This window comes from Borostomias antarcticus, assembly GCF_949987555.1.
Source record: "Borostomias antarcticus genome assembly, chromosome: 25".
Classification (NCBI taxonomy): Eukaryota; Metazoa; Chordata; class Actinopteri; order Stomiiformes; family Stomiidae; genus Borostomias; species Borostomias antarcticus.
The window spans coordinates 7,386,859-7,526,980 of record NC_140258.1 but is presented as its reverse complement, the minus strand read 5'-3'; the positions used below and the strand labels follow the sequence as shown (position 1 = coordinate 7,526,980).

The 140,122-nt window shown below is 44.8% G+C and overlaps 5 protein-coding genes across 11 annotated transcripts in view; 2 read left to right on the top strand and 3 right to left on the bottom strand.

Annotated features, from left to right (window-relative positions):
* ide (insulin-degrading enzyme) overlaps positions 1–19,821 on the bottom strand; it is a 26,155-nt gene extending 6,334 nt beyond the window's left edge. The window contains exons 1-18 of one of the 2 annotated variants that reach the window (XM_084458500.1): positions 19,688–19,821; positions 18,567–18,751; positions 17,788–17,995; positions 15,731–15,900; positions 13,802–13,924; positions 12,942–13,054; positions 12,639–12,801; positions 11,991–12,083; positions 11,690–11,781; positions 11,517–11,597; positions 10,939–11,042; positions 9,597–9,699; positions 8,991–9,113; positions 7,067–7,149; positions 6,586–6,730; positions 3,798–3,908; positions 3,559–3,679; positions 2,126–2,217 (exon numbers count right to left, since the gene is read on the bottom strand). In XM_084458500.1, coding sequence (XP_084314626.1) covers positions 2,126–2,217; positions 3,559–3,679; positions 3,798–3,908; positions 6,586–6,730; positions 7,067–7,149; positions 8,991–9,113; positions 9,597–9,699; positions 10,939–11,042; positions 11,517–11,597; positions 11,690–11,781; positions 11,991–12,083; positions 12,639–12,801; positions 12,942–13,054; positions 13,802–13,924; positions 15,731–15,900; positions 17,788–17,995; positions 18,567–18,751; positions 19,688–19,773 — 2,196 coding nt within the window. In that variant the 5' untranslated portion in view covers positions 19,774–19,821. Of the gene's footprint in view, positions 1–2,125; positions 2,218–3,558; positions 3,680–3,797; positions 3,909–5,814; positions 5,960–6,585; positions 6,731–7,066; positions 7,150–8,990; positions 9,114–9,596; positions 9,700–10,938; positions 11,043–11,516; positions 11,598–11,689; positions 11,782–11,990; positions 12,084–12,638; positions 12,802–12,941; positions 13,055–13,801; positions 13,925–15,730; positions 15,901–17,787; positions 17,996–18,566; positions 18,752–19,687 lie in introns of both variants that reach the window. The other variant, XM_084458501.1, reaches the window with a different exon arrangement.
* Positions 19,822–20,259: 438 nt separating this feature from the next.
* Positions 20,260–54,921, top strand: kmo (kynurenine 3-monooxygenase). Of its 4 annotated transcripts, XR_014631027.1 has the most exons (16): positions 20,260–20,502; positions 20,731–20,800; positions 21,101–21,198; positions 21,785–21,874; positions 23,027–23,075; positions 24,879–24,966; positions 25,916–26,081; positions 27,144–27,215; positions 28,038–28,159; positions 29,446–29,593; positions 29,711–29,768; positions 30,007–30,089; positions 31,365–31,466; positions 31,582–31,641; positions 31,728–31,845; positions 33,050–33,188. XR_014631027.1 is itself a non-coding variant. In XM_084458803.1 (15 exons), exons 1-15 carry the CDS (start codon positions 20,440–20,442, stop codon positions 54,784–54,786), a joined length of 1,311 nt encoding a protein of 436 aa, XP_084314929.1. In that variant the 5' UTR covers positions 20,260–20,439; the 3' UTR covers positions 54,787–54,921. The 4 variants fall into 4 exon arrangements, 3 of the variants coding, with proteins under 3 accessions (XP_084314929.1, XP_084314930.1, XP_084314928.1); XM_084458803.1 differs by lacking the exons at positions 31,728–31,845; positions 33,050–33,188 and adding an exon at positions 54,745–54,921; XM_084458804.1 differs by having other exon boundaries at positions 31,728–33,192.
* Positions 33,980–42,099, bottom strand: opn3 (opsin 3). Its single transcript, XM_084458806.1, has 5 exons — positions 42,081–42,099; positions 41,651–41,710; positions 37,344–37,663; positions 35,716–35,967; positions 33,980–35,308 (listed from the first exon to the last, which is right to left on the bottom strand). The coding sequence occupies exons 3-5, from the start codon at positions 37,647–37,649 to the stop codon at positions 35,036–35,038; spliced, it is 831 nt and encodes a 276-aa protein (XP_084314932.1). The 5' UTR covers positions 37,650–37,663; positions 41,651–41,710; positions 42,081–42,099; the 3' UTR covers positions 33,980–35,035.
* Positions 54,922–79,492: 24,571 nt separating the features above from the next.
* cdc42ep3 (CDC42 effector protein (Rho GTPase binding) 3) lies at positions 79,493–102,968 on the bottom strand. 3 transcript variants are annotated; one of them, XM_084458837.1, is made up of 2 exons: positions 102,308–102,968; positions 79,493–81,397 (listed from the first exon to the last, which is right to left on the bottom strand). In XM_084458837.1, the coding sequence occupies exon 2, from the start codon at positions 81,143–81,145 to the stop codon at positions 79,955–79,957; it is 1,191 nt and encodes a 396-aa protein (XP_084314963.1). In that variant the 5' UTR covers positions 81,146–81,397; positions 102,308–102,968; the 3' UTR covers positions 79,493–79,954. The 3 variants fall into 3 exon arrangements, 2 of the variants coding, with proteins under 2 accessions (XP_084314963.1, XP_084314964.1); XM_084458838.1 differs by lacking the exon at positions 102,308–102,968 and adding an exon at positions 86,269–86,613; XR_014631031.1 differs by lacking the exon at positions 79,493–81,397 and adding an exon at positions 86,831–86,944.
* A 992-nt stretch (positions 102,969–103,960) lies between these two features.
* rmdn2 (regulator of microtubule dynamics 2) lies at positions 103,961–139,409 on the top strand. Its single transcript, XM_084458929.1, has 11 exons — positions 103,961–104,056; positions 111,830–112,279; positions 120,828–121,008; positions 121,183–121,285; positions 124,278–124,338; positions 131,429–131,504; positions 132,065–132,142; positions 135,147–135,245; positions 137,231–137,284; positions 137,455–137,535; positions 137,674–139,409. The coding sequence occupies exons 2-11, from the start codon at positions 111,831–111,833 to the stop codon at positions 137,719–137,721; spliced, it is 1,230 nt and encodes a 409-aa protein (XP_084315055.1). The 5' UTR covers positions 103,961–104,056; position 111,830; the 3' UTR covers positions 137,722–139,409.
* Positions 139,410–140,122: the final 713 nt, after the last annotated feature.

Below are 140,122 nucleotides of genomic sequence, written 5' to 3'. Positions count from 1 at the left end.
AAATGAGGTAACAAGTCTAGGTGTCATCTTAGGTTCTGATTTAAATTTTAACGGCCACATTAACAAGGTAACAAAGACAGCTTTCTTTCACCTAAGAAATATTGCTCAGGTATGCCCGATTTTAAATCAACAGGATGCTGAGAAGCTTATTCATGCTTCTGTTACAAGTAGACTGGACTACTGTAATGCTCTTTTTACTGGTCTTCCAAAAAAGTATATTTAGAAACTTCAGGTAATTCAGAACTCTGCTGCCAGACTTTTAACCAAAACAAGGAAAAGAGCATATTACTCCTGTTCTAGCCACACAGCACTGGCTCCCTAAACTTTTTAGAATTGATTGTAAAGTCCTTTTACTTGTATACAAGGCTCTTAATGGTCTAGCACTCTCCTAAATCACTGAGTCCCTGTCTCCCTATGTCCCTTTACCAGCCCTTAGGTCCTCCACAGCAGGTCTTTTAAAGATTCCCAAAGTCCCCCAAACCAAAATTGGGGAAGCTGCTTTCGTGTACTATGCACCTAAATTATGGAACACCATACCAGAGAGTATTAGAGAGGCGGGCACAGTGGACATTTTTCAACAGCAACTTAAAACACCTCTTTAACCACGCTTACAATTAGGAGCGCCCCCCTAACCTTTTTATTACCTGAATCCTTTCATTCACTTGATTTTATTCACTCCTTGTTTGAATGGTCTACTGTTTTATTATGTGGTTTATATATCTTGCTTTGTGAGTTGATTACTATAGTTCTTTTATTGTTTTTTTGCTGTGTGAATGTCAAAGCACTTTGAGCTGCAATATTTGCACGAAAAGTGCTATACAAATAAAGGTTGTTATTATTATTATTATTTATCCAGGCAGTCCATTGAGACAAAGGTCTTGACGGAGCCTTGCTTGTCCTCCACAGGGGACCTGAGCCTGTCTATCAAACACATTCTACCCTGACCCACTAGAGCAGATCCCTTCTCTGCAGGCGGTCCCAGACGGAAGCTGAGCCAGCCTGCTGGGTCTCAGTCCCAACCCAATTATGCCTCCAGCCGACAGCGATGGTCCCATCACACCACCAGGTACCAGGCTGGAGAACAGCTGGGACCTTAATCAACTCTGACAGTCCTATTGTATCACTACCAGGTTCACCGCCAGTTCTGATCCGATTTTGCCTATCGGATTGGATTAAATCCTACAAATGGGTAGTTCAACCCCCCCCCCCCAAAAAAAAAAATCCTGGCTTTAATGTGGATTTTCAAAATGCATATTTCAGAACTTCCAACATAGGATTGGGATAATTTTGTCTAAAAACTAAATCAGGATGACCTTGATCGCAGTAGAAGGGTGGATTTGGAGTGGATTACCCAACAAAATATAGTATACAATTCAATTCATTTCAAAATACATTTCAATCTAAAAAGGTGATAGTTTGTAAATTAACATTACAGTGGCCACTAGCTACCTCTCAGAACAGTTCATTCAAACCAAATAATAACATTTATCACAAAATGTTATATATAAATATAATATCAGTCATAAATTAAATTTTGAATCATCACACAATTAAGCAGCACTGATAACCATCTGGTAATCTGGAAAAGTGTGAATCTGGATCAAGGTGACCCTATCCTGAATTGATTTGAAATACCGGAACAAAATATGTCCGAGTTGTCTGATCCTGGATCTCAAAATATGGGATTTGGGATCTGATTGAGATCAAATGTTTTAATCTCCCGGCCCCAGTGTTGGGCCGGGAACAGCTGGGACATAACAGAACGTGGTTGATCTGAGGATCTGATCAGGGCGGTCTGGTGCACCTGTGATACGCTGCCAGGCTGCTGATAAGAGACTGGAGGATAGCAGGAGGCTTTGGGTGCAAACATGAAACCTGGGGCGAAATGAATGGCTGACTATTGCTAAATTAAATGTATTATAGTTAGCTGTACACAAAACAGGTTCTGTAGCCTGGAAGCCAGACTAATCGCGGGAATAAATCAATCAATATATATATATATATAGTGAAATATTTTTGCGATGAGTCTGGCTTCCAGGCTATAGGTTCTGTGGTTAGTTAAAAACCATATCAGTGTGATGCACTTCAACTTCAACAGTCTGTCCGACTGTCTGTTCAAACAAACCTGCTTGGTGATGTTCCCATGGAGAAGGGTTTCAATATGTAACCTTGACAATAGCTGAGGTATGAAGGCCTTGAGGCGGGCGAGAGTGACATCTGGAATACAGATTCAGACAGGAGCAATCAATCACAGAGCTGCTCTCTGCCTGCAATCAGGACGGGACACAATCAAAAGGCATCGCAGTCATGTGGGCGCCGCCGCCGCGTAGCATTCCTGTCACGAACAGGGATGGAAATGCGAACACACGCACACGCACGCACACTCGCGCACACAAACACGCACGCACCCACGCACACCACTTCCTTCTGGCTTAGGCTGGTCGATCTGAATTCATGCAGAGTCTGACCCAGATTCCATGAGTGGAGCAAGGATGGAGCGAGTACAGGTAGAACGGACACACAGCGCAGACACACGCAGACACAGCGCAGACACAGCGCAGACACAGCGCAGACACACGCAGACACCTGCCAGCTAACCCAGGGAAGACGGGTAACACGGGACTAGGTGAACATCGAGGCCGTGGGCAGCGAGAGGGTCAAGGACTTTGGCGGGGTCACCAACACCAACCAGGGTGACGACAATTAGACTGTTAAGAGTTATACTGGACCCTCTAGGTGCCCAGATCTTGGCCCGCCGGCTAATTGGGCCTCATGTGAACAAGAAGAGATTGGCGCTGCAGAGAGAGGACTGCAGCTGAGCTGAGGGATGATGGGCTGCTGAGGACAGGATCAGCATTCAGATGAGCGGGGGAGGGAAGGGCAGAGAGAGAGAGAGAGACAGAAGGGGAGAGAGGCTGAGACAGAGACAGAGGCTAAGACCGAGAGAGAGGCTGAGACAGAGAGATAGAGGTTGAGACAGAGAGAGAGAGGCTGAGACAGAGAGAGAGAGGCTGAGACAGAGAGAGAGAGAGGCTAAGAGAGAGAGAGAGACAAAAAGAGAGGCTGAGACAGACAGAGAGAGAGAGAGAGAAAGAGGCTGAGACAGAGAGAGGACAGGCTGAGACAGAGAGAGGACAGGCTGAGACAGAGAGAGGACAGAGGCTGAGACAGAGAGAGGACAGAGGCTGAGACAGAGAGAGGACAGAGGCTGAGACAGAGAGAGGAGAGAGGCTGAGACAGAGAGAGGACAGAGGCTGAGACAGAGAGAGGACAGAGGCTGAGACAGAGAGAGGACAGAGGCTGAGACAGAGAGAGGACAGAGGCTGAGACAGAGAGAGGACAGAGGCTGAGACAGAGAGAGGACAGAGGCTGAGACAGAGAGAGGACAGAGGCTGAGACAGAGAGAGGACAGAGGCTGAGACAGAGAGAGGACAGAGGCTGAGACAGAGAGAGGACAGAGGCTGAGACAGAGAGCGGACAGAGGCTGAGACAGAGAGAGGACAGAGGCTGAGACGGAGAGAGGACAGAGGCTGAGACAGAGAGAGAATGGGCACTTGCCGTCCAGAGCCTCCTTGAGCTCGTCTTTCGTCCAGGCCACCTCGGTCATCAGCAGACGGAGGTAGTACATGGCGTGCTGGTGGGGCTGCTCCGCCCTGAAGTTGTTGAGTGACCTCATATACTGGGGGGGGGGGGGGGGCGCAAAACCAATCAATCAGGGTTCAGCTCAAGTTCAACACTGACATGATTCATGGTCAACAACAGACCATGCGTGTGAGGAAACGACAGTCGGGGCTTACAGCTTCCTTGATGATGTCAAAGCGCTTCTCGTCGATCTCAAACGTGGCCATCTTCTCGATGATCTTCTTCAGCAGGATGTGCTGCTTGTCGTTGTAGCCCTTCACTGAGAGCTGTGGCAGGCAGGGACCAAGAAGAACGAGGGAGGAAGATGGAGAGAGACAGAGAGAGAGAGAGAGAGAGAGAGAGGATGAATATGGCATGGCGTGATATGGCTGCATGGCATTAAGGACGGGCAGTGGGCTAGTCGTGTATTGAAACGGCGCGTAGGTGTGATAGCAGAGCAGGGTGTACGGACTGAGGTAGAAACGGGAACGGCACTAAGAGCATTCACTCCCCCCTCCTGCTCTTGACTTGACCTTCCTCCGCGGAGATAATCAGCCCATTCAGCGCCGGACCAGTCAGTCCAATCTGGGAAACGGGCTCTTGACCCACGGGGCGGGCTGTCCTGACTGTCCCTGCACTAACAGGCACTTATGTGCTTATGGGCTTGAAAACTAGCACAGGCCAGTACCCTCTGACAGCGAGTGAAGAGATTCTGCAGAGCTGGGAACTTACAAAACTTCCTTGGCTCGACCTCAAAATGCAAAGTTACCACTCGTATCTATTCCTCAAGTAGTAAAAAGCCAACTCAGACAATCTGTCAATAAGTGTATGATATGAACCATGTGTGCATCACTCATTTACGTTAATCGTTACGTTAATTAGTGGGGGGCGGGGGTGGGGGCTTGCAAGCACATTCAAGGTTATTTGTAGAGCGGCAACGTCATCCAAACCGTTTGGCTCTTCGTGATTCAGCAGAACCTCGGCCAGCAACATCGCCTCGCTCTCTAAAAAAAATCATTTCATCCCTCCTTCCCCCTCTTTCTCTGCCTCCATCTTCATCCCTGACACAGGTTAACTCCAATCTCCTCCGGTGTCATTACCCTTGACCGGCCCCTAGCCAGCCTCGCCCCACTGCTGACTCAAGTCTATGGGCATAGCGAATACAGAACCATGTGACATTAAACCAGAGGACATAAGTCTTGATGATGAAGGAAAAAATATTGCCCGTCTCATCATAGTTTAATCACTCATGTTAAAACCTGGAAAGGCCTGAAGAGAAAGCTGCGTTTTAGTTGCAGGGCCTAGTTTGGATGGAAGACGTGAGAGGAGTGAGGAGAAATTAGTGGGTCAGTGAAGAGATGCGCACACGAGAGCAAAGCACCACCACAAACCAGAGAGAGCATGGCCACCTCAACACGCAAACACAAACGAGGGGGAGTTGGACAAATGTCAGCTAGTAGTAAGCTATGCTTAAAAAGCCTTCTGGACCATAAATATGTAAAGAGTAGGCTTTGAATTAATTCCTTCTGACTATCAAAGAAGACAGTTCTACGATCTGGCTGACATTGAAACACAGAGCTTCAAAATGGCGGCCAAAGAGGACAGACGATAAATACAAAAAAATGGGAGAACAGCGTTTCTCCTCATTGACCACTGAGCGCGCTTTCTATCTGAGGGTATAAGGTTTGGAAGGTGTTTTGGGCGAGTGAATCAGTGGAATTGGCATGGCAACCGCCCTCGTCCTTTAAGGCTGGCACCGTCTCTGCTGGCATTAGACTGGACTTTCACTAAAGTGAAAAGGTCAATTAGACATCGGATGAACTGAACGCTATTGGAAAACTCAGCACTCATCTGTTGAAGTTCTCCTCCACCAGACTCAATAGGATTATTCCATGTTCTAGTTTTAACAGCCTGCCTTGAAGGACCGGGGTAGAGAACCGTAATGAAACCACACGAGGACGGTGCATTGACCGAGGAGACGCAGGAAGAGGAGAGCCATTACCTCTGCATCTTCCTACACAGAAGACGGATAGACTGACACACAAAGCGTGGGGGGGGGGGGGGGGGGGGGGTGGGAAGAAAAGCCAGTTCTGCACACTCTCAAAGCCTCAAGCTGGGCCCCCCCTGGTGCCCCCAGACCTAGTGGCCGGTTAAGGGGGTGGGGGGTGGCGATCGGATGGATGCTGTACTTACGAGGATGGCATTCATCCCTGAGGCTATGCCATAGGTCAGCCCCGCCAGGCGAGCTGCATATGAATACTCTTTTAAATCATCCTTCAATAACCTGAGAAACAGGTAGGTCATGTTGCAGTGCAGGGGGTCTGAGTATAGGTAGCGACTAACGAAAAAACACAAAAACAAAAAGAGAGACGTGTTGGGAAGGGAGGGGTGAAACTGGAAAGAAAATTGAAATAAAAAAATACAAAATAAAACGACGACAAGACAGAGCAGGTTGAGAGGACTGATAAAGAGTATGGATATGCAGCCTCGCGACTGGCTGGCTCTCTGTCCTGGATGGGGGCGCTCTGTCACGACTGCAGCAGTGCCGAGGGACACTCCGGACTGTCTTGAAGTGTCCACTTCCATTTCCTACCGGATCAGTTTTCTGATCGAAAAATCTTCAATCTTTGTAGTCTTTGTGCCACAAGACCACTTCGCCAATTGACAAGAAAGGACCCGTCTGCGGTCGAGCACCATTACAAAAGTTACGGGAATGGGAGATGTACGCGAGTGGCCCTCTCCACCGGGAAGTAAAAATGGACGCCTGTGGAGAGGAGGGTGTGCAACTGGGCGAAGGGGCAGGGGGAGAGAGGAAGGGGGGATGAGAGGATGGTGTAGCCAGTCAGGGCTGAGGGCAGACACGGAGGCCCAGGCTGAGAGGTCAGGTGGCTGGGGGGGTGGGGGGGGGGCTTAAGGGAATGCGGCGTGAGGTCAACGGGGTAAGGGGGGGGTCTGGATACTTACATACATTCCATAGATGGTATTTTGGAGGTCATAGTTCAAGCCAGCTAGCTCGGCTGCATATGCATACTCGTTGAGGGAGTCCTTGAGGAGCTCCAGGTACAAATATGCCATGTTACAATGCAAGGGGTCCACATACGCAAACGGGCTGTAGAGAGAATGGCAGTGGTGGTGAATAAAACACAAGTACAGGTTGAGACAGCTCCCCGAGTCCTCCTCGATCACAACGGAAGAGTAGCACGGTGCAGCTGGTACATTCAAATGACAATAAGGGAATAGCTGCACATGTGGCTTTCCAGCAAATCTTTTTCCAGGATTTCTTTACATGATTTCAAAATGGCGGATTTCACAGGATATGTGGACAAGAGAAATAAAAAACGATGCACAGTATGATCTCTAACTATTTCAAAACATTCCCAAAAAAGTCCCATCATGCCATGTGCTTGGGCTGTTCCCATGAGTTTGGTTTGGTTTGGCTACTAACCTGAAGAACTCAAAGTTCAGACATGCCTTCGGGAGGAAGAATTTGTCATCCTGCTTGAACCAAACCTTGCTCATAGCGGTGTCCTGAAAGACAAAAGCAGCATTTCATTATAGGAATGGGAATCGAAAACCGGTTCTTGTTGAGAACCGGTTCCCAGTGAATCAATTCCTTGGAATCCTAAGCCAAAATCCTTAACGATTCCCCTATCGATTCCTGTCGTTGCTGCGCATGCGCGATGTCGTCACACGCACGATGCCTTGTTTTGTTACTAGACCGCGGTAGAAGAAGCCAGCAACATGTCGTCTAGGCATAAACGTTTTAAAGTGTGGTTACATTTCACGCGACAAGATGACAAAACGGCCAAAACCTATATCATCAAAGGGGGGAAATACTACAAATATGCAAAAACATTTGGCCACACAGCATGCGATAACTTTGCAGGAATGTCACGTATTTGATGCGCTCCGGAGTGACGACAGCAGCGCAGCTAACGTTAGTGTAGTCGAAGGTAAACTCCTCCAGAGTCCCTGTCTATTGTGTTAGTGCCATTTGTTTAATTGTGTGAACCAGCTTTCACTATATGAATAATCTCCATTTCCATCCAATGTAATTTAGATGATGACATTGAGTCAGGCTGGTGGTAGTCGGTCTGAAAAAATACTGATTTGTTCATGTCAGTTTTATTTTTAGTTCAAGGTGAATACACCTAAAAAACAGCACAGTAATTGGCATGTTCAAAGTAGTACATATAAAAGAAAATTAATGTTAATAACCGTTTGTACTCTTTTTTGCCCAATGAGAATCGATAAGAGAATCGATAAGGAATCGGATCGATAAGCAGAATCGAAAATGGAATCAGAATCGATAAAATCGTATAAATTCCCATCCCTATTTCATCAGCAGGAGAGTCTGTTGTAACACGCTTTGAAACCTGGCAGATCAAAGCCCCGCTAGCGCAGCGGGGTTTGAAATAGGACTAAATTAGGCTCAACGCTTGCTTTTCTCGATGGACCTGTTTCTCTGGAGAGTCTAACCTGTCAGCGATAGTACAGCGTACCTCCTCTGATCAGAACACCATGACAAAATGTACCAGCTAAATACTTCACATCTTAATCCTGACAAGACCATTAGCTCACTTCCTTATAAACTAGAAAAACCACGTAGCGGCTAAATGCCTCCGCCCAACAATGCCAGTTGCAGTTAACCTGACTAACTGCTAACCTAACCCTAACGCTAATGCTAGCTAGCTAATGCTAATACTAGCTAGCTAAAGCTAGCATTAGTGTTAGAATTAGCGTTAGCTAGATAGCATTAGCATTATAGTTAGCATTATCGTTAAAAAGTGCCTTTTGTGATGTCACGGTGACCTTGACCTTTGACATTTGAATACCAAAATCTAATCCAATTAAGTCCAAATGGACATTTTACCCAAATATGAACAAATTCCGTTAAGCCTTTCTTGAGATAATGTGTTCATCAGGCCAAAAACACATTTTGTGAGGTCACAGTGACCTTACACTTTGACCACCAAAATCTAATCAGTTCATCATTCAGTCCAACTGGACATTTTGGCCAAATATGAGCACATTCTGTCAAGCCGTTCTTGAGATATCGTGTTCACTAGGCCAAAAATGCCTTTTGTGAGGTCACAGTGACCCTTGACCCCCATGTTTTAAGCAGTTCATCCTTGAGTGTCATTGAACATTTGTACCAAAGGGGAAGAAATTCCGTAAATGTGTTCCCGAGATATTGCATTAACAAACATCGGACGGACGGACGGACGGACGGACGGACGTACGGACAACCTGAAACCATAATGAAAACACACTAGGAGAGGATCCTGAAACGTGCAGGTCGGCTTCCAGGGCCCTCTGTAGCGGTTAGGCAGGGAGAGAGGTGGGTACTTTCAGAGCTAGACGTTTACCCTGATGAGTGTGGGGGCGGAGGGGGAGTCCTTCTCCAGAGGGTAGATCTCAAAGTTGGTGGGGATGAACTCGTTCTTCATGGGCAGCTTGAACTTGCCGTTGAGGTCGGCTTGCGCCCATTTCTGAAACACAAATGAGACTTCGCTGCTCAGTGCCTCGTCAAGGGTTAAGAGGCAAGCACAATTTGATAGGTGGCCAAAACTCAACCGCCGCGAGTCTTAAGACACGTGGGAACTAGGCTTTGGGTTTCAAAGTACTTTGCCTGTTTCAAAAACCACTTCAGACACAAGAAACTCTTGAGGGCTCGGGGAGGGGGGGGGGCGGCTGTGGTCCAAAGCTGTATTTCACTTGAAGACAAAACGTTTAGCGTTTGAGTGTCTTGAATGAAAGTTTTGGTGAGGTCATTTTGCAGTGCTAAAACCTCTCAAATTCCCATGCACACAATGTGCTACTATGCTGTTGCACATTGACAGGAAGCCAACAAACTGTTGAACATGAGCTAGTCTGTGGCTTTTAACCTCATTCAGCACTGCATCGACAAACCTCTAAATGTGGCAATGTGTTAGCAGATGTACTGGCTAAAAAAAAACCTGTGTGCGTCTCACCTTGATGACCTCATCGGAGATGGCCTCCTGTTTGTACTGTGTCCCGTACCATTCCTCCGTCTTGTCCGTCTTTCCTTCAAACGACTTTGAGACGACGGCGACTCTGCAGAGAGGGAGGACAGAGGGAAGCAAGGTCCCGTTACCAGCCTCTCTCTCCCTCCAGACGGGGTTAAGACATGCACAGCGCTCTCCATGACATCAGATCTGAGTCCCTGCCCGGTTCATGTTAGTGGTCTATTTGTTGGATGATGGATGCAGCGGAGATGAAGCACTGGCGCTTTTCCAATCGATGAGCTATGTTTAGAAGCCCTGCACCTTGGGCCGGGCTGGTGCTGTGATCGATATGGCTTAATTTAGAACAAAAGCCATGTCATCTTCAGCCTCCTGCATCAATCAATGGCATAGTAGCGCTGGCATTAGCGGGCTGTAGTCAATGACGTGTGTAGGATCAATGAAAAAGCGGATGGTTCATATAACTAGGCTAACCAATGTGATGATCACCACTAACTCCCTATAAGCCCAGAGACTAAGGCATGAAAACATATGTCTAAATCTCCCACTGACAGATCTCGGATTCAAGGCTGGGGGAGTGTGCTTCGCCAGGCCCAAATCGTAAAAATGCGAAGGGTCTGGAAATCCTGCGTTTGGGGGCGTTATCAACAGTCAGACCAAAATGCCTCTGGACGCAACTGAATAGACCTACAACAAATCAGAGCAATGAAACTTGGATCAGTCATCATATCGTCATATCAAGTGGGTAGTCGTATCAAACCAGCCCCATATTAGATAAACTGTGATCGGCCGGACCAATATCGTGTTGGGTGGGACTCGGTTTGAACGGTTGGATCCCCAGACTGATCTACGGAGTGAAATTGAGCACAGCAATCTTCTATGGTGATGTCACCAGCAGTAACAAGCAGGCTTTTGAAGCCACAGAGTTTATTCAATCTGTAAAGTTGCCTCGCGTTCGGTTTCAAGGCTTTAAAAAGCTCAATCGAAAAGAGACATATTTCAAAAACATCCCGGAGAGATGCCGTGTTTATCGAAAGGCGCAGACTGAAAGATTTATCCCATATCTGAAAGGGAGATGCTCTATTAACTTCTGACAAAAGGCAACATGGTGAGAAAGTATAATGGTAAAACCGAGCTCTTGATGGGGAGTCTTCTTACACATTTTCATGCTGCTATCAAAACACACACTATGCAGCAATAGAAGGCGTGTCATTTGCAGTGGGTGAATGCAGGTCTGGGAGTTCCGTTGTCCAGGAGAGAGGGGGGGGGGACTAGTGTGTATTCAGTCCAGGCCATGGGGGAGGGAGGGGGCTGGTCAGGGGAGACTGACCTGACTTTCTCTGGCCTCAGCTTGTCTAGGACCATCTGGATCAGGTCTGGTCTGAAGTCCTCCAGGAGGTACTCTGCAGCCAGGATTTCCTCCAGAGGATAGTACTGGAACACAGAAGAAACACAGCTCACATACAGACTTAAATAGGACACTACATACTAGTCATGTCGTACTATAATGCCCTGCTGATCTGTTCTTTGTCATTTTCATCAAAAAAGACAGTCCCTAATTTACAATGCCATGTGCAAAGTGAATAAATCTATCTTTCGGTCTGGCACTGCAGCATCTGAACAGTGTCTGAAAACAACACAAGCTCAAAGAGGAGACGGTGGATATCCCACTGTTGGCACTGCTTTGCTACCATGGTAATATTCTGTTTGGGGCATGAATGTCAGTTTAATTTCAACATAGGGCGTAATCGCTTCATCTTCACATCTTCACAGCAGAGACCTGGAGCCCCCACCAGAGAGCGCAGAACCAGGGCTGGTGACGTCACCATTCAAACAGAGCCACGGACACAGGGCTGCAGCGGGCGTCGCCCCGGAGACGACCTTTGGAGATGAAGGAAAGCAACCTACGTGCAGCAAGCCGGCCACTTTGGACGTGTAACCGCGCGGACGCTCCTTGTCCTTGAACCTGAAGGCCACTGTGTTCAAGTCCTGCAGAGAGAAGAGGCAGAGTCAAGGGTCAGTCGCTTGTTTGTGCACGAGGGCAAACAGACCGGTACAGCGAACAGGGCGGCAGGCCTCACCTTGCACTCCTGGAAGACCCACTCCTGAGGACCCTCGGTGCGCAGCTTCTGGATGTACTGGAACATGTGGAAGATGATGTCGTCCACGTGCACTAGAAGGACAAACAACACGCTTCAGTGCACAGGATTTTACCACACCTACACATCCACAACCATCCAAAACACATACAAACACATTGTTCATGTGGGAAGGGCTGTACACGTACACACAGACACACACACACACACACACACACACACACGACCAGTGAACACTCATACAAACACAAAGTGACAACTAAACCGGTGGACCGGTGCTTACAGAGCCCCTCCTCTGTCAGGTCGACGTTGATGATGAAGAACATGAATCCTCTGGCTCCCTCTTTCTGTCCTCCCACAAGTGTGTTCACCCAGCCTGCGTGTGAACAACAACAAATATCAGCTATTTCCTTGGCGACACATCTGTAGTGTTGTGTGTTACAGATTAAACAGATTAAAGTCAGGACTCGGTCCTGTCCCAAGTTTCCAAAGTCCAAGTGTTCAGTCCAAGTTCAGGTACCGGACTGAAGAGCATCAGTTCTTCTGCATGTTTGTCGTATAGGTTCTTTTGGGAGGAAACCCTTGCGATTACAGGAAGAACATGCAAACTACATGCAAACTCCACACAGAAAGGCCTGGAGACCTTCTTATTGTGAGGCGACAGTACTAGGTACTGCACCACCGTGGCGCAAGTGAGCGATTGTGGGGTTCTGTGTCTTGCTCAAGGACACTTCGGCACAATGCCCGGAGCTGGGATCGAACCGGGGACCTTGCGATCCCTGTACGGCCGCTCTACCTCCCGAGTTTCGTGCTGCCGGTTCCTGATTTAAAATATTCTTCCGCTGTCAATAAAATGGAACTTGGGTCATTACAGGACAGGAGTTGTATCCTCTCCTTCCCCTCTAAAGCTCTGTTATACAACATAGTGTACCTTTGGACTTGAGCTCAGACAGCAGGCTACCAGGGCCCTCGTGGCCGATCAGGTGACCCAGGTAGTGGCCGGGGTTGGACTTGTAGTACTTCTGGAGGTCAGGGATGGGGAACGTGACATACAGGTTCCTGATGTCCTTTATGGGCACCACTGAGTAGAATTGCTGTAGGGAAACGCAGAAGAAAGATGTTTGAACTGAGGAGCGCCTGTCTGGAGAGACAGCTGACGTTTCTAAAATCTCTGTGTGTGTGTGTGTGTGTGTGTGTGTGTGTGTGTGTGTGTGTGTGTGAGAGAGAGACTCACCCTGAGGTGCTCCTCCTGGAAGGGGTGGTTAGGGAACTCGGGGACAGACACGTTCTTGTTCTTCACCTCCCCGAACAGCTGGACCACCATGGAGGTGAGGTCGTCTAAAGACTCTAAAGTGAACGAGAGAAAGAGGGAGTTTAAACACACAAACATCAAAGTGGGGGGACCAAGTCGGCTCAAACGTCCTTGTGATCGTGAAGGAAAAACAGCTTGAAATTTACAGCGGTTTCCATCATTTTAATCTGTTCCTTTATAGAGGTCAATAACGCTCAGGCACATTCAAGTGTGGAGCTGTGAAGCTGTGAATTTCATTTGGCTAATAATGATGTCATGCAATCGTTAAAACTGCGGTCATTTCACCGAGGAGAACACAGTGCTGCACAATGCTCCATTTTAACTGGTCAATGAACCAATCAGTGACATGCTGGTGTACCCAACGCCTCATTGGGCAGCTCGTCTGTGGCTCGCAGGGGTGGGAAAGCAGAACAAAAGGGCCATTACTCACCTCCATGGTCAGATATGGGGGGGGGGAGGTATAAACTGAAACTTTGAAAAGTAGAGCTCTTACTCTTACATCATTAAAGTAGAAATGCAGTAGTTTTAGGTTAAGGGGAGGGTTCGCATGTCCCTCTGGACGCCTGAGAAAAGGGAAGACTGCTGGTGTACCGAGGGTCATAGCAGCTCAGACAGTATAACGGCCGTGCTTACACATCACAGCCCTGTACCGAGAACAGTCCTACTCCAGAGAAGATGGCCTTTTAGTTTTGGAACTTCCCTGTGCTCGTCGCCTGAACCAGACTTGGGTATCTACTGGAACCCACTGTTGTACATTAGGAGATGATGAGACAGACGTGTACCTCTTCCCAGCACGCACAGCCCCATGAGGTTGGCTGAGTAGTAGGTGGAGTGGAATTTCAGGAGCTCCTGGCGAACGTCGATGCCATCCCCAGTCGGTCTGGTCTCCAGAGTCAACTTGTTACCTGAAAACAAGTGTGCTTTCAATTTCTCACGAGGATGAAGAAACACATCAAAACAAGACAACCAAACTGTAGATTTGTATTGTTGACAGGGCCAGGTAATAGGAATTCGCACTCGCGAACACCTAATTACAGTTCATTCCCACAATCGAGGTCATTGTGTACTCTGTGGACTAGCCCTATCCTGATTACAACTGCGGTCTAAATCTAGCACTTCCTTTGTGGTAGGCCAGTTGCTGGTGTTTCTTTCCACTGAAAAGGCACAAACTGCGACTAAAACATCTAGAGATTACTTCCCTCAAACATTATAGGTAGTGAGAGTTATTGTGTACAGTAGGATGTCACGACTGCCTCCGGTTGTCTCGACCTTTCCAAAGCCAAGCTAATCCTGACCTTTCCAAAGCCAGGCTGATCCTGTTCTATTATTAGCTCAGGTCATGCTTAAATAACTCAACGCTGCCACCAACTGGCTATGCCAGGTTCTGAGATTCTCAAAATATAATTAATTGTAAGAGGGCATATTATTATGAGATACACGAAGTCCGTGTACGTATTTGTTTTGAGTTTTATGTTCAGGTGATCTCTCCATGTCCTCGGTCTCTATGTTGGTGGAGTATGGGACATATTATGTATGCCTTTGTCCAATGTGTGTTCTTTGAATTTTATTTTTGCTTTGGCCAATGTCTGCTATGTTGAAAGCATACAAATAAAATGCTTGAAAGACAGAAAGCCTGGGGGGGGAGTCATGTGACTTGTAGATAAGACAATGGACCTCATTGACCAATATCCTCCTAAGTTCTGTTCTTAAATGTCTTCCTAAGAACGTCTCTAAAGAAAGCTCCTGTCTGATTCACGACATGTTCATAAACCTCTGGATGAGTTCTCACCTGCCTTAATGGTGAATCCCATGGTTTCACAAGTTGAAAGCTTGTGGCCACTCACCCGAATTAGCATAGATCTCCCCGCCAGCCCCATATAAGGACATGCAACTACAGGGTCGTGCGCAGATGTCACTTCTCTGAATGAATACCGGTCATCTGCGCCCTCGACTCACCAACTTTTCGATAGCATAATGGTAAAGGTGGTGTTGTGACCGGTACACTGGCAAGTCAGAGGACTGCAGGTCGAATCCAGCGTGAGCAATCAAAATCCCATTTTAATTCAGCAAAGTAAGCTTCCTACTATGAGGAATTTGCCTTGGTGCATAAACATAGTGAGGCAGAACAGTGCAAAATGTCAACGTGATAGAATACAATATACAATAGCCTAGAGTCTACAAAAACGTAGGCTATTAAATAGCCTATACAGCTGTCAACACGGCATGCCCAAACAACAATCTTATTCCACCTGTCATATTGAGCAGTGTCAGTAAATTGCATGGGACGATATTAGCCTACTCGTTAACGGAGAAGGGCACACAGTTGGACCCGGCGCATCTGGGATATTATTGGACAGACAGCACTCTCGCTTTGTAAATTAATGAAAACCATTATTATAAGATAAATGATACAAATATTATAGTATTGCAATCCTATAATGTTATACAACTGTAGATTTGAAGTAAGCAAATTTTAAATGAAGATGTATTTCGCATGAATAGTCCGTAGCCTACTTAAGACTGCTCTTCCGTGTTCGTAGATTCTGTTCTTAGTTCCCACATGTGAGAACATTGGTGAATGCCAGAATCTTCTTTGAAACGGTGTAAGTGAAGTTTAAGAAATGCTTCCAAAGAAATTCTTAACTTCGTTGGCGAATGAGGCCCAGTGTTACCAATAACTGGTCCAAGGTCCTCAGGCAGAGTTGATTTACCTGTTCCAAACTTGCTGAAGGGGTGGTCAGGGTTCCCCGTGGCCTTCTCCAGCTGGAAGAGCCTCCAGGCATCATTCATCAGGTTCTTCTCATGCTCCGAGTCCACTGCGTTCACCTCCCGGTCCTTGCAGCTCTCATCAAACAGCGGGCACAGGAAGAACTGTGAAAACCTACAGACACATGAGACGTGGCCCACAAGTCAACACACTGTCAAACATAGGATTCACCTTACTTTATAACCCTGGTCTTTGAATACCTTCACAAACTGACTTCATGCGTCATATAGACAGTGAGTATTAGCCCATCAAGAGAACAATAAGATATGGTTGTCGAATGTGGGTGTTCAGCTATCTAATTTACCAGGTTCAAGGTTTCTGGCTCTAGTAAAATTAAAAAGAGCAAAGTCTATTTGTTGCATAACATTCTGCTTTCAGTGTTATTGCCCTGTAGACAAGACAGCGCTGCAGTCACCCTTCGTGTGCATTCAAATCTACTGTATAGGTGCTGGAACAGAGGAGCTGCCATGCAAATGAGGAACAGGCGGACTGTCAATCCAATGAATTAGCAAAGATAAAAAAAGATCGACTTACTACCAACTGGCCAACATAGCCTGTGTCTACAAATCCTTCACTCCTGGTGATAGTCTGAACCAGGGCACAGATCCCAGGGTTACTACTTGTCATTAAAAAGAGATGATCTAATCAATTTTTAAGTATTCATCAGGACTGCTGCTTGGTGTCCAGATGGTCCTGACTTCTTCACACTGGGGAACAATTAGACAAACCGGCAAGGCCTGAACAGGTGTCTTCTATAGTGCAAAGTGGGTTTGCTGCTTAGCCCAAATGTTTTCATCTCACAATAGCACCGGCTGACATCGGACTCCCATCAAAAATGTAGGCTTTAGCCTTGCAGGATGAGAGGCTGATGAGGCTCTAGATGATCAATAATTATCTGATTCACACGTTCCTGTATTTCCTCTAGTCTGGCCCTTCCACCTATATACTACTGTGGTTGACACACGAGACCAGCAGCTGAGTAGCCCAACCAGAAAACCCGATCCCTCAAAGTCCCAGAGTTCACAGATAGGGGGGGGGCGTATCCCACAAAGTCCCAGAGTTCTCAGGGCGTGAGAAGAACCCCAGTTGTTACACAACCCACCTCTGGGTCCGGGACAGGTAACAAGAGAGACACATAATTAAAAAATAAATAAATTAAAAATTAAAATTAAAAAAAGACACTGTAGGCTAACTTAGCTGATAGCATAGCTCCCCTGGGAACACCCATGACAAGTGCCATAGATTGTAGCCAAATGAGTAAAGCCTAATTTATGCTTCTTGAAAAGTGTCACTTGACAAATGCTGCTCGACAAAACAAAAAAAAAAAGTGTCGCTCGACATTAGCATTTATGCTTTGTGTGACACTTTGCGTCGTCTCCATGGCAACAATCAGCTGCGCACTTGTCGTTCTGTTGTGTGATTGTTGTCATTCTGAGAGAAGCGGCTTTCTGAGGGAAAGAGGTTATTCAGAGAGCGGTTTTCATTGTGGTTTATTTTCATTCTTTTCCGCAGTACTTGGGCATATGTGAAGGGGCAGGGATGAATTGTATAGATGGGATATCTCCTCACAAGCTCGAAGAGCCATTCCTCTACTCCTTCCATGACAGTCAAACGTCAAATGACAGCCAAAACTAAAACAAGGCTGCAGAACAAGCATATCCATGGCAAGGCATGAACCTTCTATCTAGCTATCCAATCACACTTGAGCGACAATATGTGATGGAGTTAGCAACATTAGAAAAATCTGTTGGTGTGTGACAAGTGTCGCCATGATGTTAAAAGTGACGAGCGACGGTTTTAAAAGTGTCGCTCGATGAAGCATAAATTGGGATTAAGTGTGACACACCCAACATGATACAACCGTTTGAGTTGTCAGGTGACAGAAGTGACTAGCTAAATCAGCTTCATGGGAACTCATGGAAATACAACCCAAGCAAGGCTTTAATTTCACGAAGGCCTATGCTGATATTAGCTCTGATATTAGCCCATTTTTTCCCGCACCTGTCCAATGCTCCCTGCAAGTGCTCATGGGACACGTCAAAGTAGTAGTTGGTGTGCTCCCCACTGGTGAAGGCATTGGAGCTGCCCGCGTGCTCACTCAGGAACTGGCTGTACTCATTCTCCTTGGGGTATTTCTCTGTGCCCAGGAACAGCATGTGTTCACAGAAGTGGGCCAGGCCGGAGATGTTCCCAGGGTCCGACAGTGATCCTGTGGAAGACACAGGAGACAAGACACAGGAGACAAGACACGGGAGACAAGTATAGATTAACACGTGGTACTGCATCTCCTCTTTTGTTACCCTTTGATCTTTAGGGTTTTGGTTTCTGTTTTGTTTTGATTGCAAGCAAGGCTAAGTGCTTGTAGGAACCAAGCACTACCACAATGGCGGAAAGAAGCACATTTTTTAGCCAAAGAGAAATTATTTAAACTATATTTGACTGCCATTCTTTAAGGCCTATATGATCAACGAGATAAAGAGAGAGGCAGAAGGAAAGGAAGTTTTTTTATCTGGTCCTGAGTGAGATAAATCAATAGAAAAACAAGAAATGAAATGGCAACGGGACAGAAATATGTTAAATTGAATGTCAATGTCAAACTGAAATAAAGGATATGGATATAAAAAAATAAAATAAAAAGAAGCAAAGGGAGTAGTGACAGGGTGTGTATCTTGTTTGTGCAAGTAAAAACACTAGGCTGTTATGGAGGGTAGGGTCAACAGCGTGGGTGACAATTAGTACAGCGGTCCCAGCTAGACAGGAACCGGGAGTAATTTAAGTACCAATTTGCACGTCCAGTGCTGCCGAGGACTTGTCTGTGGTGGGGTCACTGATGAGGACGGCCTTGAGCCCATTGGTGAACTCCAGGCCTCTGTACACCCGCTTGTCCTCTGGAGAACGGATGATGTCACTCACCACCCTCTTCACGGCCTCGTCGGTCATTCTGAGGGGCAGCGATGACACGTGCCTGCACAGCAAATGGGACAGGGGATCAGTATACACACATACATTAACATATATGTTAACCTAATACATAATATTCAATGGAAGAGACATTTTGGGTAACTGCAGGTTGACCTGAAGAGTCTGCAAAGGCGCACCATGCACCAACACCACATTTAGACTGTGTCAATCTACTTCAGGGGCACTGATCAGATGCCAGGATTCAGTCAATAGGACATAGCTGTACCAATTTCACAAATGTAGTATAGCATAGGTAGTGGAAATGTTTTGGGTTAGGACCACTGACGTCACGAAAACACATGAACGTTACTCAACCAGACCCTATTGCTGTTATTAGCCATATTATTGCAAACAAACTGAAATTAAACAGCTTTTGAACAAGGAATTCACGAGAAGTAACAGATGATATGGCCGCATATGGCTACTATTGCTAGTTTGTGTAATGTGGCATTTGTTCTTTGCTACTAACGTTAGCTAATCAATATGAAACCTTAAACTCAATACGTAAACTGACCCTCGATTTAATCCGGCTAACGTTGTCGTTAGCCAGCTCACGTTCTTGTTTTATGTTAGCAGCACTAACATTAGCTTAATAGCCTTGCGAGTATAAGCTTAGCTAGTAAACAGCTAAATGATGACCTGACCTGACTTAAGACTAGTAAAGTTACGCACAATTTAAGCTACTTGGCTAGCTGTTAAATGTACCAGGAACATATGCTAACTTAGCTAGCTAGTGGAATACTAGTCTGCTAAAATAATCGCTTAGTCAGGTGCTATGCTAACCAACTAGATCAGCTAACATTAGCAACTAAGTAAGCTAGGCTAACTGACCATCAGAGCTCTATTATACAGCTAGCTACTACATCTCTATCTTAACACTGTGAGTTAAACGTGTATTTGCTCTAAGGTGCGCTTTGAATAGTAGACTGGCAACACTCACCTAAAATCTTGCTTAACGTACAAACTCTTCCCTGCTATCGAAAGGTATCTCACAAACTGGGCCGGTCGGCTAAAACATCGCAGCATTACGTTTCTGCTCTTCTCTACGTTACTTCTCCTCTCGGACCACGAACAACAGGGAGCCTCTTTACGGCTACGGCGACATGTCTGTACGGACGAGAGTAATCGATGCCGGAAGATCAGGATATTTGACATGAATGGTAGGCTATGTCTTTACGGGGTATTTGTTGAGAGGGGTACCTGAAGTTATATGTAAGGATAGGCTACATCCAGCCTTCATATAATGATATTTTAATGCATACATCACATTAATATTCAAAACTCGATTAAACAGCCTGTGTGTAGGCCTAATACATTGCTTTACCATACCGCTAAAGGAACATTTCACTACAATTTGTATCCATGTACTTACAGTAGACAGGGGTTTTACACGGCCGCTAGAGGGAGTCAGAGATCCATTGATGCATTGAACTTGTTGGGGTTTTCCCTCATTCGCGCTGTCATGGGAAATTCCGAATTATGTGTGTGTTTGTCTTGTGAGGAAATGAGAACCAGCCACAAGGATGACATTTGCGTGATCTCAGATCAGATACTATAGCTCCTCCTCAAACCTAGCTCAACACCTACGAAACGCTACATTACATAGGCTCCAGCAGGTGTAGGCTATTTCACTTCCCCAATTCGGAGGTGTTGGGATACTTACTGACAGGCGCAAAAGCAAAGCTGAACAGAATGGATGTTTCAGGAAAATCACCCAGCAAGAAAAAAGTGGTGGCTGTCGTGGGTGGTGGTTTGGTAAGACGACAATGAAGATGTGAATTATAGCTTAGGCCTACTATGAAGCAGTTTGAATAGTTTGAATATGCCTACAATGTAGGCTACTGCACATCAAACAGAGTTTAAGTAACACTGTGAATAATCCGATATTGTTTAACATCTAATTATGTTAATTTATGTTTATTTTTCTGCTACAGATAAATGCAAAAATCGGTTATGCTTTTGACACTGTGTTCATTTAACCAGGTTGGTGCTTTGAATGCTTGCTACTTTGCCAAAAGAGGTTTTCAAGTGGAAGTCTTTGAATCACGAGAAGGTAAAATATCATTATGGAAAACACAAAATGGTCCCAAAGTAGGCCTACCCTGAATTCTTAGTGAAGTTAGTTAGCTAAGTTAACTGCATCATGCTGTACTCAGAAATCTACACTTTCAACTTAAAATTTGATTTAAAAATGTTCTATACAATCACTGAATCACAATAGAAACTGTGGGATTCATATAAACTTCACCAGCATACCCATCATTATGAGATTAAGGCCTATGGATGTAATAAATACAGTACTTTGTACATGCTGGTGTTTAAGTGGCTATGTTTGTACTCTTCTTCTGGTCAGACATCCGCCAGGCCAAAATAGTGAAAGGACGGAGTATCAACCTGGCTCTCTCTCACAGGGGCCGTCAGGCTCTAAAGCAGGTCGGGATGGAAGAAAAGGTACGATCGGTTACATTGCCAGACTGGGCAAACATTCCTACTTTAAAAAAATCCCAGTAGGCCCATCTCTCATGATCAACATCCCCATAGAGCGAGGCATTCAGAAGGCAGCTCTTGTTTGTTGTTAAGATGGATCACTGATTATGAAATATTAATCAATAGGCCAAGCCACAGAGGTTATTCAACCTACCCTTTCTGCAGTTACACTCTTGTTGTGGTTCCACATATACCATGCATATTATACATGCCTCGACGGTCAGTGTGTCAGATGCTGGTTTTCCACTTCAATAAGTTTTCAGCATGGCAGAACCAAGCTTGCTTTGCTAGCCTTTCAAATAAACCTTGAAGGGCATTTGTAATGTTAGGTGGAATGAACTAGACCCTTGTGTCATGATCATAATCTATTGTGAACTCTTGTGAACTCGACTCAATTTGTTTTTTCCTGTGGTCTAAAAGAAAGACCTGCAATATTTTTTCAAAGTAAAGTATAACATTATGAGAAATCTTTCTGCCACACAATTGTAAATTAATATCCAATTTAAAATACGAGCAATCAATGAAATATACTGTATCTTATTCTTATCAGATTGTCTCCAAGGGAATTCCCATGCATGCCAGAATGATCCACTCCACGAATGGGAAATGGTCCCCCATCCCTTATGGCAAAAAAGACCAGGTAATAGTCGATGCACATCTCAGACACCCACTGGGGTAAAGTCTTATTGATTTTTATTTTTATTTTTCTGGGTAGAGTATCGACCGTATCATTTTGCTTGAATAAGTCTGATGAGTGAAATGAACACTGGTGAAGGTCTTAATGGTGAAATATTTGCAGTAGAACAAACTTTGGAGCCTTTATCATTTGATGGCCTGCGTTTCTCTCCTATGCTGTACATACCCGTTCACAAGACAACTCGGGTCTCGAGGACTTTGGAATATGAAGGTGTAACATTTCACACTTGCCTCTGTGGCATTAGAATCTGCTCATTTTATCCAATTCAGCTGAGTTATAGTAAAGCGCTATGGTTCCAGTGAAGAATTCTACTGTTTCATCATAGATACAGTAGTGGCCTCAGATTTACTGATTGATCCATCACAAAAATACCCTGTTAATGATTACTGTTACCTGGATCAAAGCTCTGTTTCATCACCTGGAAACGCGATGGCCCTAACGGGACACTTGACCTTATTAAAGCTCAACAGTAGCCTCAGACTATCTGTGACAGTACAGGGACTCCAGCACACTTTGCAACCGAGTCACACAGTCCTTCTCCGGGCAGGTCTGTTAAGGTGAGAGGCCTGCTAGTGAGGATGTGTTTTCCTCCAGGATGTCTTGTTCTGATTATTTGCAGACAGGCCAACGGCCTTGGTTACACACATAGACATTAATCCCGTTGTCTTGAAGCAAACAGAAGAAAGAGGAGGTTGAGGGAAGATGAGAGATGGGAAACAAAAGAGACAATCATACAAAAGTATTAAGCGAGCTCAGAGGCAGGAGGAGTTGCTGAAGGATGGAGAGAATAGGTGGAAGAAGAGATATATGAGGCGGACATTAAAGGCTTTCTTCCTTGAGAAAAGAGGGCTTCATTGTGTAGTTATTTTTAGTAAGAAGCAGAAGATTTCTCTGCTAACACGCATACAGCGAACTCAGTCACCTCCAATGAGCACTCACTTCACTTCAGGTAATTTAAATTTGACATGAGTCATCTCCCCTCCCCACTGTCACCTCACAGCCTCCGAGCCTAATTAGATTTTTCACTGTTTCCAATATATATGAGCTCTGTGACATTTCAGTCTGTGTAGATTAAAAGTCTGTTCTCTTTTTCAGTACATCCTGTCTGTAGACAGAGCCAACCTCAACAAAGAGCTTCTCACAGGTAAGATGATGCATACATGTAGTGCGGGGGGGGGGGGGGTATGAGAACTCACCCCAAGCAGGGATGAAACCAACGACCTCCCGCTCTTACACCCGACACGCTAACCACAACACTAAGAGAGCTAGCTCCCTTGGCGGGGCTGTTAAAGGGCCTTATAGAGGGTTGTTACATCATCCCCTCCATCATCCCATCATACCCCGTCCGGGAGAGCGTATCCTCGCACTTAACTATACCAAGTCCCTCACATCCTCACATGCCTCTCCGTTGGCCCCACTGCCGCCATCCCACTTCTGACACCAATTATAGTGAACGGGGGGGAGCAGAGAACTCGCCTCAAGCGGAGATTGACCAACAACCTCCCTCTTCCAAACCCGACTCGCTAACCACAACACCAATTAGCTAGCTCCCTTGGCGGAGCTGTTAACGGGGCATATAGAGGGTCGTTACAGTATAGTACAACCTGTTTAGTGTTAATGTTAGAGTTAGTGAGTGTATGGCTTGGGATCAAATGTGACATCAAGCCCATCTTCCATCTCCAGTATACTGTACTACATCAATAGTGTTTTCCAGCTTATCTAATTATTACAAGTACTACCAACACTCTTTGGAAAGTTAATAGATAAAAATAGAGATATAAAGTGTCTCTTTTGTTCCACCTGCCTTACTGCTTATTCACTGCCCAAGAAGCTAACAGCTCATGTGGCGTTGATGAGGCGACTGGTCTGATCAGGCTGGGGCGCCAAAAAACACTGCGTACGGCAGCCCTAGCCCAGGTCTACTCAACTAGTGAATACTGTGCACCGGTTTGGTGCCACAGCGCTCACACTCGCCTCATTGACCTGCCTATCAACGAAGCCTTGCGCATCGTGACGGGATGCCTGCATCCCACTCCTGTGGACAACCTTCCCATCCTTGCAGGCATCCAGCCCGCTGGCCTCCGTGCCGCAGGATCCACAGCACGTCTCGACTGCCGGGCCGTGGAGCCGAACCACCTGCTCCACGACAGGCTCACTGTAACAGCAGAGCCTCCCCGGCGTCTCAAGTCGAGACACCCTTTTGTGCCTGCCATGCGGGATCTCCTGCAGCAATGCAGAGATCTTAACATCAGTGAGGCAGGATGGGCAGACTACACCTGGCGTGCGGAGTGGGAGGCAAACACCTCCAGACTCCGTGATTTTATCCTGGCCGCCGGTCCTTCCCCTCCAGGGATGGACTTACTCAGACCGGTGTGGGTGAGGCTTAATCGCCTCCTGACCGGTGTCGGACGCTTCTGCTCATCGATGCACAGATGGGGTTTGGTATCCTGTGCGGCGTGTGAGTGTGGCGCCGAGGAACAAACCGCAGACCATGTCATCCAGGACTGTCCGATATATCGGACACCCAATGGAATGCATGGCCTGACAATTGTGGATGACGAAATGGTGACATGGTTCCTGGAGGTGATGTATAGCTTGAGTGACCCCTCACCAGGCTCGGGGTGGTGAAAGGATAGCCCCTCGGCCCCGAGCCTGGAGGGGAGAGGATGTAACAACGTACCCACACAACGAAGAAGATTGTTTATTTTTTGCCCTCGGATCCAATTCATAAGCTATCCCCTGTGTGTTACCAAACTCTGTGGTAGACTTTAATTTGCATAAAGACTTGCAGAACCAGTCTTGCTTTGCTACTGTAGCTTTTCAAATAAACCCTGAAGGGCAGTTGTAATGTACAGTAAGGTGGGATTTGCATTGCCTTATACAGCATGTTCACTGTTTGGCTCTGTTATATCACGGCTCTCATATCAGAACTTTTTTGTTATCACAGAGGCTGAGACATATCCAAACATGAGGTTGAACTTCGCCCACAAACTGCTAGACTGGAGCACTGAAACAGGGACGATGACCTTTGTTGGGTAAATGGTTACTGATCACATATGCACACACACACACACACACACACACACACACAAACACACACACACACAAACACACACACACAGTCTCTCTATCATCCCATAACATTGTCTAAGTCAGATACAAGAGAGCTTGCCTCAAGTTGCATGCATGCTCCTGTTTTATTGATCATGTTCAGAGTCTGTGTTCATGCATGTGACCTTGTGTATGTTTTCATAACTACCTCACGAAGATCCTTTAAGCCTCTCAGCATTATTTCTTTGTTAGGTCTATAATTGTTTATCCAACCAAATAAGCAAAACATCCTCAGATCTGTTGTGAGAATTTGGATAGTCACACACAGTGAACATTTGATTAATTTCACACCAATCTGAAACAAAGTTTTTTATTTTATTAAATGGGACTCCCTCAGGGAGTCATGTTTTTGTCTCTCTACACTGGCTTAACCAATCCACAAGCGTATTAAATTGTAATTACGATATTGTGTGACCTAGAGATTCGTAATTTTTTTTAACATTAGAATCATTGAGGGGATAATGGTCTGAGGTTGATCTTGTTGTTCTGTTGTTGTTGATATTGCTTCAGAGTTTATAGTACTGTAGGTCTTGCGCACATCCTTGATTTGGTACTGAGCCAAAACTGTAGAAAACAGGCGTTCAATATTTGAAAAAGGGCTTGCCACTCAATTATAATGCTCCGTAGCTTTATTTCAGCAAACTATAACGTTTCGATCTGGTACGATCTTCTTCAGGGTCTTCAGGGTTTTTTTTTTAAATAAGAAGATCTTCACAGATCGAAACTTTATTATTTGCTGAAATGAAGGTACAGAGCATTATACTTGAGTGGCGAGCCCTTTTTCAAATATTGAACGCCGGTTTTCTACAGTTTTGGCTCAGCAGCAAATCAAGGATGTGCGTAAGACCTACACTGAACTACACATTGTTTTAGGGCTGAAGGAACCAAGAGGGAAATCCAGACTGACCTGATTGTGGGCTGTGACGGAGCGTTCTCAGCCACCCGCAAGCAGTTCATGCGCAGGAGCCGCTTCAACTACAGCCAGACGTACATCCCCCATGGTTACCTGGAGCTCACCATGCCTCCCAAGAACGGAGAGGTGGGTCATGCGAAGTGTAGTTCCTCCAACCTGGGCATCGGGTGCCATTATTTTATATTTGTTCATGTGACGATAATATCCTGTTTATGGTTTGTAGCTTTAGTTTAGTTTTAGTTTTATTTATTTCCACATACTGTAGCAGTACAAGTTAACAGTTAAAATGCATTTTCAAAAGACAAACGCGCAGCCTAGAATGTTATATGGAGACCTCTAGAAAACACATAGGGTATTTGTTTTAACAGAAAACTGTAAGGCAAAGGAAAATAACAGAGAAGTAAATCTACAAAAGTTTAAGAGAAAATACCAAAAAATATAGTTGAAATATACATCCTGCCGATGCGCTGGGATGCATCATCAGTGATGTAACCTACATACTAGGGGTGTAACGATACACTAATCTCACGATACGATACACGATATTGGGTTGACGATAACAATACGATACGATACACTAAGTTGCAGTAGCGCTGCTGTTCACACCAATAGTGCATTTCTCCACATTTCTACTCCACTACACTTTGTGAATTTAGAGCTTAACTGTTGTAATATCATGGATAGGCCTAAACAAAAGACGTGTTTCTTACCGGCGTTGTTTAGCCAGCGTTCACTGATATACAATAAACATATCACGATATTGTTTTCACCTTGACGATACGTATTGTGACGTTTCTGTATCGTGATATATTGTGGCAGGATATATTGTTACACTACTACACATTGTTACTGTACTGTACACACACACACACACACACACACACACACACACACACAGTGCCCTCCAGAATTATTGGCACCCTTGGTAAAAATTAGCAAAAAAATGATGGATAAAATTAACTTTATTGTTTATCAAATGTTTTATGCTCAGCAATATGAGAAAATTATATTACGTTGTATTACGATACCAATGCTCAGAGAAAAAAACTACAAAATATTATAACAAAAATGTTTATTTTGAAAAACAGGTGTTTCACAATTATTGGCACCCCTAGAAATTTGTGTGAACAAAATCTAATTGAAGTATATTCCCATTTATATTTTACTTTTTCTTTTACTCTGTCCCAGTTCGCCATGAAGCCCAACTATCTGCACATTTGGCCGAGGAATACATTTATGATGATCGCTCTGCCAAACCTGGTGAGTCTGTGCACAACAATATTCATCTGCAGGGCCTGGGCTATGTCCAGGACATAAGTCTTAGGCAGCCCAAGTTTCAGCTTTAGCTGTAAAGAAATCATAATACTATAAAAAGGCTTATACATCAATGCCCTCACTTTTTAAGTACCTCAGGCTCTCTCTGGTGCAGCGCTACTTTTTACACTGGGGCATGCACTCCAGGATTAGCCAGCTTTTATAGCAAGGTAGGGAGCTAGTGATGGTCTTTTATAGCAAGGTAGGGAGCTAGTGATGGTCTTTTATAGCAAGGTAGGGAGCTAGTGATGGTCTTTTAGTCGCCCCCTTCCCTTATTCACTCCTTCCTCTCCTCCATGGCTGCTAATGCCATCATGATAGTTCTGCCTAGCACAGTTCACTAGAGTGGCCAGGTGAAAGCACCTCACTCTCACCCACATTAGCACTGTCAGGCAGCACACCGCCCAAAGGTACCATACATTAGGCCCATGATAAATCCCCGCGCTGGAAACCAACGCCATGGTAACGGCCTGTGGGGGAACTCTCCCTGATGCTGATGGATAACACCTGCTGACTGGGCAGATGGTGGCATGGCCACTTCCTCTCTGCCACAGCATTACACAGCAAAAATCTTCTGTGCCCAAAATTGACATCATATATATTACATACGCAATCACTTACAGGCTGGTGTAGTATAAAAAATTTTTGCAATCTATGCAAGTGTACAGTATGTTTTGAGTAGAGAAAAGCATTTGGTTTTCATGCATCTGGTCAAAATAATAATTTGAATCCAGATTCTGATAATATCATCTTCCTGCTTGTTCCCAGGACAAGACCTTCACCTGCACCCTCTTCATGCCTTTCGAAGAGTTTGAGAAGATCACCACAGGCGACCACATCATCGACTTCTTCCAGACATACTTTTCAGATGCCATCCCACTCATAGGAGCGTAAGTAACACCCCTGTAGCACTCTAAGGGTTAGAACTATGACTAGTATGGAAATATGACTATATGACAAGGTATAATTTATGATTATACCACGGTTATCACAACTACGAATTAATATGTATTTACTACATTAAATCAATCAATCAGACCTGGAGACACAAACAAGACAGGGAAAACAAGACAATGAACACAAGACCAAACACACTAGGAGAGCAAACAGTCCAAGGTGACAGTGTGCACAGCCTCGGAAGGGTGACAGGGAGTGTGGAGGTGAGGGTCCAGGGGCAGGGTGAGGGTCCAGGGGTGAGGTCGAGGGGCGAGCAGAAGGAGAAATGAGAAAATGTAGTGGACAATACAGTCAATTGACCACTGGTGGGGGAGGGGCGGGGGATTTTGAGTAAGGAGGCTCGTCCTATCCACCTACAGTATTTGACATGCTAATAAACAAAGTTTTTTCTTTATAACCCACCCTTTGTCCTAAAACGGTCACATAGTTCCATGGCTTGTCTTTCAAACTCAGTACTAGAAAATTCTCTTTAGTCTCAACATTTGACTCTATGGTAACCCTCTTTTCAAGCTAGATGGGTGATAGCTGGAGTGATGTAGATAGTTTCTGTCCCATTGTTTATTTTGTGTATCTTAAAAGCATGACTGAAATGTATTCGGGTGCATGACCTTGGAGTGATTCATCGACTGGTAAAAGAAAAAAAAAAAATCTCTCCTGAAACTTAACAGGTGACTAGTGCAGTGATTTTGAGACTGGTGTAATGTGTGCCCTCCGTCTAGTCTTGGTGAGGAGTACTCGGCCAACTCCGGTGATGTGTGAAATTGCACAGTAGCTGTTACATGACCTGGAACCGTACATTTGATTTGATCTGAGCAGCATTTGGAAGTTGACAGGGAGATATAGGAGATACGAGGCGTAGAAACGTTTGTGCTGTGTATCTCATTTAATTGCTTTCAGGGTTGAATTCATTTGAAGCGACAAGGAGAAAATACCTGAATTGCTGTTTACTTTTTGATAGCCCACGGTGTAAATTAACTGTTCGAATTATTTTGAGTCTTTTTGAATCACCCAGCTCATTACGTTTACATTGCATTACAATCATTTAGCAGACACCTTTATCCAAAGCGACTTACAATAATTGCATTTAACATACTGTAAGTAGGCTAATGCAAGCCTAATGATGGAGACCTTTATTTATTTAAAACAAAATTGTGAAAAGATTTTTTTTTAAATCTACAATTCAGCTCTTTGCTTTCAATGCTGTGTGTTTGTGCTGCAGTGATGCTCTTAAGAGGGATTATTTCCGTCTGCCAGCACAGGCCATGGTGTCTGTGAAGTGCTCCCCATATCACATCGGAGACATGTGTGTCCTTATGGGGGATGCAGCCCACGCCGTAGTCCCGTTCTACGGGCAGGGCATGAACGCAGTAAGTACCGCTCCGGCTGAGAGAAAACAAAGGAGTGAAAGAGAGAGGGAGAGAGAGAAGGATATCATCGACAGTACATCGAGATGTACTGTATCTCAATATTTCCTTGTTTATTAGGGTTTTGAAGACTGTCTCGTCTTCAATGAAATAATGGACCAGTTCAATGAAGACTTTAGTGAGTATATGCACCAAAGTTATGTTTCACAAGAAATTGACTTTCATTATTCCTGTCAGACATGACGCATATACAGACATGACGTACCGGTACAGACAGGCTACTGTATGTAACTGCCACATGGGCATAAAATGCATTTTCGCCCTGACATCAAAGTACTTCATCCTGCTTCATTGAATTGTGGTTTATTTGTTGGGGATGTGAATAACGCGCCATTTTCCTTTCCGGTGGTTCTCAGGTGCTGTGCTGCCAGAGTACACTAGAGTCAGAGTCCCAGACGACCACGCCATCGCCGACCTAGCCATGTACAACTATGTTGAAGTAATGGACCATTCCTCATATCTATTACAGTAGCCTTTGCAACAAACAGTATTTTAGGCTTCCTGAATGTGATAAACGTATGAGTCTGTGCTTCAAGACAGAAGAGTAATTACAGGGAAAGTACAGTATATCCCGAGTGACTCCAATGGAATCATGCAGCCCTGTTGGCCTTGACCAACAGTCAACAGTATTTCCTCTAATATTCAAGTTCATATGGGCTAGACATGCTTTTCTCAGTGAAAATGATTGATTGGGCACAATGTAATCAGCAGTCCCTACTGCTGGCACACTGAATGTACAAAGAACCCAGTGACGCAAGTATTGCTTTGATTATTGATTTTCTGTCAATTATCATCGACTAACTAGGACTGCTGATTACTACTGCCATTTCACTTTTTATTTGTCTTTCCCAGAGTGCTCAGCAACAGGTGTGTGTGTTTTGACTTTACTATGTGTTGTGGGGACACAATGTCCCCACAAGCATAGTTAAACAAGAAAATTGGACTTCTGTGGGGACATTGGAAGGTCCCCACAAGTTAAGGTTAGATCAAAAGTTCAAAAGTTAGGGTTTAAGACTTGGGTTATGGTTATGGTTGGGGTTATGGGTTTAGGATAAGGTTTTTGGTGGTTATGGTTGGGGGTGGTTAGGGTAAGGGTTTAGGGCTAGGGTTAAGTTTAGCGGTCCCCACAAGTATATTGTAGCTAAACAAGCCTGTGTGTGTGTGTGTGTGTGTGTGTGTGTGTGTGTGTGTGTGGTAGATGGAGACTGATTGAGTAGGGAGTGAATCAACAGGAGGAAACCTGTCAGCTCTCTCCGTCAGGTCTGACAGGCGTGCTGCCCCATATCATCACTCCATTAAACCCTCCCCCACACACATGCACACGCACGCACACACACCCACACACACACACACACACACACACACACACACCGCAACAGTAATTGGTCTCACCACTGTGGTTATTTTTCAAAGAGACTTGTACATGCAACCCCAGATAGACTTGGTTCCAACACCTGATTTAAAAGCTATTTAACTGTCTTCATCTATGCTTGAGAGCATGAGAAAGGTGGCACTTCATCTTGCTTTATACATTTGTTGAATGGAAGTGAAGAGTGCAGTTGCACTAAAAGCATGTTTATGAGGAGTAATGGCTTCTCTATATTATTTTTCGAAATGTTGAATTATGTTATATTTTAGTGTCAAGATAACATGTAATTAAAGCGTACATTTGGTACACAGATAGCTCATTGCAGATGTATTTTGTATTTTTAAGATGCGGGCACATGTCAACTCCAAATGGTTCCTGTTCCGAAAATATGTTGACAACTTCCTCCACACCATCATGCCGAGGACAATAATTCCCTTGTACACAATGGCAAGTTTCTCCTACTGATCTTAAAAATGTATCAATAATGTGATTTGATAAGATAAACTCTGATTCGGTGTGTTTCTCCATCTCTGCCTCTATGTCTCATCTTTTCTGGCCCCAGGTAACATTCACCAGGACAAGGTACCATGAGGCAGTCAACCGCTGGCACTGGCAGGACAAAGTAAGAGAATATCATGTCTGTGTTGTAGATTTGACCTCATCTGTTGTCAGGAGTCTGTGTATGTAATAATGCTGTACGTGTTCCAGCTGCCTGGGAAGTAGGAATTTGGAGTTGGGAATGACGTCACACCTGAGTTGACCGCGTTCCAGAAACAAGGAAAAACTAGAAAAAACGCATAGCGGCTAAATGCCTCCGCCCAACAATGCAAGTTGCAGTTAACCTAACTAACCCTAACCCTAGCTAACTGCTAACCTAACCCTAATGCTAATGCTAGCTAGCTAACACTAACGCTAATGTTAACTATAATGCTAATGCTAACACTAATGCTAGCTAGCTAAAGCTAACATTAGTGTTAGCATTAGCATTAGCTAGATAGCATTAGCTAGCATTAGCATTCAAAAGTGCTTTTTGTGATGTCATGGTGACCTTGACCTTTGACATTTGAATACCAAAATATAATCCAATTAATCTAATTTAGTCCAACTGGACATTTTGGCCAAATATGTACAAATTCTGTCAAGCCGTTCTTAAGATATCGTGTTCAGCAGGCCAAAAACATATTTTCTGAGGTCACAGTGACCTTGAACTTTGACCTTTGACCCCCACGATCTAAGCAGTTCATCATTGAGTGCCAATGAACATTTCTACCAAAGGGGAAGAAATTCCGTCAATGCGTTCCCGAGATATTGCATTAACAAACCTCGGACGGACAGACGGACGGCCGTACGGACGGACGGACAACCCGAAACCATAATGCCTCCGGCCAGGCTATCGCCTGGCGGAGGCATAAAAAACACATTAGCCTGATCTTATAGCCAAGTTAGCCATTGTTGGCAATACCAGTTGACTCACTGTGCACTATTTTGTGCATACAAACACTGTGGCAGCATTATCCACTGATAAAAGTTGAACAGTACTGTGTGTACGACTGATTTAATGAGACACAAATAAGACAGAAGTGCTAAATAAACAGTGTTACTAAAGCTTTCACTTATGGTTGATCTGCGGAGAAGCCATCTTATTTTGAGGTCAGGTCGGGTCAGGTCAGGCTAGATTTTTCAATTTCAATTGCCAATTCAGCGTGAGTTTCCAGATGACATTTTTGCAAGGGGAACTAGGAAAGTCCAAGTTCCAGAGGCAACTGGAACGCACCATAATGTTTCTGTATTGTTTTACCATTACACACTGTACTTCTCAAACTCTGGAAACTGAAACTTGGGTTAAAACAGGGAAATGACGCAGAAGTTCTCTGTCTAGTTAAGAGAGATTACAGTACTACAGTATTTTGATGATGATGTTGATGATTTACAAGAGTTGAGGCAGAGGCAACTCAATTTGGAATATGAGTGATGTTGATGGAAGATTAAATTGCATTCCGAGATCAAGACATTTTGAAATTTCTCCTCAGGTCATCAACCAAGGCTTATTCATCAGTGCCATAGCAGCTGTTTTGGGGGGCACCTACCTGCTTATCAAACACCCTCCGAACATGTCCAAAATCCCCTTTGAGCAGCTGTGGGCCAGGCTGATTGCCCTCAAAACCTTCTGAGTGTCTCTTTGAACCAGACCACGAGGCTATTCTATCACCCAGCTGATCTACAAGTGATTACAACAATGACCTTCAACTGATTAGAACAACTGATTAGACGAGACAATTACTAAATTAATGATGAGTTTGATCAACTGTAATTGAAAGCCTCCCCCTGTTGTCTCTCTGTCTGGACATTCCTCGGATACCGTCGGCCTAACAGCATTCATATTTGGCATGAATATCCACAGGGGGTCCTGGGCAGACCATGACAGGACCGGATTTTGAATTAATTTAAATTCTGGCTAATTTTAACATAAAATACCGAGCCACCAACCAATAGAAATACTGCTCCGAATAGAACCCCGCCCCCAGCATTCTTATCTATTCAGAACAAAAACTGCGGTGTCAACTTCACACTGGATTTTAGAAATTGCAGTAGCGGAACCAAACGATGCCGCCCTTCCTCGCTGACTGATCCCTCTCGATTTATCATAGCAAATATTTGTATGTGGAGTTGTTGAAACAGACGCAGCTTAATGTTTACTGAAAAAAATGTAGCCAAATTCACAAGTGACCTTTCAGGGTGAACTGCCTTGAATAAATAAAGCACACTGACAAATGTAATTATGGATAATGTTTTTTTTCCTCTCCCTCTAAAGAGAGGGAAAATTGACGTTGGCACTGGACATCTTGGATCTTAGAAGATCGCATAGAACATCACGTCCAGTGGCGCTGCCAGTTTGAGAGCGTGGCTGTTCCTCTTTGACACGTGACGGGTCTGAAGAGTCTTCACAGACCTGGTCAAACGCTCCAGCACGCCACAGAGACACACGTGCTGCTGTCCACCCCCTCACCTGCCTGGGCGGCAACAGAACATGACCGACGGTGATCATGCTGGTTTTATATAAAGCCCCACCATCCAATGTACATGCATGTAATTATTCACATGCGTGTAATTATTCTCCTGACAAGGTTGATTGGATTGACACCCCTGCAGTCTATTATGAGAGCTGCTGTGCTGCACAGTACGACACTGGCCACTCTGTAGCTGAGCTACAGTAGGTTATTAGTAGGAGCTAGTACAGTAGGTTATTGTCAGACATCTGGATCTACTCATCACCTCTAAAGCTAATGATCCAGGAGGTTGGTGCAAGGAGCCAATGGGAGTTCCTCATTGCTGAGCTCGTGGGACTGAACCTGATCTCTACATCAATCTCTCTTGACTCCTCCTCTAATAACCCTCATCATAAAGGAGTGATTGAACTTTCAGTGCTGGCGAGTGCCATGAAATCAAACCCATATTGACATGCATTGTTTTCATATAGCGTAAAATAAGATTTCTTTATTGTATCTGGAGACATGACAGGGAGGCGCTGTTTGTGTGATGGTGGAGTGAGCTGCAGTGTCGCTCGTCTGTCTAACAGAGAAGTGTGTCACATCCCCAAACATGTAGCGGTCGATTGACAGTGCTGCACTCCATGGTGACTCCAGAGGCACTGTCCCTGAAAACATTGTACAGATGTGTCATTCAAACAACAGTGAGACAAGCTAAGAAAGGAACACACCACAACTAACTAGCTAGCTACAGTTCCTGTATAGTATATTACTGTATATATCACCATGACTGATGGTCACCTTGTGACAGGCTGTATTTATGGGAAACATCCAAGAAAAACGTTCTGGCCCCAGTCTGCGCAAATCCATTATGGACAGTGGGTGGAAAGTCTGTGTGTAACAACGGATCCTTAAGAATCAAGGAGACAAAAACCTTGCCAGTCTTAGGTCAGAGGGGTGCTTTGGCAGGAGGTCCTGAGCCGTACGGAGGAAAGCGCATGATCGGTCATCCTCATGGGGCCACCGAGGTCACAGGGGTCGCACCTGGATGATGTTGACCTCGGAGGAGTGTCCGTTTTGGGGGTCCCCGCCCAGGTGGTGGTGGTGGTCGTTACTGGCTATGATGAAAACGATGGAGGAGGAGCTGAAGGTCACCCTCTTCTTGGGTCGGTCTGCAGCGCTGCGCTGGGACATGACGATTGGTCGGATTGGCCGCTCAACGTGGGCCAGGGGGCGGTCGTTAATGCTGCGCTGTAGCCAGGAGAGGCGGCAGCAGAGCAGCTGTAGCAAGCAGCGGCGGAACTGTGAAGAGAAGGGGGATGAGAGAGAGAGAGAGAGAGAGAAGAGGGATATTATGGACAACAATCTACAGCTCTGTCAACAATCTACTTTCCCTCTCTGCCTTCAATGCCAAACAGAGACAGTCCCAAGATGTCAGCTGACCGAGCCTGAATTAGAGGCCAAATGGGTATCAATTCCTCCTCCACGCACATATCATTATAGTGTCTGCTTTGAGAGGCATTATGTCAGACAAAGCTGCATTGGCCTCAGCACTTCGATAAAGAGCTTTGAAACTGGGATAATCTATTCGCTGTGTGTGCACAGGTGTTGGTGACCTTCTCTCAAAAGGTGAGGTGTTGTTGACCTTCTTTCAATAGCATTTGGGAACCTTTTTACAAAGCATTAATTGCAGCTTGTGTGTTCCTCACCTTTCTGCTCATGAATATGTAGATGAGGGGGTTGTAAGCGGTGCTGGACTTGGCGAAGAAGGAGGGGATGATGGCGGCGGTGGGGGAGACCATGCTCCTCCTGCCAAACGCCTCCATCATGGAGACCACAGCATAGGGCGTCCAGCACAGCAGGAAACAGGAGATCATCAGCAGGAACATGGTGGCCACCTTCTTCTCATAGCGCAGGATCTTAATGATCTGCATCGTCTGGAGGTCCTCAATGGACCGCAGCTGGGGAGGATGGAGAGAGAGAACATTGTTTTAACCTTCTGTTATAAAAAACAACAAAAAAGATGTCCATGAATATCCGGTCCATCATGTCAGAAACTATGCCTCTGGGCATACAAATAGATTTTTAGTATGTAATCAGGTCAAATCGAGATTAAGCTAAAAAGGACTTCGTGGTCCGAGGGTCAGAGGATGTCAACAGAGATCGATCTGTATGATTAGATAATCAAATGATCACTCACTTTTCCTGTATCCTGCAAAGGTGTTTTACACTCTTTTTGTGAATAACTTGCAGCATTCTTTAAAAGCCAGCCAACTGTTTATTTTATTTTGAATTAACACAATTATCTTTAGCATTGCACATGTACAAGCTTCTCGTTGATGGACAATCTGCATTCCCCCACACTGCAGTTCTCTAAGGTTGTTCTACAGAAGTGAGACGGAATTTTTCTGGGTTTCTGATTCTGAGGGCACATCAGCAGACGTGGTGGAAGTGAGGCTCTCTGGTGGTTAAGGCATGGTTGGACCTGGGCTGGGCTGTGTAGAATTATCTGACTTCCTAAAGATCATAAATACTTAAAGAACCAAAGTGGTGGCAGATGGACCAAGCTGTGCTACAGATGCACATTTACTGTATGCCCAGACACCTGCAAACACACACACGCACACCACTCTCTATTGCGCGCACACACACACACACACACACACACACAAACCACTCTCTTATGCACACACACACAAAACACACACACACAAACCACTCTCTTATGCACACACACACAGACTCACACAAATATACACAAACCACTCTCTTATGCACATGCGCGCGCACACACACACACACACACACACACACACACACACACACACACACACACACACACAGTAACTCCCCATGGTAATAAGTGCGGCCCACTGCTTTGTGGGCCCAGTGTAAACTTCATCATCCTTGCAAGCGGCCATCCTTCACCGCCAGGCTGGCTGACTGTCTCAAGTAGCAGATAAGATCAGTAACACATGGCTGCAGCTAGAGAACTGCTCTGTCAGGCTCAGTCACAGTCCATTATGTCAGGTAACTGAGGACAGTGAGCTTTAAAAGGATTTTTCCTCTGCGGTGATATCAGGGTGGTACATTGACAGGCCAGGATAGTTTAATACCCTGGACAGGCAGGGAGGCCAAGAACAGAATGAAGTCTATGAAGAGGAATGTGAAATGAAAACCGAAGATCGTTCCATGTGAAAGTAGAGTAAAAAAGTAAGAAAAATGTATATTTTGGAGGTTGCAACTACTGTAAAAACAAACCTTGACAAATGATTGATTAAATCAAGGATGGCTGCCAGATTCTTAGAGCAGATTCACTATGTTGTCCTGTCCTCACCATTCGCACTGTGTAGAGGATATTTCCGTAGGAGTAGATCATGATACCCACAGGGACGAAGAAGCAGGCCAGGAGGAAGAGGAGGATGAAGGAGGCGTCGTCGGGGTCCTTGGACAGCCAGTCCAGCGAGCAGCCCAGCTGGTGGATCTCCAGGGTGTAGCGGTTCCAGCCGAGGAGGGGAGCGCCCGTCCAGGCCAGCGAGTAGAGCCAGATGTGGGTGATGGCCTTCCAGGCCCAGGGGAAGTCCACCACCTTGGCGTGGACTACCCGGATGTAGCGCTCATAGGCCAGGGCTGACAGGGTCATAATAGACACGATGCCTGTAAGTGGAGGGAGAGGAGTGGTTTAATACTGTGAGCACTTCAACCAGGGAATGTAGGTCAATGGTGATGCAGATACATCCCCATATTTGGACCGCATCATGATCATACTAGGCAAGGCTCTAAAACCAACTTCCTCATAATTATGCAATAAATGGTATTTTCACATATTCAATCTGTCTTTTGAGTTGCACTGAAAAACCTGCCCAGGCACAGACTGTCCCTCACACACTACAACATCAATATGTGACACCATGGTGTGGGTGTGAGGACCGTCTCCATACAGAGTAGATTTTATTGTGGAAATCTATGACAGTTGTCTCACATAATGTGGATGAATGACATTGGTTCTGCCCCTCTAAAGCAGTTACACTGATAAAATCATCCCCACCGGGTCTTGAACCCCGGTCTACCAGGTGGGAGTTTTATGCTCTCACCACTACTCTACTTGTGCAGTGGAGATTGGCAGATTAGTTTTGGTGTCCTTCTTCCAGTCCCTAGTGTGGGTTGGGGTTAGAATATGGGTTGGGTTTGGGACAGGATCTGACCTATAAGGCAAGGGATAAAGGTTGGAGTGAAAGGATGAAAATGTGGAAGTTTGGAGTATAGTTCCATAAAGTCATCCCCACGGGGTCTTGAACCCTGGTCTGGGTGTCCAATGCTCTCACCACTACTCTACTTGTGCAGTGGAGATCAGCGGATTGATTTTGGTGTCCTTCTTGATTTTGGTGTGCTGGGACTACTGCCTCTAGTGGTGCCAACAGAGAGATGCAGGCCAACATTGTCCGGAGTAAGGCAGGGAGGGAGGGAGTGGACAAACGCTATACTAGGTGATCTGGCTTCCAGCCACGCACAAAAACAGTCTTTTTGAGTGTTCAGTAGTTTTAACGTAAACCTGGTCTAAAAACTGAATGGAGGTGAATGGCCGGCCGTGTTAAGGCAGCTCATGAACCCGACTTGTGATTCGTATCTACTCCAAAATTGAATGGGTTCTAAGTTAGCCCATGCTACACCCAGTGACACAACTAAGGGGGGTGCAGAGCACCCAGGCACCACAATGAGGGGGTGCCAGAGAGCTGTGGCTCCATTGAAGAGCAGGAGCGCTGACTGACTAACTATACGATTCATAAATCTGTGCTCCCTCACTCAGAACGGAGTTAACGTTAGCTGGAGAATAAATAGTAGTTAGTTGTTAACAACACCACCATGGAAGGGAGAAAAAAGCTTTCAGGTGCCCAAAACCGAAAAAGAAAAATGCATAGAGAGGATACAGAAAAAAAGATTGAGAACATCTCTGTCAAGTTGGATAACGTCAGCCAAATCAACAAGTGATGGAGGCGGGAATTATAGGTAGCCAGCTAGCTGACTTGCCTATTATTATAGCCTACCGTTATACCTATTATATTATACCTAGTAGTCAGTTATATAAAGTCATGATGACACGGCTGCATTGAATGTTTTAACAAACTGTTAATTTGCTTTTAGCAACATCCCCGGTGAAGAACAGAGCAGAGAGGGTGCTGATGGTGAAGGAGTGACAGGAGACTCAGACGAGTCTGGCAGGTTAGACATTAGCCCGCTAGCCAATAGCCATAATGCTATTTAATAGACTATATGATGATTCATGATACATGTAGGCTACAGATGTCAGGTTAAAAGTTTCTAACATACAGTACATAATCGATTAGGGAGGGACTGGGGCAGCAGGTCAGTGACAGCGAGGCAGGAACGCAAGCCAACACGATAGACACCACCACCAGTGACAACGAGGCCAGCAGCAAAGGTTTAACGTTACCATCATCAGGCGAGAGAGAGGCTTGTCACCACCAGCATTGAGCCCAGAGGAGAGACTGACAGGTAGGATAGGTTTAGCTAAAGCAAAATATTTAGGGGGGGGGGGGCGCTAAATTGCGTCTTGCACCCGGTCTGGGAAGTGGCTTGTTGTGGCCCTGGCTAAACCCTTCCACCCAGTTTCATGAAAATGGGTCTGGTAGTTTTTGCATAATCCTGATAACAGACAAATACACAAACACATGCCACTGAAAACATTACCTCTCGCCCTGCGCTGTAGCTGGGGCGGAGGTAAAAATGACTGGAGGTGAATGGGTGGTTGTGTTTGGCCGGTTCTGTGGTGCCCACCTTGGGTCACCACCAGTGGCACGCAGTGCGGTGCACTCCGTGCTCTCCCCCCGCACACCCCAGTCCAAACCCTGTGTCTCTAGCTGGCTTCGTTCTAAGTTTTGTGTAATCCTACTCCAAAATATGACTGGAGGTGAATGGGTGGCTGTATTTGCCTGGCTCTGCGGCGCCACCCTCGGGTCACAGCCGGCGGGGGCAAATGCCGTGAACTGCTCTCCCTGCACACCCCAGTCCAAACCCTGTGTCTCTAGCACCCCCACATAGGGAGCTGGCTTCGTTCTATGTTTTTGTTTTCTCCAAAATTTAAGAGGTTGTAAATTGGCTCATGCTACACCCCTCCACAGAGTTCCATGAAAATCTGTCAGGTAGTTTTTGCATAATCCTGTTTCAAAAAATGAATGAGACCCGTGGACCCGACCCGTGCTTCGAATCTGCTCCAAAATGTAATGGTTTCCAAGTTGACCATGCGACAACCACTACGTTTTGTGAAAATCGGTCCAATGTTTTTTGCCTTATCCTGCTAACATACAAACACACACGCACGCCACTCACCCCGCGCTGTCGCTGGGGCGGAGGTAATCAAGAATGGTGTCGTGAATCAACTATGTTTTGGATGTTTTGAATGTCAGGAATGTTAAATGACAAGAAACCAAGTGTACATAAGAAGCGAATCAAAGCAGTTCAGGATATCAACAAATTTACTGTAATTTACAGAGCCATTATAGAACTCTTTACCTTACGTTATTAAAATGAATACTCGAGCTTTTACGAAAACAATAAAAGAGTACTGCAATTAACTAGCACGGTCGGAGAGTAGGCTACGTTAGTTATGGATCTTTGAAGTAAACTGAATGTATAAAATGTGTGATTTGTGTGTCGAATCCCAGCCCTAACCCTAACTGACGCCATGGCCTAATGGATAAAATAGGCCTAAAATAAATAAACAATAAACAATCACAGCATTCATCACTCCACTAATAGCGAAGACAAATCTGATCTTAAAATTCACAAATTTGATCTGGTCTCGAAGACTTTAATGAGAAACACACAGGGAGGCAGTCATGTTTTCTCTCGTTTTTCTCATTGATCACATTGAGTGTTTGTAAAAGAGATAGATCTCAATAGACTAACCACCGGTTTGAATAAAGGATAAATACAATAAAACATAAGGAGGCTTCTTTTGTATTTTTATCTATTTTGCTGTTTTAGCTCACTTGACTATTGGGAAGAGGAGACAAAGAAAGCCGAGCGCAGCCTTGCCTATGTGCGCAACAGCAGAGCAAGGGATCATTAACACACCTCTCAGCGTGGCACATAATGGTGACAGGCGTTGTGAAAACACAACGGTGATAGAATATTGTGGAATATCTGTTTAAAACCTACCAGCCGTTTACAGTGAGTTGTATAGTACAAAGGCTACGTGTGCGATGCACACAGGTAACGGTGTTGGCTATCATGTAGGCTACAGCTTGGTATAAAGGGGGCGTAAAAACGGACATAGGCGCACCCATAGGTTTTACGCACATTTCACATGGTTGCCTGGACACTCGATCGAGCTATCATTTTTCCCGATGAAAAAATATGGATCAGGGAATCGATTATACAGCATTGCAGAGTTCACATTTACCATAAAAGATTAAAGGGCAAAATCTCGTTGGAAATAGCCTCGGCTGCATGCCTGATGAACATGGATAAGGTCAAAACTTTATTGAAGTAACCTACCTAACACTTGCATTGGAATGCCATTGAAGAGGGATTTAGAAACAAACTATATTTTGATTATTTAAAATGGAACATGTTTATAGTGCAAATGATGGGTCAAGCTCAATCCTAAAATGTTGTTCTTACCGAATAAGCTGTTGCTGAACCCGTCCCAGATGCATGTTGTAGAGCTCCATATCCATCCGCCTTTGATACACGATACAAATGTAAAGTTTATTCCAAAGACTGACACCAATAAGTCACTTATACTTATATTCACCAGCAACAAATTTGTGGGCGTCCTTAATCGCTTGAATTTGTAATACAGGACGATGACAATAACATTGTTGCAAATCCCAAAGACTCCAATTGTACCAATAGTACACGCAAGGAGTTTGTAAGTACCGACTGCAAAAAGGTCTGTATTTCTTTCTGTCGTTGTTTCGTTCGCAGTCGCAGGATTCATTGCGTGTGGTATAACTTCGTTCCCAACATAGTGTCTAGGATAGGCTGCAAGTGAAGAGGGAAACGTGAGCATGTTCTGCGTGTGGTCGTGTTCTGCGTGTGGATAGCTTACCGCCGCTGTTGAAACGTGAAGCCAATTAAACCTGTGTGACTGCATATGGTTTGCAGAAATCGGGACAATTCCCGAGGGTGGTATGAAATGTGCAACATGCGTCACGTGAACAAATTGACAGTCATAATGTGGCGCAAAAGTTAAGCACTACAAGCTATACAGATGTGTCTGCCTCAAGTTCCGTAGTAGCCTATACCTACAGTAGCCTACAATATAGCCTGCACTAACTGCTCAAAACAACTCACAGATCCTGGCCTTTTCCCCAAGGCATCATGGCCTGACTGACCCTTTCAAAATGATTAAAAGAGATTCCTCCTGTTTCAGTAGAAGAGCTCAGGTTTCATGCAAAAGTACTACCCTGACCCTTCCTCCTAGCACTTATTGTATTTGCAGCTCTTGCACTTTAGCACTAGTTTAGGCTTATGTTTAGAAAGAGATGCACTTATAAGTTATGGTTTAGTATTAGTACACTTGACTACCAACGTTGAATGCACTTATTGTAAGTTGCTTTGGATAAAAGCATCTGCTAAATGACTAAAGTAATGTAACAAAAACTCCACGTGTAGGCCATGCTAGAATATTCATAGACAACATCTATGACACAACCAATTATGTTATTACCTCCGCCCCAGTGACAGCGCAGGTAAACGTGTTTATCTGTATGTCCGTTAGCAGGATTACACAAAAACTACTAGACCGATTTTCATGAAACTTGGTGGAAGGGTGCTGAATGGGTCCACTTAGAACCCATTCAATTTTGAAGCAGATCCCAATCACTGGGCGGGTCCACGAGCCACCCAAACACGACTGGCCATTCACCGGCATTCATTTTTGGGACTAGGATTACGCAAAAACTACTAGACCGATTTTCATGAAACTCAGTGGAGGGATGTACCCTATTGTTTCTTAATGGTCTGATCAGCCAGTATATAAGTTCCCCTTTGTCTTCAGTTTGGGAGGTCTGTTATATTCTGGTTGAGGCAACCCTTTGATTAATTTGACCTCTTTTATGGGTCCAGCACTTTGTCTCATTCTTGTTATGTTTTTTGGGTAAATGAAAACCCTAGTTTTCTAAACTTTGCCTATGACTCCTCTTGCCTTCCGGTTTGGTCCCTGACAGTTGTCCACACTGACACTCACATGACACAAACTGCAGTATGACTAATATCTTGCCTTTTTCATATCAAGATGCCTTTTTTCTGCCAGCCTGCTGTCATTTACCAAACGCTCAGAAGCAGTTACAGGGTCAGCCCCGTAACCGAGATTCAATTATGATCCTATCTGTGTGAAAGGAACATGTTAAATGTTAAAATAATTCGGATTTTGACAGCATATCTTCTTATGGAGTGGTGACCTTAATGGGAAGGTAGAGGAAGGATAAGAAAGAAAGATAAGGGCAAGAATGGGAAGTACGATGACTTGCGAGTCTCACAAGTCTCTGGGCTATGCAGACGTGGACAAAATTGTTGGTACCCTTCCGTTAAAGAAAGAAAAACCCACAATGGTCACTGAAATAACTTGAAACTGACAAAGTAATAATTAAAAAAAAATAACTGAAAATTAACTAAAGAAAATCAGCCATTGTTTTTGAATTGTGGTTCAACAGAATTATAAAAAAAATAATGAAACTGGCCTGGCCAAAAATGATGGTACCCTTAACTTAATATTTTGCTGCACAACCTTTTGAGGCAATCACTGCAATCAACGTATTCTGTAACTCTCAATGGAGATGGTGGTGGACTTCAGGAGGCAGCGGGATGGCGGACACACCCCACTATACCAGCGGGGAGCCTGTGGAGAGGGTTTCCAGCTTCAAGCATCCACATCACCGAGGACCTCACCTGGACTGTACACACACAACATACACTCAAGAAGGCACGACAGAGACTCTACTTCCTCCGACAGCTGAGGAGGTTCAAGGTCTCACCCTCCATCCTGAAGACCTTTTACTCCTCAGCTGTCGAGAGCATTCTGACAGGCTGTGTCACCGACTGGTACGGGAACTGCTCCGCCCGTGACCGAGCTGCCCTGCAGAGAGTGGTACGCTCCGCTGAGCGCACCGCCAGAACATCTCTTCCCACCCTGCAGGACATCTACGAAAGGAGGGTGAGGAGGAGAGCACAGAAAATTATGGAGGACATCTCTCACCCAAACAATGGACTGTTCACTCTGCTGAGGTCAGGGAGACGCCTCTGCAGCCTCAGGGAAAGAACTGAGAGACTGAGGAGGAGTTGCTTCCCTCAGGCCATCCGGAGTCTTAACACACACTTCACATCGGTTGCTCCCTTATCTGGCAACACAGATTCACTCCACTGTTCTTATCATCCTCAGAGTAGTGGACTCTGACTGAAAGAATGAACCGTGTCATCAAGGAGAGACTCACAAAGTCATCAGGAGGGCGTGCGTTGGCCCGACGCTTTGAGTCTCGTGCTTTGCTCCATTCGAGCAACACAATCAGGAGATGGGCCTTAGCCCTTTCGAGGTCATCTGTGGCAAGCAGATGTTCATCTCACTAGTGATGCGTTGAGTGGTTACTGTGAGTAATTGAGCATGGCAGTGGCCAGGGCCCACAAACAGGTGCTGGCAGCATGGAGCAAGATCCCCGAGGGGGGACAGGCTCTAATCCCAGGCCAGTATGTGATGATAAAGACGTTTTCAAAGAAGAGACATTAGATGCGAAGTGGGAGGAGCCTCATCAGACCTGGCTCATCACCCACACAGCAGTTAAGGTAGCAGGGAAACCCAACTGGAGCCAAGCTAGTCAATGCAAGGTGGTAGTGGCCACCAGACACAGATTAGACTAAGTACACCTCAAAGTAAACACACCCTCGTAGAATTGGATAAATAGTAGAGCCAACCACTCCAGACTCAAAACATTGTGGTAGAATAGCGTCCAGGCTTAGCACCCCAAAAACTTATCATCCTGTGGTTTTCCATGGTTAGACCAACACCGTCAGCCGTGGAAAACCTCACTTTGAAATGGGGCTTATGAGGTAGCTACGTCAGTCAAGAATGTGTCATTATGTTTTGTGTGTAGGCAGATGCCAGACTCCCAAGCGAGCGGAGTGCCTCAAATGGCACACCACTTTAACTTTACCTTAATGCTACGATACATCAACCGTTCCAGGGAAGTAGCAGACGCTGAATTAGAAAGAGGGATTGTTCAGATGATGATGAACAATCCCAATGATACCAAAGAGCACAGCGATTACCTTTCACCCTTTAAAATAGGCAGACTGACTGATTACAAGTTTGAAGACACCTGTGATGCTAATTAGAGGACACACCTCAGTTTAAAATGTCCCTGTGGTCAAATTAATTTCAATATTTTCTACCATCATTTTTGTCCATGCCAGTTTCATTATTTATTTATTTTTAATTATTCTATTGAACCACAATTCAAAAGCAATGGCTGATTTTCATTAGTTAATTTTCTTTATTTTATTTTCAGTTTCAAGTTATTTCAGTGACCATTGTGGGTTATTCTTTCTTAAACGGAAGGGTACCAACAATTTTGTCCACATCTGTATCTTACCAGCCAAGCCCACTTACCTTCCTCGACATATTAAGAAGCAGTCCCCCCCCCAAAAAAACCCCCCCTTCCATTTCCTCTGTAGTAAGGGAAATGTCATCATGGTGTTCAGGACATAGCTGACCCAATTTCTCAGTGCCTACAGGTGGATTTAAAATATCAGAGATCTTGTGAATAGTCTGCTACAACAGACAAAAGAGTATCATGTACAGGTATCTTCTGATACACCAGCCAACTGGGGGAGTACAACTGTCCAATGTTTCATTCATAAATAATTAAATTCATGGTTTCAGTTTTTCATAAATCATTCAGAATGTTGAGCAATTTTGCTTGAATATAAATCAAATTGACAATGGCTAAGCAGTAGGCCTAAATACTGAGCTCAAAGTAGTGTTCTGTATTCTCATTCAGTCTCAGCTGCAGTTTTGTTCCAAGGGCACTATTGTAAGCCTCTGAAGGTTACAGGCTCTACTCCCACCAGGGATTTGGTCACATAATATTGTTTTACATAGTGACCTCTGTCAAGGTTACCATAGCAGATGTGTGATTCATTCTCTGCCGTTCCAGGTAGCAGGGAGTTGGAACAGATAGGCGGGTGTCCTTTCCTACGTCATGAGAATATCATGTTTCATGTCCAGCTGAGACTTAATTCAGCATCATCAATTGAATTAGCAGAGAGGTCACAAACTCCATGTGCATCCTACTTGCATCACTCTCTAGTAGTTTCCCCAGAGAGTGATGCAAGTAGATGCAAGATTATGTTATCATCTTCACAGCAGCAATCCCAATAATAATCAAAGCAGGATGTCTTCCCTGTGTCTCTCCATGTGTTGCAGTCCTTACCTCAGTCCCTGCAACAAGTGCACACTCACCTGTCATCCCCCACTCACAATGCATGTTATTAGCATGTACAGTTGTTGAATATGTACAGTAAGTGGAGTGGGCTTTTCTAGTTTATTTAGATTTATAGAGCTGGCATAGAGGCTTGTCATATTTTTTGTTTGGTCTAAAATAAAGTATTTATTCAAAAGTAGTGAATTAAAATATCAGTGATTCAAATAGTAGATTTAGATTTAGATAGTAGCGGGCTCCTGAGTAGAAAAGACTATACTTTTACTGAGACATCAAGCATAGTTTTTTATGTACAAAGCAAAATGTACTTGGCAATGGGAATTGGAAGTGCAGCCAGGTGGGGGGCTGTGGTACATCAATGATGGACGAACTAACGCACACGCAAACACTAACCTACGCACACACACACTAACGTACAGTACAAGGGTCAAATTAATATCTCTCCGTCGATTTCATTGGGTGGGGGACTAGGTCAAACTATCATCAGAGCATTTCTCCCTCTGTCAATCCCTTCCTCTCTCTCTCTTTTTAAAAAAGGCAGTTGGGGAACATCATTGACGGTCTGTGCTGAATGAAATCTGATAAAGGAGGCTGAATGACTGACTGAATGAGTTTGTTCCTCTCTGTCCAGCATCACATTGTATGCTTGAATATTAATTCAAGTACACAGTATGCATCTTTCAAGTATCCAGGCCTTTCCTATGCCTCTGTCTTTGTGATTGGAAATAGAACCTCAAGAAAAATGTGTTTTCAAGATTTCAAGATCCGTTTATTAGCCATGTACTGTATATGGTTCACACATACTAGGAATTTGACTAGGATAATGGCATACGCTGTTGCAGACGACATACAAGATGGTGCAGGAGAGGTCAGTGCAAAGAAATGAGAGTGCAAATGCAGTACAAAAACTAGTGCAAATACAAAATATGAAAAGACTGACAACTTCTCTTTTTGCCACTGCTTTGCATTTTGTTTTTAATGTTATTTTATAATGTGTTTCTTGCACTTTGTCTTGATGCTTTTAATGTTTCATGTAAAGCGCTTTGAATTGCCTTGTCGCTGAAATGTGCTGTACAAATAAACTTACCTTGCATCGTAACCCTTGTTCTACTGTATGAGTGGCGCAAAGCGCCACAGGGCATAGACTTTGCTGAACCCCAGTCTGCTCGCGGAAAGTTTTGGCTAGGTGCTGTTGCGTGGTCTCGGCAGTTTTATAGTGGTGCACCTGTTCTAATTGGTCGCAGGTGCGTGTAAGGTATGTTTTTTTTCTTCAGTCAATGTAGCTAGCTACGATTGGTTAAGCCAATAAGGAGGTGCGTGTATGTTTCTTTCTTCAGTCAATTTAGCTAGCTACGATTGGTTAAGCCAATAAGGAGCTTGCCCTGTGGGGCTTTGCTCCACACATAAATATGGTTATGATGCGTAACCATCGTTATTTTGAATGTTCCCCGCCTACAACAAAACAAATTACAGGCTGGGCTAACGGTGGTGAGATGTAAACAGCAGAGAAATGCAAAACTCTACATGTGTTAAAGAGAAAGGCGCTAATCAGATCTGACTCACAGGGCAGCGGCCTGATTCTCCCCCTGCATAAAGCTACTTAATTATGGGTTCCACTGATGGGGTTTGTCAGCTGAATACAAGAGGTAATCTTTAAAAGGGATTCACAGGAGGAGAGGCTACATTAAAATCTTAACCTTTATAGTGCACAGAGACATACATGAATTATTCACCATGGTAACTCTTATCTTGGTCTTGCAATGAATGGATGTATTTGTGTGCGCATACTATATACGTGTGAGTGTGGCAGATTGTTACAAATTAGAGGGGAATGACACTGAGGGTGAACAATGGAAGAATGAGTGTGAGAGTGACTGCATTTGTCGGTTTGTGACAGTAAGAGGACCAGACAAATAATAATTCAGTAAAATGTTAATTTACTGATGTCAAGGGTCTACTTCAAGGCAACAGTGTGGAACAAAAAGGTACGTTTGGATATTCAATTTCTCTCCCAGGCAGAATGTATCTCGTACATCTGACATGGTCATGATCACTGATATTTAAATGAATAGCAGTCTTATGTCTCCCAAGTTGCCCAATACATTTTCATCTTTGGTGGATTTTTAAGCGGTGCAGCCGTCTCTATAGGTGACATTTATGTCTGTCCGTCCGTGTGTGTCTGTGGGTGTCCATTTGTAATATGAGATTGAAACCAATCAGCAGTAGTCAATAGCTTTGCACACCAGCAGAGAGCAGTAGAGAGTTCTCATTAACCTGCAACGCTTACTTCACCACATGGGTATGATTTTGATGCAGTCTTTCAAGGATAACAGCAAGAGCGCCTGTTTTTCACTTTTTCAGACACATTATTTGTGACCCACATCTGTCTTCAGTGAAGAGTTTTGATGGTCTCAGCTGCCTGCAAGTGTGCCTGTCTCCTTCCTACAATTTGGTAATTTAGCAGATGCTTTTATCCAAAGTGACTTACAATGTTTTGAGCTAGTGTTGGGGAGCACTTGCTCAAGGGCACAATGGTAGGTAATGATTGTAAAGTGGCCTGGCCCGGTCTTGAATCAGCAGTCTTTTGATCACTGGTCAGATGCTCCAACCACTGGGCTTCTCACCATTACCTGCTCTCTAAAATTATTTTGATTAAAACAGTGCTTCCTAAAAGGCTTTGCTCCAGAGAAGTATCTCCATCTCCCCTGTCTTCCCACCATTTCCAACAGCATGCTCTTCTTTGTCATCTCGGTCCCAGGAGAGGCATGCATTCATGGGTTATGTGACACCGCACCCTCCCCTGGCACCCGTGGACATGGAAAGCCTTTATCGCATCAGGACCTAGAGGGCCTTTTCAACCTCAGCTGTCCACTTCTCTTCTCCACTAGCCAATCAGCAAGTCCCCGTCACGTCGGCCTCTGATGATGTCACAGCCCTAAAGTGCTGACTGTTATCTTTGTGCGGTCTGAAGGACTGGAGGTGTTTGCCCTTGTCACCACAACCCTCCTCCAAATGGAGGCAATGGTTGTCCTTACCGTGTCCCTTCACTACACTCTCAGATATGCACTGGTTAGGTATTACAGTACTATATAACTAGAAATGGTACTCGGAGAGAGCACAGACCTCCCCCATGAATGCATTTTGTGGCTCTGTGCGCGCACTTGCCTCCTCCCTATCCTTTGCCATGAAGGTGAACATATTTTAATGTAAACAATTATTTCTTGTATATGGTGCCAGCAGGCAGGCCTACAATGTGAAATTCAAGTCGAAAGTGGGGCGAAATGCTGTTATTGTACGCAGCGCACAAGGTGAGTGTTGCATACTGTCACAGGTGCAATCAATCTGCAAACGACTATGAACTGTGAACAGAGTTAATCTCTTAACGGTTCTGCTTCTACTGTAGCTACTTTTGGGAGAGCCAACAGCTACCTTACAGAGGAGATGGCAACACTGGTCTGTCTTAGCCCTTACACACATACTGTAGTTCTCTGTACATTACTGTGAAATCCTACCCGGGGCCACCACTGATTTTCTCCATTCATACATGAGCCAAATGCCATGACATTCCCGCGTTGCATCTTTTCAAACATACCAATCCCGAGATCCCGAACGCGCAAGGCACAGTCCAGCGACAGACACCCAGATGAACCAAGTCAGTCAATGAAAAGACAAAATCAAGTTCAACGCACCAGATTAAGTCATTTCCACCATATTGGATATTCCGCCATGTTGGATTTTATAAAAAGTCAAAAAATATTTCACAGGCCACAATCTTCTTCAAATCCTCACGAAAATTAGCACAGAAGGATATCAGATAGATTTTTGATTTTCAAAAGCATTCATCCGTTACAGCCAATCAAGATCGTCAGTGAAGCCGCCAAAAAGGAAGTGTTGTCTTCAAAGGAAGTGTTGTCTTCTTGTATCAAAACAAGATTTGGCACATTCATAGGGGATGGTCCCGTGACTCCTGTCACCAAGTCTATGTTGATACCTCGAACATTCTAGCGCCACCAACATGTCAAAGTTAGAAGTGCGTTTATGCTTAACCTATGCCCGATTTTCAAAACTGCGGTACCGTTCGATTCAAATGTGGCTATGACGTTTCATTTGTTGCCTGCATATCGCTGCTTGCAGCTATATTCTTGGAAAAGTAATTCTTGCATTTCATTAACATTGCTATTAACTTTATACTCTGCTACGGTATTGCTGTATTAATTGATTGTAAGTTCGTTCATAGTCATTGTTGTCTGCACGCTGTCACTGTTCTAGTATTTTTCTGTACTTTTCTGTACTCTGCTACTGAATTACTGTAGGCCTACAGTATGTTGTTTGTAAGCAGGGAACATCTGTAAAAGAGACCTGGTCTTAGTATGTTCTTCCCTAGTCTTGGAGCCAGACTCTCTGCAGAGGTCTGGACTTCAGCCGCTTAGAATTTGTAAAAGGAAGTTCTTAAAAAAAGCATCACTTCCGGTCCGGACTGTCTACTACTCCCTATGGAATTTTGACGGAATATCCGCTCGTTTTTTCCCCAATTTCCTTCAACAAAATTTCTGCGCTGAATACCAGACGTAGTAGACAATCCGGACCGGAAGTCGACTTGTCTGGCCCGCGAGACTAGTTCTTCCCTGTCTAAATAAATGTGTCTATCTATTTCACCTTAGGGAGATTCTGTCAGTCAACCTCTTTTTAACCTTTTGTGGACAACAACAACATTGAAAGCAGTTGACAAGGTACTGTGGAGATGTAATTTAAAGAGCATTCATAACTGTATGGCTCAAACAATCTCATAATATTAGAGAACTGTGCTTCAGTATTAGCCACTGAATCTTTCCTGTGAAGGTTAGTCTACACCTTTCTGAAATGGAACAGTGTTCTGTTTTGTGTGCTTGTATGCTTTGCATCCTCCTTGTACACATATGCTTGTTAGTCCCTATCTGACACATTCACACAAACACATTTAGTGAGGAGAAAATTAATTCCTTTAGACATTATCCCCAAATCGAGAGAGTGCCTCCTCCTCCTGGTCCCTGAGGCAGCTGGCTGACGTGTGACAGATAGGATTAGATTGTCGTCAGAGGAGACATCACACACACACACACACACCCTCTCCACCCTTATATCCGGTGACACACCATGACGCTCTTCTGTTTTAGGCTGAGGCTTTGTCTTCCAGATTGACTGGCCGTCTCCTCAAAGCCCACGCCCGTGCTCCTTCCTCCCCAGTCCCATGGTCTTCTACTTCTCTCAGCTAAAGTGACTGTTTTAATTGATTTTGAGGCCCATATAAAAAATGTGACAAGGACATATTTTGAGAAATATTGCTAAGGTGACACACACACACACTTGAGAAACATTGCTAAGGTGAATATCTATGTCTGTCTGTCTGTCTGTCTGTCTGTCTGTCTGTCTGTCTGTCTATCTACCTATCTATCTACTGTATCTATCTAAAGTGAAACCTTTTTCTCTTCCAGGCTGACACTGAAAGACTAATGCATAATTTTATCAGTAGCAGGTTGGATTACTGTAATGCTCTCCTATCTGGTCTACCAAAGAAAGCTATTAGTCAACTTCAAATTATACAAAATGCTGCAGCACATGTCCTCACTAAGACCAGAAGAAGGGCATCCATCACACCAGTCTTACAATCAATACACTGGTTACCAGTCAGTTTTAGAATAGATTTTAAGATTATTTTATTAGTTTACAAATGCAACCAAATACATGTCAGGCATATTTTTATGATGTAGATCAAGTAGGTCATTTTTCAAGGAGGAACAGAGAATTGAATTCTTTCATTTGATATTATCCATGTTGTTCGTGTTCCAGAAATAGAAAATACACTGCTATTCTAGTCTAGTCACTAGTCACTTTTACCAGCCCATGCCATATCAGGATGTGACACTGTAGCGTCGTACTATGGTTTGGGAAAAGGCTCTGTCATCAAAGCCCTGAAAGCTGGTTACAATCTATCAGCTATTGGCAATGTGGATGCACCATTCCAGCAAGTCCTTGACCAATCCACTGCCTTCATCTCAGCCTGTTATGGCATAATGGAGAGCATGGACATGACACACACAAGGCTACTTGTCTGGGGAAAAAAGAACGGGAAAGGACACGTCTTCACCAAATCTAGCTGCTATACCTCCAACAAAGGAAGCATTCACTGAAAATGTAAAGAGGGCCCACTTCCAAGCGTACCTGTGGCAAAATCTCAATAACAATCTGCCACCTGCAATTAACCCAGAGGAATTTGGATGGAAAAATGACACCAGTAACAGGGCACTGATCCCAATCCACCTATCAGAAGATGTCAAACTTGTTCCAGACTACATCCTGAAGATGATCCGGTGTGGCTGCAAGAGTGAAACTCCTTGTAGCTCCAAGAAATGCAGCTGTAAAGTGCATGGTTTGCCATGCACAATGTTCTGTACATGTTTCAGGGTAGGATGCTCAAGACCCTAATACGTAATATTATTACCATAACTTGGGGCATAAATTGTGCTTTGTTGCCCACCCATTTTTTTTGCCTCCACCCACCCACCAGGTGATTTCTGGCTACGCCTCTGCAGTATTCATTTAGAATACATGACCTCCTTTATTAATAGTCATTGTAGATGATCCATTTAATCCTATAATGCATCATGCAATATCATAAGTCTCTATTTTTGTGTGATTTTGGTTTGAGTATAGAGTTGTAGGAACGAGTTAAGATCAAACTGGTGAAAACAAACAACCTATATACTGTACCTTACAGATGTCATTTGTATTGAAGCAATTTTATGAATAGAAGAGTAGAACCCATTCCTATTGGTACAGTACATTTAACTTGAATTTCTCCATTCATTCTCTATGGCGGCCGGTTCGATACTCGTATCTCGGGTTCTGGGAGGGTAGACGATCAATATTTAACCTGCTGTCTGTGTACATAGTGAGCAGGGCCTGGATGTGTTTTGTTTCTACTTGGAGCCTGCGGCCCATATTGAGCGAAGTTCGCCCACAGGCTTCTTATGTCCACAAGCCTAACTTCTCAAGCCTAACTTCCCATAGTGTTACATCTGCCTCTCGTTCAGAGTGACGTATTGATTACAGGGATCTCAGGCAGCGAATCTCAGGCAGTGAACACAGAACTCCAGTAGCTTCGCGGGGTTGGTTGCGTGCCTCCAACCCATTCAGATAGACTCCTTACGTCACAAGTGCTCTCTCTCTGCATGCCTCATGTAGAAAACTGAGAGAAAGGGTACATTTTATATTTTCACCCCTCTCTCTAGCTGGAGACAATAGGGGCATTCAGCCAGGCAGTAGAGTAGTTATTATTCTGTGCTACTGGCCTGACTGACATTGTGAAAAGCCAGGTGAAGTGATGAGTGGACCAAGGGGAGGCGAGAGAAAGAGAGAAGCTATTAAGTCAATCGGCCTAGCTGCCTTCCTTCCACATTCAGGTCTGACTAAACGCATTCTTCTGGCCTGGCAGGCAGGCTCAGGAGCTTGCCTGTGCAATTGTGTGTGAGGAACTATTTCAGTAGAGCCAATAAAAAATTTACCCAGCTAAAGAAGTGATTTATTGTGGAATGCACAGTTGCAAATTAGGGTGCTCTAGATAGATTTAATCCTAAATGAGTATTCAAATGTGTTTCTTATGCTCAAAAGGTGTAAAATAGACACCAAGTTAGCCAAAAGAGTCAAAGGTTATGGTAAAACTTATTTTCGGGTAGTCTCCATCTTGGAAATATGCAAATTAGGGGTCCAAGCACACCCAGTCATAAACATAAGCCTTCCAACATGTTTCTAATGGTCAAATAAAATAGACACCAAGTTTGCATTTGTAGCTCATCTGGCTCAAAAGTTGTAGCCAAAACCTTTTTCAGGTGGTGGCCATACTAGAATTGGCCGGCCCGGGCGCTCTTGCTAAATCATTAGAGAATGCCCTGGGCTACATCTGAGCCAAATTTGGTGCTTTTGCACAAATTTGCATGGAAATATCACTAAGACTGCTAATGGGTTAATCTGTAACAAGGCTCACATGACATTTTTAAACAAGTAGACAGCCAAAGCAAGAAGGGGGATTTGCCATTTCATTTTGCAAGGGAATCCAACTCCATTCTAGAATTACCAGGGAAAGGGTAATTTCACGAGAGATGACAGACTGAGGGTAAGGGGTCCGGGGAAATGGTCTTCTCCCTAGATCTCCAAGGATGAAGGCTGAGTGTCAGACAATCAATAAATCTCCCAGGATAAAGGCTGTGTGTCAGACAATCAATGTAGAATGTCTTTTTTTTACAGGGTTGGACCCAGAGGAACGAAAAGATGGAGGCGGTGACGTGAGAGGATTAGAGAGGCAGACGGAATGCCGGGCCTGGGGAAAGTCAGGTAAATGTCACAGAACCTATCAACACTCAAATGAATAGTCAGGATGCAGACATCATTGAGTCATACAAGTACTTGGGCACTATACAGTAATTGATAATAAGCTGAGGTTTGATGGTAACACCAATGTGCTGTGCAAGTGTGTAGGTTTGGTTTTGACATCACAGATTTTTTTCCGGGCGCTTTTTTGATGCATGCTATATAAACAGTGAGACAACACGTGCACTTGTTCTGTCTCACTTGATACTGTGTGTTATTATCGTCTCTACTGCTGTACAGCCAATTGCCCTCCTGTAAACGTGCTCACCAAGAGTATACGTATATTAATTCATTCATAATCAATTAGATGAAAGCTTGAGATGACATGATTAAATATAACACAATACTGTCAAACAGTGGATATTTCTGGTCATGATCGCTGCCCTGAGCTAGAAAGACAGAAAATGTACTGTAAGTTCCATTAAGCAGAAAGCCCTCATTGAAGTGTGGAATCAGTTAGGGGCTAATACATAGCTGCACTTGGCCAGAATAGCTGAGTCGGTGTCTCATTTTTTGTGTCAACTCAACTTACAGGTATTGTATTGTATGTGAGTTGTTAAGAGATTGATATACTGATAGACTGTCACACTTATCCCACAGACCCCTCTGGTTTCCATAGTGCAGTAAGCTGTAGGGGTGAAACCAGAGAGTCTTGTCAGGGGATTGTGGCTCTGCAGAGGCTATTCTATCCTCTCCCATACCCCCCACTGTCCAGCTAATCTTTTTAGTGGGGTGAATGGGCCTGCGGTCACATCCCGGCCACAGGTGTTAGGTGGAATGGACTATGGTGGAGTGGAGATTGTTGATATGCTGCGTCCCACTCGACCTCTGAGTGACCCTGTTGAATGGAGCTTAGCGTTGTCATGGTGTGTCTGTGCTGGACTAAGACCCCAGCTGTGCCACCTCCATCATTGAGTCATCGTCGTCTCACTGCCGGTGGGCAACCATGGGAAATGAGGGACCTTCCCACCATGTAGAATGCATCAGTGAATGTATCACCACAAGCTGGTGTACACGCACGCATGCACGCATACACACACACAGACACACACACACACACACACACACACACACACACACACACACACACACACACACACACACTTGCACACCTTACTACCTGCATTCTAATGAGAAATCTAATATATAGTACACTTTTTACATTCAAGTTATTTTACAGAATATTGCAAAATATATAAACAACAAATGCTCAGAAATGCATGTGTTCCGGGTGTCAGTGTGCAGGCATTAATTATGTGATCTGCTGTTCTATGCAAAATATGAACATTTTGTGTAATGAACAGTTATTTCAAGAACAAATAATTACAATTGATCTAAGTAAATACTTCTTCTGTCTCAAACAATAATGTTGCGTGCGATACAGTATGAATGTGACATTACTAAGCGTTACGTTTCTTTTGAAGGAAGTGTCTGCAAAATCAACAGCATACTTTTGACAAGAGCCCTACTAACTGATCTTCAAACAGACTAATTAATTAAGGAGAGACTCTAATGGTAAACGAGCAGCACTTGTTATGGTCTCGTTACTGGCGCCTTGGAAACAGAATGAGTCTGTTATTAATTATTAGGAACAGATTAAACCTGAGCTGTCTGTGTAATTACAGGCCACAGTGCTAAATTAAATCTTGTTCTTTATTTATTTAACTTTGGGAAATTAACATCTACGCTCATCATTCCACTACTCAAGATCCTCTCTCAATATGTGTATGTGTGTGTGTATGTGTGTGCGTTCGTGCGTGGGTGCATGTGTGTGACCGTGGGTGTTTGAATATCAACCAATGAGCATCTGGTGTGACCTTAGGGTCATTGAACCTGCATATTACAGGCATCCTAGGTTAACTTTATGGAATGAGCACACACCAATATCACAGAGCCTATGTACAGTACATGAATTCTCCTCTAAAACGTTCCGCTGTCTTTTTGTCAGGGATCTCGAATCTGTGTCGCCAGGTGCTGAAGGTATTGGCATGGGACTCTCCCGGCCCCCCACATGGTGGTACTAAGAGCATATCATATCCACACTCACACCCATAACGCAACCTAGCTGTTAATTATTAATCAGCAAAACTCAAAGGGAGAAAGACAGGCAGCTGGAAGAGGATGCTGTCTCAGTGACCCTAGGAAGCAGACTCTCACAGTTATGACCTAGATACATACAAGTCCAACACCAGTGCTACAATACATTTTGGGACATTGATTGATACGTAGCTCTGGAGGTAGAGCGGCCGGCTGGGGATCGCAAGGTCCCTGGTTCAATCCCAGCTTCCGTAGTGTCCTTGAGCAGGACACTGAACCCCAAAATTGCTCACACTCAATACCTAGTACTGTCGCCTCACAGCAAGAAGGTCTCTGGTCCTTTATGTCCGGAGTTTGCATGTTCTCCGTATGTTCGCAATGGTTTCCCCCATAGAACCCAATTTAAAAAACATGCAGAAGAACAGATCGCTAACGCTGTCCATCCCTGGTGAAGACGGAGAGGAGCACTTGGTTGGCCCCCGGGTGCGTCCCAGCATGCACGCTGCTGTCTGCTCCCAGCTGCCCTTGGGGGAAGGATGACGGGATGGGTGAAGAGCAGAGAACATTTCATCGGTGACCCGAAAATGCGTGTGTGTGTATCTTTGTGTGTGTTGCCATGTGTCACCCATTACACGTGTCAGAGTGTGCTGCATGACAAATAAATATTTCTCTCTTTCTCTGATTTGGTGAGTCATGCAGAAGCGAAAGTATGGGGTCTCTATGGCAGTCTGCTCCCTTGGGAATGGCTTTGGTTCGGATTAGAATCACTGACCATATTCAAGGGAACCTGAACATACTACAAACAAAAGAGGTCTGTGGGTGATATTTGGGCTTTTTAGTTTGAGGCAGGGATACTCATCATATGAACTTTATCCCAAACATGCTTCATCTGAACTGGAGTCATCTCTCCTCAACCTGGGGGGACAGGGTAGCTGAGGGTGAACTGCTTTCTCTGACACTGACAATTCAGAGGACACAGACCATGGGGTGATTTGATTTCCCCAGGCTGGTATTATAATCCCCCCAGAATGCATCCCTCCTCACACTAGCCTTGTAGGACCATATGCTGTTTGAACAATGCAAATATCTTGACTTGGAGGAGAGAATATTTTTCCAAATGATGATGATGACGATAGCCAGGGCAGCAAGAAGGATTGATGTCTCACATCTGAAGTGAGTTGAATACACAATGGCCGAGTGGGACTAAGAACATCTACTCTAGAACTTGTTTTGACACCCATAACTTTCCCTTCTTTACTTTTACTGCCCAGCTCGTTTATCTGAGGCAGGCATGAGACATGTCAGTCAATATTATGATTTCTCACTCAATGCCTCAGGAATTCTGTCAGTGCTATAAAAGGCAGTGGATAAAGCTTTTAATGAGGAGCTTTGGATTCGCTAGGCCTCACTGAAGGAGAACAGGCAGATAAGATGGTCTTCTCGTGTTTAAGTCTGACTCCAAGCTTCTTTAGAAGTCCCATAACCTCATTAGGCAAACTTTTGTGTGTGTATCTCAGTACAATAGTTAAAAATAGTTACAATGGATGTGGGTGGGCACTGTGAAAAATCATTCAAAAACATGTTAAACTCGATTTCAAAGACAAGGGAACAAACATACATACAAAGAGACTACAAATTTGTGGGATTTTGGTGCTTTGTGATATTGAATCGCAAAGATTTTTAAAGGTTGTATTTTACTTGATCTCTTATCTTTATCTTCTTTTATTGTGTTTTATCTTCCATCTTATTTTTCCTGCTTTTTGTTTTTCCTGCTTTTTGTTCATTTAATATCTGTTTTTATGTGAAGCACGTGCTTCTTCTTTGGCCTTAAAGCACTTCAAGCTGCATTTATTTGTATGAAATGTGCAATATAAATAATGTTGTTATTATTATTATTAGATATTAGTATTAACAGATTACATGTTAATACTATCATGCCTTGATGATAGGATGTGTTCCATTGCTCCGACAGCATGTACAGTAGGTACAGTATACACCTCCAGGTCAGGGCAGAGGTATTCAAATGATACTCAATTTAAACCATCTGCTACAGGCTTAAGGATCAACCTGACTGAGCCACAGCTAGTTAGACCACGGTAGCAACATTATACTCTGTGTAGGGGATGTGTGTGAGAGAGAGAAAGAGAGAGAGATACCTATACAGCCGCAGCGAGACTCTAGATTTAAAACATCCATCTCATTGAGTCTCTCCATAAGATCTGACATGTTGAATCTTGAAAACTGCTTTAAAGTCGAAATTGCAGTCAAAAAACAATTGAATTTAATTCTAAATGTGCGTAAAATGTGTCACGGCTGTTGCACGTGAACACGTGAGCTTAATGACAGCTTACATTAAGTTATTTATTGTATGTCCACAGATGTGGAATGTGTTCTTCGTAGCCCACTGTACATGACGTGTAGTGCATAAGGTGATACCATGCAGTGTGATAAAAGAGAGAGAGCAGCATTCCTCTCAGGGGTCTGAGAATATTTCAAGGAGACAGAAATGAGAGAGAGAATTCCTGGAACGTCCCATGAGCCTCGAGATGGAACCCCACATATTTGTTTCCAAGGAGATGGAAACCACAGATATCCCAGGTGGAGGACGTGGCCGATGGTCATTTCATGTCTATACTGCTTTTTCAATCTGAGAAGGGTAGAGAGAGAGAGAGAGAGAGAGAGAGAGAGAGAGAGAGAGAGAGAGAGCGCAGCTGAAGGAAAGATTGTTTGTGGGTGTCTGACTGTCAGGCTGATCTAAGGCAAACTGTCTGTATTTGAACAGGGTATAGATTTTTGGAGAGATGTGGCTACTGGATGGAGCATTTTGTGAAGAGGCACTGTGTGGGGGTTAGATGATGCTGGTAATGGATTCATATGAGGAGGAGGTGTAGCTGATTGTCCTTCCCACTGACATTCAGCTGGAAAGGACACTGCAGGAGAGACAGACATGATGGTAACAATAAATCTAAAATCATGTTTAATGGAGAGCATTTTCAAAATGCACTTCAAAAATCTGTGAAGCTTCCTGACTAACCTTCCGAACTCGTCATTTTAAAACTAAACTAAAACTACCATATTGCAGACTACTTTGAGATTCTTCTCAATAACTATGTGTGTAATTTCAAACTCAGAATGGGTTCTGTAATGAGGCCATCTTTTCCTGATAATTACTGAAGGGACTACGGGAGAGCATGATTACTATGCAGAATCAATTTCAACATTAGACTTGATAATCCATGCGCCACATTCCTCAGACAGACCTGTCTGTTGACATCAGGGAGAAGTGCACACTCCAATAATCACCCTCTTCCCTGCTTAATTTCATCCCTCCTTCCCTCCCTCCCTGTGCACACTGGCTGGCTGATTATTTGATTAATTATCACTGCAGTCATGAGCCATGCAGCGACAATTCCACGGCCAAGGAAACTCCCACTGCCCTTGGAAGGGCAGTGTTGGAGAGTCTAGCTCTTTTTGCAATTACAGTATATTGATTAGTACAGTCAAGGTGGGCAATGAAATGCAAATCAGGAGCACAGTCAGAGACAGGAATTGATCATTCCATTGACTGACAGTTTACAGACAGACAGCACATGTGGTGTTTGTAGGTCAACCAGAACAGATATTACTCCAGGCTCTAATTAATTAAACCAATAATAATTAACCATTACCGCTGGTGTGCTTAAGAGCTGTTTTTGATGTTACTGGCTTTAATGCTTTCATTTGGATTCTGATGAAGTGTGTCTGTGAGTGTGTTTTTGTCAGATGTCTGGTACAGTATGTAGGCCTATGTGATGTGCCTATTTGTATCATTTATGCCAACCTCATGCATAAACGTATGATACTGTACTGTAGACACATCCATCTGTGTGTCTGGAACACAGACCAATGACACCGGATGAAGCCCGAGAACACAATCCATTAGGTTGAGACATAATTAGAATAAGCACTGGCCTGCTTGAATGGTATTAGCAGAATTGACAATTGCTGAGGTCTCATAGTGAATCTGTTGCTCAGTCAGTTTCCCAGAGTCTGTCTGTGTGGTTCCTCGTCAGTGACTCCTGTTTAGATTCTACTATCCTTATTAAAAGCCAATTCAGTTGTAAATCTCCTCACATTGGTCACAAACATGGGGGAGGTGGGACAGGGACACCGGAGCCAATGAATGATCCTGGGCATACTGTGTGTGACAGTGGAGAGGAGGAGGGAGTGATGAGAAAAAGGGAGAGCGTAGGGTAGTGGCTCGAGCTTGGTCTGGGTGAGATGTGGTGTTAATGTCCTTGAGGCTCGTCAACTGTCCTTCATGTATACTGTACAGTACAGTATGTAATGGGATCACTCAACAGTGCATACTGCATAGGTGCTCTTAGCTACAGTATAGAGTAGGAGGACAATACAAGTGACATAAGAATACAAGAGACATAAATAACAAAAGCCTTTTCATTGGGCTGTCTAATGAGCCAAATCGGTTTCTAAACGCACTATAGCCGACCTTGTATAGATCACCTTGTCGTTCTCCTCTTTCGAAGTCTTTGTAGCTGGATCTTCCCATAGATCTCTCCATGTTCTGTGTGTTGGACACATGATATCACAGGCAATTCGGCCTTTAATGTTGGGAAATCTATCAGAAATATATACAGGCCCTAAACCAAAAGCAGTATTTTAAAGTCAATTCTTTGACAGACAGGAAGCCAGTGTAAGGCCTCGAGCAGCAACGTTCTGAATCAGCTGCAGCTGTCTGATCTATTTTTTCGAGACCTGGAAATACATCGCTACAGTAGTCGAGTCTACTGAAGATAAACGAATGGACAAGTTTTTCCACATCCTGCTGAGACATAAATCCTTTAATCCTTGATATATTCTTTAGGTGATAGAAGGCTGACTTTGTAATTGTCTTAATGTGACTGTTGGGCAAAAGAGCTGTGCGCACATCCAACCTTAGTAGGCCAGGTGCTGGATCTTGGAGTAAATACGTGAGAAGAGGAAAGTTGCCTGATGAAGACCTAAGGGTCGAAACGTTGCAATATTATCAATAAAGTGGACCGGGAGAAATTAATGTGACTGTTGAAATTCAGGTCAGTGTTGAGTTCCGTTGTCTTTTATTGTCCTTATTAAGCTCTGCGTTGTGTTTTGATTACAATAAAAGACGGCCCCCAATCTCACATAATACCACACACTCCAGTGTCTCCTTGTTCTGATGTATTCCAAATGAATCTCTCCAACACGGGATTTGAGCGACATATCAAAAGCTGTGTATTCCAGAAGATTTGACATACAAAAGACAATGGCTTATAGTCTAATGTACAGTTGACCTCTCTGTATGCTGTCTGGACTCAAATCAAAGCATTGGTCTCGTTGCAACGTTCTTATGTGGTTTGAGTGTCCCCCCCCCTCGTCTCTTCTCTGATAAGACTGTCTTTCTGGTCTTTTCTGGGGCCTTGTTTTGTCAAGTTAACCTATGCCGCCTTGGCACTAACCACAACAATTGCTGTTTGGCACAGAGTGTACAGCCATGGAATGTCATCTTTATCTCATAAGTCTATGGAAGAGGGACACCATTTCTTACAGAAAGCTCCAGCTCCAGCCATACTCAGAGGTCCATCATTATAACATGTTTACTGTGCACTTGTGTTATAAATGGATTTGAAGGAAAAAACAACTATATATTTGCACAAGCATCATGCCAAGTGGCTTACTCATAGGAAGAAAACACATCAGAACATCTATAATAGTACTGCAGGCCTATTCTCTTTCTCAGAACAGAAGCTTTGATAATGACTTCATTTTATGCTAGTCAATTTTCAGAATGAACAACAGCTCACACACACCCGATAATTAATCTCTCTGGATAAATGATTTAAAAAACAGTGTCGAGAAGAGATGGAATTTCCGCACACTGTCTCAGTTGCCCCCACCGTGAATTTATTAGGGCACGTTTCCAAAGCTTGATGTGTGCAAATTTCTCCATTGCTGCTCAAAACTATCCTCAGATGTCCTCAGCGCCATCTCCATCACCAATTCTTCAATTAGCCAAGTGCTGTGCAAAGAGGGGAGTGCTCTAAAAAGCATGTGGTTGTTTGATTATACCAGATTACAGAATGCATTTACTTAATTGCATCACAACACATGAAGACCACCTTGGTTTAAATGTTGCATGAGAATAAACCCACAAGTTACAGAGTCTATCAACCAATCAGTTCTTTTTCACATGTTGTGTCCATTATGGTTTATGGTTTCCAGTTACATCTCAGAGCCTGTTGTACCTCTAATTTCTGTTTCCTTCCTTCCTCCTCTCTCTCCCTCTTTCTCTCTCTTCCCCCTCTTTTTCTCTCATTCTTCCCCCGCCCCTCCCCCTAAAACACACACACACACACACACACACACACACACACACACACACACACACACACACACACATACACACACACACACACACACCCTGCAGCAAACATATCTGTGATTTTTTGCACATTTGGCAGCATCCGCTTCAAGATTTTGTATTTTTTTGCCCATCATTTCTCCACGCCCCCGTTGCACTTTTGTTTATGCTTATCTTTATCCATCCTTCTCCATCCACTGACTTTTGGCTCTGTAACGGACCACGCATCTGACATGTGAAACTGTGGGGCCTACGTATGATTGGGCCAGCCCAGTGTCAGTATAGAAAATGGACCAATGGGCCGCTGTCCCTGCTTTATGGACCGTTCGTTGGTAAAATAAATAAATAAATAATAATAATTCGCAAAATAATAATAATAATAATAATAAAAAAATATATATATATTTTTTAGACCGGCTCAAAACTAGGTCCGGCCCAGCGGGCATTTGCCCGGTGTGCCAGATTACCAGTCCAGCCCTGGCACACGCACATGCACACACAACAAAAGTACACAGACAAACAAGCTGGCACAGTGACACATACTTGTATTGTGTGCATGAGGCCACGCACACACAAATACCTATCTATCTGCTGCTTGCTATTCAGGCAACCCTGAAACATCTGAAACAAAGCATGTCTGAAACAAAGCATCAGAGAAACTGCAAAGTTACAGGAAACCTTTTTGGCATTTCTGCCACATTAACACACATACCAACGCCATGGTGACAAGCTGCAGTATGGTAACAGCACCCCAGCTCCAAAAAATACTCCAAAAAATGCCCGTAGCCATGTTCATCTGACTGGCATATTAGCATATCCTCTCCATTTCAGCCAACCCCATCTCCTGCGATTTACAACAGACATTTTGATTATGCATAGGAGTGATAATCATTATTTTCTCTGTGATCCAAGCCGTCATTATTCAGAATAATTATACTGAGAGATGAGGCGAACTCTCAACACATCTTCTAAAAGCTTTCAAATGTGTTATTCTCAAACATTTCCTGTCATTTTCCTCGTCAATAGTGTCTCTCTTGCCAGGTGTTAGTGCTGCATGCGACTGTGAGTGACACATTGGCACACAGACGATAACTCTGAAAAAACTTGGCAGGGATTGCTGGCCCCAGAACAACATGCCCGTTGATGTTTGTGCAGAGCTGCAGTGTTTGTGCAGAGCTGCCCTGCCGTTCCAGTTCCTCAATAAAGCCCCTCTCATGGTATTTGTTGAGTAGCTGGCCGCTGCACAGCCAGCGTCTCTCACCTCCCCTTTTCCCTCCATTCATAATTAGCTTCATTGTCTGCCAGTGCCACATATCGCCTGCCACCTGTTGTCTACTTACAGTATACTTACTGTACAATGAAGCTCACGGAGGCAGGAAGTGTATTTTACCGTGGCTGGGTTGTACTGGTTCCTCTGTCAATCAGGGGTTGTGGCTCGCGGCAGAGTGCCTACAGTGTGGCCTCCCTGGGCTTATACCCAGAGGCAGCCCACATTAAAATGTGATAACAGCTATCATCAAAGGCCAGTCACACCGCCATTTGGGGCTGAAAGAGCTCCATATTTCCCCTGAGATTCATTCTGACCTTAGCTGAAGGCTTTGATTTCAAATTAGAGGGCTTTGCGGTTATGAATGATATATCTATGACGACGTGGAGTGTGTGTGTGTGTGTATGTGTGTGGATTATTGAACTTTACATGAAAGGGAGGTGAGGGCAGCTTGTTGAATGCACACTTAATTGCACTGTAATTGCTCAGTGGGTTTTCAATCCCTCATTTGGAAACATGGCACAGTGGCCCTCGGTGAAGGAGTGGTACATGATGGGGATGGTTTCTTTTATTACTGCTGTGAAAGCACCGGTGTTGTGTGAGCATATATCTGATCGATTGCCTCCAGATTTCATTGATATATTGTGTTGTGTCTTGCTGAATTGTCTTGTTTGTAAGGCCCTTGATCACTAATTTTCAATGACTTTGTACAGGCACTGTTATCACTCCTCAGACTTCAGATGTCAGTCATCAGGTGTTGTCACAGGATGACTATAGTAAATAGTTAGAGGGCAGTGAACGTCCTTGTGGAGCTGTCAGCCCTGATTTAACGCATGAATCATAGGTCACGTTTCCACCCCAGTTCCATACTTTGGCTCATCTCACTGTAAGAACTGGGACTGGCGTTGACTGACAGCCGTTCTAAAACGCCAGCTCCCAGCTGCACTGATTTAATGATGTTATCCCCTGTCCCCTGCAATCTCACCATCACCATGGAGCAGTCAGTAAAAGGGGGCATGAACTCTCTCCCTCCCATCTCTCTCTGACTTTTACACATTTAACCAGGCAGGTCAACAAAGAACTATTTTCTGTCTGTAATGTGTTTTCTCTTCATCTTCTCATTATCATAGGAACACTAACTAGGAAGCATGTGCTCTGCTGTTCCCATGTACTTAGCGTCATCACTTGAGATGGCATGTGAGAGCATACAGTAGTTAACATTCTGACAGTTTCTTTGCAATCTCAACAAATTAATTGGTACACTATAGAGTACATTATACGAGCCTATAAGCTAAGTATAACCAGGCTTTACAGTAGCTGTACTGATCACCTCAAGACTCTGAGACAGTGAGGATATCTGGTTTTGTTTGGCCTTTTAATGTGTGTTTATCATAGTACGCTACTGCATTTCTCTTCAAAGGAAATGTCTTCACTCACACATTCCATGTTATCAAGTATGAAAATACATCAAAAGGCATTTTACCTTGTTTTCTACTCTAATGTTTTGAATAGGGCTGTCAATTAAATGCGCAATTAATTATGCAAAAATTAACATGTTCATTTAAAGCAATACATAGCGTTTTCTCACAGATATACGTATCTTCAATCTTTGATCATTAGTTGGGACAATTACTTTTTAAGACCAGCCAGGGAAGGACTGTCAGTATTGTAGGTGCCATGGGGACAGGCTGTTTGATTTGTTTGTGACACACTTTTCACCGTTTGTTGAATTCTCAGAGTCTAGGGATTCTTAAAAGGAGCCAAATCTTCTTGTCTCAGCCTTGGCTTTTTAAATGTTCAAAAGAGCTCATTAACTAGACACAGGGACCACAGGAAGCCTCTCTCGCCTGTCACTCTCTCTGGGGTTACCAGTAACCTAGTAACCAGTAACTGGAAAACTCCAGTTAAGCCAAAGTTCCATACTTGGCAGATGGCTGTGCTGCATTCAAATTAGGTACAAATAGGTGGGAGCAATCTACTGTGATGAAAGCAAAATGTGAACTTTTCACTTTAAAATATACTCTGTGAGTCAGCACTCAACACTGCTGAGGTTCTAATCAATTGAAGGTTAATCGGTCCAATACTGCTGAGGGAGAGCACATTCTAAGCACTAACTGTTTTACAATTGACTGACCTTCAGAGAGGAAATCTTTACAATCACATTAAAAGCTAGTATTTGAATGAAAATGGACTGGCTTAATCACTGAGTTTTGGTTGGCTACTACTAGAATAACAATAGTTTGTTTTTAGAGTGTTTTAGCACAGATGTGTAGATAGACGTGTGTGCACACATTGTGTGTGTGGATGTGTGAGTGAGTGAGTGAGTGAGTGAGTGAGTGAGTGAGTGAGTGTGTGTGTGCAGAATAATAATAATAATAATAATAATAATAATACACTTTATTTTATTATTTGAATAGCACCTTTCAAACTAAAGGTACAGTAGCAGCTCAAAGATCTTTACAACAAAAACATTATGCACATTTTATATTTCACATAAAATTAATATAAAATGAACATTTAAACTGGGAGTAGCATATTTAAAGGTCCCCAATGAAATGTAGATCAAAACAATCCGTTCTTTGTTTATTTTCGAAATTCCTCGATTATATGGTTCCTTGTCGTCTAATAAACATGTTGAAACACTTGATTGTCTTTCCTACCTTGTAATTTCTTCACAAAATGATATTTAGCTAATGTTTTGAAAACAACATAGATGTGTGAAACGTCACTATTATGTGCTCCGCGTATTGACGCAATGACGTAGTACGCAATTTTCGGGGACCACCTTCTCAAATTTGCTCTAGAGCGCATACTAGTGGTCAAAAACTACATTGGGTACCTTTAATGTAATATAAGATAGAAGATAAAACCCAATGCATAAAATGCATAACATAAGATGAAAAAGGTAATGTGAAATAAGATGGAAGATGACCCCCCCCCCCCCCACCGTCTGGCAATGCATGTCTACCGGACCATTCTAGAGATGATGCCTGCTCCATCAACACGCTGCAAGCGCAACTTCACTCTCTTCCATGTGACACAGTATCCCATAGCTAGTATAGACCCTTTCACAAGCCTATATTCGGCATCAGGCATTCTGGCTTTGATGGATCTCACCTTCAAGTTCAAGTTGACTTATTTGCCATGTATATCAAGATACAGTACATATACATTGGAATTGTTGTCATACTTAACTTCAGATCAAGCACACTCTCAAGTATGTCAGAGTAGCAGTTTCTGACTGAGAGATCATGCTCTCTCATCCTCCTATATAGGGTAGGTTCATGCTTAGGAGATTTCCAGTGACATCCCTATTGATGCTTTCTCTCTCCTCCCTAGTGTCTCTCCCTCTTATATCCTAACCAGGTCTGGTTGACGCCCCTCTGTCTCCTGCAGGCCACCCTGTATGCAGTAGAAATCCCCCTGAGTACTGCAAACATCCAGTGAAGCTACTAACCCTGTCCTCATTTCTCCACCCTAGTCCGTTTTTATTATTGTCTCTCTGCTTCTTGTCTCCCCACTTCTGCTTAGTGGCTACAGTATACCTAGTTTACTATAAATTCTTTAGGAGCAAGTATGCTAAGTTCTTATTGTGCGTTATTACATGATATACTTAAATATCCTATTATGGGCTACAGGGATAGCTAACAACACATAATGACCTACCAGGCAACATCTCTTTATCCATTCTACTGATAGTCACATCTGTCCTATGAAGTATTTAGCCCATGTTTATTGCTCTGTAAATGTTCTTAGCCAATAGACGTAAACTTTTTCCAGGAGTTTGTTTGATCGTCTCGTTGAGAGAGGTCAGGGAAGAATTTTTACAGCTAATTTTTTTGGCCCTTGGGTGAACTGTTTTATATTGTTGTTGGCTTCCCTCTGGGAAATGTAGGGGTATAGGACCTATGTCTACCCCATTGATCTCTGTAAAGCGCATTGTGTTGTCTCTGTCTATGAAATGCACTATACAAATAAAGTTGGATTTGATGTCATGTGTGATTCATATCACACAGAAATATCTTTCTCTGCTGCCAATAATGTGCCAGATTCCATCAACTCGTTGCAAACTAGTATGAGAAGATAGGATACACATGAAACACTTTCAAGAAGATACAACCTTTTCAGAATAGTGCATGGAGCGCATTTAGTCTACTGTAGGCTACTGTATGCCATATACAGTACAGTAGACTAAATGCGCTCCATGCAGTATTCTGTAAAATAACCCATAAACCTTTAGATATGGGCCTAATGTGTAAAGCTTGGAAACGTGTCTATTTAAGTCCTATAGGGACTGTTTATAAGGTGTCCATGCTGTGGTATTTATAAGTAATGGCAGCATTTAAAGAGGCTTTGGAAATCAAACTGGCAGTAACACTACATTTTTGGACTGTTATTAAGATCCTGCCTACATAAATCTGACACCATCTGATGGATCTTGATTCTCCAACCAAAACACATCAGTCTGCCCCAACTCTTTGATAAGGAGACTTACATACATTAAGTAGGTTTCAGTGTGAAATGAAAGGCTTTTAGACTCAATTAAGAGGGGCCTACTCCATCAATTTGCTTCTTCATTTGAACACTAGATGGCAGCTGATGTTAAATAATCAGCTACCCTCTAATTTCCGTCAATGGTTATTTTAATTCAAGCACAGAGTCAAGGGACAGGGCATTGGCCAATTTTACATCAGGAAACCTTTTGATAAAGTCTGGTTTTGACGTGAACTATTACTTTAAACATTGATGTTAACACCATTTGACAATAAGTAATTTCCTGCTCCAGGCTTGCTTAGTTTTGTTTTGAAGCGGTTCTCTGAATAATGTAGTGTTTGAGAAGGTTTCTTTGATCCTAACTGTTCTAATGATCTGATACGAGCCTCTAATTATACCCTGCTGAGCCGAATCACCATTTATAAAAGGTATAGTTAAGAAGTATATTTATATCTATGAAACACCGGCAGGTACATACTGTACTGTAACAATACACACGCACACACACCATGTAATACCAAACAAAAACATAACACATACGAGGCAGTAGCTGGCAAGATAGGCTACTGTTGTTTGGGATCTAAAATAAAGAGCCCTATATTAGGATTAAAAATGGGTCTAAAAACAGCATCTCTTTTATGGTATTGTTACAGTAGATTCGATTTGAGTCATATGGCACCTGTATGTGACTGTTCCAGACTGTGAGATGTTAAACTCCTCTAATAGGGTTTATGTCATTAAGTAAAGCTTCATTGGATAGGGATCATTTGGGGGTTTAAGAGATCAGTTAGCATGCAATGAAAAGGCTGTTTGAATTTTTCTCATAGTTTGCTGTATTAACACAGGGGCCTTTCTCAGTGTAAACACAAGGACCAAGCCTTGAGAGAAGAATGTGGCTTTTTGATTTAGTATTCCTACATTTCATTGCTATACAATTTCTTGGATGAACTGTTATATTTGGACAGTTTGATAATGGGTAAACCTCCATGAAAGATGAGGAGCTATGAAATGGCGGGGGAGCACAGACTTTCACTCTTGCTCTTTTGCTTTTTTGACTGTGTTAGTGTGAGGACATGGGGCCATGTCCCCAATAGTGAACAGGGGCACTGGGATGTTGACACTTCTCACATCCAAGGAGTGCCCCCCAGTGGCCTTGTCCGTTAGCCTGCGAGTCCACCATGGCAAAATACTAGGGGAGGACGGGAAATGTGAACGATGAACAGATGTTAAGAAGTTAATCTGCAGCCCATTTTCAAACCTTAACTTTTACCTTAACCTACTCGTCTGGCATGGGGCCTGGGTCCAACAGGAAAACATTTCTTGGCTTAGACTTTTATTCCTCCCTTTTCCTGCAAATCACAAATCATTAAGAGGCTTTTCACATTTCATTTTACTTGGAAAACTTCCCCAAAACAGAATAAATGTGTTCATAATTCTGGCCCGAGTCCCACTGATCAGGTTTACGTTAGAGGGCCTTAGCTGGCCAGTCGTCATGCAATATGTCCCCCCCCCTCTCCCTGTCTGGTTTTGTATGCCTTCATGGACCAGTAATCTCAAACAGTAGCACTTGTTTTTGTTTCTCCCGCAGCTCTGTTTGAGCCTCGTGTTTCTCAGCGCTAATTAGAGAGTTCTGTCCACAGAGCTCGCCGGCGGTCCCCTAGGCCACCTCATGTCTTGCACCGGTCAGGCTGACCCCCCTCTGGGTCGTGCTGACCCGGGCATGTGACATATTTGGTGGCCGTTTCTGTCGGTGCAATAGAACTGTTCTAATGATCAGCTGGCACGCAAGCAGCTTGTTAGCCGGCCGGCTGAATTAACAGGTTGCATGCGAAGGACTTGGGGTCGAGCCAAGTCGTGAAATGGCCAAGTCGTTTTCTTCTTCATTCTCTTCCCTCGGCCGTACGGTATTCTGGGAGGGAGGGAGGCGAAAGCGCAGATAATCTCATTAGTTAAACAACTTTTGTCAAAAGCTTTAGTCTAAACCCTGACTGAACCTACAGATTGGCTTAGGCCTACTGTACATTGATGAACATGGAGGCACATAGGCTACAAGCCTGAAGCCAGATATGATCTGATGAGGTAGCCTACTGTAGTCCTGGATATAGGGTCATCAAATCTGGGGTTAAGCCCAATCATGTTAATCAATACAAGCCAGGCTTTGGTCAACACCCACACGTGGGAGCCAGAGGAGGTACAGGTCAGTCTCAAAGTGCAATTCAGATGACCCAGGCAGACCTCTAAGAAGAGCCATTCCTAGAAAATCCTTGACTAATGACTGACTAATTAAGTCTCTGTGGAAAAAACAACTTAAATTGGACAATAACACTGGCTTTGCATACACTATCATGTCTGCTGTTTGTCCCATAGATGTAGATCTTTTATTCCTGTTATTGAGTAGACCTAGCTATACGGCTTAGTTGTATTTGACATTCTAAAGTATGGAATGTTCCGGTTAAGTGCCGAGACAAATCTGGGTGATCTGTGGGGTCAGCAGGGTTCTGGGGAAACAGAGTTTTAATCCTCTTAGCCTTAGAATAATTGTTGAGGCCATGGATATTTGTTGACCTGGGTCACCTCTAGGTTTGTCCACATTGTCCACATTTTGTCTGTGTGGCGGATACCTTATCTGGAGGACAGACAGTCTCCACTTTGGACCAGAAGAGGGCACTGCACACCAGTTGTGATCCTACATTCCACCTACTGAGAAGTGTGTGTTTGAGTATCAATATGTCAAAGGTTTTGAACAATGACATTCTTTTATTTATGTCATCCACACAATTGCAAGTCTATTCTAGCTTTTTTCCACTAAGAATGCAAAGGAAATATGCATGGTCTCTGAACGTCATCCATTAGAGAGCTGACACGTGGATGGCCTCCAGGAGACACATCACAAGGCCTCTCCTTGGCCTAGGTCAGAATGCTCTGCAGTCTTATGAAGTCATTCAACTTGACATTAATGATCTTTGGCTTCTTCACAGAAAGCCCTGTTCCTCACAAATAACTGAGTCTGGCAAATCTCACCACTGGACATGCTTATTTTCAGCCCAAGACCTTTGACCTTTGGAGGGTTTATAGCCTATAAGCCCTCGAAAGTCAAAGTTATAAGTCATATAGTTATATAAGCTAGATATATAAGAATGTATAACTGTGTGATTGGAGAGATTGTGAAGACTGGGTAATAGTTTGATATTCACATGATTGGAACATGCTTCTTTTCATACATGTGTAAACCTATAGACTTTTTTATTGTGACTTCTCAACATGAGTATATACTACAGTATATAATACAATGCACACATGTAGATATACTAGAGTGTACCACAGTGGTTGTATGGTACAGTATCTTGATCTACAGTACCTGTATTATATGGATGTTATGCTCTTGTAATGTGGGCTAAAGGTAGTACTGTAGTTTTCCATTGGTATAATGTCCAGTCAGTGTGTACTGCCTCAGCCGCTGTGTCACGTGGATCCATGTCCAGTCCAAATGAGGACTCTTATGTCCTAGACCTCCCCCAGGGCTCCCCCAGACTTACCCCAGATGTACCCCAGATGTAGACTTCTGGGCCAAAGCAGTAGCTGCTGTCCTGTCACACATTGCAGTGCACCCCATAGTGGCATACAATGGGAATGAGGCACAGTTCATAGACTTGATGCACGTTGCATGGTGTGGTTAATAGGGAGGTGCATTGCTGTGCTTCGGAAGGTCAAGGTTCACTGTGAGATCATCATCAACACACACACACATACACACACACATACACACTATGCACGGACGGACACACACATACTTGTCTATTGATGTTTTGGTGGTGTCTTCAGTGTTCTTCCATATCTCCCATACTCTAGCAGCTGTGTATTGTTTTTCTTTATTGCCAGGGCCAACAGTGTGTGTGTGTGTGTGTGTGTGTGCGCGCATGTGCGTGCGTGTGTGCGTGTGTGTGCGCGTGTGCGTGTTGGTGTGTGTGCGCAAACCAAAGTGTAAATGCCCCTCCAAACAAAGCTTAAAGAGAACTACCACCAGCTGCTACTTCTTCAGGGGGCCAGAGAGGAACCTGCTGGACATTTCTTGCAGATGTGATCACACGACAGCCCAGTGACAACGAATAAAAGGCAAGTCTGGGGCACTCAAAGAGCCCCCTGGAGACAAGGGAAACGAGAGGGGGAGAAGGAAGGAGAGAAACAGACGGTGGGGTCTTACCTTAAAAGGCAGAATCGGAGGGCTGCTGGACCATAACTGTAGGAATGTAGCCCGCTGACCTGAGCACTCTCCTCCATTTTGAAATAAGGGGAAAGGGGCTTATTCCAAATTCATGTGTGTGTGTGAAAGAGAGAGAGAGAGAGAGAGTGCATGTCTGTGGCCGTAGATTCACATTTTCATGGTCGCATTATTGGTTACAGGAAGTGCAATGGAGTGATTAATGCAGGTAATATCTCACCGTATGCTGTGAGTAAGCCTATAGGCTAGAAAAGTACAGCCATAAGACTTCCACTCGCTCTGTTTGCATTTCAAAAAGAAGAGCTCCAGGGGTTGGGAGCAGGGAGAGCTAAATAAGAAAGCTGTCTGTAGAGGGGCCCTGTTCTAGAATTGTTTACCAAGGACTTGAACCCATGAAATATATCTCTTAGCAACAAGTCCCTACATGCCCACAAAGTGCATTAAGTTGATAACCACATCGCCACTCCACTTTGGGATTCAGAAAGGTGACACTGTGGCCCTCTGCCGTAGTCCCATAAGAGTGACAGAAGTGTTGCCGGGCTGTATGATAGCAGCGGAGAGGGGGATAAGGGGAAAAGAGGGTAAGTGATGTCACCCTGGCTGGATTTGGCCTACATTTATAAGACGACATGTCCTCCTTACGGTCTACAACCCTTCCCCCTGGAGCGGCATTGGGCAAATTCTCCCGGGTTTGTTTCGAAGAGCCATCTCAAAGAGCAAATATATAAATACTTCCACTAATGTGTGAATATAGGCCATTGGGCTGGCCATTCTGTTGGGCATAGCTCAACGACTTTAAATGAACACTTGTTGCCCTGGGGATGAGCAAAGCAATTTAAAATACCGTATGTCAGAATATAGCTGAGGGCTATATTAGAACGCGTCATGTGACTGGAGCCGTGGGCATCAGTCCCGTGCTCGGCCTGTTTGCGGACGGCTAAAATACAGTCCTATAGTCATCCTGCTGTGCACAGGCATTCCACCCCCTCCCCTGGCTTCTGTCGCCGATCCAATTCTGTGCGGGTGTGTGGGATAATAAATGTGAATAATTCATTCATTTTTTTGCACTGTGCGGGATGTCATAAATTAAGCAGATTAGCTGGCCAAGTGCCAGCTTTGGGCCCGACGGCCCCTGTGTTCTGTCCCACCCAAGCCCTCCAGTATGAATCGTTCTGCTGCTGACAGACCCAGATGCGGCAGAGCTCTCTGTGCCAGCCTGAGCTCTGTGGCACAGTAACACGTATCTGAGGATGATGACATGCATGTCAAGACTCGGACAGCGTTCGAAATCGCGGAGCTGTGTGAAATTCTGTTTACCTTTGAATTGCATGAGCGAGTTGCAAGGTGTGCACAGTAGCCAATACAGTGGTTGCATTCTCACATACAGTAGAAGCTCCACATGACTACTGCAAACAGGCTAGACAGTCTTGTTCCTTTGGGCGCACCAACTATTTCGGTTAACATGTATTTAAGCGTTGCTGTTGTTGTGGCTGCTACAGCAGTGTACTGGAGGACAGGAGGTCCTTATCTGGAATGATGCTGGATCTGGTTCTCGTCTTCTGCCTCTCATCCTGCCAGTGATGGTGTTCCAGCATTTGACCTTTGACGTCCAACCCCCCCCTCGACGCAACCTATACGTGCTGAAGACACAAAATTCCATCACCATGGCAACAGTCGGCAAAACAGCCATCAACACCGTAAGACCTGAGGTATCCGTGCCCCGGAGACCACACTGCCTGTGTATAGCTTTGTGTCTGCTCTGCGTCATTCTCCTCTCTCTCCTTCTTGTTATTCACCTCTCAGGACAAGAATGCCACTCTCTCTCCCCCCCCCCCCCTCTCTCTCTCTCTCTGTCTCTGTCTCTCTCTCTCTCTCTCTCTCTCACTCTTACTCTCTTGTCTTTATCCGTCTAAGGTGAGCTGGGGTCCAATGCGCTGATTCAGCAGGGTTGGGGGAACACTTGATCCGAGCCTTCGTGCTTCGCATCCCAAAGTAAATGTTCCCAAGAAACCTCTCCGATGCCTCTGGCCCGGCTGTGTTACTCCAGGCACCAGACTCTGCACTACGTCCACTTTCACTAAAATAAACATCTCTCTATGACTGTACGTCTGCACAACAACCATTAAGATTGGCCTGTAATTCCAGTCTCAAATGTGTTTTTATATTGTTTAATATTGTTTACGATTAATGCTATGTAACCAGGGCACCATTGTAAATGAGACCTTGTTCTCAATAGGCTCCCCTGGCTAAATAAAGGTAAAATAAAAGAAATGTTAATGTTAATGTTATATATAAATATGTATCATCCTCCTATTTGTATGGATGGAAACTACTGTAGCCTACAGTATAGTTTGGGTTCATGTTGTGGCACAGTGCTGCGAGATGAGGACAAGAAGAGCTTTATGCTCCTATGGCAGTAGTGTATCTGCTGTCTGCATCGAGGGCCACAGAGAGCAAGGAAATGTCCTATTAAAGTTTTCCCTCCAACGCCATCGGCCAACACGAGCGCAGCCACGAGGGGCTCCCTCAGTAACACCTCTATTTGAGAGGAGACACTGTTCACATTATTCTGCCCGCTTGTTGAGCTGGGGTGGAAAATTTCCCGGGGTCTGACTTGTGCTTTCTTTGGCACCCGTGGTCCTACAGGCCAGCGCTTATTCATGTGCGAGCTGACAACTTCACCTTACCTCCGGATACAGGAGTTCGCTGGACTCCCGTGATCTCCAAACGCGGGGACATTTTCTTGACAGCGTCTTCAATGATTTACCAACATTTGTAATGAGAACAAGAAAATGGTCAGAGGCTTAAGTGTGTGTTCTACATGTTCCATGGCTATCGTAATATTTTGTATGCTAGCCAGTTATCGGCTGTGTTCAACACATCTCTCCCCCAAGGAGACATTTTTACATGTTTACCTTGTGATTTATGGTCCCCGATGACTAATGTCTATCTATAGACAGGAAGTCTGAGTTGCCTTTTGATTATGATTTGAAAAAAATAGATATTGGGGAATTTCCAGCAAGTTTACTGTAGTTTCCCTGGTTAGCCTCTGGTGAAATATTCCAGGGAAGAAGGGAGAGAGTAAACTAATTATCCATCTTGCTTCCTCCCTTTTCCCCAGCACTGTGTCACCACTTTACCAAGCTCTACCACTAAAAACATTTAGTAATTAAGCAGTTGCTGTTTTTGTCGAACAAGCATGGGAGGAGGGGAAATGACAGGACAACCACTCCTGTCACCTCTCTCTCCCATTGGAGTGTCACTAATCTTGCTAAACCAATTACAACTCTCTTCCCAACAACCAACAGCCACATGTGTTTGATTTCAAAACAGTGGGGCACGCATGATGAAAGGTTTGGGTGAATCCCTTTGTAGTAATTTAATTTTCAGAGGAGCAGTAGAATACAAGCAGCGGATTCTAGATGGGAAACATGGAAAGAAGTGGGGACATTTTGTTTTGATTTGTAATAGCTGATCATACAGTTAGCCTACGTAACATCTGAACCTACCTTAGGGGGGCCACTCCCTCACCTAGATGACATCTACACCTAGAGATGCTGGAGGACCCCAGCTCCCAGACAATGGACTGTTCTCTCTGCTACAGTCAGGGAAAAGATACCGCACCCAGGGGAGAGACTCAGGAAGTTTCTTCCCCCAGGCCATCCGGCACCTGAATGACACTAGCTGGTGTAGTGTCACCATACTGTACATAGAGTCAGTATATCTAGTTATAGTGTCACCATATATGTTGATATGTGTTACTGTGTATAATACATATGACAGATGACAGTATATCCCCCTACCATCCCGCTGGGATCATTCATATTCATAGCATGTAGAGGATACATCCATGCCTTTATTTATAGTATAGTTTTGTGTAACTTGTAATTATTGGAAGAAATATAAAATAAAGCAGTTCATGGTGCCGGCATTAACATTTCACTGTACAGTACATTGTACTATATACGTTTGACAAAGTAAATCTGAATCTATGTGTGTGTGTCTCACAGTCTATGTGTCATTGTGCTGCCCAATTGTGGTGTTCAGGGGCATATGGGGCCATAGAGGGATATGTCTGTGTACTGTTTACCACAGCGTTCACCCAGGTCAAACAGCGACCACCTTGGCCCCGACCCCCTCCTTCTCTTCTCCTCTTCCCTACTCAACCCCCCGTGTTCTACCCTGCGTCTATATATAGAAACACAATCTCTGGCATTCTCTGTTCTCCCCTGGGGTGTCCGGGAAGACTAGACCACCAGCGAGAGAAGCTTGGCGACTGGCACTGGCCACACTGGCCATCTGAGGGTTGTGGTTGAGATTGTTGTGGTTGAGATGAAAAAAAATGAAAAGACTGAAGATAGTATGATGAATAGCTTGAAGTATTCACAGTGACGCCCTAACACTACTTACAGTAGTGACAGATGAGCCACATGATCAAGACCACAGAACTCCACAATTACAAGTATAAACCACAGTCCTACATTCCAACTAACAGAGAAACAAACAGTTCAGAAACTTGATTTAATGCCTCCAATTATGTAATGCACGACACAAAGTGCGCCTTTCCCATTCAACAAGTATTATTTACGTGTATTGGATTTCAAGAATGTCTGGTATTTCCTTGTTCCTTCGGTATGTCCAGGGACCTGTTGGGCCTGCGCATGGCCAGTACTAACATGTTACACAACTAACCACACCGGGGCCACGGTATTGTCTGGAAACACACTGAGTTCACGCGCGGTACGTGGGTCAACGCCTGCTGGCTGAAGACTGTCATCAAGTCAGTGATGTACCATCTCAGGTACAAACACGGTCATTACCGTCAGACCAAGGTTTCCATTACGACAGCTTAGAAGTTGCACTCATGCAGCATACACACATCTGAAAACTCTTTGCCACTCTAATAGGGATTTTCCACTGGCATCCGTTAGCACATGCGTGGTGGAAATGTGCACGTTTCAGCCCACATCTGGTTCAGGCGGGCGGGATGGGGCTTCTGACTGGCCATTTGCGCAGCGCTTGTTTATGGACACAACAAGGTCCCTTAAGCGATGAGGGGAGGCTTACCGCATTGATGACTCCCAACCACAGAGATAGAATCAAACGCACTTTCATTGCATGTGAAATTAGCCTGCAGAGACAGAAATGGATTTTGATGTGGCGTGTGGAGAGCATGAGGGGCTCAGCTAGTTTCTCCTTGCTGAGTTAACGAGGTGGCAGGGAAGTCGAGGTAGCATGGTAGGCTGTTCTTATCTGGTATTGCTGAGTGGCTTTCTGTGCATGTTTAAGAGTGACAACATGGCTGGTTCTTAGGGGATCCAGAAGGTCTTGGTATTGGTGTAGAGGGACTCAACCGACTGTACACATGACCACGTCAGCCAATAAGAGGAGATGGAGGACATGGGTGAGGAGACTACAGGCTAAAATGGTGTAGGGGCGTGGAGGTTGGGGTTTTTAAGAGCCTACAGGCGTGGGCAATCACAGCTGTCTTGCCCTTTCAGTCTGTTGCTTCAACACCACTAGGTCAACACCTCTTTATCACAGACAGAGGAGAGGGCCCATCTATCTCTTTGTACAGAACAAAGTTTGCCTGTGGGGTAGTTAGGAGTGATTTTACAGCCCCTACCCCCCTACACACCCGGAATTGACGGATGGGTGGCTCGGAGAACAAGTCCCTCTCCCTCCATTCCACAAACAGCTGATTTATGTCCAATCCTGGACGCTTGTACTGTGTTGCTGGAATGCTGGGAATTTTAAAGACCCCTCCTCTGCTTGTCTCGTCCACACGCAAACAAACGGGCCAGGCGCCTGCGAGAGGGCAGATGAAGGGCTGCTCTCCCACCAGCGCTCCCACTGCAAGGCAGGCTGGGAGAATGGAAAGAATGCCAGAGGCGAGAAAGAAAGCCATTCTGTCTATTTCTCTGTTTCTCATTCTCTCTTTTTGCTGGTCTTTCTCTCTCTGAAATTACTTTCTTAGAAAAATAAACATGCTTTTCCTACCGTTGAAAAGGAATTATCAGGCAAAATAGGACAAAATGTATTTATTTGCGCCACATATTAAAAACAGAAATATATACCATATATATATATATATATATATATATATATATATATATATATACACACATATATATACTCACATGGTCATGTGTACAGTATATATATATATATATATATATATATATATACACACACATATGCATAGGATTCTCTGTCAGTTTAAAACGGTCATGTGACAAAATGATCAAGTGACAAACAAAACTGTGCTTTTGATAAACACATTACAAGTCACACAAAACACATTATCCTTACAGGGAAGATGGGTTGAGTATGAAAGCAAGAACTTCAGTACACTCTCCTCTTTATCTGCAGCTAAAAAGAACACAAAACTAGCCTATAATCTTAATTTAATTGCGAAATAAAAAGGCACAATGGCTGTGTTTTAGTAGTAATTCAATAGCGCATGCATCTCTCATGCCTGGTAGCAGGAAGAACAAACATAAAAGCATCAACACTCCATAGAAGCTAGAATACTTGTTTTGAAAATAAAAACATTAAGCAGCTCTGCCTATTTTGCTCATTATCACCACAGTTTCACAACTAGACACCATCTTCGATTGATTGGATTACAGAGTCTCTCTCACTCATGGCTAGTTCATATGTTTCCCTTTGTCCTCTGCAGCTGTAGCGTCGCTCACGGCCTGCTCCTGGCCATGGGTTTGTCCATGATATTGAGCACATCGTCCATGATGGAGGGCCCCAGGTCGAGTTCGAGAGAAAGCAGTGACCCTGTGATCTTGGAGAGGGACTCCTGCGACATGCTCTTCTCCTTAGGGAACTCAAAGTCAAAGTCGCAGATGCGTCCCTCCTCCACCCCACTGTCCCTGTCCACCCAGTCACCGTTGCAGTCGGAAAGATCCTTCTCGTAGCACAGAGTAATGTCACTGTTGAAGCTCCCATAGCCGTTGCAGTTGCCATTCCCATTAAATCCTCTGTTAGCGTTGGAGATACCCTTACTGTGCCCATTAACATTGAAGCCTCCATTGCCATTGCAGGTCATTTTGGTGCTGTCTTTACTGTTGAAGCTACCGTTACCATTGCAGATGTTTTTGATGTTGACGTTTCCATCGAAGCTCCCATTGCCACTGTAGATTCCATTGCTGCTGCTGTAACCATTGAGACTGGCGTTTCCATTGTAGATGCCATTGCTGCCGCCTTCAATGTAATAAGATGTTGGCTTTTCAAACCTATTTTCACCGTTGTGGATTTTATTGCTTTTGGAAGCTTTTTTTGTTGATGGCGTGTCTGGTTGCTCAAGTACATCAAGCAGGACGTCAGGTTTTGATTGGTTGCCTGTTGTTTTTGGGGCGGGGTCGCTGCTGAACCCCTCCATGGAGCGCAGCAGGGCATCCATCTGCAGGATCTCCAGCTCCTCTGACCTGTCTGCAGCGCTCATGGGAATTGTAGGCCCCACCATGTCCTCCAGAGGCTCAGGACGCAGAGAGAACACCGTGGCGGAGAGGAGGGGCAGGGTGAGCGCCTGGCACCCACCGATGGACGGGAGGGAGATGGCGTTCTTTAGAACCGGAGAAGGAGTCTCTGCGAACGAGGCCTCAGAGGCGCTGTTGGCTCGCAGGAACTCACTGTGGAGGCCGTACTGCGGGCGGGGCAACTCGCCTTTGCCCGGCAGGAGCTCAAAATTCCCCTGAAGGAAGGACATGTCCCCGAAGGCGTCCCGCTCCCCGCCCCTGCCGATGTGGATGGTGTGCCGGAAGTCGCCCAGTGGGGGACTGATCATGTCCGGGGACAGGATGTCCCTCAGCCGACATTTTTTGCCCTTCTTGCTGTTGCTGGGTTTCAGGTAGATGGGCGTTTTGGCTGGCATGGTTGTCACCGTCGAACAGCTCTCAGTGACGCAAAGAGAAAAAGGCAGAAGATACTCCAGAACTTTAAGATGAGTGAAGTTCACACAAATCACAAGGTGTCCGATTGGAGACGGTGGAGTCACATCCTCAAACACAGGGAGGTATTGTGCTGTTGTCCAAAGATAATCTCAATCGTTTGGTCATTGATCTGGAAATCTGCTCACAAGTGTTCGCTGCTGATGTCCTGGAGGTTGCGGTGGGTCAATGGGACACTAAATAAAGAGAGAGAAAGACAGAGGTAAGATTCTTTTCCCTGCAAGCATAGACGCAAGTATGGTCAAACGTTTACCAGATACACGTGTGTCAAGTGTTAGTTTACTTCTGGGGAATGTTGCATGCAAGATGCTCAAACCAACATTACATTATACATTCCATTCAATACTTATGTATCAAACTTGAAGCCAGCACGTTGACAGATTTATCGATGTCTCACTTTCTGTCTTCACTGATCTGCCAGTGATAATCGCACTCTACATGACCAGATGCCGATTATTATCTAGTTAGTTACCAAAAATAAACCCTGGAGCAGCATGGAACGTCCTCATCTTCTTCATTATGCTCCTGCATCTGGAGACTATAATCAGGCCAGAGAGAGCTAACAGGATAGGCAGGTCTTGCTGCTGAATGCTGTGCTGAAGGGGGTCTAGCTCCAGCCCTGGCTTCGGCTCAACGCACATCCAAGGATGAGTCCCCCATACCCCCCACCACAAGAATCCCCTCCCTTCCACTCTACATGTGCTAATGTGCAACAGCTGGATGGCAGATTGGGGGAGGAGAGGCGAGAGGGGTTTACTCGGATCCGAGCGGGGTGGGTGATGGAGACAAGGGCTACCGCACAGATAGAGAGAAGGAGAGAGGGAGAGAGAGAATGAGAGAGAGGGGGGATGCGGATGATGATGGGAACTGATTTTGTTACAGCACACACACTAGATACTGTATATAGTATAGATGATTGAGTTTGAACTTTCACACTACCTTAATCATAATCCTCAATACTGTGTGGCAAAATGTTTTGATATAGATATGAGCCCGAACCTTTGGACCTCTTTATTGACATAAATGTGTGGATTCTGTGACGACGCTGTTAGGAAATACTTTTAGAAACAGCGAGAGTACTCAGGGTGACTCGGGAGAGAGGGGGTTGATGAGAGGGGCGACTCGAGAGGATTTAACAGCCTCGGGGAAAGTGAAAAACATACCGAGGAGGAAAGGAGTCGAGGATCACGGTTGGGGGCAGGGAGAGGAGAGAGAGAGCGCGATACAGAGGGAGAGAGCGCTTGCCCATTTATAGACATATTTACTTATGAAAGGTCTGTCAGCGGTGACCCTCGCTGAAAGAGTGCACTGCTGCACAAAAGTGCCTCGGCGGCCAAGTCCACCCCAAAAATGTCAGACTGAGAAAACATCCACATTCCAGCTGCATTGGACCCCACAGGGACCCTCAGCTCGCAGCCGACACACTCCTTATCACAGCCCCTGGAAGCAGGCTGCATTTATCCACCAGACACATTTAGTGGAGAGGGCCATAGACACTTGGCAAGCATGGATACGAGCCTGGCTTACCGACCGGATATCACCGTGACTTTGAAGACAACAGAGAGGCATGGATTCCCCCCTGCCCAACACCTCCTCCCCCCAAGTTAAAAACATCTGAGCTTTGTTGTGTTAGTGTTCTTTGATACATTTTATTGATGAAGGAAAGCCCTGAAGGCATTTCACATTGGAATTCAGTTTTTCCCCATTTTCTCTTGCTCAGACATTGCTCTCTCGTCGTGGGGAGAACTCGTTGACTGGAACAACATAAAGTCAAAGTCAAAACTTAACATATGGTTCTGTATATCAGGTTGTTCAGAAACTGCTCGAGCTTGGCTGGCTTTAGCACACAAATAAACCTGTCACTAACAAGTACCTATTACACCACTATATATAGACATGACAAGCATGTTGGAAGGATGCAGAATGTGTGAGTGTTTTGAACAACAGCATTGTTGTGTGTATGTGTGTGTGTGTGTGTGTGTGTGTGTGTGTGTGTCTGTCTGTCTGTGTCTGTGTCTGTGTCTGTGTCTGTGTCTGTGTCTGTGTCTGTGTCTGTGTCTGTGTCTGTGTCTGTGTCTGTGTCTGTGTGTCTGAGTGTTGGACCGAGGAGTGTGAGTGTTTGGATGAGATGCTTGACTGAGCTTGTGAGAGATAGCAGTTTGAGCCTGTGCCATGTGTGCAAGAGAGAGAATGTGTTTTGTGTGTCTGTAAGAGAGAGAGAGACAGAGAGAAAGAGAGAGAAGGCTGTCGGCGGGGGACCGCTGTAGTGTTGTCAGACAAGGGCACAAATGAGTAGAGCTCTCCTCCCTAGCTTATTTCCCTCTAGCATCAGACTGCTCCGTCTGTCTGACTCTGTTCTTTCCCTCTTCCTCTTCCCTTTGACCTTGACGGCTGCTGCGCACGGCGGCTGGGAATTGGACTCGACTGGGTCCGAACGCACAAACAAACCTGCTCATCCAGAACCAGTGTCCCATGAGTTCAGTCCAACGTGAGTGTGAGTGTGTTGTGTTTGTGACTGCAGCCAATCATCTACCCTCTCTGGAGCCCTGTACTAGTACACAACAAGGTCACCGCTACAGACAGCAAGGCTCGGACATGCTTATTGATTACTGGCCCGGCTCTAACATGAAAACAGCCTTGCCTTGACAAACAAATAAAGTGAGAGACAAATATTGACCTGCGATTCTCAAGAGTCATGTAAAATGCACAGCTCCTTGTATTGTGATGGATGATAGCAATGTTTTGAAATCAATACTATGGATGAAACCTCACAGAATTCCTTTTCCACACCCAGCTCCCTCCTGTGACCCTGGAGCCTCCCACTGAGTCATCCGCGGAACATCTTTAAACCCCAAGGTCAACAGTTATGGACCGTGCGATGTCAGCTGGTGTGGTGAGAGGCCAACCTTCGATGATCCCCGCAGTCCCGTTTGGCTTAGCGTTGGCAAGCATGATCGGAATGCTTGGATGGGAATGAAGGAAGGAAAGGGCATTGTACCCAGTCAGCTCCCTCTTCCCGACTTTCCTTGTCATCCTTTTGCAGGACGACTGACGATGATACAGTACATGAGTTTGGTTATTTAATTGTGTCAATCGACACAATCGCCAGTGAAGCAGCTGAATGAAGAATGATCAAGTTTTCTCTCATGAGCTAAGCCGACATCCGGCGAGGAAATCGCATTAACAACGGACCACAGGCGACATGCCTTTGGCCTGCTGACCCTGTGACTCCATCTCTGCCGGGTGTTAGAAGTTGAGCAGGTGCACGCTGGGAGATAGCGCCTCTGACACCCAGGGCCAGATTTACACCCCCTGATTTGGAACGTTGCCCAAATGGAGGCAGCAGGATGAGTGGAAGCAGGGGGAGCTGCACGTGTCGCCGGCCTCTGGGCGGGCCAGGCCTGAGACGCCACTGCAGAATGCGGTCATGGGTTTCATTTACACCTCCAGGGAAGGAGGGAGGGAGGCGGCCGCGCTTCCTCAGAAGTACTCGCTGAGTGGGCGATTCAATAACGGAGAATAGCGGATAAAGCCTGCGTGTCATTGGGTCAGCTGTGTGTGTGTGCGTGTGTGTGTGTGTGTGTGTGTGCAGGCATGATGAGATCTGGAGCCGCTCCAGCACTCCCTTAGCGGGCTCTCTCTCATCACTGACGGGGAATGCAGGGAGGGTGCCGCTGAGAATTCTGGGTAACAGACCGGAGGTGGTGGGGGGTCTGGTGATTGAACCCGTTGCTCATCTTGTCTCGACCAGCTGTTTTGGCGAGACCCCTCTAATCGAGTGTCACGTGCGTCCTATCTGGGTCAGCTTATTCTTAGAGCAAGTGTAACCGTGGTGCAGTCTAAACAAGGACTATGATGACACTCCACAGTTAGGCCTCACCGGAGAAAAACACCGCCAGCAGCGATGCTGACATACAGTAGAGAGAGACTGATGATTTGACCTACTTAATTCATCCCTCCAAAATGGAGCCATCCAGCCTTCAGAGTAATATTTCTCTTAACTTTCAAATGGGTTTATCCATGCAGTGTCATAATATGATGTCCAGACAGGTTGACAAGACAATATACTCCACTGTTAAACTGAAGCATCTCCTACATCCTAATGTATTTTCAACCTGAAACCCATAACCCTGATCTCTAGCCCGGCCGTGAATAGACCAACGACGACCCTCTCTTTTTGGGTTTGTTATAAAAAGACCGAGCGCATACCACAGAGAGTAATGGCAGCCTTACAGAATGGTCCAAGCTGTTTGTTACATAAAGAAACCTCAATTATAGGCAGAGGCCTTCCTCTCGGGGCTTGGTGGCTGTGTTGGGAGTGGGACCATGGCGAATAACAGGGTGGAGCGTTTGTTCTCCACGACTCCCGTTGTGCCACCCCCGCCCCTCACCGGCTGGTACCCCCCCCCCCCCCACCCCTCCGTGCTGCCCACCAGCGTGGGCACCGCACCGCTCTGAGCTGTCCTTGGCCGAAGTGGGCAGGCAGACAGGAAACCATATCAAAGCATATGAGACATGACTGGAATGGCAGTACCACTGCACACTATGGTGATGTGATGATGAGCACAGTCCCTCCTCCACCCCCCACCCCAACCCCCCTACCGCCCCCAAAAAACAACCTCCAAAACCGCTCCTCATGAGGTTAACGGCAAGCGTGATGGACCAAGCAGCCAGCGTGATGCCTGACTAAAAATGTCCCTCTAGGAAAGCTGTGTGTGTGTGTGGGGGGGGGGGGGGGGGGGGGGGGGCTATCAGGTTGCCCCCCATCAAAACCGTTCACCCCCTTGTTGTCTTGTGCGAGAACATTTGCTGAACAAGCGCGTTGAGTACCAGTAGAACTTAGCCCATATTTCTCATAGTGAGTTGTTACAACAGTATACACTTACTATCACTACTCTGCCCATGTAAATGTACAGATTAGACAAGCACTCATCATTTAAACCACTACAGCATGTTACCATAAACATCTGATTCACTAGTATGTAACCACAGCAGGTGACAACGTTCCTGTAGCGCTATGCTAACCTAGTCCCCCATTCTCCCTCACCTTTAATATTCCAGAGAGGATCTCCGGGCTCCCGGCGGTGGAAGGTCCTGTGCAGTAGGGTTTGCAGTCCCAGAGTGCTGTAAAGATGATAGCTGGGTGGTGTGGCGTGTGTCCTGTCTCCCGTGCCTGGTTGACACTGCCTTGCCTTCTCTGTGCGTGTCTGTGTGTGACTGTGTGTGTGTGTGTGTGTGTGTGTGTGTGTCTGTGTCCGGGGCTGGTAGCTCTGCTTCGCTCAGGGGATGTCTGCTCTGCCGGACAGCTGTTTTGGAATTCCACTCAGGCGGATTCTGTTCCACTTTGGTGCAGTCTCCTCCTACTCCTCTCTCTCTCTCTCTCTCTCTCTCTCTCTCTCTGTCTGGTCGCTCTCTTTCTGTAGTTTCTCTCTTTCTCTGGTCTCCTCTTTCTCTCCCTCTCTCTCTCTCTCTCTCTCTCTCTCTCTCTCTCTCTCTCCCTGCAGCACCTGTGCCTGCCTGTCTGCCCTCCTACCCACAACTCTGTTTTTAGGACACTGCGGGGGCTGGGGACCCTCCTCGGTCCTGGCTCCTCTCCTAGGGGTCCTGGTTCCCTCTCTCTCCCCAGGGTGGGTGGCTGTTGGCTGGGGTGGAGGGAGGTCGGGGAGAGCCTTTCAGGGTGCCGGTGCTGTGGAGCGTTTTCCCAGCAGCTGCGGTGGACGGCGCTGTGGAGGTAAAGACGGCGCGTAAGAAATCGTGGAAGTGCAGCAGACGCGGCCGCCGTGGAGAAGTCCCTCCTCCCCAAAGCAGTGCTGTCAGAGCTGTCTGCGCTCCAGCTCGCTCTGCCTCCCCTCTTCTCTCTCTCTCCCTCTCTCTCTCTCTATCTCTATCTCTCTCTCCCTCTCTTCCTCTTTCACTGCCAAGATCTGATAAAAGCGCTCCTGTAAATCTAGAGGGTAAACAGCAGACACTTGACTGGCTCTGCGGGCGTCTCTGTTTCTGTCTCTCTCTCTCTCTCTCTCTCTCTCTCTCTCTCTCTCTCTCTCTCTCTCTCTCTCTCTCTGTCACAGTCACACAAATTTTCACACTTCTCCACCCCCTTCCCTCTTCCTTGTATTCACACACATATGTCAGACACTTATTCTCACACTATTTCCCTTGACTATATCCACATTGTCTTCTCTCTGTGCCGAGTAGGAGTTCCTCTATGTCTTGCATATGCCTATTGTTGTTCACAGAGGGTGGTTGGCTGAATTGGGCGAATGGGCTAATTACTGCAGAACACTGCGGCACTGCAGGACCCATGTGGACTGTTATTAATTGGCTAATAGACAAAACATGAGATACCGTTTATAGAGACCTGCCGGTGGTGGGAATCTCTCACACAGTGTGCATGTGTGCCTGTGTGTGTGTGCGTATGTGTGTGTGTTTTATTATCTTCTCCGTGACCAGGTGCCAGGGGAGACTCTAACCTGGTGCCCTCCAGTCAAGGCCATAGGGAACCTGTGTTCCGCTGATTCTGTGCGGCTTCTCACACTCTGCTCTACCCCCCCCCCCCCCCACACACACACACACACCCCCCCCCGAAAAAACCTGTCACCCTGGAAACCAGCGCTGCTCTGCTGTGACGTGGGAGAAAGTCAGAGAGAAGGAGAGAGAGATGGGGGGGAGGGGGGGGGGGCAGTGGTCCTGTCTGCATCAGCAGGGGTGTTGGTGATGGTAGAGAAACAAGTGGATGCATGTTTCTTCACGTTCAAATACGGCTAATAGTAATCCTGTCATGTTGGACCGCACACCGAACACACACTGTCTCTCTCTTTCTCTCTCTCTCTCTCTCTCTCTCTCTCTCTCTCTCTCTCTCTCTCTCTCAATTCAAATTCAAATAAGCTTTATTAGCATGACAGATAAACATATATTTTGCCAAAGCATTAAACAAAATTTTTAGTTCATTAAACAATAATATTATACAAAAATATTGGCAATACAATTCAAAACCCTTTGTGTGTGTGTGTCTCCCTGAGGACAAAAAGAGCACAACCTGGCCTCTCTTGGTAACTTGTTTTGCCTGTGATGGCCTGTTTCTATGGCCAGGCTGTGTCCACTCAGTCTGTACCTGGTCAACAATTTTCGCTGTTTAATATCAGTCACGGTAGTCAGGTATTCTGCTACAGTGTATTCTCTATTTAGAGTCAAATAGAATTGCAATTTACTTTGTGATTTGGTGGTTTGATTCCAAAGTTTGATATAGTCTTCTTTTTGTTTTGAGGTTATTTGGTTGGGCCAGATTAATTGGTGTTGGTCCTGAAGCCCTGGGGTTTGTGGGCAGAGGTTCAGGATCAGCTGGCAGAGGGGACTCTTATCTTTGTTCAACTCTTGGGACTGAAGGGCTTTGAAATGGTATGAGTGGGGGTTGCTTGATTTGAGATGTTTATAGAATTTGATGGCTCTCTTTTGGATTTTAATTAGTAAAGGGTATTGGCCGAGTTCTGCCCTACATGCATTATTGGCTGTATGTCTGTGGACGCCAAGAATGTTTTTGCACAGTTCTGCATGCATGGCTTCCATTGGGTGTTTTTCCCATTTTGAGAAATCGTTGCCTGTTAGTGGGCCCCACACTTCGCTGCCATAACATTATTGGTTCAATGACTGAATTTAGAATTTTGAGCTAGGTCCTGATTGGAATGCCAATTGGAATTTTTCTTTTGAATTTTTTTTCTTTTCTCTCTCTCTCTGGCTCTCTCTCTGTCCCACTCCTGCCCAAAAGAGCTTTGACATACATATTTAATTCTCCTAATCCATTCAGCCGTGCAGTGATGTACAGAGATACTGTAGATGTGCCAATACTGTATAATGACTAACAGTGAAAAATGCATTGCACAGGCAATTGAAATGACTTGAGATATGGGTGTGTGTGTGTGTGTGTGTGTGTGTGTGTGTGTGTGTGTGTGTGTGTGTGTGTGTGTGTGTGTGAGTGTGTGTGTGCGCGTGCATGCGCGTGTCTGTGTGTGTTTAGACAGCCTACAGTTGCAGAGCCACCCTCTATTTAAGTTTAACAGCCATAATTTGGACTGTTTAAACAGCACTTGTGAATGCAGGCCTTTTAGAATGGTGGTGCAATGTTTCTGGGGGGGTGATGTCACTGAGGCGTACACATGTGGCCAGTGCATGGCCAAGGCAAGAGAACACCACACTGTCTTCTTCTCTAACGAGAACATTAACCAGCGGAAACGACAGAGCTGTGGGGCTCGCTACTGCACCAACTAAAAATAACCTCTCCCAAAAGATAGGCAGCGTTGCAGCAGAGAAGGACGTTTTGTTAGTGGGGATTTGAAATGACCCTATCCAAAGTTTTCTGTGTGTTCTAATATCATTTGTTGAGACTGCAGCATTATGTTCATCTCACTGGTAACCGTATGGAGGGTTGGGTGTTTTTCCACTGCCATTCACTGCTAGTCTTCCATTGAACCATAACACCATTGAATCCTGACATGCCAAACATAATTTCATTTGATGGAAGGGATAAAATTTGCCAGGAATAAAGTTGTCCTGTTTAGCTTGTTTTTATGGGAGGAATGACTCTCCTCCATCCATTAGGATGCATTTGCCTTGGCTAGCATGCTCGTTTCTTCAATAAGAGGCCTCTGTGAACGTGTGGTTTGTCTCTCCAGCCCAGGGTGTCCTGACTTAACCGCTCCCCTCGAGGTCACTCCTCCCCGGACATGCCACACACCGGGCTCTGGGCAGGTAAACAAGCTTCTCTGGTCCGTCAAGCTGAAATGTCTGGGAACCACACATTTTCTACCCGCAAGAGAGTGTTTAATAATATTCTGACTTGTTTTCCATCTACCAATCTTTCCATTGAAAATTATTTCTTTTAGAATGCCAAATTATGTCAAAAAGAATATCTGTCCTTTGTCCCTCCCTCCCTCCTGCTTTTGACGTTCACTAATGAACCCTTGCACTTGCTGAGGTTCCCGTGATGCTCCTAGCTCCTTTCTTCTGTAGGTAGGTAACAGTCTAAGTGTACGGTTCTAATTCTGGATCTGACTTTCACCCAGCCAATCCACGCGTCCATTCCGGCGCGTCTCCCACTTCCCTCCTCCGGTTGCCGGGATACGAGAGTTCACACCTACACGTGTCGGAGACACTATTATCACGTTGTGACTGGGGGCGGAAAATTACGAAAAGTAAGGTATTTGAAGCATTAACAGGAAGGCCAGTGTTGACAGATTGCCTTTTAACTGAGCAGGGCTGAAATAATGCAGATCTGTTAAGAGATTACAATGAAAATTCCCCCTACAGCCACTACACTGCTGAGGCTTTCACAGAATGTTCTCATCCATAAGCTGGTGACATTCACAGATAAAAGCAAGATTTATTTTTACAAGTACAAAATGTTCTCTCTGTCTTCGTTGCACATTATAGTTGCACAGAGCCTTGAGGCCAGAATGGGAAGGCTGGCCAATAATGGTTCCTTTTTCAGTCTTATCAATGCTGCTCCAGGGACCCCATCTTCAGGAGGTCCTCATGTGAGTATCCAGTCTGACAATCAACATTTCATAATGTTCTCAACTCCACTTGGGAGGGACCCGTTCTGTGGTATTGGCCAAGACTCTGAGAGGAAAGTAGGAAGTATCTAAGACTTGTGTGAGGTGTGTGTGGAGTGAGGAGGGCATTGCGGGTGCAGCTTAAACACCATCTTGCTCTGTGGCCGTCTTCCCAAAATGATTTTCATGTGCAGATGAAGGTTTCGTGCCATCTTTTAGATCGCTGGCAAAAGCAGGCAAATGCAGAAGACCACACAGCCTGGGACGCTCACGGTATCTTGTGGTATCTACTGTACCATAGCTGATGTGGTAGAGATGAGATTGGAGTCGGTTTTGATCATTGTCAAAGAAGTACTTTGTTCCAAAGACTTTGTTCCGAAATGCTACTATGCCAAGATGGTGGTGTCTGACACACATTTTCAAAGGGAGAGAGCCATTGATCTATGGAATGAGGGAGGGGTGAGACACCCTTTAGGACTCCAGTAGCCTTGCCACAAGCTGTTGTCTTGCATTCTGACTGTGGTTGTCCGGTAGAACCAGTCCTTAATTTGCTCCAAGCTCGACCGCAGGCCTATTTCTGCCATGGGAACTGGCAGGCTGCTCCTGTCCATACTGCTGAGTGGTGCGAGCTGAGGAGGGTTGGAGTCAAAGGAAGGCTAAACCAAGGCTCAGATCCAATCTCAATCCAATATTGCACAGGCCTGAGCGGTTTATGAAAGTGAAAGACAAGTACTTATTTTCATGATACTACGCACATGGAAGGAAATTCTTTTCTTGATGCTATTACATAACTTATCCGCAGTATTTTGAAAAAGGGGGCCCTAGTTTTTCGAGGTATAACCGCATAGCTATTTCCTTCACTTCTTAAAAACAATTATTTTCGTGAGCAAACATGAGATTAAATCTCTGGTCGTGCACTCAGAGGAAGGTGGAGCAGGTTTGCTAGCTGGGGGGACATAGCAGTGTTCATGTGTCTCGGGTAAGTCTTGATTTATTCTGCTAAAGACATGGTAGAGTCTGTTAAAGACATGGCCCCTGGTAGAGTCTGTTAAAGACATGGCTCCTGGTAGAGTCTGTTTCTCATTAGATTCATGTTAACATCTCTGGGAGCATGCTCCACGGCCTAGGAATTCTGTGAATGTACACAGAAAAAAGTTAGGTAATTAGTTTTTCTTTTCACTTTTTATTCCCCCTCATCAAATCATGTGAATTGAACAACTGCGAGATACGGTTATCAATCTCACTGACAGTCAGGAGAAATGGCCATAATAACATTGCAGGAGGTGGAGAACAAATTGGACACGGGGGAAAGTGAAAAAATAAATATACAGCATTCCATGTGTTCACATACTGAGATGTTGGATGGATGACTGTTTTGCTTACTCCAGATTCCAAGAACACACCATATGGAAAAGGACGATGTCTCTTGCCCCTGCCGGTGAGAACGGTCTTTCATTAAATACGTTACTGTCAGTTAGTCGTCTAATCTGATCACACAACAGCTTCCTGTTTTTCTGCTTGCATGCTAGGAACTCCAGAGGGAATACATGTGTTGCTCCAGTCTTATCTGTGTTGCCAGTAAATAACATTCCGAGGTTTTGAGAAAAATGACCACGAGCCCTGACATTTTCCCCATTCTCACTGTACTACTGTACTGTACTGTATATGATATATCAGTCTCTGTTCCTGTTCACTTCATCTGCTTCAGATTGACATAATGTGTAGTTTCATTCTCAGTGAAGCAGTATGCATGTGACATCTGGTGTTCCATCCACATGCAATGTGACTCAGACAAGGGCTCAACAGCTCATTAGCAGGCATGGACGCTTCCACCTGCCAACTGAGAGACACTCTCATTAATTTTGTAGTTTCCAGCCCTCCTCTCAAACCAAGGGAATGTTATCTGAAAAGGAAAGATGGCCAGTACGGGCCAGCCTAGTTTCTGGCAGCTATATGTATGGTATCACAAAATGAGATATTATTCTCTAATAAAGAGGATTGTCTATAAAAGGCATACAAATATTTGAGCCTTGGCTTTTGTGAGTATCTCTAAGTAGCATCAGTTGAGTGTGCATTCCATCAGGGATGATCTTAATTGAAGATGTATTCAGCTATCTACAACGTAAACATGACTAAGCTTAGCATGTAGCTATCATCTAGGCCTACAGCTAGTGCTGCACTGTTAATATTCTATCTGTGTCAGTCATTTCCAGCTAGTTTCTGGATAGGACACAGGGCGTTCACTTCCTAGTCCCACAACTGATGATCTATTTTACTGCTGCCAAGACCAGTAAGAAAAAGGGGATTTTTGGATGGGGTCTACCTGTCTAAACTTGCCCAGTGTACCCTACTGAGGAACACTCAAGGGAACAAGAGATCAAGTTAACTCTTTAACAATGTAAATAGGCCGACACTTTTCCTCTTGTCTTTTGCAGTACTGCTTTTTTGGGGTTTGTTCAAATCAACAGACTGATGATATGCTTATAGTACATTCCATTCATGTGATTTGAGGCAATAATGCAATGATGAAATACTGAATATCATACACACAATTCATAATAACCCCGAGAGTGAAAGTGGTACAGTCAGCTGAACGTACCTTAGGGGGGGCACTCCCTCACCTCGATTACATCTACTCCAAGAGATGTAAAAGGACGATATCTCTTGCTTGTCTCTTGACATCTTGACGATGTCTCTTATGGCAGCTGTGGCTCAGTGGTAGAGCGGGTCGTCGTAGGGTCAGCGGATTGAATCCCGGCTGCTCCTGTCACATGTCGAAGTGTCCTTGGGCTAGACACTGAACCCCAAATTGCTCAATGAGGAAGCTAACACATTGCATGGCAGCTGCCGCCATTGGTACGAAGGGCACACATCACACCAGCCTTAAAATGACTACACTGGTTACCTGTCAACTCTAGAATAGACTTTAAAATACTATTACTAGTCTATAAATCTCTCCACAGTCACGCACCAGAATACATTTCAGACATGCTTGTTAGGTACATGCCCAACAGACCACTCAGATCCTCAGGCACTGAACTTTTAACAGTTCCAAAAGCCAGGACCAAGAAACATGGAGAGGCAGCTTTTAGTTTCTATGCCCCCAACCTCTGAAACACCCTGCCGGAGTGCCTAAAAAGGGCCGAAACAACGGAGGTCTTCAAGCGAGATCTCAAGATGTACATTTTCGATCTAGCCTACAATCACTAGCCAGGACCTTGAGACACAGAAAGGCAGCCTCAAACCTACCTTTGAATCCTCTGTATACATTGGTGTATATCCTGCTATGCACTGTATGTATATCAAGTAGTGTACAGAAGCTGGTTACCCTGAAACAGGCTTGCTCTGTTCTGACATCTGTGTTGCTTCAATGGCTCAGCGTGCTACTAACCGTTTTCTTCATCCCCTAGTGCCTCTCTATCTCCCCCCTACTTTCTAACCAGGTCCAGTGGATGCTCCACTGTCGCCCGCAGACTACCCTGAGTTCGATAGATACCCCCGTGACAGCTGTTGATGTTGTAGTATTTAGTTAACACACACACACATACACACAGACACACATCAGTCCACATCTGGCTTAGGCCTGGACCTGATGCTCTTAGCCTTTCTTGCGTTGAAAATGTAATTTAATGTAATTTATTGTTCTATAAATGTTCTTAGCCTTGCCTCTGGGTATGAAATGTGCTATACAAATAAAGCTTTCATTGATTGATTGATTGATTGATTGATTGATTGATTGATTGGTGTGTGAATGGGTGAATGAGAGGCCATTGTAAAGTGCTTTGGATCAAAGCGCTATATTAAGTGCAGTCCATTTACCATTTACCAAGAGAAGAGCAAGACCAAGGCCAACAGAATCCTGAAGGACCCCAGCCACCCAGACAATGGACTGTTCTCTCTGCTTCGGTCAGGAAAAAGGTACTGCACCCACATGGCGAGCACGGAGAGACTCAGGAAGAGCTTCTTCCCCCAGGCCATCCGGCATCTGAATGACACTATAGTGTATACAGTGTCACTACATCTGGTGTACATAGTGTCAGTATCAAATATCACATGTATGTATAATGCATACAACAGATGACAGTATATCTTCCCTCCCCAGGATTATTTATATTTATAGCATGCACATAATTCATCCATGCCGGTACTTTTATTGGTAGTTTTGTGTAATTTGTAATTTGTGTAATTTGTAATTATTGGTAATGTCTTTGAGCACATCACGGAGCCGGCAGTAACATTTCACTGTGCATTATTCACTGAGCTATATACATGTGACAAATAAAAATCGGAATCTGAAGTCCTAACACACTTGGACAGAAACAAGTGTGAGCATCTGTAATGAAGGTCTGCTCCTCAGCAGCTCCGGTCTGTGTCCACGGTGCTCTGACCAGCTGCGGGGGCAAGGCGCATGCCACAGATACCTCAGTCTCATTGTATTCAGAGCCACTGAGCGTGTGCAGAAGAATAGAGACGACTGAGCGCGTGTAGAAGAACAGACGACTGAGCGTGTGCGGTCAAACCGAGCGTGTGCAAAAGGGCCGAGGTTCTGTGAGAGCACAAAGGATCCGACCATGCAAAAGGAAAGGTCTGTGATGTGGCAGAGGGCATTTCATCACCACAGACAAAGACAGAGCTTATTGACAGTTAGGCCAGCTAATAATCGAAAGACAAGTAGGCCTTTCAATGATCATCCCATTTACAACACTCTACTATTAGAATATGTCATTTGCTAATCGTACCATTGATCTAATGAGCAATGCAGGCCTACATAATTTCTTTATGACTCATCTTTTGAGGTATTTGTGTGGGCAAAATGAGAAAAAGTCTGCACACTGTAGTATTAGCTCCCAATAGTGATACTTTATTAAGGCACAACGTTTCGGCCGTATGGCCTTCGTCAGGTAAAGTATCACTATTGGGAGCTAATACTACAGTATGCAGACTTTTTCTCATTTTCACTAGTCCTTCTTTTTGGTCCAGCACCTGTGACAACTTTTGGATGTGCGTGCCTTTCCTTGGCTCCATTTGTGTGGGGAAACATCAACTCAGTCTTCCAAATCATTCCCTGAGCACAAGTAATGAATGTTTCAGGACTATTCATATATCATCAGGTTTCATGTTGAACACATCCTACATGCGGTGCTCAGCTTGGGGCTTATAGAGAATCCTCGACATCAGGCAGAAATTACAGTTGTGCGACTGTTCATACGGACAAGGATGAATTATTTTCTGGCTGATTTATGGACTTACCTTAGAACAGACTTACATGTGCTGTGGGCTCCAGAGCTCAGGTAACGCCTCAGAATGTTCCAGAGGCTGGGAAGGGATTGATGTCTGTGTTTGAAAAGAGGCATGTCGAGGTGTATGTGAAACGGTTACAGAGGAGCTGTTTATAAGCTCAACTACACTACTATCAGTTGAAAGGTTTGAGTGGCAAAACTACAGTTCAGCTAGCCTGGCATCAGTTCAGCGGCATGTGTTGTAAAATGGAGGATCACAATCAAACTATCCCAACATTCTAACCTCGCAGTAAGACACTGTCATAGCCGGGGGCAGAGAGAGAGAGGGAGAGAGAGAGAGAAGGAGAGAGAGAGGTAGGGAAAGAGAAAGGGAGGGAGAGAGAGAGAGAGAGAGAGAGAGAGAGAGAAAGAAAGAGCGAGAGAGGAGGAGGGGATATCCTGGTTCTCCCACAGGACAGATTAAACGGAGATACACACCTCTCCCATGTGGTTTGGATTTGTCCTGGTGGGATAAGGGATAGGGTAGTAGGTAGGGGGAGGGGGATGGGAATCGGTGCGGGTCGGTTCCCCTCGTCTCGCCTGTCCATGACTCAGGAGTAAATCATGGTCCATCTGGGCCTGCTTATGTCACCGTGGAGCCAAGACACACCGTTGTTTACTGCTGATACAGTGGAAGACTGTCTGAAGTCATTGTCTGTGTATAGACGAGTTTGAATTTTCAGACTTGACCCTGAGAGATGAGAGAGTTTGTGTTGCAGTACTGTGTGTCTGTGTGTGTGTGTGTGTGTGTGTGTGTGTGTGTGTGTACGTGCACATGTTCGTGCGTGTGTGTATTTGAGTTTGCATACAGTACCTGCATATTTATGAGTCTCTGTGTACAGTATGTGTGTCACAGGGGGCCTGTAGATTATCTGAGCGGACATTCAGCAGGAAGACATCACCCCAAATCGCCCCAAGTACAGCATACAGCTCTTTTATGTCACTCAGGAATGCTGGAGTGTTATCCAAATGTTAACTCAGTCCCTCTTCAAACACTGCTGCTCTGTCCAGAGTTCAAACACTACTGTAGAAATCTTCTTTCATTGCCTGCTATTGAATGTATATGTTCAATTTAGTTTAATTCAATTTAGCATGTCCATACCAAACAAAAGGGTTACTTCAGTCATTTTGTTGTTTGCCTTGTGTGTTCAACGTTTATTAGTGAGTGCATTAGGTCTAATATCATTTGTAAAATATGATCAAATAGACTGCACTTACAGTATATAGGGCCATTCTCCAAAGCGCTTTACATTCACCCATTCACACTCCAATGGCAGCCAGCTGCAATGGAAGGCGCTCACCTGCTCATTGGGAGCAATTTGGGGTTCATTGTCTCGCTCAAGGACACTTTGACATGTGGACAGGAGGAGCCGGAAATTGAACCGCCAATCTTGCGGTCATTGGACGACCCGCTCTATCTCTTGAGCCACAGCCACCCTCTTTGTGTTCTCGGACAGTTACATCCTTGGAACGTATTTGTCATCCATTAAATGAAGTCCTTTTTTACGCAACTCCCCATTTGAGGCTGCACAGCACTGTTTTATAGGTTTACCGGTATCCAGACCAATGCTCTTTCACAATATCTATGGCCAAGGTAGCTGTTCATACGTTCAGCTGCCTAAATAGGCTACATGTACCTTAGACAATTCATTCTGGATCATTTCTATTCACTTTTGGGTTCACTGGTCCAGCCTTTTCCCTGCATTCTTCTCTCTCTCTCTCTCTCCCTCCTCTCTCCCCACTCATCACAGTTATTTATCTGTGTGTAAAGCAGCTGGACTGAGGGAGAGAGGGAGAGACATAAATAGTGGAGGGTGTGTAGGCCGAGCTCTGACCACTGGCATGCATGCGAAAGCAGCCTCCATATCCCCGGCCAGTCCTCCGGTTGGGAAACTCTGAGCTGCTCTGGACGCGGCGGCCGGCGCGCTGCCCTTCCCCACCCAGCTGCTATTCTGAGCCCTGCCGCCACCGTGGTAGCTTCACTCGCCCAACCACAGACGGAGTAAATGGGAGAGAGAAACGCAGGAAAGGGAGGTGCAAGACAATTGTTGTATTCATTGCACTTGGTCGTTATATTTTCTCCACAGTTGTAGAGGTAGTCGTTCCATTGAATTAGTATTTTACCGGATATCAAGGTTATGGTCATAGTCAGTCATAGTTATGGTCAATTCAAGCATTACATATTATTTATTGGGCCGTTTCCTGTTGTAATTCAATGACCAATCAGTGTTTCAAGCAGTTCTGCAGAGGAGGGTGTTTTGCCATAGACACGCTTCACTGTTATTACTCTTCTCCACCAAGCCACAGTTTGGGCAGACATGACTTCACCTCAGTCTACAGGTGTGCAACAGGGGTTAACGAGTTACGCTGACACACATGCGCCCTGGCTGTTTACTGCTACCCATCCTCCACATCCCTCCAGGTTACAGTAGGCCCTGTCTGGTGTTCAGCTACGTCTAATTACTAGGGTCCGCACCTGGGCAGACCAGGTATCCAGCAACAACCGTGAGAGTGCTGACTCAGACCTCCCTAACCCACACAGACAGACTTAGACTGGACCAAAATGAGAGGCAACACAGAAATGTGGCCACATTTCAGCTGAAACAGTCAACATTTTTAATGGTAGATAATTCACATTGTGATTAGGGTTGGCATATTTTTTCCCAGACACCTGACCTTGTCGAGCCGTGGCTTAGCAAACGATTAAAATCATTCTATCCACCACCTGGGGAAAGGATATAGGTAAGCAGCATACAACTTTTCTCCATTCCATGGTCACTACTTGCCTGAGGTTGCCTTCTCATTCTTGTCTTGTCTGTTACAGGTGAGCGTCCCAAAGACAGTTCTTCGGTCGCCACCTCCTGGCTATGTTTGGAACACCACTAGAAGCTGTAAAATTGCATTTGCAACCTGACTCACACAGTGATTATATTGTTCTCTGTAAAGCGCATTGTGTTGCCTCTGGGTATGAAATGCGCTATATAAATAAAGCTTTGATTGATTGATTATTCAATCTGGGTCATTTTAAAGCATGTGTTGTTGGTGAAGTATTGAAAGACCAGTTCCGATGTCTGATTTTCAAGGAGGACAATTCTTCAAGAAATTCAAATAAGGATGTTCTCCTTCAGTTATATTGGAAGTAGAGTAGTTAGCTTAGGGATACTGAGATCAGCTGCTTAAATAGTTTAAACACACAATCAAATGTTGAGACTCAGAATTTATTTGAAAATGATTGATAAAGCTTTCGTTGGTTGGTACAGAGAATCTGTCAAAAACATTATGCACATTCCAATAATGATTGCGCAAATGGACTGGCCTGAGCAAAGTCCGAGCCGAGGCCAAGAATATGTCTCTTTAGCCAACCATGTGTGTTATAGTAATTCCACCTGCCTCAGAAAGTACTATTGTATCAGGTGCTTTCAATACACATACGCATGCACACACAAACACAAACACAACACAACACAACACACACACACACACACACACATACATACACACACACACACACACACACACACACACACACACACCATGTATCATGATGTAGTCTACCATAGGCACTGAGCTCAATGAGAGAGTATGATGAAAGAATAAATCATTCTGATTATCCTGCTCTATTTGTGTGTGTGTGTGTGTGTGTGTGTGTGTGTGTGTGTGTGTGTGTGTGTGTGTGTGTGTGTGTGTGCATGTGTAGTGCTGTGAGTGTGTGTGTACATGTGTGTATGCGTGTTCATGTGTGTTTGTGTGGGCATGCATGTGAAATCATGGGGAGCTCAACAATTCAGTTTAAGTATGGTGTCGGCAACGTTTATCTGTTCCAGTAGGAATGCTAGGCCACCGCCATGAGTGACACGAGAACCACAGGGGTTGAGGACAGAGGGAGAGAGAGGAATCATCTCCATCATAGGCCCATGGCCAAGTTTCCTGTGCTGTGATGTTGTCTTGCGGTTGCTTGGTTCAGCAAGAAGTCACCGAGAGATTTCTGATACAATCTGGCTGTCCCAGATTTCCCAGTGTTCAGCAGTTGGTAATTGAGGATTTGGTTGCATATGCATATATATATGCATTTATATATATATATATATATCAAGTACATGGCATATATGTTACATACATATATATGCCATATATATTATGGCACTGTTGCATCTTCATGATCATCACAGGTTTCTGAGGTCGCGTCTCAGCCATATTTGTTTGTGATGTGACAGGAATATGTATCATGTTGTATCTGACTCCTTATATACAGTATCATGTTGTACAGTATCTGACTCCTTATACATCATGTTGTATCTGACCTCTTATACAGTATAATCATATAAACATAATAATTCCTTCTCAACCATACTGTAAAACTAGTATCCAATAGAAACTGCAGTACTACCCACTGGCTGAGAGGCAGTGCTGTCCTTTTTCAGCACCTCGATGCTGTCACATACCAGTACTCTAATACTGTACCTCTTGTAAGAAGACTGAAGAAACTTGTCAGCTATCGAAATCAGGATTTTGTTAGACAAGCAACGATTGCTTTATCATGCATTTGCTTCAGTCAGAAGATGCAATGGACTGACGATTTACATCTAGTCTCTGTATCAGATCATCTGACGCACACACTCACCATTAAGGTCAAAGGGTTGTTACTGATAATAACTACACCCCCCCGTGACCCCAAATGTCAAAAACAATTCCACTCAGAACTGCCACTAAAGCAATTATTTTTTGGTATTTACACCTACGTGTATAGGAAATTAATTCCATAAACTCCGAATATACTGTATTGTACAATAACATGATACAATATTTAACAGTTTTTAACATCTGCATTGCACAGGGTGTTTGATCGTTGTTCGTTTGTTCAGCATAACAAAGGTGATGGATTTTCTAACTGATAACTATGTCCTTGTTCATAAAAGGAGTTGAATGCCTCACACCCATCCATCCAAAGCATCAATCAAAAGAAATGTTAACTTATAAGTGTTATTAAAATGTTATTTTAGAAATGTAAGTGCTTATCAACCTATATCTACTGTACAAGGGAGGGATGTGTCTGGCAGATGCCTGACAGGCAGCATGCGCTCACTGACGTGTCACAGTTAGGCTAGTGGGTGACTAAGATCAAGAGTGGAAAATATCACTGGAATGAGTGTCTTGTGCTTCCTCAAAAACACCCAGATGATAAAATACCTGCAGTTATGCAACACCTGCCCCATCCTTATGGCTGAATGAATACTTCCATTACCTGTCCACAAGGCTGGCAAGTGATGCTGAGATAGGTTTGCTCGACTGAGAACCTGTTTTCTAAGTTTAAGTAAAAACCAGGCCAGGTCAAGCCTGGCTTAGGTGCGAGGCTTACTTGTTTCTGTTCAGGACTGGTAGGACGGAAGCTAGTCATGCCACTGAAATAGCTGTGAATTGAAATGACATGAAATAATGTCTGATAAATAAAGAGGGGTCTTGTCGCCTGGGCACATCAGTTCCAATGCTTCCAATGCTAATCCAGCACAATGAGAGCGGGATACACAGTTAACTCATGAGCTCACAACAACTAGCAGCAGCTTCCATAACATTAATGGTAGCGGTCAGTGGCTAAAGCAGTTACACTGATGATTCCTGTAATGTTAGCTATTTTGCTGCAATTAGTTCAACTTCTGTTTCTGGATAAAAGTCATGACTTGCTGTTTTACACTTCCCTTTAGGTGGTGAATAAGTAGACTAAGACACAGTGGGTTATTTGGACATCTACTTGATCGAGTGAGCAGGTAGTAATGTTATTTAGTGAAGTGTTCATATGCCTTTTATTTTTTTACTATATATGGGAGTAAGCTAACTTGGGACTAGTAAAGGTTAAACTCGACAGTTCCTTGGGTCCGGTCCTTCCTGTTTGAAAGGGGCCAAGTCAGTAGGTAGCTTGTCTGGCCTTGTGACCAAATGGTTGAAGCCTCTAGGAGAGGGGGGTTGGGGGAGGAATTCCCATGGTTCTAGTTATTAGTCATTTCAAACCGTTTCAAACAGAGCTAGCTTGTAGTAGCTAACCTTAGAAAAGTGCAGTGTATCTCCAACTCCCCGGGCCTTGAGTAAGCTAGCTAACACTAGCTAGAATGCTAGCTAGCACTAGCTAACGTTAGCTAGCTATAATTAGCTAGCTAACGTTAGCTAACCAGCTTAGCGTGCAGGTTATGGTTTACTTCTGTTTACTTCAGATATTACTATACATTTCAACCAGACATCCCAGTGAAACCAGGTAGTCAAAATAACTTACCTGATATAAAATGGGCACCGCAAACGCGTTGCATTTCTGATGATGTCCTCAGTTCAGTCCGTACGCTTAATGGCTTGTAGTCACAGGCGACTCCGGTTCCTCTGAAAAGGCCGGTTTCCTCTTGAAACGAATAAAGTTTGAATCCACTAGAACGCCGATTTGTACACCCGTAGACGCAACAGCCCGACATCTTGATGGTATATAAAATACTAGTCTTTGCACTAAAATACGGCTCTTTAGTCCTCCTTGCTCTGAATTCGTCTGTCTCCCCCTGCTACTGTTTCAAGAATGCGCGCATACTTGTGCTGACGAAGGCTGTAAAAGGGTCTATAATGAACAAATATGACCCATGCTTGTTTATTTATGGGCGGTGGCTCTACCACATAAATTCAATAACTGACAGAACCACCAGGTAACCGCATTTTTACATAGCTTCTATAACATCCAGTGACAAAATACTGTCCACTGCAAGTCAACAACCCGACAGAGGCACGGACAAATCAGCATTCGCTTTTCATAGAACTGCAGGTCAACAACCCGACGGAGGCAAATCGGCATTCGCTTTTCTTGGTGCGACTGCTTACGCCTCGCACAAAAAAAGAAAAAAAGAAAGAACTTATGTAAGCTTGAGGGGGAACAACTCAAACGTTGTGGTCTCCTACCAGGCGTCTGATAGCGATGGCTGACTTCACCTTCTCCCTAGTATTGTTTGACAACAGCTAGGAGCCTATTTCTCTGCACAAAGCAAATCCAAGGCCGCTTTTCCCTCCCCGTTGACTCCAGGAGTCCTTGAGCAGCTGCGGTGGGTTGATAATCAATGTTGATGATGGGCCCTTATCTGCAGGCCTTGACCCTATGGGAGCGAGGACCATGGCTGGATGCATCTCCCTTATCACCAGATCTGTGTCGTGGGACGAGTCCAGGGCTGTTGGCCAGGCTTTTTTTCCCTTTTTTAAAGCGTTGCCTCTGGTTTTCAGGTGGACTTTTTGTTTCCTGTGCTGGGAGAATGCAGGCTGTGGGCTGGGGGAACAATAGCCTTCTCTGTACACCATCTTCAGGGCACATTGAAGAAACCGCACATAGCAATCCTAGCATCACTCATGGGTACACCAAGTCAGCCATAGGAGATGTTCTTGGACCTCACCCCCCCTCTGCCTAGTCAAAGATGATTATCACTCACATCCAGAAGAAAACACTGTGCTAAACAAAGCTATGTCTCTATCTTATGTCTTTCAAGAAGGAAATGTAGCTTCACTTTATCAACTTGATACTAACAGGAAGTTGTAGCACTCTGTTGTAACACACTGGAATGGTTTTAGTAGATTGGCATCTTCCAATGAGGAAGTTCAAGCCCCTGTACACTGCTGATCAGATGTAAATGTGATGTGTTGATAGATCTGAGGGTAAGAGAACTAAAGTGATACATAATAATCGCATGCGTCAGTTCGGACTTTTTTTCTGACAAATAAAATTTTAAAGAAGTAACACTAGTAAGAAATACACTCATATGAAATCGGATAACTATGAACATGTTCTGACAAGTCACCATCGTAAATATATTACTCTCCCCCACCACTCCACTTCATTGCTTTCTATGACACCATAATCAAAAGCCACAAAGGTCAGCTTCACTGAAACCGACATGAGGTTCAAGGTTGATCAGATTATTTGCCAACCCTCTCTGCACACATACTGTAGTACTGCAGAGGTGCAGTGTAACAAAACGTGAGCCAAAAACATCTTTTGGAGGTAAGTTGCAGTTTACACTACATTGATTCCTGCATCTGTTTGAGTAATATATGTACTGAATGTCATGAATGTTTTTCAATAATATATGTTGAATGTCTATTAATGAGGAAGCGGATGTGAAGAGCTGGATGGGAAGTCTTCACACAACCCTGCTCTTTTGCATATTGCTTTATGGATTTAGGAAGGATCTCACTGAATTTTGTTAATGTGAGGGCTGACTTTAACTCAGCCTGTCATAGTGACCTTTGTTCGTTCAGTTCAACTAGTGGTTTATGTTTTACTGCTCACAGGTGGGTTGGTGGTTGGTTGTGCTCTCCTGGGACAACATTTCATGATGGACACATCACATTTCAAGTTGAACCCACTCGTGAAATGATCGTCTACATTTTAGACTTCTAGTGCAAAGTGCCCGTGTGTCTCATCTCTGTCTGTCTGTCTGTCTGTCTGTCTGTCTGTCTGTCTGTCTGTCTGTCTGTCTGTCTGTCTGTCTGTCTGTCTCTGTCTGTCTGTCTGTCTGTCTGTCTGTCTGTCTATCTATCTATCTATCTCACATGTCGATGGCATGGGCCCTTTAAGAGAGTTGAGATGGATATACAGTAGTGTCTTGTTTAAAAGGCAATTAAAGAAATACCACACAACCACAGTCATTCAAACAAACACACAGGCTTACAAACAAACAAACATACACTTATGACACTTGAAATGGGTTACATTTTGCAAACAAAATAGCTGAGGCTCTGAAAACTGAACAGTTCAAGATACTGTAGATAATATTTAGCTTTAAGATTTATGCTTGTTCAAAATGTACTTGTCATGACAGTTGATTACAGTACATGTATATGCCCTGTAAGAGCTGATAATGAAACAACAATGTATAATGAAATAACAACGCATAATTTAATATTTTAAAAGTTACCTAATATTGTAATAATTTGTCAATAATGTTACAAAATACTGAGTGCATAATGTAGCAATGTTTTGTGCATATTGTTATAACTTATTACATTTTGAGTCAATTATTACTTAAACTATAAAGCGTGCAAAATATTTGTCTCCTAATAGTGTAGTAATTTAATTACATAATAATTTATGGATTAAAGGGGCAATTGCTTCACTGTAGATTGTTGTAAAACAATAAAGCCACATTTGATTTAATTCCCAGACTGTAAATGTATGCAACATAGGCGAAACTCAGGCTAGAACTCACCAGGCCATGCCTACTTCAGTTTGGGTCTCACACCCTATCCCTGGGGGTGGGATATTCGTTTGATGTGTGTGTGTGTGTGTGTGTGTGTGTGTATGTGTGTGTATGTGTGTGTTTGTGTGTGAATCCTGTAGTACCAAAGGCCACCTCCTGGTGGCCGTTTTCCCCAGTCATTTGTCCATTGAGAAGTATATTTTGTTTATTACCGATACATCCAAAACTATGCTTGGTGTCTCCATGTACGTAAGTGTAGCCACTACGCCAAAACCAGGGTATCTCGCTCTGTTTGAATTGACTAATAACTAGAACCATGGGACTTCCTCCCCCAACCCCCCTCTCCTAGAGGCTTCAACCATTAAGGCCAGACAAGCTACCTACTGACTTGGCCCCTTTCAAACAGGAAGGACCGGTTGTGTCAGGTATGTGTCAAGTATATATCTTTGAAGTTGAGGACACCCCCCCCCCCCCCTGCGGAGCAGAGTTGGGAACACCTCAATCTACCCAGCCCCACAATGACAATTCCCTCTCAGGGAGCACTCTCTTCCTTCATTTCAGTTTAAGTTGTGGGCCTGCCGAACACGTAGCTTCACTGTGGGCCTGTTCCATCGCAAGCACTGCAGTAGGATCCAGAGGCCCCTCTCCTCTGACTACAGACTCTGGGTCCCGATCCATACAGACCCGTTCACTTCAGAAGCCTTGTGGCTTAGAGCGAAGGAATCTCAGCTGCCTCGAACCTGCAGCCGATCGAAGGGGAACCAAATTCCTGCACAGGTACCAAGTCAAGAGTACCAGGGGCTCTCTGCTCTCTGCTCACTCCATTCAGCCAGATCTGATTATGCTTCTCTAAGCGAAATGGTAGTTTATTTGTCCGAGGTAGATTAGCCAGGCCTTGTGTGTGTGTGTGTGTGTGTGTGTGTGTGTGTGTGTCTCTTTTCCCCGTTAACAGGCCGTAAACCCCAGCTGTGTCCTCTCCCTTCCCCAGCATAAGATTTGTTCTGTTGCCCTTAGCTTTCCCCTGTCACCTCTTTCCATTCCATTGTTGATTGACCAAAGTATTATTCTGATGATTTGATTGATTAGCTCCAGTGATTAAACAAAGCCTTCCCTTTTGTACCACATGTCTGTGTTTGTATGGTAATACATGCAGTGCGGTTGGATCAAGCCCTGAATCTCACTACAGACAGTTGGTCGTTCCAGATGTATCTGGTGGTGTCCCATCAAGCAAGCTATTTCGTCTAGGTTGAAAATATAAATCTCATTAATACTTTTAAGGCGATTAAGTCCTGATTGGTACAGTAGATAGCATAACCAGGTCATGAGATCACCCATAAGTCCGTAGCATTGCTGCTACAGTACATACGCTTAGTCTTTTCTACTGAGGAAGCCATCTACTTTCTAAATGCACTGAGTTTAGAGTTTCATGTGTTTCCTAGATCCTTTTAGAGTGAGAATGTCTCCTGGGGGGAGGGGGTATCATTGGACTCAGCTCAAGCTCTTGCCACTTGACCTCCACTTCTTGAGCTTCTTGTCTTTGAAATCGAGTTTAACATGTTTTTGAATGATTTTTCACGGTGCCCACCCACACCCTTTATTACTCCTTTAAGCTGGTCACAAGCTCAAGATGGATTTTCCACATTAGAACCCGACAAACAGGTATTGAATTGTCCGCCATAGAGAATGAAAGGGGGGATGATTTACCAACTGAAGGGTCAATGGGGGGTGGTTCTCCCTACCTCTCCCTACTCCCTTCTTGTTCTTGGTATGGGGTTGACCGTAGCACCTGTCGAGAACCGATGTTCCAAGCAACTGCTCAGGCGACACTGCACTTGGGTGCTGAGATACACCTGCGGAATGTGAACTTTGACATAGCCCGGTTCTCGAGATAATTGTGGACATTTTATTTTGGTGTGCTGGGAACAGGAGGAGCAGAAAACAAAACACAGAGTTGCATGCACAGTAGTCTGACTCAACGGATGTAGGTTTTGGCAATAAACCTTGTTATTCGTTGTCAAACTGCCCAATCAGTGGCGAGACTGGCGACACAAATTAATCTGATTCGGGCCGAGAGATTCTCTCGACACCAATCAGATTCGATCCAGGCTATTTTGCAAGAGCACCATCGCTGCGTCCGGGGCTGGCTCCGCCCAAGATGACTGTGATTGGTTTAAAGAAATACTGCGTTATCCCCACCCCCTATTGCAGAATGGTAATATGTCCAGCATACATCCATGGTCCAGCCAGACCTGTCTCTGGCGCTGGCACAGCGTAAACGAAGTGTGGAGATAGGTCTGGCTATGCGAGACTACATGCACAGAGAAACATAACAGAAGCACAAGTCTATATCAATGGGATTGTAATTGGTCACTTAATTGGTCACCCAGTTTCTGCAATCAGTTTGACACAGTTAATTCATCTGCAAAACAGACTGTAGCCTACATTTCCTTAAAAAAAACCTGCCTACCGTTTGTGATACAGCCTCTGTGACCTTCCCACGTCCAGATACGGCCATTTGAATCCTGTATAGGTGCCCTCTAGTGGTTAGACGGTGAAGTGCATGGTCGACCCATCAATCAATCAATCAATCAAAGCTTTATTTGTGTAGCGCATTTCATACACAGAGGCAACACAATGCGCTTTACAGAGAACAAGGGAGGTGGGCATATGTCCCACCCCTACATATTCCAGAGGGAAGCTAAAAACCAGTATCACCCGGGGGCCAGAAAAGTGAGCTGTAAAAATTATTCTTCTCTCAACAAGGCAATCGAGCAAGCTCCTGGAGTATGTTTGTCTAACGGCTAAGAACATTTATAAAGCAATAAATTACATTAAATTACATTTTCAGAGTAAGAGAGGCTAAAAAAAAATCATAGGAGAGACATGGCAAACACTGGTGTATGTCTGTATGTGCGTGAATGTGCCTGGGTCCAGATAGAGGCAGGGGTTGGGGTAGGGAGGGGGGTAGGAAAAGGATACGGACCCGGGTTAGGGTGAGGGGAAGGGGGACTGGGCCCAGGTCCAGGCCTAAAGCCGGAAGTGGACTGGTGTATGTCTGTGTGTACGTGTGTGTGTTAACTAAATGCTACGACATCCACAGCAGACACAGGGGTATCTATCGGACTCAGGGTGGTCTGCTGGTGACAGTGGGGCGTCCACTGGACATGGTTAGAAGATAGGAGGGAGAGAGAGAGGCACTAGGGAGAGGGGAGGCAGAAAAGGGTTAGTAGTACACAGAGCCATAAAAGCAACACAGATATTAAAACAGGCAACCTGGAGCAAGCTCCTGGAGTATATTTGTCTAACGGCTAAGAACATGACCCATGTATCCCTACTTACTGTTTATCTCATTAGTGTAGATTATATGATAGGTTATAGGATAGATTGTAGTATATATATATTATAGTGTATATTGTAGTTAGTATAGATGTGTTTATATAGATAGATGTCGGGTATGCTCATGCTCAGGTACCTGACCTTGCAGTGAATTATATTCTTCAATGAAGTTTTAATAGCAGTTTTTCCCCCTTATTGTACATTTAACATTTTGCACAAATAATGATCAAGTTTAATCTGAGTAGATTGGCATCTGGAAAATATTCAGAGTAGGCTACTTTAAATCCATGCAAAATGAAATGCATGAAAAAACATCAACTCTCCTAAGAGACTTTGAATGGTGTGTCACGCTATTTTGTGCGTCTCTAAAAGCGGATACATTCGTTCCTGTCTGGTGACTGCAACTGTGGTTTCCCAGAAGCTTCTTTCGTTAAGAGGCTCTTTAGCCCATTCAGTTGACCAATCAGAGAGCTTGCCCAGACCAGTTGACCAATCAGAACGCTCTAAATGAATGGCCCAAGAGCCTCTTTGCGAAAGAAGCGTTTGGGAAACCTGGCAGCTGGACTATGGTGGGCTAGGAACTTGATGTCTGAGCGCCTCACAGCTACTTCGGAATGTTTTGATGGTTGTACCGAGAAGTCAAACTGTGCTGGCAAATGTAGCAAGAGTTGTCCCCAGTGCGAGCGGGCTGCTCCCTTTCTCGGAGTAAAGCTCTCTGAGAGCCACCATTTTAAACTGTTTTGAGAACATAAGTAACTGTATGTAATTCCTTAGCGTGATGTTATTCCATTGAACGTAAGCAGACCTCCCTACACTTGTTGTCGTCTAGCTTGTTTGCTAGGTTATAGCTAGTTAGCGTAGCTGCCATTGGCTAGCTACCCTGCCAGCTAAGGTTATGGTGGGTTCGTTTATAACTGGGAGGTGGCAAATTGCGACTTGCTAGGAATGATTAAATAAAACACCGCATGAACTCGCACTTCCTCGTCGCAAATTCGGATGTTTCTCAGCCCCCAGTTGCTCGAATGCACTAGATATAACTAGGTAACTGTGATATAATGGTATATAGATATAACTAGGTAACTGTGATATAATGGTATATAGATATAACTAGGTAACTGTGATATAATGGTATATAGATATAACTAGGTAACTGTGATATAATGGTATATAGATATAACTAGGTAACTGTGATATAATGGTATATAGATATAACTAGGTAACTGTGATATAATGGTATATATCTGAATGCACACAGGTCGGAGGTAGGTATTTTGCCACTTGCGACTTGCCACCTCCGACCACAAACGAACGCACCATTAGCTATAGTGTCTCTGCTCGATCCTTCAAGGTCTCTGTGTGGTTAGGGATATTTGTCAAGTGAACACAAACGCGTATTGCTTCGAGCTTGCTGTGATATGGCACATGTCAGTGACGACCGTGATGTCATTAATGTAATTTTAGCTGAATAAATTGGCTTAGCTGGCGAGCAAATGTAACGTTATAAAACCCAGTGTACAGTAGTTGGCTAATGTTAATCCCCTTTAGTCCGGCATCGACACCTTCGTGTAAAGGTGGGTAGTACTACCCAGAGAGGTGAATATAACACTCTTAACCCCTCGTTAGGTAGCCAGCTTTAGCTTCGCGTTGGCTTAAGTATGCTACAATAAAGTGTCCCCCTGAAAAGGCAATAACCTCCTCGTCTGTTGCCAGTGGAATTGATAAATACACTTGATGTGGTGACACGGAACCAGGAAGAGATGAGTGATCCTTGTGTCATGATGCCAATTAGTAGCCAAGGCTGTGTACTCTGTAATTTAAGATGCCAAAGACTCACGGGGTTGCCTAACACCAGCTCTTGGGTAGACAGGGCATCTGCCTTGTTTTCCTAGATTATGTGGAAATACTATTTATAGTTCCGGATGGGGCTGGGTTAAAAAAAAATCGATGAATCGATTCTGAATCAAATGATTCAGAATCGATTCATGAATCCCAAAATCGATCTTTTATTTAATGAATGAATAAATGAAGGAATGAATAGTTCATTAATTAATTCAATCATTCATTCATTCATTTTGGGAAATCAGTATCGATACCCAGCCGTAGTAAGCCTGTTGATGTGTTGTATGTCTTGGCAGTCATGTAATTAAGGTTACAGCTAAAAAAAACAAAACAGGTTTTAGTAACACCGATAACCGATATCGAATCGAATCGTGATAATCGATTCTGAACCTTGTGAATCGGAATCAAATCGATTCTTGAAATTCGAAGCGATACCCAGCCCTAGTTCCGGAGCAGGCGGCATTTCTTTTAATTAATGCAATTCAAGCACTACTCAGTACAGATGTACCCTAAAACATAGCCTCCAAACAACTCATCATTAACATGCTGTTCCTCCCTCCCCTGTCTGTAAAGCTCTGTAGGTAACCTATATTTACCAATGTCGATATGTTCTGTATAAAAACAAGTTTGATAATCAAATGTTATACATACTGAAAAACACATGTAAACACTTGTCATGTAAAACATTTGGAAAAGCCAATAAATCATAGAGTTACCGCATTGTTTCCTAGGGGTTGAAAAAAAAAAAATCCATTCTCATCAGAATCGCGATTTTTTGTTTTATGATTTTTTAATTGTTTTTTTTTATTAAAAAAAAAAATCCTTATTAAAATGCTTAATTTCAGTCCATGTTTATAAGCCGAGGTGGAAAAAAGTTACCGCTTTTCTCCAGCAGAGGGCGAATTGTCTTTGGTGAAGGTGAAGACGTAAGGTGAAAGAGAAGAATGGCGGACAATGTGAGAAGAAAATGCGCGGAGTTCAGACCTCCACCATCCAACTTCAAGTCGTCTGGTGTTAAAAAAGCAAACAAAAAATCGCAATAATCGGCAATATGGAATCGCAATACTGTAAGATTAAGAATCGCAATTTAAATCGGATCGGCACCAAAAAATCGTAAAAAATCGAATCGGCAGAAAAGCATATCGTCCCAGCCCTATTGTTTCCTCTCAAAAACAACACACACAGCAGCAGCTAGACAGAAATAATTATCTACTGTTCACATCGGACCGATACCAATATATAAAAAAATGACTGACATCGGCCGATACCGATATGATTGCCGATATATCGTGCATCTCTAATAATTAGGGATGCAAATTGATAAGATGCACTGTCGATTCTCAGAATTAACCATTCCGATTCTCTAACGATTCTGGTTCTCTATCCCCACCCCTTTGCAGGATGGCCCAGTCATCGGACCACAGGCTGCTGCTTCTGGGGGCCTTTGCCGGCGCGGCTGGCGTCAGTCTGGCTGTGGTTCTGCTCCAGACCAGGAGGAGGCCGACTCTCTTCCCCAGCAGTGACGACGAGCGGGCGGCAGGGGCCGCGGAGGCGGCGGACAGAGCAGGCCGGCAGGTGGGGCAGGCCGAGGTGCTGGGGCGCCTGGGAGATCTGACACGGTGCGTCTCCGAGCTGAAGGACGAGTTACGGGCCCTGAGGGATGCCCTCCCGACGCTGCGGGACCACGTGAGGGACGAGCTGAGGGGGCCGGCGGGCGGAGCGGCGGTCGTAGCCGGCCGCAGGGACAGCCCCCTCCGTGGCAGGTCCACGCCCTCCCGCAGGAGGAGAGCTCCGGCGTCTGCGTCCAGAGCCGGGGGTCTGAGTTCGGAAGAGGCCGAGAGCGAGGGGGGGTGAGTATCTGTCCCTGGCAGGCATAGGCTCCTTAAAGGTCCAGGCAGGTCTTCTCTTTTCCCCTTGGCATCCTTGTATGTAGTTCTGCACTGCCAGCCAAATTGACTTGCTCATTATGCAGCTAAATGAGAGTTGTGTGAATGTGCCTGGGGTGTGAGAGAGCGCCAGCAGAGTCTAGCACCACACGCCCAGTTATCCTTCCCCGTCCTCAGACAAATATGTTGATCACACGCCAGGCTGGAATAACATAAACAACAGCTGTCTTCTGTTGTAATCAACAGCCTTTTAAAAGTGCTCTTCTGAAAACAAACACAACAGGCAAATGCGGAACATTAAAGAAAGGGTTAGGGTTAGGGTTAGGGCTGACATTTTAATCTAGATTAAGTCTTAAATTACTTGCCTGAATGGCAGAAAATCTAGGCCTCGTTAGTTCATTATTCACTAATGCATACAGTACAAAGCCAAAAGTGTTTTTCTAGTTATGAAAATGTATGACAAGAGGAAAAAGATAGACATGACTGATTAGGCTGTATAATAGTTTGTCTATGTGGAAGAACTTCTCTATGTGAACATCATCTGGATTGACCTTCCTATGCATTGCCTAATGTGCTCTGCCAATGAGGAGGAAAACACAGGTGTACTGCCTTGGCATCCAATCAGAGAGGGCAGTGGGGGGGGAGGGACTGTGTAAGGGGCTGAGGAACAGAGGTGATTGGCTCCTCCCAGGTGTGTTCCAGATAAACAGTCTTAATCTGGCAGAGATGGGCCATTCGCTTGGGAGCACACTGTTAATCAGTGGTGTGTGTCTGTGTCTCCCTTTCAGTGTGTGTTTGTGTCTCTGTCAGAGTCAGTCTGCCCCCCCCCCCCCCCCCCCCAAGGGAAGGCCTTGCATTCTCATTCAGGAGCCAGCTACACCCCTAACTCTGGCGTCCATTTAAAGAGCTTCCCTTGTCTAACTGCTCGTGATCGATCATAGCAGGTCATGCCTTAGGATATTAGAGGGGTGGGACACTGCAGGCTTGGATGCATAGCACTTTCAGACGTCATTTTTTATCGCATGGAGGTCACATTGTTACAAAACTGAATTATTGTTGTAGGTGCCCAAAATATCTAGTTTCTGTTATGTTCCGCATGGACTGAGTCACCAGCTCCACGGTAGCAGAGTGCCAGTGTGAAGTACGGGACTAAGCCAAGGCACCTGCTGAAAGTAATGCTGTCATCCTTGATCTGGAGGAGCAAGCAGAGCATATGATGGCAGGTTTGGCCTGTATTGTCATTTCTGAACTTCCTCATTAAGTTCTATTATGCTGTATTCTGTGATATCCAGAATCCAGTGTGAAGTCAAACCCCTTTCAAAACATTCCCTTTTACAAAGTTATTCTTTGTCTGTGCAAAGTTGTTGCAATTTCTGAACCTTATGGTTAGTAGTAGCCAATAGTAATCCTATAAGTAAGCTTTTGTGATTTTCCTCTCTTTTAAGAGTTGTGTAAAAATGTCCTTGTCATTTTTCATGTTTGCAAAGAGGACTAACTCTTGTTAGTATTGTCTGCAGATTGTCTTGCTCAAACAAGTAGGGCCTAACTGTTCCCCGAAGAGAAGGGCAGAAGTGGCAACTGGCAAGGATGCTCGGTTTTTGCTACAACACACCAATGAAAGAGAAGGGACAGTGTTGACGGGCGACGTGTCGGGCTGCGTTGAGCTACACACGCGAGGAGGGAGGCTCACACGGTTAGCAGCGTTCCGTCTTCATCTGTCAAAACAGCTTCCTCAGAGCTCCCTGTCCCAGCCACCCAGGGCCATAAATCACCGTGCCTGCGTGCCGAGCTGTCAAAGAGGGGTTGAAAGAGTCTTGTAGGAACTTGTAGTTCCGCCCTCCAGTTCCCTGCTGCAGTTAATTCATGTCACGCTGCTTCCCAGTAGCTCAAGGACATTAGAACTTTTGTGTAGAATGATCCCATTTATATGACATAGGATAGTAGTTGATTTAAGGCAGGAGAGATTTGTTTATTTAGTGACGGGCATGCCCGATCACACACAGTCAGAGGTTTAGAAAAGAAAAAGGAACTCGTCTGCTTTCGCTGGGCATCAATGTAGGTCCAAAGCTTCGAAGAGACAGGTACATGTCCTTCCTCAGGGGGGAGGCCTACACTGCAGTAAACTGTCCAATCCTAGTCTCTGTTGGCTGACCGATGCCCACATCCTCTCACAGTTTACCATCTCTGCTTATCCACCATTTACCTTCCGTAAAGGCCCCCTACAATATCCCTGTAGACTCTACAGTGTAGAGTGTGTAAGGACCCTCCCCCTCCACCTACTTACCACAGTGACTGTGATCACCCACTACACCCCCCCCCCCCCCCTCCCATTGAGGCCTGCAGTCACCTGGCACTGAGAGTACAAAAATACCCCTTGTGGGACATAAAGTAACCCAGTACCATGTGCGAAGCCAGGTAAGAGGTGCAGGTAACCCATACTGACTGTGCTGTATACTGCAGACAAAGCAACGCCTGACACATGACAGTCACTGGCTGGTGAGCCTCGTGGCTTCTTTTCCCACGAGTCGCAGCTAGTTGCAGAAAAACAGGTAGCAAAGTTTCTCTCCGTATGGCTCAGAGGGTGAAAACCTTTGTAAATCAACTCACTCCCACTACGGCGCTGACACCGATCGCTTGTCTTTTTTTGGGGGGGGTAATCAGTGCAGGTGCAATCAAGTTGCGATCTTAAGTTCAGGTGTTCTCTATCTTCCCCCGCATTGTGTATTGTATTGTAAAGAACCTCTTGCCAGATGGCCTTTCGGCAAGTTTCATTATACGAGCATTCGCTCCATAGAAAGAGATGATCTCCCTGGCAGGGGTGGTCTGAGGGAACAGCCTGCCCAGTCACAGCTCGCGCTCTCGCCAGGCTTTCATCAGGCCGGAGGGACGCATACCTGCCCTTTCTCCAGTGAAGAGAACTGCCTCCGGTCACTGTTTCTCAACATCAACACATTCAACAGAACAAGAATGAACCACACGCACAGTGTCACGTATTGCCTTTGTAGTCTGGCTCATAATAACATCACAGTCCACAAATAACAGATTCACATTATTGTCAAGCAGCCATGACTTGTAACAGTTCACAATAGCGAGCTAAGGTTGGCATTGCTCCGCCTTGTCCGTGTCACAGGAAGATGATATCAGAGATGGCACACCAGGAAGAGTAATCCGAGCGACAACAATGGCGTGGGAGGCACGGGAACTAAAATGGCATATTTATATTCAACCTGAGCCCAGCTTCTTGATTCCTGGAGAGCTTGTCTGCAGGGTTCTCTACACAGTATGTCCTGTATTCTCTCCATTCAGTATTTCAGTGCTTCCAGTCCCCCTGAGTGACCTGGACACCGAGGAGATGGGCCAGAGTGCTGGATGTGCTGAATGTGCTGAATGCTCTCAGGACCAGAGCGTGTTGGGATGGCAACCAGCTCTTCATCAGAGTTGTTTTGAAGGGGATTTGCCATGGCGACTTCTGCTGCTAAGCTCCCTTGAAAGACTGAAGCACCTCCACCCCCTCTCCCCTTGAAAGACTGAAGCACCTCCACCCCCTCTCCCCTTGAAAGACTGAAGCACCTCCACCCCCTCTCCCCTTGAAAGACTGAAGCACCTCCACCCCCTCTCCCCTTGAAAGACTGAAGCACCTCCACCCCCTCTCCCCTTGGTCTCTAGATGTTGAAATCCCTCTTGCCGAGCATGTGGGGGAGTCCAGAGAACATGTGGGATAGATGTGTTCTAGCACAGAGAACATGTGGGATAGATGTGTTCTAGCACAGAGAACATGTGGGATAGATGTGTTCTAGCACAGAGAACATGTGGGATAGATGTGTTCTAGCACAGAGAACATGTGGGATAGATGTGTTCTAGCACAGGTGGATCAGAGTTAGATGTGAGACTCACAACATCAAAGTGCAGGTCGTTTTGTTTGAATGACTCAAAACACTTGCGGAAACATCCGGTGTCTTGTCTAGGCGTGTGTTACATTAATTAGTAAGCCTGGCATCGCCATCCTGATCACGTGAGCTCACTGTTTCTCTCCACGCATAAGTCTGGTAGCCCTCCTGTTCTGACAGGGCTGGCTAATCACAACCGTTTATCTAATATGGAGCAGGTTTGATACGATGACTGTACGCACTTCAGGGCTTTACATACAATTGTATTTGCAAAGTTTTCAAAATTACTGTTACTGTAGTCAAAGCTTAAACAGGACATACATGGCAAGCATTTTAAAATCAGATGCCAGTTGGTCACTGTGTGAATAGTGCTTCTACAACACACTGTAAGACTGTTTGATCATCAGGCCTCAGAAGAACAATGTGATACAAGTAGTCAGTATCTTGTTGTTAACTTTAACTGGTGATCGTGGGAAGATCTAATTGCTAAGAACTTTTTCTTCAAAAATATTAGCTAGCTAGCTATTTCACTTCATCTGTCTGAGAAGAAGAAGACTGAGAAATAATCAACAGATTAATAGATTATCAAAATGGTTGTTAGTTATTCATTTAGCTAGCTAACAATTGGAAATGCATAGCGAGCTATGCGGTCAGGCTATAGATAGACGGTGATATATGGTTCATCCAATCACCTGCCAAGTATTTTTTAAAGTGCTTGATGGTTTCCAACAGAGAATTCCCAGATGGTTATGCAAAGCACAACCACGTCAGGTTAGCAAAATCTGGGAATATTCACAAACTTCTCATGGGAATTAACAGAAATTTGTGGAAATTTATGGGAAATAACGAGAATAAACTGAAAAACTGAATTTATTTATTGTTAATTACCATGGGAATATACCTGGAATTTTACAACCCTTACCAGGACTAACCTACGTTTCGTTGCTCTCATTGGTTGTTTGTCCAGTGCCATTTTGGTCTGCACCCTTTGACACCCCTTGGAAATCGAAAATGAACTGAGAGTTTTTAGACCAGCGATTCCAGGCTATTAAAGGAGTAGTAAAGGGAAAAATCATGTTTAGCAATGTTTTAAGGTTACTTATGATCATATACAACATCTAACCCTTCAGATCAAAAAGTTGACAAAACTATCACTGAAAGCAGAAAGTTGATAATTGCTCTACCACCGTTTAGGTCATACAATGGATGTGGGTGGGCACCTTGCAAAATCATTCAAAAACATGTTAAACTCTTGATTTCAAAGACAAGAAGCTCACCGAGGGGGTAATTGGTGTCCGTTGGTGTTCTGACATCAAATTTGCCGCAAAGTATGAATCCTGTAGGGTTTTATTGATCATTTTATGAAATCCATTGACTTGTATTGATGCGGCCGTTGTAGATGTGTAGATCAATCAGCAGAGGGGATTCAGGAAGTGGAACTACTTACGGTAGCTATTGTTATTGTTTATGTTGCGAGGCTACTTAGTTTGCGGAAGTTTACACACGTATGTGCTGCAACTAAATAGTTCTATGCTAAATATTTAAAAAAAGCCTTTCCAGATGAACTAGAATCTTACTTTATGGCGAATTATATGTCAGAATGGCAACTAACACCTCGGTGAGTTTCTTGTCTTTGAAATTGAGAGTTTAACATGTGTTTTGAATGATTTTTCACGGTGCCCACCCACATCCATTGTTTGAACAAAACGGTGGTAGAGCAATTATCAGACTTTCTCAAAAGTGCTAGTTTTGTCAACTTTTTGATCTGAACCAATGTATATGATAATAAGTAACCTTAAAACAGGGCTAAACATGATTTTTCCCTTTACTACTCCTTTAAGATGAGTTTAATTAGTTTTCCTTTAATGAGTTCCATGAAATCCTCAAGGATCGTCAATGATTGGTTGCTCCATAGGTGTCAAGCCTTCACCCATAGTAACAAAGCACTCAGGAGGAATTCCTTTCATCCTTGAGCTACATTAACATTCTGAAAAGAGGCACAGCTTGGCCTAGTATATATGATGGCAAGCCAATGTTATTGAAATGCTGATTGTCGGTGTGCGTGTCCATGGAGTCAGAGCTGAGAACGACCCCTTGGACCATTTAATAGGTCACAGCAGGGTTGTATTTAGGCATAACAGTCCTACCACACATCTAGACACAAGACACTGAGCATGTTGAAAGGTTCCACTTACCCTAGCACTACTAAGGCTCAATAATAGGATCAAACTTGTCTCCACTCCTTACCCTCTCTCCCCTCCTTTCCATATTGGACTCAAATCCAAGTGTTGCAGGCTGCCAAGTTGACAAGGGCCCAATGTGTACTTAGTTTATACAGTGTTGAAATGACAGCAAGACTTGTGATGTTTGTTCTTTCGGGGCTGTGTAGAAAAAAAAAAAGGAAAAAAAAACTCTTGGGAAGGATAATGATGGTACGCACGCACGCACACACGTACACACACATACACACAGATACGCACACACACACATATACACAATCACATACACTACAAATGCCTACTTCCCCCCCCTCAACTCAAATGATTCATAGGCCGTGGAATGGCGTGACCGGAATGCGCTGATCATTCAGTCCTCTTGGTTGCCTCTCACCACCTCCATTGAGTGAACAACTATTGGGATGGACAGAGAGAGAGACAGAATGGCTGAAGGAATGAAAGGACAAATGGATGAATGACAGAACTTGTGAATGAATCTGTATGTACAAAGGAATGAATGAATGAATGAATGACAGAAAGTAAAAGTTTTGCTTAATCGGCCTATGACTCGGTTAGGTTCTGCTGAGTGGCACTGAAATAGCCTACAAAGTGCAATGGCCTGCAGGTTCAGGGCCTGTTCTGAGGTCACTGTGCGCCGGGGGAATTAGAGGAACCTGGGTTTGTAAACAAGGTCCCTGGGTGAGGGATGGCCGGCCAGACAGTTCACACTGAGCTTGTCTCTATTAAAGATTCTTGTTTGATTTTAGATTTTTTCCCATTCCTTCTTCATGTAGTGTATCTGTAGCCTATAGTGTGTTTCCACAGTGAACAGCAGACTTCCCTTCGAACCATACGGGTCCCCCTGCATGTCAAGTTGGCCCATAGTAGGCGGAGACCAGGATTGAGGCCAGAGGGAGGCACAGTGCTGTACCGCGCCAAGGATCTACAGCCAGGCTTAATTGTGTTTGCTTTCTTCCTCAGAGCGGTGTGTGTGTGTGGACAGATTAAGGGTCTCAAACAAACACGGGGGCTTTAATGCAGCGAGCAGGGCGGGGGAGTCTCAGAGCTGAGCTAACATTCTGGGCCTGCCGGCCACGCAAACACCAGAAGGAGAGAACCGAGAGACAACTGTGCAATCCCTTCAGAATGGACATCCATGAGCTGGGGTGTGTCCACATTTATCCGAGGGCCCAGTTGGATTAAGACGTGGAAAGACATGGTTTAAGCCTTCTATCTGAGCATGCACTGCTGCTCGTTAACCATGACTTCAAGACTAAAAACTTATCACAACGTTTTTAATGTGTGATGCTTCTCACTTGATTAATGAGTATTTCGCAGAGGAGCACACGGTGGTCCCAGACAAAAGTTGTTACAATAACAGCATTCCATCATTAGCTAGTCACGTCGTCGTAACTCCCCGTTTGATTGGCTGCCTCTCTCTGCAGTGTTACTGTTTATCCAGCGAACGGGCAAACACTCCTGTAGTCGTAACATGGATGCTTGGGTCCTGAGGTGTGGGGGCGGGGCTTCGAAGGGGGCCTCCGGCACCTGCTGGGGCCCCCACTCTGCTTCTGTCAGCGGCCCGCTCGCCCACCACCCCCCACCTCCTCCACAGAACGATCGCTCGGAGACCCAAGTGTTCCCTAAACCACTGATGACGCACATGCAGCTGCTGCCAACACTTAATGGAGGCCTTTTATCTTTTCACTTTCCTCCGTGCCTTTCATTTCTACCTACAGTATGTCATTAATACGCCGCGTTTCTCACCGCCTCTGCTCAAGTGCTGGTTGAGGGTGTTGGTGCTTACAGTACTTGGGGTGAATGAAAAGGGACTTTCTGAGGCCGTAAACGCGTCGCTAATGCGGTCGTTACGTGCCTCGACACGGGGCAAAACAAAAACGACTTGTTTGGCGAAAAGCCTTCAGGTATCTGCGTTCAGACGTCAAGACTTCTTAACAGCCGGCATTTATAAACAATTAAGCTGACCCACTTGTGTAAACAAACATGCACAGTAGCTGTTTGCATGTAAACCTTCAGTGAATGTTAAGCCGTTATGTCGGCGGCATCCTGCAGAGTTGGGTCATAAGACTCGCTCTTTAAGGCGTGATTTTCATCGCCGTGCTCTTAGAGAGGGGTCCCCCAGTTTTCATTCCACCTCGCAGGAGGAAGGTCTTTCTCCTGTTGTCCATTCAGACCTTTAGATGTTCACCAGCCTATTTTGTTATTAGTGCTGAGGCTCTCGCTAAAGGCAGGATGAAGGCATCCGCCCTAGGGATTTGAACAAAGTTCATCATCTTCCCTCCTCAGTTAACTCCTCAGTTAAATATACCAGGGAAACTCAGGACAGTCTTGTTAGTAATGTTTTAATCCCTCTGTGTGTGTGTGTGTGTGTGTGTGTGTGTTTTCCAGATACATGACAGCATTTACTGACTCTGAGGAAGATGAGCAGAGCGAGGGCGGTCAGAGCGGGGAGGAAGAGGTGCCTACGAACGAGCTGTCCGTGCTCCTGGAGAGGATGGACGCGCTGCACAAAGGGACCGACGCCGACAAAAGGGAAAGTCTCGTCACCCTACTGGAGAAGAGGGAGGAGGTAGGCCGCAGCAGGCAGACCGGACTTCATGTTCCTTATATAAACTCATCCCAGCACCAAGCTACTGTGACTGGAGTTTATGTTCACCATATAAACTCAATCACCCAGCACCGTCTCTTAGAAATCCGGCTGAGCTTTTGATTACATCGTCATTTTTTTTGTTCGTTTGTATAGTTTGGACAGAGCTCTGCTTTCCTATGGCGACTGATCAGAGCCTACACTGACCTTCACGACATCAGCTCCAGCATCGAGGAGAAGAAGACCAGTGCTCAAACTGGTAAACACATACACGCATGCACACACGCACGCACACACACACACGCACGCACCCACAAGGCCCCTACAAGCCTGTGATTCACCTCATATAACCTTACCAAAGGAAGGGTCCAGGATACTGGAGTCATTTAAGGACATTCCCCACAGCTGTGGGGCTCAGCTGGCCACCCACCTCTCAGCAGTGTCACGGGGATGCCTGGCAGGCCATCTGGCTCCTGCCACAACCTCAGTCCTCCATTTTAGGTATAGGCCCGAACCTTCTTGTTTATCTAGGTACATGAGTACTGTATTGTTTTATAAAACCCAGTAGGCATCCAGCTCTGTTCATGCCTCATGACCTCAGCCAGCCAGTTTGAGGTCCAGGCCCATGGAGAGCTGGCCGGAGCTGTGGCTGTCAAGCTTTGACTACACAGCTGTTCCTGGTCACCCGCTGGGTTTCTGTGAAGCACTATGTGTGAAGACAATACATCCGTGGTAATCCAGAGAACCATACTCGGTCCTCCCACAGGTTCCTCTGCTTTTACAATCCAGCATATGAATTCATTTCCAGCCAGGTTGTTGTCAGAACAACACTAGAGTGCACTCTTAACAGCGATAGTCATGCCTGCTGTAGGTGTGCGTGCTGGTACGCAATGCTGCTGTTGGCACAGCAGAAACACGTTTACAAGACTGTTATGCAAAGCATTCTTCAAACACACAGCCCATAATGTTTTGCAGTGCTCAGCTGTGATTGCACACACCACGGGAGCTCAAAACCAAGGACTCTTCTAGAAGAGTTCAGGTTGCATGTTTAATTGTGTTCTGTAGCCAATCCATCTATGCCCTGCAGTGCTTGTAAGAGAGCTACAATAACTTACCACACTTTCTGCGTGGCTTGAGTTACACGGTAACAATAAGTAGACCATAAGCCCATGGCATAGTAAGTAATATATACCACCTTGAGTTTTAACAGAGACTGTTGTGTGGGTTGTACTGAAAGTTCAGACTGGATTGACCTGTTTCTCTCTCCCATCTTCATTAATGGGCCTCTAATCAAGGCTAGCCAGGTGGTTTTTGCAAAGGCACTATTGTCCAGGCAGGGGTTCATCAATCGGGGTGGGAATTACACAACGTCGATGCCCCTCCCTTTGGCCGTGATGCCCCGAAAACAATTATACTCCTTGCGGCCACCATGGCTTTTGTGCCCTTGCTACCGTCTAAATCTCGAGGTTGCTTTAAAAGCATCAGTGGTCTCCTGTCGTTTTCTTAATATTCCGAAATGAATTCATTCATCCAATACATTACATTGATATCAACTAGAAAGTACATTTCCTGGAGAAAATGTGAGGTGGGCTAGCTGCTGCAGCTGTATGTAACAGCTACTGCTAGAACTACTACAGACCGGGCAATCTCCATGCACCCACCGCCGAAGACCATGTGTCTCTAGCCCACTCAGGGGCTGAGTTGTGGGGCCCGTGGCGTGGATAGTGGCGTGGTGGCGAGACTACGCCCCCTCAAATCAAAGCAAGTCGGGGGCAGTGAATTGACCTCCGGGCCATCTCCATGCACCCACTGGGGAAGACCGTGTGTCAAAAGTTAAATTACTAAAAAACGAATAAAAAAAAATAAAAAAAAATCTGAATACACCCGTTAAAGAGCCAAACATTGTGAACTTTTTAAAGTTAGAATGAAGTTTCTAACACAAAGTATGAAGAAGTTATAAAGGAGACGAAAACTGGGGAGAACTAGAATAATAGGTAAGAAAGAAATAGTGGGAATATTACAAGTTGGGCTAGCTTCTACAAACTATGTAATGTGAAATTGGCACGCGCAAACAGCTGCAAGGACTGTTGCTGCATTGTGGTTCGTTCGTGAATTGACTATATCGATAGCTAATAAATTATGACACTGTTCAAAATGCCTTCTGGCCATAGCCCAACTTTTCTTCTTTTTCAACAAAATAATTTCCAGAGCAGAGAAAGTCTCTCTTTGTGCCGGGTGATGGCTGTTGGCTAGATAACTTGCTAACTCCACAGACCACAGGCACTGCTTCAGTTAGCTAGCTAACGTTAGCTAATGTTACTTACAGCCAGCATTGTTAGGTAGATAGCTGACTTATTGAGTGCTTAACTGAATCAAACATTCTTTTTTAATACCTGTGTAAGTTGACAGCCCTACTGGCTTGCTAGTTTCCTAGCTAGCATAGCCAGATAGAATCCAATAACACTGGCTATTGATAGCTAGCTACCCTAATTACAGTACGTTGCACTATATTGGTTTCTAGAAAAATGTTGTGACTAAAGAGACTAACATTACAGCAACTGAAACGGATTGTGCTGCTAAGTGGCGTGCATGGATGATTGTTAGTCGGCTTTGCTATACTGTAGTGCTACATAACATTTCCAGTGAAGAGGCATAATGCTCGCTCAGCTCCGTCTGATTCAACCAAGATTGGCATGACTTATGACAACATTATGGAGGCATAATTTGATAAATAAAAATTCAGTAGACCATTCAGTTAAAGGGATCACACTGCTTTAAAGTCATTTATTCGTAGGCTCCAAATCCTCTTATTTCACTCAATGGCCTTTGTGCCTTGGCATGTGGCCTTTGTGCAGTAAAAAATTGAGTGACACCTAAGGCCAAATGGCCTAGCCCCTAAATGATGAAATTCCCACCCTGGTGCTAATAGTGTAGGCAGAAAAGGACTGACACTAGGCTGGCGACAGCTTTATGACCACAGCCCCTTCCTCTGATGAGATCTCATATCTGGTTTGTTTTGATTGGTTTCTTTTCCCGATGCCAGGTGTCTCCTCATGTTTCATGCGTCCATTGTTTGTATACAGAGTGTGTTTGTATCTCTCTCTTGTTTCTTGCCTTGACACATTCGCTGAACCTGCCTGCATTTTGTGCGTGTAGTACAATACTAAAGATTGGACATGTGAGCGGACATGTGGTGGATGTATTGTATCGTGTGTATCGTGTGTGTATCGAGTGTTTTTCTCCCCCCTCAGGGAAGAAAGTTGGTGAGGAGGCCGTTGTGTTGGACCCTTCGTGTGCTGAAATCCACCAGTGGTACGTCTCCCCTCTACACCCTCCTTCTCCCCTCTGCACACCCTTTCTCTCCAACCTCATTTGGTCCACACACACTCGCTGCAGCCATGTGCACGCGCAATGTCATTTTCAAGTGTGCAAGGTAAACATCGGCTAGTGTTTCCACCTCTGAAGCACATTTGTGATCTATTTTACGGGTAACTGGATCTGTGGAAGGCTGCCTCTCTCTCTCTCTCTCCCTACCTCCCTCCCTCTCTCTCTCTCTCTCCCTCCCTCTCTCTCTCTCTTCCTCCCTCCCTCCTCACCTATCTTCCCTGTATTCATCCCAAGTCCGGTCCTGTGAGAGACATGGTCATGTACAATGGTGTCATGAAAACAAACAAACAAAAAAAGCTTTTCAAAACCAGCCTTTCAGAGGCTAACCGATTCTTGACTACACACCCAGCAACACTCGGAGCACGTGTTTGTTTTTTAAATCACTCTTCCCGGTGCAGCCAATGCTATGGGGGCCACCGCGCTGACGGGAATTTGTCACTATTGAATTCACGTCCAAGTAACCACTCTGGTTGAGCATAGAGGCCAGGGAAAACCTGATGGAGGTGGTTTCCCCCAGCAGAGAGGGAGCTACAGAACAGGGGCGTTGGGGGGAGTGTGTGTGTGGGGAGCGGGGGGTTGAGTGACGAGCGGGCCTGGGCGACGCAGATCTTTTTTGGCCAGAGCGCGGCAGCACGAGTCTTGTCCATACAGGAACCGCAGCGGGGGTTGAAGTGTCTCCTACTGCCTGCCCGCCAGGTAAAATAGGACGTGGCCAATCATCGCTCCCATGAGTCAAAAGAGCCGCCGCACAGAACACTCCCCGGGATATTGTCAGTATCAGAGGGAGACAGACAGACAGACAGATTGATGTGTGTGTGTGTGTGTGTGTGCATGTCCGTATGCGTGCATGTCCACGTGTGTGTGTGTTGAGGTAGCAGCACGGATCGTAGTGGTAGCAGCATCCCCTCCAGGTCCAGGAATGTAAACAGGACCCGGCCTCTCTCAGATAGCCTGACGGATACAACACAATAACACACACACAAACACACACACACACACACACACACACACACACACACACACACACACACACACATCATTCATAGTCTGCTTTCAGTATTGCTGTCATTCATATGTTGCTGTTTGGTGTGTGTAGTTAATAGACACCCCTGTTTGAATGGTACAGTACTGCAGGGGTCTTTCCAAAGAGCATGACAAGCAAGTAAACCGGAAGACTCCGCCCCTCCTACTCTGCTCACTTCCCCCCGCTTTGGATGAAAAAGGGTATCAATTTGGTTGCTTAGTGACCAGAGGGAAAAATCCCCTTGCTTTTAATTAGTTCTGTGGATTGGGCCAATGGCGTGACTCCTGTTTTTATTTGTGGAGGCCCTAATGCTGCATTCCTCATGTGAAATGTTGCTCGTGTCAGGACTTGACTGACTGCTCATCACGCTCTGAAGGGAATATAGCTTAAGAAGATTGCACCAGATAAAGCCAGACGATTGCTCTGATACTCGGGAGATATAAAACAAGCTTTAGGCACTGCATTTCACACAATTCAGAGGCTTAAATTGCCCTAAAAAATTCACTGGTGTTGTCTTGCGAAGGGGATTTTCTTCAGCATCTTTATATATCAGTAGGCCAAATCGCTGTTTTTTTACAGCAGGTACATAAATATGTTTGTTTTATAAGTGTGTTTTTTTAAGCCTAATATTTCCCCCAGCTCATACATTTGGTAACAGTTAAGTGCGTGTCATTCGTAAGTGATCTCCAGTGAGTGCTCTTGGCCTCAAGAAGCAGCTGTCTGACTTTTCTCATGGAAAAAGTGTCCCAGAGTGCTCGCCGCTCAGGAGTAATTAGCATTAGCTCATGCCACATACCACAGTGCTGTGCGTGCCCAGTGAAAGAGAAGGCATGCAGCGTTTGTTTAGTTAATTAAGAGCAACAGCTTGCTTTTTTGTGCGTGGCTCTAAGCCAGCGCACCTAGTATAGCATTTGTCCAGTTATCACTCCCTCCCTTCCTCCCTCCCTCCATCACTCCGGACAATGTTGGCCTGCATTTCTCTCTTGGCACCACAAGAGGCATTAGTCCCAGCACACCAAAATAAAGAAGGACACCAAAATCAACCCGCCTATCTCCCCTGCACAAGTAGAGTAGCGGTGAGAGCATTGGGCTCCCACCCGGGAGACCGGGGTTCAAGACCTGGTGGGGATGACTTTATGTTATCATCAGTGTAACTGCTTTAGCCACTGACCGCTACCATTAATGTTATGCTGCTAGTTGTTGTGAGCTCATGAGCTAACTGACTATCCCGCTCTTATTGTGCTGGATTAGCATTGGAAACATTGTAACTGATGTGTCCAGGCGACAAGACCTATCTTAATTTATCGGAAATTATTTCTTGTCATTTCAATTCACAGCTATTTCAGTGGCATGACTAACTCCCGTCCTAGCAGTCCTGAACAGAAACAAGCCAGCCACGCACATAAGCCAGGCTGGGCCTGGCCTGGTTTTGTAAGACTCTTAAATTGGTTGAAAATGGTGGCTCAGGGTTCGGATAGGGGAAAGATAGCCTGGAATCCAGGCTCATCATGAAAAATATATAGTTTTCGAGGTGAGCCTGGCTTCCAGGCCAAAGGAAAGATAGATAAAGTCCCAACTTGAGGGTGGAGGAGTTGGTTACCATGAGTTGGTTCTGACCGTCAGGTGTCCACTTTTAATCAAACAATCTCATATGGAGCACATCTCAGTTCAGTTATGCTCACCCCCTCGCTCACACTCATGGTCTCAAAACACATATACACACTTATATTCTCTTGCGTTTTCCTGACATGGCCTAAGCGACTTGTCCTTTTTTCATGTGACATACTGCGTATGTTTTACTATGTGCTCTTTGTGTGTTATTGTTGTTTGACTTGTACAGCACTTTGGTCAACTTTTTTGTTTTTAAATGTGCTCTATAAATAAAATGGTATGGTATAGATGCGTTATGTGTGGCCTCCGTACAGCAGTGAGCGACACTAGAGAGAGTGATGAATGGATGCGGTGTTCATCAAACACCGAAAGAGACACTCTGCGTTTCCCCCTCAGGAGACGGGGCATGAGGGCTCGTTTGGAGTCATTTGTAAAGGCCGGCACTTCACTCTGTTAGAGGACATCGCTGAGCTATCCGCCTCTCCCACAGCACTCAGCGCCGTCACCGCCCGACCCTTGAACTCCTCAGAGCATGTCGACTCAGCCGGCAGCCTTCTATCTCTCTCCTCCGTGCCTCCAGATTCCATCCTTACCAGGCCCTTCAACCATCACACACTCCGTGCAACTACCACTTGTCCTGACCTGGATTTTGTCCGACAGAATCCTCTAACAGACCTTTAAACACAGCCGCGGAGTGTGGTGTACGGAAGGTTTGTGTACGCTTGCGTATCATAGAGTGTGTGTGTCTGTGTGTGCGTGCGTGTGCGTGTCTACATGTATGTGTGCGTGTGTATTTTTAGGACCTCAAAGTGCAGACAGGAGGCGTGATTGCACAGTGGCATCACCGGCTTTGTTTATAGGTGCATTTTCATTGATCCCCATGTTGAATTTAGCCCATGTAAATCCCTTCACATAGGGCCCCCTAGGCCCTGGTACAAAGGCCTGTGGATTACCCAGAAAGCCGGAGCTAGTCAGGAGGGGAGGTGACTCTGACCTTCTGGAACAGCAACTTTAAACGCGACACGCATGCCTCTGCTGCTGCGTTCATCACCGGCGTCACCGTTCTGCCCTCTCATGCTTTATCACCAGCGTGTTGTTGTGGAAACCCGGCCTGCTCAGACTTTCCCCCGCGGCTGCAGGTGTTCTGGAGGCGGCTAATTACGGTTCGCAGCGTTTTCCTCGAGATCTTAAAACGAGGATCACCGTGTTTTTAAAAAATCCCTGGAAGAAAAACACTACTTGTTTTTTCCATCTCGCAACCCCTTGGTGAAGTGCATTAGCACAGTACCCCCCCCCCCTCCCCACACACACACACACATACTGTACACACTCTCACACACTAAAGCAGGTTGCCCTGGGACCAGCGTTCCTCTCCTGTCTCTCTGCTGCGCAGCGCTGGTCCTGCCTGGTTCTGGATGAGTCCTCCATGTTTGCATCCGAGCGGTGAAATGAACCTGCCGCTGCCGCCCAGCAGCTGACACTTAGACCCCTTTGTTTTTACCCTGTGGAGTGGGGGACTTCCTGCCTTCGAGGAAGATATGGAGCAATCTTGTACAATGTTCCCTCTCTCTGTCTTTCTGTCTTTTTCTCTTCCCCCATACTGTCAAGCCCTCCCTCCCTCGCAAAACATAAGAGATAATATTTCAACACTGAGAGGAAAAGCTAAACAGAAGGTAGGCCCCCTAGGCTAGACACACCCCTCTTCCTCACCCTGACCTCCCTGTCTTTCTTCTCTCTCTCTCTCTCTCTCTCCCCCTCTCTCTCTCTCCCTCCCTCCCTCCCTCCCTCTCTCTCTCTCCTTCTGCTTCTATAAACAAGGTGCTGTTTCACTCATTGGAAATGTAAATGTTACATAAGCAATTGTTTCCTTTTTTCTCTTTGGGGGGAAAAAAAAACTTGAAAAAGAGACAGGCTTTATTGGAAAACACAGCATGACAGATGAGTAGGGTGTCAAGAGTTGAGGTAACGGTTGACAAGCATGGATCTGTACACAGATGTAAACACAGGTAAGATATGAAACCTAATCGCCCACGTTACCTTCTGTTCCGGATCTCTCCCGTCCTACAGAGAAAGTCCCTTTGGTATTTTTCTCCATGGGGAAACTCCAGCTTTCCTCCGGTTGTGTTTTGCTGAGCAGAGATGATTATGCTCTTCTCCCAACCTCCGGGAACCGCACGTACCTCTCATTAGCCTCCGCCAGACTGGCTATGTGCTGAATAATGACACCAAACTCACCAGCCAGAGGAAAACATGCCCTGTGGTTGCCCACATGTTGAGCAATCCCCAATCAGCCCCTCGCCTGTGCAGCGTCTGATCCCGTCTATGAGTAGTACTCACCTCTGGCATGCTCCTGTTCTCTCCTCTCGTCCGTCTGCCCTTATTGCAGTGAATCATATTATACATGGTCATAAAATGGTTATTCCACTTGTTATACAGGTGGTTCTACTTGTGGTTATAATGCACGGTTTTCAAATCAACCCATCTTGTGTGTAAAAGTGTAGTTTGTCCAATAACACATTACCTTACTTTCATACTGTATCTCTGTTTCGCCATTAGCGGGCAGCGCTGACACCGCTCGCACAGACAGTTGCTGGAAACACGGTTGCGAAAGAGGGTTCCCTCGTCTGTTACGAGGAAAAGCATTTACCCATAATCCCATGCGGGTGAGCAGTAATGAATGAACTAGAACAGTGAAAAGGCGTTGCCGCGCAAAATCATGAATATCGCAGTCGCACTACTGTCGACCAATCAGATTGCGAGGCCGGGAACTGCTCGTCGCGCGAGGCTGCTCACTCAGCCCCCACAGCGCTCAGCAGCTGAAACGTCCAGTGACTGGGGCTTCTCTTCTGTAGACGATGGAGCAGAATCTGCCAAAACCCATCGAAATCCTCACAGCGTGTTTTGATTGGAAGCCGGTCGGCTCCGCAGAGCAGATAGCATCTGTGCTTCTGTTATGTTGCGGAGCCCCCCCCCCCCCCCCCCCCCCCCCCACTCAACGAGCGCCAACCGGTGGCTCTGTGGCCGCACCTCGCGCAGACTAAAGAAAATAAACAAGTACTTCTCAGTCAGTACTCATACACAAGTCACCCACCGTTGGCTTAGCAGATAATACGTTTTTTTTTTTTTTTTTTAAAACACTCTTGAGGGCCGTGTGGGTGGCACTTGATTTGTTTATTATAGATGTTTTATTTTCAAACCGCCCACACATGGGTGTCATTGTCCAATCATTGCAAACGTATCTCGCCGTGCGTAGCACACGGTGTGTGTAGCGTATGCAGTACAGTATGTGAACACACTCTGAGTTGGCTGTATACTCGGCTCCCATAAGTATACTCCCAACCCATATTTACCGATACTCTGAACAATCGAACAATCAAAGTCGCCCTCTGTGAACGTGCACAGGTTTACCAGATAACCCAGTCCCTCAGTTGTTTTTTTCTTTTGGTGCAGCAGCAGGTTTGCGATTGTATGCCCAATTCATAATAAATGATTAAAAAAAAAACAGTGAGAGAGGGAGAGGTAGAAAGAGAGGCTCACGCCAACTCATGGCTTGCTGCCCACCCCCACCACACACATGCACACACACACACACACGCACACACACACACACACGCACACACACACGCACGCACACACACACACACACACACACACACACACACGCACGCACACCAGCCAATCTACCATCAGTACCGCCAGCCTCTTCACTGTCAGATGGCCTTTTCACCCACTGATCCTTTGTATAAAAGGTGTTTGTGTCCCACCATGGTGTTTGACACTGAGTACCAGCAGGATTAGAGCAGCCTTGTGGTGAAAGGGCTTTGATCACCTCATTCCTCCCTCCAAACCCTCACCACAGAGCCCCACTACAGGCTGGGGGTGGGAGGTAACACCCCCCCCCCCCCATTGCACGCAGCTAGCATTATCTGTCCTGACTGTTCCCTGCCTGCCCCCGTACAGTAATTGGGAGCCGGGCCCGAGGGGAAGCAGCTTATCTTATCTCTCTTGCCTGAAGCCGTCTAATAAGGAGACTGTCAGAGAGTTTGAAGTGTTGCTGCCTTGCTGGCTTCCAGCGCCCTCCATGGTTGCGCGGTGGCTAGTGACCCAAGGAGTGGGGTGGTGTGATGCACTGTAGCCCACCCGGAGCCCCCCTCATCCCGCTGTCCCTCCAGCAGAACTCCTGTGGGAGACAGGTCAAGGCCAATCGTCATTACAAATGAATGAGGCCATGTTTGTGTGTGATCAGTCAGTATTCAAGTACTTCTCTTTGCGGTTCACTCGCTTTTATTATCCATAATAAGGACTCGAACCGTCATTGTCTCTCTCTCTCTCTCTCTCTCTCTCTGCTCCATCAATTAATTTATTCCTCTCTCTCCACAGGTATGCCATCATGTGTGGTATAATGGCAGAGTATGAGACTGTCCAGAACAGAATAAAGAATGGATACATTTTTAAGGTATGTACTCGTGGCAATCTACACAGTATCTGAACATATTCCGTTTGTCCAGTCACTAATTGTGTCTTTTTCATAAGAATGAATGACTATTTTAATGGGGGTCGCTTGACGGTCAGTGCCTGCGGCGGGCGACTTGGATCTCTCCCATTCCGCCCCTCACGCTTTCGGGGATCTGTTGCATAATGCCGAGGTCTGGGACGACTGCACGTAGTGTTTATGTTAGCTGCCAGCCGCTTCCCAAACACTGTTTACCTGCGAAGCCCTGACAGGTTAGCCATCCAGGAGAAAAAAAGGAAGGATATGAGAGAGAGGGAGAGGGAGAGAGAGAGAGAGAGAGAGAGAGGGAGGGAGAGAGAGAAAAAGGCAAGGGGTACTGGAAAAGAGGAAGGAAAAGGGTGGTAAATGGAGCTTGCATGACAGACACTGAGGGAGTGTGCGGTGCTCTCATGTGATCGCGTGTGTGGAGCGGTGTTTGTGAAATACTTGTGGGAACCTGAAGCAGGAACGGATCAGGTGGTGTCTTGAATCAACAGTAATGTTCTCCTCCTCCTCTTTTCCAGGACCATCTGGATAAAGCTATTGAGCTGAAACCGCAGGATCCCATGTCCTACTACCTGCTGGGCCGTTGGTGCTACGCGGTACGTGACCACCCCCCACCCCCCCTAGATCGCGAGCGCCTATTGTTCCTGTCACTCCTCACATCGTGGTTAGTGGAGGCTGACATCGTTTCTCGTATGCCGCCTCGCTCCTACTCTCTCACCCCCGCTTTCCCCTCATTCATTCCCACTGTTCGGCGATATCCGGAGAGAACGCCAGGGAGGTTGAAACGTGTTTCATCCATCCATTGTTGGCCTTGAATCTGATTGTTCCGGATGGTGTTTCTATCTCCTAGCCATGTGATCAACCCTTCCTCCCGGAATAAGAACTCTCACTCTGTTACGATGCACTTTCCTCTCTGTCTATCTTTTTATATGGGGCAGATTATAGCGCTAAGGATTTACGTTGTTTGTGTGTTAAACAGGCAGTCTATTTTGTAAAAGGACACCATATCAACTGCCAAGAGACACTTGAACAGTGAGGAACACATACTGTAAGAATTCCCTGAAAACGGGTCAGAAAAGCAGCTTTAATCAGTAGTCAAGTAGTATAAACTGTATGGAAACCTGCTGTGGTAGTAGACGTACACACATACGGCGCACGCACACACACACTCACTCACACACACACACATCTTCATAGCTTCAGTGAGAGATGAGTTTAAACCACGGCTAGAGGGAAGTCACACCTCTCCTGTTTTATGGAGAACTTAAATGTCTCTCTGAGGTGTGTTCATGTTCAACAATGTTCTACTGTTTACATTCAGACAGCTGCCCTATTTGAAAGGGCCTGTTATGACGCCAGTGCAATGCTACACCTGCAATTATAGTGCTAGTTGCTAAGATGAATGGTGGGGGAGGAAGGAACAGTGCATGTGTTGGACTCTGGCCCCTCCGCTATCTGGTTCCTTGAAATGTCTTTGTGGAGAGGGGTTAGCATGTGTGCGCCAAGGGCCAAGACTTGTGTGAAGCTAAAACCCCTTTTACACTGGCCAAAAAACTCACCAACACCCACTAACATCTGTTTTTTGTCTTCCATGTGTGAAAGGTTAAACACGGCATTCAGTCCCATGTCTAATGACTCTGTAATAGACACAGGTTTTTATCTGTCCGGTTGCCAAATACCGTCAGGGTGATATAATGGTCTGTCGTTGCTATACCTGACATGTCTGTGTTGCTATACCTGACAAGCTTGCATTCCTGACATTCCTGAGGAGCGTTCACAAATTTGATCGCCATTGATTAATGGGCTAGCTATAAAAATGTCACAAAAAATGTTTTTAACATATTTTTTGCAGATATCTTAGTTACAACAAGAACTAGGAAGGCAGTTTTGTGTTTATACATTGTGTGCAGTATTTATTCCGTTTGGGAATAGAGTGGTTAGGTGATGTCGTCATTTTGTAGACTGAAACGTTAGCATCACCGCCCTTTGTGAATTTTGAACCCCTTAGTTGGTTATGAGGTCAATGCTGCTGAGATAGGCTAGCTATTATTGAATCTGGGCTACAGCAGTCAAATGGTCGCCATGTTTTTTCATAACGTGAGCTAGCACTAGAGGATGTGAGATTGCTCAAACGGAATAAATATCACACATATAAACACAAAATTGCCTTAGCCAGCTCAATCTTGTATCTAAGATATGGTATCATCTGCTGAAAAAAATATTTTTTCCATGGACAGATTTAGGAACAACGAATGCAAATTTCACATAGCTAGCCGGTGTTGGGACGTACACCGGTCATACAATACATGACCACTGCCGTGTTGCTTCTTTAAAACACATTTAGTTCATTTTCATGTATCAGCTCTGTAAACAACTCTGATTTGTAAAATACTAACCGTGTTGTTAGTACTTTGGGATGAGGGACGCTATAAACGTTAAGAGCATATTCCATTTTTGTTATCTAATTCCGCAATTCCTTCTGTGATTTCCGCATCACGGCAATCATAAGGCTGTTATATCAAGCTAGCTAGCTAGTTACCTGTAGCTGAGATACATCAGAGAGCAGAGACGGAGAGCACCGGTTCGGCTGACCCCCAGCTGTGTCAAACCCAGCTGCTCATAAACTGCAACAGTGATGCACCACCAATGTATTTTTTTACATTTGTCGCCTCTAAGTATTGGTACCCTAATGCCACTGTACATGCTGACGACATGCATCATGGGCAGAGGTTTGCGCTCTCGAAGTGCCTTTCTAGTTGAGAAATAAATTTGCTTTGTTTGAATTCTATAAAAGTTAACTTAATGGGAAAATGTGGGTCCGAAGGGCAGACCAGTTGAGAACCACTGTTCTAGATTGTGGCATCTGAAAACCTAACATCAATTTCAAATACTAGCTTCTGAGAATCATTAACATTAGCACATAGTACTTGCTACTCTGGATATCCATGACTATTGCAATTCCAGCATAATAGTAACAATCATGATTCAAGAAGGCACTCTGATACAGCATCAACTCTGTTCACTCTGAGATCATTGCTGTTACTGGTTATTGTGGATGAGTTGGGCAGTGTTCAGTCTCTCTCCATCATAGACCACAGCTTGTGGTTGATCCAGACCCTCTGGTTGATCTCAATGGTCCACTCTGGCAAAAAATTATCTTTCTGAATTTCACATACATTACGCAACATGCAACAAGCAGCGACAACTTTGGGCATTAGGTCAAAATCATTCCTTTTCATTGAGCATCTCCCACATATTTTCAGTTGTCCAAAGACATTTTCAGCAGCCGCCCTGGCTGAGCTTAGGCTGTGGGTGAAGCAGTTTTTTGTTGCGTGTTTGTGATGTCCAAAGTTAAACACCAGAAAGAAAGAAAAAACGTGTCTACTGGCAATGTGAAAGGTGGCAATCGTCTATTTGTCTCATGTTTCTTCCCGCATTTAAAAACCCTGCGATAATTTCAGTGAAAAAAGGTTATAAAAATGATTAGACTGTCGGTGACTCCTACTGTGTCCTATTCATCCGGGCCTTGGCAGCAGTATCAGATGTTCAGGTGTTGTCCTTTGTAGTGTGGTTCTGAAACGTGTTTCTGGTTCTGTTCAGGTGGCCCAGTTGTCATGGATCGAGAGGAAAGTTGCTGCTACATTGTTTGGAGAGCCTCCCACTGCCTCAGTCCAAGATGCTCTGAATTATTTCCTCAAGGTACATTTTTCGTTCACCATGCATCACAAAGCACTTGTTCAGTCCCGTGTGTGCTAGTTGGAGAAGAGCATGTACAGGACATGTTACATCCGCAAAACCTCCACTCTTCAGCTCCCCAGTAACTCTCATTGAAACATGTACTGTAGCAGAGAGACCCTATTTATTTTGTGCCAAATTGATATTTGCCCCCAAGGTTGCTCCAGCACCCAGTTATTTAAGACCAAACCCCGGGTATTTAAGGAGGCTTAATCTGTGTTCCCACATTTCACATGTTTATGTAGAGAAATCAAATTGCTCCTGGCCAAGAGTCTCCTTTATGCCTCCTCACGTCGTGTATATCTAACCCATCCATTTGATTTAAGTGGTCTCTGTCAGGACTTGCTCCTTCTGGCCGTGAGAAAGCACTCTACAGAGGCTGTGTCTAGCTTCAACAAACACACCGTGCCGGTAGGTGTACTACTGTGCACTACCCAGGATCCAGGTGTACACTAGGGCTGGGTATTGGCAAGGACCTCACAATACGATACGTATCACGATATATGGGTCACAATCATACGTATCACGATACATTGTGATACGAAAAAATACATATTGCAATACTCAGCATAATTTACTGAAACATTTTAAATACAGCTGAAAATACAACTCCATCTCATGCTCCCTGAGGGTGATCCTGAGGGTGGAGGGAATGTAAGGACATTTTAAATCCATTTAAAGCATGAATAATGTATCTATGACTGAAATCTATCCTTTATCTTTTATATAGTATCTATTCCCTTTCCTGTTCTGTATATTTTCCCTGTGCAACAAAAAATTTTTTTTTTTTACCATATCGATACTGTACCGTGGAAAATAAGAAAAAAAATGTATCACAGAAAAAAATATATAGTATCACGGAAAAAAATATTGTGATGTATTGCTGTATCGATTTTATTGCACAGCCCTGTTGTATACAGGCTGTTCTCTACTGTACACTACCCAGGACTAGGGCATTCACACGACTACTGCATTTTAATGTCATCGACTACTGCCTAAATAGTCGACTAGTTGATTAATCATGGGTTTACTGTGATTTTTTTCACTCAGTAACAAAAAATAAACTGTATATATTATTATTATTATTATTATCATCATCAATCATATATTATAATTAAAAAAACTATGAAACAACGAAGATGAACTACCCACATCTGTCCCCAAGTGCAAAAAACACTAAACATATGTATTCAACTGTTTTATTTATCAATCTATCTATTATCTATTTATCTATCCATTCTATTTATTTATTTACGCCTAGTTGACCAGCAATACACAGGGTCACTAGTGGTTTGAGAGTTGACTACTCTGTGAAACTCCTGTCCAGCTGTATACAGGCTGTTCTCTACTGTTCACTACCCAGGGCCCAGCTGTATACAGGCTGTTCTCTACTGTTCACCACCCAGGGTCCAGGTGTATACAGGCTGTTCTCTACTGTTCACCACCCAGGGTCCAGGTGTATACAGGCTGTTCTCTACTGTTCACTACCCAGGGTCCAGGTGTATACAGGCTGTTCTCTACTGTTCACCACCCAGGGCCCAGGTGTATACAGGCTGTTCTCTACTGTTCACTACCCAGGGTCCAGGTGTATACAGGCTGTTCTCTACTGTTCACTACCCAGGGCCCAGCTGTATACAGGCTGTTCTCTACTGTTCACTACCCAGGGCCCAGGTGTATACAGGCTGTTCTCTACTGTTCACTACCCAGGGTCCAGGTGTATACAGGCTGTTCTCCAGGGCCAAGGTGTATACAGGCTGTTCTCCAGGGCCCAGGTGTATACAGGCTGTTCTCTACTGTTCACTACCCAGGGCCCAGGTGTATACAGGCTGTTCTCCAGGGCCAAGGTGTATACAGGCTGTTCTCCAGGGCCCAGGTGTATACAGGCTGTTCTCTACCTGTCATTGTGGCACTGCAGATTTGTGTTTTATAGTGGAATTTTTTTTTCACAGGTGGAAGAGATCAGTCCTAAGTATTCCAAAAACAACTATGTGTTTTTAGCCAAGGTAAGAAGCAATGGAATTTGATTTCATTCAACGTATCTTCGTTATTTTTTTGTCAAAAGATGATTCAACTATATCTACTCTCATTAGGCATTACATTTAACCAATATAATATAATTGGGATTTCAAAGAAAATATAATGCTCACAGCAGATCTTTATTTTGCTTGGCTAGTGTTACAAAGACCTGAGCCAAAAAGGAAAGGCTAGGAAGATGTGTGAAGCTGCTTGTTCTATGGAAACCACCTCCAAAGAGGTAAGTCAGGGCATTGCCATATCATTGACATTGCACTTTGAAGTTGTTCCACACCAAGGACCAGTGATACATCTACAGGTATCCATCCATCCATCCATCCATCTACATACAGTATATATTCTTCTTTCTCATTCCTAGGATGAGGAGGCGCAGAGAGAGCTGGACTCACTTCTCCCATCTCTTTGACAACTGAGAAGTCAAAGGGCACCATCCTCTTGTTGCACACAAAACCTGTTACTCTCCACGCACTGAAAGCCAACCAGTACGTCCTCAGAGGCGGTACCCTTGGTGGGCACCGTGACTGCCATGGTGACAGAGAGCACATCACACTGGTGCACTCTGAGAGTGGAGGTGGCTGGTTATGCTGGGTGTAAGGGACAGTGTCCTGTCTGATCTCAGAGGGCTCCAAGAAGACTGTTCGCCCTGTTCTCTGTAGAAAGGTTTTTACAGTATCTTAACCTCTTCGCAGCTCATTGTGGGTGATCATCTGACAGCAAGGAGTAACACAGTCAAATATGGACCACCTACCGAAGAATTTTGAGGTCTTGAGATTGATAGGAAATACTGTACTACAGTAGATCAATTTTGATGGAGAATTTGTATAGTAATCATTTTCTATCCTGATGTTGGTGTCAAAATGCATGCTGTCCCCCCTGTCATATCACAGACACCATACCTGACTAATCTGAAATATGGTACTGTACATATTTCTTAAGATTTTTTTTTTTTTAGAAGCAGGGTTTCTGATTGCACTGATAATACAGGTGTATTAATGTGCTCTGTATTGTGTTAAAAGACTAGTTCCTTGTCTGTAAAGAGCTGTCTGGTTTTTAGAAAGTAATGCACAGGTCCTGTTGCTCCTTCCCTCCATGTCCTGTTTTTGTTTCGTCTCTGCATTCGAGTGGCAATAAGAAAACCTCTTCAAACAACGGAGCACACAGACAAGGCTGTCCGTCACGGCCGTCCATCACACTGTGTGGCCACTTGAAGATCATCAGCCCCTCTCACTGACGCCATTTTAAGACACTATTTTAAAACTAACTTTCACAGAAAACAGATCCAAGTCTGGACGGGCACTGGGTCTGTTTGTACGCCTCTCTGATGGGCAGAGTTGATCGTGGGATACAGTGGTTTGAGTGAAATGACCATTCTAGTTCATTCAGTACCTGTATAGGGTCCTGCCCTGGCCCACTCTTTTACATAATATTGTGGAACTTTGCATTCCAGTCAGAGAACATTTGTGATCATAAAATGTTTTATAATCAGACTAGATTTTTTTATGCAGTTATTTTATACTATATTGATTTATTTTACAGACATGTTGTATTTGTGTGTTTACCTTTTGAATTATTTTAGAATGTACATGTATATGGTTTCTTTTTTTTTAGAATCACTTGGGAGGGAAGTGGGTTCTTGGTGATGTTCCTTAGGGGCTTTAGAACGTGTTCTTTGTGATGTTCCTCTGCTCTGTGACTCACTCATCCTGAGGCAGAGCTGAGACCTGAACTGAATGGTAACAAACGTAATGCTAATGAATTCTACTTTTTATTTGTTGCCTCACTGATTTTTCTGTTTCAGCAATATGAATGTATTCAATTTTATTTTCTGAAGGATTGTATATGGTAAATTACAAATTAAATATTACACTACATAGAAATAGGGTGCAGACACAGAAATACAGTACAAATAATACTTATTTGTAATTGAGTATTTATTTTTATTTTTATGACTATTTGTGCAGGGACAGTTCATATTAATCGACAGCACATTGAAAAATATGACTGTAAATGTCCCAGCCAGTGTTAGCTAAAAGCTAATTTTCAACTGTTGTCCCATCTCTGCCATGTAAGTCAATAAATACTATGTGCAATCCAGATATTTTTCCCAGGTGTGTTTTTTGAAAGAAACCAGGCCAGGTCAAGCCTGGCTTATGTGTGTTGGCTGGCTTGTTTCTGTGCGGGACTGGTAGGACGGTAATGTCTGATAAATAAAGATGGGTCTTGTCACCTGACAACATCAGTTCCAATGCTTCCAATGCTAATCCAGCACAGTAAGAGCGGGATAGCCAGTAAGCTCATGAGCTCACAACAACTAGCAGCAGCTTCCATAACATTAATGGTAGCAGTCATTGGCTAAAGCAGTTACACTGATGATTCCTGTAATGTTAGCTATTTTGCTGCAATTGGTTCAACTTCTGTTTCTTGACAAAGGTAAAGGATAAAAATATTGGAGTGAAAAGATGAACATGTGGAGGTTTGAGGTATAGTCCCATAAAGTCATCCCCACCGGGTGGGAGTCTTATGCTCTCACCACTACTCTACTTGTGCAGCGGAGATCGGCAGGTTGGTTTTGGTGTCCTTCTTCCAGTCCCTAGTGTTGGTTGGGGTTAGAATAAGGGTTGGGGTTGGGACAGGATCTGACCTATACGGCCTGTAAAGGTTGGAGTGGAAGGATGAACATGTGGAGGTTTGGGGTATAGTCCCATAAAGTCATCCCTACCGGGGCCTTGCACCCTGATCTCCCGCGTGGGAGTCCAATGCTTTCACCACTACTCTACTTGTGCAGTGGAGATTGGCACGTTGATTTT

Coding starts and splice junctions, on each gene's coding strand:
- rmdn2 (XM_084458929.1), top strand. CDS start 111,831: ATGGCCCAGTCATCGGACCACAGGCTGCTGCTTCTGGGGGCCTTTGCC. Junction 112,280..120,827: donor GAGGCCGAGAGCGAGGGGGG/GTGAGTATCTGT, acceptor TGTGTTTTCCAG/ATACATGACAGCATTTACTG. Junction 124,339..131,428: donor TGTGCTGAAATCCACCAGTG/GTACGTCTCCCC, acceptor CTCTCTCCACAG/GTATGCCATCATGTGTGGTA.
- cdc42ep3 (XM_084458837.1), bottom strand. CDS start 81,145: ATGCCAGCCAAAACGCCCATCTACCTGAAACCCAGCAACAGCAAGAAG.
- kmo (XM_084458802.1), top strand. CDS start 20,440: ATGGATGTTTCAGGAAAATCACCCAGCAAGAAAAAAGTGGTGGCTGTC. Junction 21,199..21,784: donor AGGTCGGGATGGAAGAAAAG/GTACGATCGGTT, acceptor TATTCTTATCAG/ATTGTCTCCAAGGGAATTCC. Junction 21,875..23,026: donor CTTATGGCAAAAAAGACCAG/GTAATAGTCGAT, acceptor TCTCTTTTTCAG/TACATCCTGTCTGTAGACAG.
- opn3 (XM_084458806.1), bottom strand. CDS start 37,649: ATGACCCTGTCAGCCCTGGCCTATGAGCGCTACATCCGGGTAGTCCAC. Junction 35,968..37,343: donor TCCTCTACACAGTGCGAATG/GTGAGGACAGGA, acceptor CATCCTCCCCAG/CTGCGGTCCATTGAGGACCT. Junction 35,309..35,715: donor ACATATTCATGAGCAGAAAG/GTGAGGAACACA, acceptor TTCTCTTCACAG/TTCCGCCGCTGCTTGCTACA.